This window comes from Malaclemys terrapin, chromosome 7 (assembly GCF_027887155.1).
Source record: "Malaclemys terrapin pileata isolate rMalTer1 chromosome 7, rMalTer1.hap1, whole genome shotgun sequence".
Lineage (NCBI taxonomy): Eukaryota > Metazoa > Chordata > Testudines > Emydidae > Malaclemys > Malaclemys terrapin.
Window position 1 is genome coordinate 126,045,619 of NC_071511.1, and position 141,031 is coordinate 126,186,649.

A 141,031-nucleotide genomic window follows, 5' to 3' on the forward strand; every position below is an offset into this window, starting at 1 on the left:
TTTCACCCAGGCACAAAGTGCCAGCTGGATTCCTGGCGCCTGATGCCCCCAGCCGTCCCGGAGAGGTTGGGCAAGCTGCCCCACAGTTCATCTGTGCTCGGTGCCCGCCCCGCTAACCCGCCCTCCCAGCCAAGCCCCTCTGCCACGAGCCGCGGGGCCCACCGAGCGGCCGGGACATGGTGCAAGACCGGCGCCTCCTGGCTCGGCCCCGACAGTCACTGCCCCAGCGCCCCTGATGGGACGGAGGCCTCATGGTGAAAGGCTTCCCGGCCCATTCCCCAGCCACTCACCGCCCCGGGCTCTTGGGGCCACCTCATTCCCCTGTCGCTGGCCAAGCCCACCCCAGCCTCCTGCTCCCGACGCCTAACGCAGGCCACCACCCCGTGAGCGCTCAGGGACGCGCCCAGCCTGCCTGCCTTCTCCAGGGGATCCGGGCACCGCCCCTCTGCCCACCCCGCGGGCGGGGTGACGGCCCCCGTGATGGACGGCGACGGGGTCTGGCCCAGGTTTGACGAAAGCACCTGGAACCGGTGGGTGTGGGCCACATGCCGCCCCCTGCTGGCTATGGCTGGAGCTACAGAGGAACCCATGCGCAGGCTATCCAGATGGCGTCCTGGAGCTGGGGCCAGAGACGAGGGAGGGAAGGGAGCCAGCTCTGAACCCTCCAGAGGGGGGTCACTGTGAACCGGGGTGCGGGAGCTGCTTGCTGCGCGGTGGAGGCCTAGCAGGACGGGGTGGGTGCTGTCTGGAGCCAGGCAGCTCCGCTTCTCCGCTATGGGCGTAGGAAGGTCCGTTTGGGCCCAGATGCCCCGGGACAGCGCTTGCCTTCTGCCAGGCTGTGCCCACGCTCCGCCCCCAGGAGCAGCTGCCCCATGGCAGGCCGAGCCGCAGCTAGCCCCAGGGCAAGGGAAGGTCCCTTCATCGTAGGTGCCGCCACCGTGTCTCCCGGAGACGAAATCCTTCCCCTGCAGCGCCGTCAAGCCCGTTTCAGGGGGGCTGGCAGCCAGGACGGGAGGGTCTCAGAGGAAGAGACGAGAGAGAAGCAGGAGCTTGGCCCGGTGGCGGGGCCGGCGGAGGCTAGATTACGTTGTCGAAGAGCTGCATGGATCTCATGATGTTCTCGTCCTGCAGGGGTGGAGGAGGAGATGCATCCGCTGGCCAGGTTCTCCCCCCAACCACACCCTGCACCCCAAACTCGAAGCCGTGCTCAGTGGGTCTGCTGGGACCTCGACTCCGACAGCAAAACCCGTGTCTAGGGTCCAGTGCCCCCCAGACAGAGGGTCCCCACTCACCCCCCAGAGCACCAAGCTGGCATGCTGTGGCTAAGGCCAAGGCTTGTGGGCAAAGCGCTGGGGGCCTTTAAAGGCTGAGAAGAGAGGGCGCCCCCAGCTGTACGTCTCGTTGGAAAGGTGACATTTGGCCCTGCGCCCACTGGCACTACGCCAGGCTACTGGCTCTTAGGGGAGTGCATCGGGCCCTGCCCCACTTCCCACACAGTCCTGGGGCCCCTCAGAGATCTCTCATCCAAGCACGGGTCCTGCCCGGCCTCGCTTAGCTTCTCCGCTCTGGGAGGAGCAGCCGGGCAGCAGTGCCCAGGAGGTTAGGGGCAGAGGCAGGGGCACTGCGGGGTGAGGAGCCGAGCGGGAGAAGGGCCCGGCCCAGGAATGAGCTGTGACTTTACCTTCTGACACGACTCGATGAACTCCTCGATTGTGACCACCCCGTCCTTATTCCGGTCCATCTTCTGCAAACAGACCCAGCGTCACGGAGCCGGCAGCGGGTCCAGGGAGAGGGTGCATGTGCCCAACAGGGGACAGCCCCCCACTCTGATCCCTGCCAGGGGGACAGCCCCCCCCCACTCTGATCCCCTCCCGAGGGGGACAGTGGCCCCACTCTGATCCCTGCCAGGGGGACAGCCCCCCCACTCTGATCGCCACCCGAGGGGGACAGCCCCCCACTCTGATCCCTGCCAGGGGGACAGCCCCCCCACTCTGATCCCACCCGAGGGGGACAGTGCCCCCCACTCTGATCCCACCCGAGGGGGACAGCCCCCCACTCTGATCCCAAGGGAATCCCTCCTGTGTGGGCTGCATTTGGACTAAGAGGAAGCGACATTCCCAGCAGCCCGAGTAGCATCTGCCCAGGACGGGGCTTTCCGTGGGCTGAGAGAGCCCAGGGTGCCCCCCAGGTCTAAACCCCAAAGCCCCGTCCTGGGCAGATCCAGGTGAGCACAGGGTTAATCTCGGGGGAGGAGGCAGGTCTGTGGGTAACAAAGCCCAGGGGTACTCCAGGATCCTCGTTAATTCCCCCAGGAAATGAGAAGGGAGCTCACAGCTCCCGCTTCAGGGCGCCAGCCAGTGGCAGGAGGGGTTCGGGTTGGGAGCCTGCCAGGGGGCAGCTCACCCCACAGGGAGGAGCCCGGCACCTCCCTCAGCGTGGAGCCAGGACGCGGGGCTGGATGGAGCCTGGGTCTGATCTGGGCCTATGATCCCCTGGGGCTTTCCCCCTTTGGGGCAGCGTGGACAGAGGAGGGGTTCACCTGGGGCTTCCCCCCTCCGTCTCTCTATGCTGCTCTGAGCAATCTCTCCTTTGCCCTCCCACCTCCAGCCCCCTGGGCCCTTCCTCTGGTCACTGACTCCTCTCCCTGCTCCCAGAGGGACCCCCGAGCCGGCTCCACATGTCTCACCTGGAAAAAGTTCTCCACATGCTCCCGGGGGGCCTCCTCACGCATGGCCGGGTACGTGTATTTGCCCATCATGTCGTAGATGGATTTCATGATGTCCAGCATTTCCTGGAGGGAGGGGCCCAGAACCGAACAATTAGCAGCACTGGCCCCATAGAGAGGCCCCCATGCCCCTCTGCGGGAGGCACCTGGGCCTCCCACCTCACCCATCAGCTGGGGACGCTCTGGGCAGCTTCTGGTGCCAGCCAAGGGAACCAGAGACACCCGCACCGGGAGGGGGTCAATCAAGTGACATGGCAGGATTGCAACCCCCTCCCCCTGCCAGGGAGAGACGACGAGCTGGGGGGCCCGGGATGGAAACTGATTATTGCCCACCCACAATGGCAATGTCCACCGAGGGGGACAGTGCCCCCCCACAATGGCGATGCCCCTCAATCCCAACCCGCAGCCCCCTGCTAGCCCAGCCCTGGGCTCCCCCGCTCCAGCTCTGCCGGTGCCCCTCAATCCCAACCCGCAACCCCCTGTTATCCCAGCCCTGGGCTCCCCCCCCACCCACAGCTCTGCCGGTGCCCCTCAATCCCAACCCGCAGCCCCCTGCTAGCCCAGCCCTGGGCTCCCCCACTCCAGCTCTGCTGGTGCCCCTCAATCCCAACCCGCAACCCCCTGTTATCCCAGCCCTGGGCTCCCCCCCCACCCCCAGCTCTGCCGGTGCCCCTCAATCCCGACCCGCAGCCCCCTGCTAGCCCAGCCCTGGGCTCCCCCACCCCAGCTCTGCCGGTGCCCCTCACTCCCGACCTGCAGCCCCCTGATAGCCCAGTCCTGGGCTCCCCCACCCCCAGCTCTGCCGGTGCCCCTCACTCCCGACCCGCAGCTCCCAGCTCTGGCTCCCGCTACCTCTGCTGAAGCCCCTCAGTCCTGCCCCCCCCAGCCCTACATCTCCTGAGATGAAGTGGCCCAGCAGTGTCAGTGTTTCCCAGTCCCCGCCCCCTCCTTCCCCCCCAGCTCCCATCTCTCTCACACCACCTCTTTGGTGATGCAGCCGTCTTTGTTCAGGTCATAGAGGTTGAAGGCCCAGCTGAGCCGGTCGTCTATGGTGCCTCGGAGAATCACGGACAAACCGGCCACGAAGTCCTGTGGACAATTGGGGGTTACAAAGACAGACGCTCTCACAAGACCCTGGGCCATCAGGGTACAGAGCATAAGAAGGGCCAGACGGGCTCAGACCAGCAGCCCCCCAGCCCAGTGTCGTGTCTTGGACAGTGGCCGGTGTCAGATGCTTCAGAGGGAGCGAACAGAGGAGGGTATTTTCAGGTGACCCTGAGAACACCCCAATGCCAGCTGGCCCGCTGATGTCATGATATGTACCCAACAGGCGGTAACGTAGCACTGTAAAACGAACTCGCTGATCATGAATATTCTTGTGTGATGTATGAACGGTGCCCCCACAAAGGGCCACATAGCTCTGTGCTGGAGAGAGGTTCTCGAGATGTACCTGCCATGCACCGCCTAAACCCCGCCTGCTGCGATTCTGTTTCCAAGCGCATCACCTGGCACTTCACAACACGGGATATCAGCTGCCCCTTGTCACCCAGCCTCCCAGTTTTGTGAGATCCCCTTGTAACTCTTCGCAGGCTGCCTTGGACTTTACCATGAGTAATTTTGCATAGTCTGCAAATGTTGCCAGCTCACTGTTTACCCCTTTTTCCAGATCATTTATGAATATGTTGAATAGGCCTGGGCCCAGTACAGACCCTGGGGACACCACTATTTACCTCTCTCCAGTCTGAAAACGGACCCTTTGATCTCATTAAACTGGGTGACTGGGCAACAAAATGGCAGATGAAATTCAGTGTTGATAAATGCAAAGTGATGCTGTCATGGAGTGTGGGGGAGGCAAAGCCCTGCACCCCCGGCTTCCTGCGATTCACCATGACTCTCAGCCAGCCAGTAAAGCAGAAGGTTTATTAGACGACAGGAACACAGTCCAAGACAGGTCTTGCAGGCACAGACAACAGGACCCCCTCAGTCAGGTCCATCTTGGGGGGCCAGGGGAGGCCAGGAGGTCTGTCTGGCCTCCTCTCCATTTCTCCAGCCAGCTCCAAACTGAAACTCCCTCCAGTTCACAGTGTCTCCCTCAGCCTCCCCCCGGCTCCTCCCCCAGCCTTTGTTCAGTTTCCTGGGCAGAGGTGTCACCTGGCCTCCAACCCCTTCCTGGGTTCTCATGTTACGTGTTCAAGGCCAGTCTCCCATCCCCCAATGCAGACTGTCCCAGCCAAACTCCCCTGCAACCTTCCCAGGCCAACACTCCCCACTCAGCATTCAAAGACCACATTAAGAACATTCCCACTTCGTCACAGATGCACATTGGAAAACATAATCCCAACTATACATATAAAATCAAGACTAGTTCTCTGAAAACATCCACTCAATGTGCAGCGGCAGTCAAAAAAGCTACCAGAATGTTGGGAATCATTAAGAAAGGGATAGATCATAAGACTGAAAATATCATATATAAATCCATGGTTCACCCACAGCTGGAATACTGTGTACAGTTCTGGTCACCCCATCTCAAAAAAGATAGATTGGAATTGCAAAAGGTTCAGAGAAGGGCAAAAAAAAAAAAATGATGAGGGGGATGGAACAGCTTCTGTCTGAGGAGAGATTAAAACGACTGGGACTGTTCAGATTAGAAAAGGGACGACTAAGGGGGGATATGAGAGAGGTCTATAAAATCATGACGGGTGTGGAGAAAGTGAACAGGGAAGTGTTATTTACTCCTTCTCATAACACAGGAACCAGGAGTTTCCCAATGAAATTAATCGGCAGCAGTTTAAAATAAAGGAAAGGAAGTATTTCTTCCCACAATGCACAGTCAACCTGGGGAACTCCTTGCCAGGGGATACTGTAAATGACAAAAGTATAACTGGGCTCAGAAAAGAACTAGCTACATTCCCGTAGAACAGGCCCAGCAATGGCTATTAGCCAGGGTGGGCAGGGATGGTGTCCCTAGCCTCTGTTTGCCAGTAGCTGGGAGTGAACGACAGGGGATGGCTCACTCGCTAATTGCCCTGTTCTGTTCGTTCCCTCTGAAGACCCTGGCACTGGGCTCATTGTTCTGACCCGATCAGGCCTTTCTTCTGTTTGTTCAGATGCTCAGCACAAACAGGCAGTGAAACCGCGGCGCTTCGTCTCCCCTGTGCCTGCTAACAGAGATTGCACCTTCCGGGAGAGCACGGCCTGCGTTTCCCCCCAAGAGAGGGGCAGGGCGAGGTCTAGGGATCTCACAGCCTGATGGACTGATCCTCTTCCTTGTGGAAAACGCGGCTCGTTCCTGATCACCCCCCGGCCCCCAGGTATCTCTGAGTCATGGGGTCCCCAGGGGCTTCTGACAGGCAAACACTGGAACCTCATCCCTGAGCCCCCAGCACGACTCGGCATTATCCATCATCGCCTGGCCTGAGCTTGGACTGTCATCTGGGTAATGCAGGATTGCTTGGGGCTTGGCACCACAACACCCAGGCTGTCAAGAGAGGAGCCCCAGAGAGCCACAGGGGGTGGCTGGGTCTGGCAGCCCCAATAAAAGCTGCGTTACCAGCACTGCCGTGCCCAATAGGTCAAAAATCAGGAGTCAGGTGGGAAAAAATCACAAGATCAGCTTAAAATTCTGGGGTTCTGGTTCTTTGCCTTCTGACGTCTAATGGCCTTTAAGAGTCCCATTTGTAGGCTTTTCTCCCGACCAGGAGGGCTAGGAACTTGCTGTTTCGAAGACAGACACTGAGATTCTCACGTCATCACCTGACTCCAGGAGCTAGGGCGTTAACACCAACTAGTGCGAGACTCGCAATTGCTAGTGAGAGTTGATGATACTCGTTCCGCCCGAGTCCCGACAGCATCAGACTCAAAGGCTCTATCCCCAGCCCCCGGGTCCCGTCCCAACCAGGTAGGTGCAGAGCCTCACCTCAAAGCTGATAGAGCCGTCATGGTCGGTGTCGAACGCGTTGAAGAGGAAAGCGGCGTACGTGCCGGAGTCTGCGGGAACAGCCAAATGGAGAGAGTCACACAGGGACAGGACTTACTGACTTCGACCCGGTGTCTGAATGACTTGATATTAAGCAAGGAACAGAGCCAGCTTTCGGATGCCGACTTGGGGAACTCACTGCCACAGGAATCCAGACAGCCTCAGTACTGCACCTGGCTAATTTGGTCATAGTCATTCTAAACTACATTAAGGGTGATCCACTCTCATGCTCCAGGGCCTTAGCTGATGGTGGCAGCCTCCGCCCCGCACGTGGTTGATTTCTTTTCACCCTCCTCTGAAGCATCAGGCAGCAGCTAGAGAGAGACCCAGCACTAGCCCAGGGAGACCCATGGCCTGAGCATGTGCCACTATCACATTCCCTTGTAGAGTGCACCAGGCCACCAGGAGGGTGCAGGTGGGGGTCAGTGCACAGCGATTGCCTTGGGGAGAGCACTGAAGCTGCAGAAGTTGGCTCCAGGGATGCTGGAGACTACACGCCTGAGCTGCTCTAACACGCTCTGACCCTCTGAGCCCCAGCGGCTCCTTGTGAGCAAGCCCCTCCCCCTCCCCACGGCCTGACCCCCCCTCCAAAACCAGAGCTCCTCTTTGAGAACGTGGGGCAGGAGCCACCACGAATGGAGGAGCAACTGCACCTGGCTTGGCTATTTGCATGGCCAGGTACCCGACTTGCACAGGCAATCACGGCAATTGCACGTGCAAACTAGCTGCACATTTTGCTTACACAAAGGCAGCCTTACATTCCTGGCCCTCTGCGCCCGAGTGTGGGGGTGAGGGAGCCACCTCTGGGGTGACCCCCCGCCCATGGGGACTGTCCCGCCCTGAGCCCCGTTTTGCACCCTGTAGGAGCCAGAGTTGAGAGGGGAGCTCACCTCCCTGCGGGAAGAACTGGGAGTAGATCTGTTTGAAGTTCTCTTCATTAACGAGGCCAGTCGGGCACTCCTGCCAAAGGGAAAATCACAGACAAGATCATCCCCCTCCAAACAGCCAGGGCTGGAATGGTCTGAGCACAGGACGGGGAGCCGGCTTGCCTGAGCTCTCCTCGGGAATCTCTCCCTCCGGGCCCTTGGGCCGGTCATGTCACCGCTCTGTGCCTCAGTTTCCCCATAGACTCCTGCCTTCCCCCTCTGGTTGAGCTCAGGACAGCATGTCTCGGTGGGGGGGGGGGCAGGCCCCAGGGAGTTCTGGGTCACAGACCCTGTCCCAAAGGGCTCCCAGGCTAACTCCAGCTTGTGACGAAGTGGGGGATTTTCTTGTTTGTTTTCTTGTTTTCGGTGGGGTTTCAATGGTTTGCATGCGGAGTGGGTGGGACTCAGTTTCCCTGGGTGTTACTGGTTTAACAAGGGGAGGGGAGAGGGAGTTTGTTGTTACAGAGGACCAGAGAGGGAACGTGAGACCCCAGCCAACAGCCTGGAGGATGGACACCCCAGCGACCGGACCCGGAGACCCAGCTCAGGAATCGCACCGGTTTTGGCCAGTGGGAGGACAATGGGCTGCAGAGTGAGGACCCAGTGACCGAACCAGCCGGTTCCAGCCAGAGGACAGAAGTGAGGAGAGGAGGCCCCAGTTTACAACCCTGGTTACCTGGAGAGAAGACAATGGGCAGAGGTGGGGTTTGGAGCCGGGGATCTCAGAGGCCCAGCTGGGAGCAGGGGGGCTCCGGGCTGGAGAGGGGGAGCAGGCAGAGCCCACCTGGATTCAGGGAGACTGGAATGTGCTGGGCTGAGGGAGTCCAGGCGTGAGGCCCTGAGAGTTTCCTGTGCTGGGTTCAATCGTTCAATAAATCCTCCTGTGTTACGCTGGCTGAGAGTCGCTCCGGGCTAGAGATCAGGGTTGCATCAACCCCTTCGGGGGGTGGAGGCCCCGGGGGTCCAGAGTGAGGGGACTCCCTCGGGGGGCCCACGGCAGAGACAGACGTGCTCAGGCTCAGAGAGGTGCGGCTCCAGGAGATGGAGGGGCCTGACCCCGAGAGAGAGTGGACCCCCGAGAAGGGCTGTCGCACTGAAAGGGGCACCCCCCCACGGACCGCATGGGGCCACGAGTGGGCACGATCTGTGAGTTCGTGACACAGCTCCCACCCTCCAAAGCTCTGTCTGTCTAGGAGCTGCTTCCCCCACCACTGGAATGCAGCCACCTCTGGGGTGGAAGGCAGCAACTGGGTAAGAGCGCACCCACACCACACAGCCCCTGCATCCTCTAGGATCCCAGAGCTCTGGGCAAACTCTAGACACACATCCCTATTGGAAGACAGCCACTTCTGGGGTGGAACATGGCAAACCACCAGCCCGCAGCCTGCTGCACTGGAGTGGGAGGGGGGGTGTTTTGGGAAATGCCATTGGAGCCTGTGGTCTGTTGTGTCTGGCTGAACAGACTGTGCCTCGGGGCCGCCGATCTCATCAGAACCCCCCCTCGCCCCGCTCCGCCCCCCAGAGCAAAGGACCTCGAGTGCAGCGACCCACCCAGCAGGCTTCTCCCACCAGGGTTTGGCCCTGGGCTGCCGGGCACCTCAGGAAGTTCATTAGCTCCCTGCCGTGGCACCAGCCCCTCCTGGGCAGGCTCCTGCAGGCACCAGAGGGCTGGGGCCACGTCTCGGCTGCATGGGAGCGCAGCTGGAGAGGGGGTTCTGGGGGCAGGGGCCGGAGGGGGAAGGGGAGGGGGTGCTCAGGGCAGAGGCCGGAGTAGGGTTGCCAACCCTCCTGGATTGGCCGGGAGTCTCCCGGAATGGGCTTCTATCTCCTGGTTGCTATTGAAAGCTGTCTGGGAGATTTTAATCGGCCCAAAGTCCGGTCGGCAGCACAGCGGGGCTAAGGCAGGCTCTCTACCTGCCCTGGCTCTTCACGGCTTCCAGAAGCGGCCAGCGTGTCCGGCTCCTAGGTGCAAGGGCGGCCAGGGGGGCTCTGTGCACTGCCTCTGCCCCGAGCACCAACTCTGCAGCTCCCATTGGCTGGGAACCGCGGACAATGGGAGCTGTGGGGGCGGTGCCTGCAGGCAGGGGCAGCGCGCAGATCTGCCCGGCCGCCCCTGATCTTAGGAGCCACAGGGACATGTCGCCGCTTCTGGGAGCCGTCCGAGGTAAGTGCCACCTGGCCGGAGCCTGTCCCGCACCCCTTCCCGCACCCCAACCCACAGCCCTGAGCCTCCCTCCCAGAACTTGCACCCCAATGCCCTGCCCCAGCCCAGAGCCCGCCCCCAAACTCCCTCCCAGAGCCCGCACCCCACCCCCTGCCCCAGCCCAGAGCCCGCCCCCAAAATCCCACCCAGAGCCCGCACCCTGCACCCCAATGCCCTGCCCCAGGCTTTTGAAAGTGAGTGAGGGTGGAGGAGAGCGAGCAATGGAGGGAGGAGGAGGGGGGATCAAGTGAGCAGGGGCGTGGCCTCAGAAAAGGGGCGGGGCAATAGTGTTTGGGTTTGTGCGATCAGACAGTTGGCACCCTAGGCGGGGGGGAGGGGAAGCTGTCGCTGGGGCCAGAGGCAGCCCCCCCCAGGCAGCCCCCCCGGCCTGCCCAGTGACTCACGTTCTTGAAGCCCCGGTACAGGACCTGCAGCTCCTTCCGGCTGAACTTGGTCTGTTCCTGCAGCTGCTCCAGCCCCTCGGGGCGATGGCAGACGGTGGAGAGTTCGAACTCGTCCTCTACGCTGTCTGCAAGGGGGAGAGCAACTCAGAGCCTCGGCGCCGGCTGCCCCCTCCCGAGCCCCCCGCCCCACGGCGCCGGCTGCCCCCTCCTGAGCCCCCCCACGGCGCCGGCTGCCCCCTCCCGAGCCCCCCCACGGCGCCGGCTGCCCCCTCCCAAGCCCCCCGCCCCACGGCGCCGGCTGCCCCCTCCCGAGACCCCCCACGGCGCCGGCTACCCCCTGCCGAGCCCCCGCCCCACGGCGCCGGCTGCCCCCTCCTGAGCCCCCCATGGCGCCGGCAACCCCCTGCCGAGCCCCCCCCCACGGCGCCGGCTGCCCCCTCCCGAGCCCCCCCACGGCGCCGGCTACCCCCTGCCGAGCCCCCACCCTACGGCGCCGGCTGCCCCCTCCCGAGTCCCCCCACGGCGCCGGCTACCCCCTGCCGAGCCCCCGCCCCACGGCGCCGGCTGCCCCCTCCCGAGACCCCCCACGGCGCCGGCTGCCCCCTCCCGAGACCCCCCACGGCGCCGGCTACCCCCTGCCGAGCCCCCGCCCCACGGCGCTGGCTGCCCCCTCCCGAGCCCCCGCCCCACGGCGCCGGCTGCCCCCTCCCGAGACCCCCCACGGCGCCAGCTATCCCCTGCCGAGCCCCCGCCCCACGGCGCCGGCTGCCCCCTCCTGAGCCCCCCCATGGCGCCGGCTACCCCCTGCCGAGCCCCCGCCCCACGGCGCCGGCTACCCCCTGCCGAGCCCCCGCCCCACGGCGCCGGCTGCCCCCTGCCGAGCCCCCCCACGGCGCCGTCTGCCCCCTGCCGAGCCCCCGGCTCCACAGCGTCGGCTGCCCTCTGCCGAGACCCCTGCCCCCTGTCACCAGCGACCCCCTCCCGAGCCCCCCTCATGGCACCGGCTGCCCCCTCCTGAGCCCCCTTGGTGCCGGTGACCCCCTGCCGAGCCCCTGCCCCACGGTGCCGGCTGCCCCCTCCCGAGCCCCTCCCATGGCGCCGTCTGCCCCCTGCCGAGCCCCCTGCCCCACGGCGCCGGCTGCCCCCTGCCAAGCCCCCCCCATGCTGCTGGCTGTCACCTCCCAAGCCCCCCCACAGCGCCGGCTGCCCCCTGCCGAGCCCCCCGCCCCATGGTGCCGGCTTCCACCTCCCGAGCCCCCCCACGGCGCCGGCTACCCCCTCCCGAGCCCCCCACCCCATGGTGCCAGCTGCCCCCTGCCGAGACCCCCGCCCCCTGTCACCAGCTGCCCCCTCCCGAGACCCCCGCCACCAGCTGCCCCCTCCCGAGACCCCCGCCCCCCATCACCAGCTACCCCCTCCCGAGCCCCCCTCATGGCACCGGCTGCCCCCTCCTGAGCCCCCTTGGTGCCGGTGTCCCCCTCCCGAGCCGCCCCCACGGCGCCGACTTCCCCCTGATGAGCCCCCCCCATGGTGCCGGTGACCCCCTCCCGAGCACCCCCACGGCGCCGGCTGCCCCCTCTTGAGCCCCCCATTATGCCAGCTGCTTTCGTAGGGCCCAGCCGTGGGCTCAATCACAGGAGAGGCAGCTCCCCCCATGCGCCCCCCCAGGGAGCCGCCTCACACTGGCACTGCCCGGCCTTGGGCTGCCAGGGTCTGGCTAGGCTGGGCAAGGCAACATGGTTGGGGGGGGGCTCAGCGCCTCTGGGCCGCAGGCCCCCGTGGGGGGGTGGTTGGCGGCAGGGTGGGAGGCAAATGAGCTCATCCCCAGGGTCTGCTGCCCCCCCAAACCCCACATATCCGGTCTCTGCGCGGCCCCACCTGGGGCTCGGTTGGCCCAAGGGGCTGGACTGCAGAGAGCCGGGCCCAGAACGAGCGACTGGCACAATCGACGTGGGGCCCCTGCTTCCTCCCCCTCTTTCACCCTCCTGTCCCTGCCCCCTGACACCCAATCCTCCCCCCGCCTCCCCGTCCTGCCCCCTCGCCCCCTAATCCTCCCCTCCAATCCTCCCTGTCCTGCCCTCTCACCCCCCAATCCTCCCCCTGCCTCCCCGTCCTGCCCCCTCGCCCCCTAATCCTCCCCCCCGCCTGCCCGTCCTGCCCCCTCACCTCCTAATCCTCCCCCCCGCCTCCCCGTCCTGCCCCCTCGCTGACATTCGCGCACATCAGTGTTCCCAGTAGGCACCAGCTGGTCCCTCCTGACCCTTCCCGCTGGAGGGGGATTGCAGATTTTAACATCGATGCCCAGTTTGGATGGTGCCGAGGAGAGCCCCCCTGCAACTGGCACAGGCTCCCCTCGGCACGGCACCTGGGGCTCTGGATGGGCCTTCGTGATGGAAAGGACCAGTCAGGCCAGTGCTTCGCTGCGCCTCCCCTGGGGCCCCAGGACACCAGGGTGGAAGCACCCAGGCTCGGAGCATGGCCAGGACCCTGCTCCCAGCAGATCTGGACATTCCCTTGCAGGGCAGCGTCGCTCCGCTGGTTTTAGCCGCTGGACACCGGCTGGGGCCTGCAGAACACGCTGACCCCGGGGAACGGGGCGGAGAGGCGCTCGAGCCGGGCTGCGTGTGGACAGGGTGGCGGAAGCAAGACCCGAACCCAAATCCAGCCAGTAGCGCAGAGACTGGGCCGGGCCCCACTGAGACCAGTGGCACAAGACCAGCCAGGAGGATGGACGGGTCGGGAAGGAGCCAAGACCTACGTGCTGCCCCCCAGCCTGGCTCCCTGGGGCGACTGCATGTTTACGGGGGCTTTGGCCAGTCCGGCTGGTAGCCCCCCAGGTCTGCCTGCGAGATGCTGCTACCCTAGGCCCACGCTCCCTGTGCCAATGCATCACCCTAGCCCTGTACGCCCCAGTCCATCCCCGGGGCCTGGGGCAGGATCGCCCCGGCCATATCCCCGCGGCCCGGCTGCATGAGGGGGCGATGGGGCCCTTGTCCCCCCCGGGGCCACACACACACAAAGGGAAGAAGCGGCACTTGCTTTCGCTGACTGAGGGGATGGATTGGGGCCCGCAGCAGGGCAGCAGTTTGAGGAGTCGCTGCTTCAGGGCTTTTTTGGTTTGGCCGGGCGGGTTGCCTAGAAAAAACAACAATCACCAAGCAGAAGAGTTAACAAAGCCGCAGCCCGGCCCCTGCCCCACCCCCAGCGACGAGCCAGCCATGCCAGACCCGGGCACTGCGGGCCGGGGGAGACGCATGCAGCCGGAGAGCAATGGGGCAGCAGAACCCAGGTCTGCCCCCGGCTCTCCCCGAGCCCTGTGGGAATAGGAACAAACCCTTTGCCTGCCCACAGCCCCACCCATATTCAGCCAGCCCAGTTTTAGCTTGGAGGGTGGGGAACCAGCTGGGTAGCTATTGGGCTGCAGGGTCCGAGGGATTTTGGGGTGCCCATAGGCAGATCTCCCCTTAGCACAGAAGGAGGGGGTCCCGGCTTTGCTATTGGGGAGAGGAGAGGCTGTTCCCGCTCTGGAGCGGGCGATAGGCTAGCTTGAATTTTCAGGCTTGCTCTGGACTGGATCCAGAGAGGCCATTGGCATCCAAGGTCGACCCTGTTTGTGCGTTGGTCCCGGGAGAGTTGGGGAGTTACGCAGGAGCGGGTAGTGTCTGTGCGCAGTCTCGGCTTGGGCCGTTCGGAGACGTAGCACACGGACTGTGGTTGCCCACAGGTCGGGGGGGAGGTGCCGCTGGCCAGGAGCTAAGGGGAGGGGGCAGAACCGCTGGCTTTTTTCACAGGGAGGGAATTAGCCATTGGCACAGCCTCACCAAGGGAGCGGGAGAATGGCGAGATGGGCTGGCCCAGCCAGGAGCTCTGGGCTGGAGGCTGGTGGCTCTCTCGGCTGGGTGATGCTGGTGGTTAGACTGACTGGACGGTAAGCACAGCCCCTTCTAGCCTTCCCAGCTGGGACTCTGAAGGCAGAAGGGGGGAAAGAGGAGGATGGTGGGGCAGGAAGGGGCAGTGGGATGGACACTCTGCTGGGACAGGCTGGGACTGGAGTAGCCGGGAGCTCCCCCCACAGCCAGCTCCTGCCCCACTCCCCACAGCGCCTCCTGCTGGGAGAGGCCGGGCTGCAGTAGCCAGGACCTCCCCGCCACAGCCAGCACCCCGCCCTGCTCCTCACATATGAATGATAGGGGAGGCCATGCTGGTGACAGTCCCCAGGGACACGCCTGTAACTCCCTGTGGGCAAGCACACCACAGAATCGCCCGGGTCAACCAACAGCTCCAAGCCACTGGCCTACGAGCCAGGGAGGGGGGCAGGACAGGGGCTCTTCCCCCAGGAGGAGGCCCTGGCCCCACTGAAATCAATGTCCATCAAGGACACCAGGGTCAGGGCTTCACCCCCTGATGGCAGCTCGGCCCATGGGTGGGATTAGACCCCTAATGCCAGGGCTTCTGGGTCACAAGCGATCGCCAGCTGTGGGCTTAGGAGGGGAGCTGGGCCAGGGCATGTGGTAGGGGGTTGGGGCCTGCCCCAGCATCCCCAGGGAGGTGCAGAAGCTGGCGAGGCTGGTCAGGGACGGCTAAGATCCCAGGGGATCGGTGCACGGAGGAACTGACCATGTCCGAGACAGGAGTCTGTGATTTCAGACTAGCGGCCACTGATGGCTCGTTGTGAGGCTGGGGGGCGAGAGGCGCTGGCCAGGGAGGGGGAAGCTGCTGCGAGTGGGGCTGGGTTTGTTCCTTTCCCCACACACGACGGTTGTTTTAAAATGAATAAAACACAAAACAGAGCCGCACAAAGTAAACTGCAACATGCAACTTGCACAGCACGGCGGGCGGGGGGATGGGTGGACGGGCGGGCGAACGGACGGGCAGGCGGATGGGTGGACGGGCAGGCGGGCAGACAGATGGGCAGACGGGCGGACAGATGGGTGGACGGGCAGGTGGATGGGCGGACAGGCAGGCGGGCAGGGCGATGGGCGGATGGGTGGACGGGCAGGCGGGCGGGATCAGACCCGCAGGGCCCTGGTCTGAGACAGCCAGAAGGAGCCGGGCATAAGGCTGCCACTGCTCCGTGGGGCCTTGACAAGGCACATGACAGCATCAGACCCCACAAGAACCCCCCGGGCTTCAGATGTGGAAACTGCCACCGTCCCCGAGACTGATCTGGGCCAGAAACGGCTCAATCCTCACCCCCGGGGACTCCAGAGATGGGACTCTGGGTTCTGTGCTGGGACGGAGAGTCCAGGATTAATGTGAGCCAAAGAGCTGCACCATCACCCCCAGCTCTGCCGGCGCCCCTCACTCCCGACCCGCAGCCCCCTGATAGCCCAGCCCTGGGCTCCCCCCTCTGCCGGTGCCCCTCACTCCCGACCCACAGCCCCTGCTAGCCCAGCCCTGGGCTCCCCCCAGCTCTGCCGGTGCCCCTCACTCCCGACCCGCAGCCCCAGCTAGCCCAGCCCTGGGGTCTCCCCTCTGCCGGTGCCCCTCACTCCCGACCCGCAGCCCCTGATAGCCCAGCCTGGCCCAGCATCCTTGCTCTTGAGCAGTGCTGCTCTCACTCCCAGCTGTCCTCTCGGCCCTGTCAGTAGTAAGGGCCTGTTCTGACTCCATCTTCCCACTCTGCCCTGGACCTCTGCCCTACACCCCCCTGCCCAGGGCAGTGCCCCCCAGCACTGCTGCAGCCCCCTCCAGGGTTCCAGACACCATTCCACTAGCTCCTTCCTCTGCTGAATTCTGACATGGCAGGGAAGGGGGTACATGTGTCTCCGGCCCCCCCATGCAGCTCCCTGCACTGAGCTGTCCCTGCTGCGGGGGGGAGGGGGGCAAATCCCGGGCTTTGTAGGGAGGCTGTCAGGAGCCAGGCAGCACAGACACCCCACAAAGCAGCACCCATCTGCCCTCCTTGCTTAGCGTCTGGGCTTTCAGCAGTCGCTCGACCCCAAATGAAATCCTTGGACTGGGCCCCTGCCCCTCCCGCTGGCACGCCCGGGTCTGCCCACCCGCGGCCTCCCTGTCCCCGCGGCCCCTTCGGGCTGTCTCAGGCCAGCTGGCTCAGAGCGCAGCAGCCTCCCCGGACGACACGGACAAGAGGGGACAGAGCAGCACCAGGACATGGCCCCCCCGAAGGAAAGGAATGGCTGCGGGTGGGGGGGGAGAGGGTGGACACTGATGCTGACAGGTGCAGTGTCCCTTGGGGCTCCCTATGCACGGCGCTGTCCTGCTCCCTGTGGACACGGGACTCATGGGACCCAGGTAACCCTCGGCCCGGGCGGGCGGCGGGGGATTCCCTGGGACCAGCAGGTCGTCACAGACGCTGAGCAGTCCTCAGGCACGACGCTGCCGCGACCAGCCCGGGCTAGATTTGAACCAATGTCCTACCGGTCTGTGCCCGTGGCTGAGCCTCAGTCACCGCGCCCGGGGGCGCTGGCACGTCCCCAGAATGGCAGCTTCCCTGGTGGAAATGGCTCAGTGTTTGGGCGCAGGCAGGGGCCCTGGGCTCCAGAGGCCGGGCCCGGCCGGACGCTGCTGCAGTGCGGGGTGACAGGACTCAGGGAACCCCGAACTCTAGTACTGCAGAGATCCGTGCGACCCCTGAAATTCGAGCTCTCCCTGACAAGGCCATGTGGCGACGGGAACGTGGGGCTCTGGGGTCATGGCTCAGGGTTATATTATTTCTTGGGAAAACTGCAAACAACACATTTTCATTTCATTAAAAAAAAATGTCCTGAATTTTCGGATTTCTCAATGAACCGGTTCCAAACGCGACTGAACCAGGAATGGGTCACCTGGGGAGTTTCCCACTTTCTCTCTTCCACCCCTGTTTGCTAGTGGAAGAAAAGTGTGTGGGGGGGGGGGTTAGAAGAAGAAAACACCCCAAAGCTGATTTTGATTCTAAATGATTTTTTTCTGTTTCCAATTTCAGACAAAAAAGGGGAAATTTCACACAATAGAAATGTTGGGTGGGAACATTTTAATGTTATTCATAAAGTCACTTTTCATTTAAAAAAATCGTCACCTACAAAAACCCCCTCTGACAAAAACAATTGTCAACCAGCCCTAGTCAATTTCTTCCGGATTAAATTACCAGCCCTGCAAACGCCCCTGAGATCTGAAACACAAGCTGGGTCTTTCCTGGCGTGTGCCTGGTGCGATCCGACTGGAGAAGCCAGCTCGCCCTCCTGGGGCTGTCTCTATGCTTGGCCAGACTATTCATTTCTGTCTGTCTGGCAGGGAGCAGATCTATCTTGACACAGCTGCTTTTCAGGGGCTTGACCTTGCAGGGGGAAAGGGACCCTGCACCGTGCAGGTGAAATTCACCCGAGGGTCAGCACAAGTCTGAAAAGGCGTGTGCACCACACTAACGCCCAGGCCTTGTCGTAGGCAGAGCGGCGAATCTCACCGGGCTAGTTCTGTGCCCTGTTCTCAGCAGGGTTGTGGGAATTCACCTTACCCAGGGACAAAAGGCGACCCAAGCAATGCAACGCAGAATGGTTGTGCATCGCACCACGGGGGCAGGACATCCAGGAAGGACGGGCGGGGGAGGGGGGAGAGACAGAGGAACCATCACACACAGAGAAAGATGCAACAGAGAAGAAACCCCGGTTGAACTCACAAAGGCAGCAGGTAAATGCACGTGCAGCAGGTCAAGTCGAGTGCAAGTTACACTTTAGTTTGTAAAAATAAAGAAGAAGAAACAAAACACATGGACATTTCGTAAGGCTGGAAATCGAACAGGGCCAGTTCCGGGGGGCCGCGAGGAGGGGCTAATTTCAGCACATGCAGCTTGACAACAGAGGGGAGGGCGGTTGTCGGGGTTGGGTTGGTTTTTGCTGTCCTGGCTTTTGCTCTCCCCTTGGGCTGGATGGGCCCGTCGGGGGTTAGCCTCTGGTTGTGTCTTTTCTCTCTACACAATGCCGAGGCCACGAGGAAAGCACAGGGGCCCGGCTGGGTTCCAGATCCCCCCTGTATTAACTACCCGACGCCCAGCTGTGGCTCCGTTAGCGTCTGCAGCAGAAGGCAGGAAGCCCATGGGGGGCCTCTCCGACGATTCAAAGGGATCCTACCCGCCCACGACACGTCGCCCGTACACCGGGTCACCAGACTGTTCTTTACTGAGCCCGCGTCACACCCCGCACGCACGGCCTGCTTCCCGCCTTGCCACGCCCCATTAAACCTAGCAAATAACCAGCCCCAGACGTGGCTCAGGGAGTATTTCAGCTGCCACTGGGAAGCCTGTAGGGTTAAACAGCCTGTCACTTCCTCTGTGGTGCCCAACAGCTCAGTGGTTTTGCAAAAGAAACAGACATGCGAGCGCACAAGCCTGCACCCTGGCCGATGCCCCGCGTGAAACGGAACCTCCCAGCACTGTTCAGGAGGAATCTGATTCCCAGGGCACGTGGGGAAGGAAGCAGAGACGCCGCGAGCCACTGTGCCTGGCTGAATGCAGGCAGCGCCCTGTCCCTTCTAACCAGCCGGTGGGTAGCTGGTGGGTCTGGTGAGTGGCTACTTACTGGTGATCTCTGCCAGCCTGGATCGGTGGGAGCCCAGCTCAGGAGTTCGCTCTCCCTATCAGCCTGGAAAGGTAGTGGGTCCCAGCTGGGATCCCATCATTACGAGGTAATCCCCATTCCCCCTGCAGCGCGGCTCTGGGCCGTCCCCACGCCTGCACCCCCAGGATCAGCCGCTCCACACCTAGCCGAATGCCAAGCCAACTGGACAGCGGCCTGGCTGGTGCCCCAGGGCCCTCCCCGGAGGCACAGCCTGCAAAGCCACTCGGGACATCCCAGCCTGGCCTGCGCGTTGAGGATCTCCAACACCCACTGACGTCAACGGGCGCGGCAGCTGTTCAGCACTGGGCCGCATGCACGTGAGGAACCAGCTCGCAGCAGGGAACTCAGCCCTCAAAAGGGACCCTACGAAAACAAACCAGAGCCCCAGACCAACCCTGCGCCAGCAAGCCAGTGTGCAGAGACCAGGCGCATACACGCACTGCACCAGCCCCCGCTACAATGCCAACCAGCACACAGCTCCCCCTGCTCTTACAACCAACCAACCACTGGGCTGAAATGGCGCGCGATGCCTCCGCCCTGGAGCGGCTCGACGGGGCTCAGGTCTGGCTCCCCTGAGCCCCCAGCACTCGATGGCTAGTGCCCCGCCCAATCCACATTACTGTCACCCCCGTGCCGCTCCGCACCATCGCAAACCGGGGCCCGTTGCACCCAGAAGCCGGCTGCCCCCGGGCACTCGGTGTGTCCTGCACTGCGCCGACCCCTTCACCCTCCCGACCCGGCTTCCCTGCTCCCAGGGCCGCGTTCGACTGCATGGCCCCTGAGCAGCTCGGTCACGCCCCCTTCCCCCCCCCCCCCGCTCTGACTCCGGTGACCGGCTGCCCCTCGCGCCCCCGGCTACTCCTCTCTGGGGCGCCCGGGCTGAGACCGTGGCCCCTGCACATCTCCTCTAAGGGTAGGATGTGGCAGGAGTCAAATCCAGCTACTTTTATACGGCTGATGCCCAATTCCCCCCCATCCCCTTGCCCTCCACCCCACCTTCCCCCCTCTCAGCCCCACCAGCACCCGGCTCATCGCCCGTCATCCTGTGCTCCATCCCCGGCTCATCCCCCACCATCCTCAGCTCAGCTCGCCCAGCCTCTCCGATCCCCCAGCTCCCGCAGAGCTGGGCCACAGGGACTGCGGGTGCGTTTCCGGAGCAGAGAGGAACTCGGAGCCGAGGAACCAGGCTGAAACGGAGCGTGGCCAGAGCAGCCATCAAGGGCAGTGGGCAGCATCAGCTTGGTCGGGAGAAGAGGTGGAGATCGACCCGCTAAGGTGATGGCAGAGGGAGGATTATGGGGGAACTTTCCAGCTCCCACCCACTCCAGCCCCATCGCTCCAGCCAGTGCAAATAATTCTCCTGCGCTGTAAAATACCCGAACGAGCCATAGCTGGGTTAAGTCACCTGCGGCGGGCAACGCCTGGTTACAGATTCGGGGGGGAAACGATACAGGACCCGCTCAGGACTGGAGTGAGCTGCCGAGGGAGGCCGGGGAGCTATGCAGGGCTAGGCCAGGGACAATGAAATCCGCCATGCGCCACACCCGGCACTTTGCACGGGACAATTCGGTGAAAAAGACACAAATGTGCAAAATGTTTTGGGTGGGGCCGAATCTGCCATTTTGGTCTGGTAAATTTTGCCCAGCTCTACTGAGAGCCTGCAGGTCAGGGTGGGTTCACCCTGGGGCTCCAGGTCACCCACCTGCTCACGCCACCCCGTTCAGCACCTCCCCGCCCAAAGTCCTTTGCAAATCACAGCTAAGTCCCCTGGGAACCCCTGTCCCAGCAGGCAGCCTTGGGGAGAGAAGCACGGAGGTTTTTCCTGCTATCCGACAATGCATGTGGCCTCAGTTAAAAGTATCGTCGTTCCTTTCAGTGCCCATAATTCCCCCAAGGTCACACAGTGGCAGAGTGAACCCAGGAGTCCGGACTAACCACGCTCCTTTGCCATAGAGAACTCGCCACACAGCGCTGCCGGGCAGCTACACCAAGGACGGCTGCCGGGTGGCGTGGAGTGAGCTAGGAAGCCACCTGCTCAAAGGCCTGGGTGAGCAGCTGGAGTCAGACCCATCCACACCCGGTGCTGGTGGCTGCAGGGAGCGATGCTGATCAGAGAGCACTTAGGACGCGGAAGCGGGGGAAGCACTTTAGGGTCACGTGCCAGCCCTCTAGACCTGGTGAAATCCCACTGGATTCCCGGGCAGAAAATAAAACATCCCTCCAGCTGTTTTCTGTGCTAATGGAGGGCAGGGAGGTGCGCGCTTTGTAACTTGCACAAAGCGAAGCTTCCTGCAATAAGGCAGCCGCTTGTTCCTGGAAAGCCAGACCCTGGCTCTCTCCCTGCGGGGGGCTCACAAGAAACGTTTTGGTGGCCTCAGAGTGCGGCCACCAACTCTGGCCAGTAGCCGCTCTGAGAACTGTTCCTAAAATACTTAATTAACTTTAGAAAAAGCAAATAAATCTGCCCCTAGACACGTCCAGATCAGTGCCGTTGATCTATGTGGGGTTATTTTTTGCAGACTCAATAATAAAAATCCCATCCAGTTGTCGCTATTCTTTACTGGCCCTAAACAGACCAGAGACGCAAACAAGGGGCTTTGCATGTCCTTGTCTTTTCTGTTGTTGTTTCTTTTGGGGGTTTTGGCTGCTGGTTTGTTCTTTAGGACTTGCTGGCTAGTAAGTCTGCTGCTGTGAAAACGGATATTTGTGTTGGTTAATTTTGCTTTTCACAGCAGACTTACTCAGCCCTGGCAAGCCAGGGGGCAAATTAAGCCCTGAATGGAGGGGCGGGTAGAGAGGCGGCGGGGGCAGGGGCAACAGAGGGCTGGGGGAGGCAGCGGGTGTCACGGAGTATTGGGGGACTCAGGGCCCTGCACCCCCGGCTTCCTGCGATTCACCATGACTCTCAGCCAGCCAGTAAAGCAGAAGGTTTATTTGGATGACAGGAATACAGTCCAAGACAGGTCTTGCAGGCACAAACAACAGGGCCCCCCTCAGTTAGGTCCAGCTTGGGGTCCCAGGGCATGCCAGCCCACCCCCCTTTGGGGGGGTCAGAGCCATCTCTGCCTCCCAGCCATCTCTCCAGCCTGCTTCCAGCACTCTGCTTTCAGCGACCCCTCCCACAGCCTTTGTCCAGTTTCCCGGGCCCCGGAGTCACCTGACCTCCAACCCCCTCCTGGGTTCTCATGTTACAAGCTTAGGTATGTTCCCTCGGGCCGACTCCCATCCTCCGATGCAGACCATCCTAGTCACACTCCCCTGTCAGCATTCCCACACCCCAGCAAGAACAGTCCCAGTTCGTCACATCTCTCCCCCCTTCGAGACCGAACTGAGCAGGGTCACTTTAGCCAGTGACCTGGGGAAGTTCGAACCTACCCCCGTTCCCATGGATGCCCCCGCATCCCTCCAGTTCCTTGGTGGGAATTACACCAGGCCCCTTCAGTTTCACGCCCCCCCTTAGGTCGGGGTGCTTGATGGCACTCGCAGTTCGCATGTGGGAAGGTTTATGCGGCCTGTGCCCTTTTCCCACCCCCATACCTCTGGGGTTCCAACTGGGTTGTGGTCTTCTCCCAGCGCTCCAGTCTGGAGGTCTGTGCTTTGGGCTCTCTTGGTTTAGAGCCGCCCTTTTAACCTTGGCCACCCTCTGGAAAGGATCCTTTATGCTGGGCAAGGGTCCTAAAGCTGTTTTCCCCTTGTCCCAGGCCTTCCTCCCCCTCTGACAGGGGTCACAGGATCCGCAGTACTGTCGGACAGTAACAAAGACCCCAGGCCAGTAAAAGCTCCGTAGCAGCCTCTGCTGGGTACGCCAGGTTCCCTGGTGCCCTGAGAGGGGAATATCATGGGCCCGTGTAGATCAATCTCTGATAATTTTCATATGACTTTACATTGTGCCTCTTCATATAACCTTGTGGTGGGTCTACCCACGTGTGACCTCTGTTTTCATGGAACTTTGTATCAAAGCCTCATTTAGAAACTTTGCATTGCCCTTGGTATAATATTATAGCCCCTAAGGATAGAATAAGATAGAAGAAAAATTTATTTTTGCTAGCAGTAGAACAAGAGCTCTCCCCCCACCCCCCACTCTTAATCAATTGCCCTGTTGAATGAATGAGGTGTGAATGAGCAAGGCATGGAAGGCAGCACCTCCAGACAGCCTCAACTGTTGGAGAGGGGCTGGGAGCCAGACCCAAGGACAATAAAACGTGTCAAGTGGGCTCATTAAAGACAAGCAGACATACCATCGGCCTCGGGGGTTAGAAGCAAGCACCTTCTTTTGGAAACACCCTCTTTGCAGCATTGGGACAACACTCAAAAGAAAGCAGCACAAAGGACCAATGGACACAAACACAGAGTTTGAATCTGGTATAGATTTGCATAAGAGGAAAGCTGCTATAAAAGTGAGGTGTCTTGCAGAGGACCCCGGGTCTCGTCTTGTCAACATGGGAGCATCGATCCGGATCGGCAGAAGCCCGGCTCCACCCCCTCCCCCATCTAACTCACCTGGCCAGTGAAGTTAAGGGGAGCAACTAATTGGTAACAACAAGACGGAGTGTGTTTGTGTGTGTGTGTGTGAGTGTAAGTGTAATATATTATATGCATATAATACAGTGTTAATGAATACATGTACTACTAATAAATGTGGCGTTCTGCCTTATTCCCCTGAAAAGATCCTGTGCAGTACTTTAAGTACAACACCTGGCACAGCAGCTGGCGGCGATACTTCTGGGGTACCACCAGCTGCCTCCTGATCCCCCCTGACTCCATTTTCCCTGGGGGAGCCCATTCTCGGTACAGAAACCCCTTCTCCCACAGGAACCTTTTCCGGCCACCTCGTCCCATGGTCTGTACCGCATTGAGGTCGGCCAGGTCCCTTATCTTCCGCAAGGAGGGATCTCTCTGCAACTCGGCCTGGAACTCAGCAGCTGGGACAGGGATGGCCACCTGCTCTTTCTCGCCCGCTGGGTCTGAAGCTGCAGCCTCCCTGAGCCGTGTCCCTGGGCGTTCCCTCCCCACCAGGTTAGGGTCCTGCGCCTCAGGCAAGGCACCCCCCCCAAGGCCAGGGCGCAGGGCCCCTCGCCGGCTCTGACTGCGGGTCACAACCAGTGCCTTTTGGGGGTTGCTTGGCCAGTTCTCCAGGTCCCCCCCCATCAATACCTCAGTGGGTAAATACGGTTGTACCCCCACATCCTTGGGGCCCTCCTTGGCCCCCCACTTCAGGTGTACCCTTGCCACGGGCACTTTGACTGGTGTTCCGCCCACCCCCGTCAGGGTCAGGTAGGAGTTGGGCACCACCTGATCTGGGGCCACCACCTCGGGCCGGGCCAGCGTCACCTCTGCGCCCGTATCCCAGTATCCATTGACCTTCCTCCCATCCACCTCCAGGGGAACAAGGTACTCTCTCCGGAGGGACAGCCCCGCGCCCACCGTATAAACCAAAAACCCTGAGTCTGGGGCATCCAGCCCCCTAGAGGAGCTGGCCTGGGGCCCTTCTCTCTCTTGAGCAGTTGATAAGCTGCCAGCCCCTCTTGCGTGAGAAGCCTGCCCCTCGTCCGTCTGGGCCTCTACCAAGTTAACCCTATGCGGGTTCAGTCTGCTCAGTCTGTCCTTGAGCTTGGGGCACTGGGCCCGAACGTGGCCTCTTCGGCCGCAGTAATAGCAGCTCATGTCCTGTGGGTCCCCTCGAGCCGGTCGGTTGTCCCTGACGCTGGGCATTCCCCGTGGGAGGGGATTCCCCATATTCCCCCTTTGGGAGGTCCCAGGGTGACTCTCTCTCTGCATCGCGGCGGGCCTGTTCCTTTGGGGCTCCTCCCTGCCACCCCCTGACCATCTCTTTACAAACTCATCAGCCAGCTGCCCGGCGTGTCGCGGGTTCTCTGGCTTTCTGTCCACCAACCACAGCCTCAGGTCGGATGGGCACCGCTCATACAGTTGCTCCAGTACCAGCAGTTTAATCAGGTCCTCCTTCGTCTGGGCCCCACCAGCCCACTTGCTGGCGTATCTTTCCATGCGGACGGCTAGTTGCAGATATGAGATCTCAGGGGTTTTATCTTGACTCCGGAACCTTCCCCGGTACATCTCAGGAGTCAGCCCAAACTCACGTAGCAGGGCCTTTTTGAATAGTTCGTAGTCCCCTTTCTCTGCCTCTCCCAGTTGGCGGTACAATGCCACGGCTTTGGGGTCCAGTAAGGGGGTAAGGACCCGGAGTCTGTCCGCGGGATCAACCCGGTGCAGCTCGCAGGCCGTCTCAAAGGCCTCCAGGAAGTCATCCATGTCCTCCCCCTCCTTGTATGGGGCCATGATGCACTTATCAAAGCTCCGTGCAGTCCTGGGTCCCCCCTCACTCACCGCAGCCGGGGGTTCGCTGCCCTTCAATCTCGCCAGTTCCAGGTCATGCTGACGCTGTCTCTCATTCTCCTGTCTCTGTCTCTCTTCATGCTCTCTCTGTCTCTCATTCTCCTCCCGTTCATGCTGTCTCTGTCTCTCTTTCTCCTCCCGTTCATGCTGTCTCTGTTGTTCACGATCCTCCAGCTCTCTCAGTTTTAGCTCTTTCTCCCATTCCAGCCAATTCCGCTCCACGGATGCCGAACGTCGCCGGGAGGATCCTCTGCTGGCCGGCGGGCTTCGCCGGGGGGATCCCCTGCTGGCCAGGGGGGTCACGGCGCCTTCGGTATTTGCTGGGCTCCTCCCCACCCTTCCCCTAGGCATAGGAAGGAGGGGTCTCGGGAAGCCCTCAGCAGCCGGCTGACCACTCCCAGCTGGGACAGACACTGGTGCCTGCGCTGCATTTGCCAGGCTGCTTCCCTGAGACACAGGGATCAGTTCATTCGCGCGATCTTCCGCCTCCAGCTGGGCAATGAGCTGTTCTTTGGTGAGCCTCCCAATGCGCAGCCGCCTCTGCTTGCACAGCTCCACCAGGTCGCTCTTAAGCCGCTTGGCATACATCTTCCTGCTGGCCACTCACCGGCCTGTGTGCTCACAGCTCTCCACAGTTCCCAGGGGGACCCCTAGTGTGCCAGCCCTTCTCGAGGTCACCGCCTCTCTGCCAGGGTCGAGCTGCAGACTCCTCCGCCCCTGGGACCACTCGCTGCGATCCCCCCGGGGGACCCTGTTACTGCAAAAGTCCTTCTCGCTGGTCACACACTCCCAGGGGTAATAACCGTCTCTCTCCCACTCTTCAGCACGCCTGGTCCCTGTCAATCCCCCTTCGTTTTACTGCTCCCCAGTCACTTACTGCAGGAAGCGCCGTCCACGGGGTGCAGTAGATCCCGCCGCTGCCACCAGTTGTCACGGAGTATTGGGGGACTCAGGGCCCTGCACCCCCGGCTTCCTGCGATTCACCATGACTCTCAGCCAGCCAGTAAAGCAGAAGGTTTATTTGGATGACAGGAATACAGTCCAAGACAGGTCTTGCAGGCACAGACAACAGGGCCCCCCTCAGTTAGGTCCAGCTTGGGGTCCCAGGGCATGCCAGCCCACCCCCCTTTGGGGGGGTCAGAGCCATCTCTGCCTTCCAGCCATCTCTCCAGCCTGCTTCCAGCACTCTGCTTTCAGCGACCCCTCCCACAGCCTTTGTCCAGTTTCCCGGGCCCCGGAGTCACCTGACCTCCAACCCCCTCCTGGGTTCTCATGTTACAAGCTCAGGTATGTTCCCTCGGGCCGACTCCCATCCTCCGATGCAGACCATCCTAGTCACACTCCCCTGTCAGCATTCCCACACCCCAGCAAGAACAGTCCCAGTTCGTCACAGCGGGGGCCAGAGGCGATGGGGCAGGGTGGTGATCCCGGGGCCGGAGCCCGAAGCCCCAAGGCTGGAACCTGCCACCCAGCGCCCCAGGGCTGAAGCCGGAAGCCCAAGCCCCACTACCCCTGGGAAAGGAGGGAACTCCCGGGCTGCCTGCTCCTCTGGTGTTTGTGTCTGCATTTGAGAAAGATTTCTGCTGGGCTATCTAACTACACTAATACCACCATTCAGCCTGCAAGAGTCAAAAGCCATACAAAGGAATTAGGGAGCCCACTGCTGAAATGCAGCCACCTCTGGGGTGGCACACGACAACTACTTAACGGCGCACAGCAACACTGCGCGGCCAGGAGGTGAAGATTTATTTTTAAATTCAGTTGAAACTGACCTGTATGTTTGGGTGACCAGAAGTAGCCACCCCCAGTTGGATTTGGATCGGACCTTGGGTTGGGTTGGAGGGGGCAATGACTGCTGCAGGGATTTTCATGACCACCAGTGAGCAGAATCTTGATTTCATGCTGCATCTGCACTACGGCACCTCCGAGCCCCCCGTATGTCTGACTCCACACTGGGGTTTCAGTATCTGACACAGAACCGAGTGCCACCTCCCAAATCCCCTACCCCGCTCCCGGCAGCTACACGGGTTCTAACGGGAGAGACTTCCCATTTCGCCCGCTGACACCTCCTGCTTCCCGCAGAGAGCTAACCGCCCCGCAGCCTGAAGCTGGACACCCACGGCCCGGTGTCGCGGAGTGTGGGGGACTCAGGGCCCTGTACCCCCGGCTTCCTGCGAGTCACCGTGACTCTCAGCCAGCCAGTAAAGCGGAAGGTTTATTGGATAACAGGAACACAGTCTACAGCAGAGCTTGTAGATACAACCAGGACCCCTCAATCAAGTCCTCTTGGGGAGTGCAGGGAGCTTAGACCCCAGCTTGGGGTTCCCTGGGTTGCACCTCACAGCCCAAAACTGAAGACGTCCCAAAACCCTCCAGCAGCTCTCTCCCCATTCCCCTCTGCTCCTCCTCTCCTTTGTTCCTCTCCGGGCAGAAGGTGTCACTTCTCCCATCCCCCTTCCTGGCTCAGGTTACAGCTCAGGTAGTTAAATGTAACTCCCAGGCTACATTCCCAGGTCAAATCCGCCCGCTCCCTACGCCCTCACACCCGGCGTTCGCTTCTAGGTGCCATGCTGCAGAGCAGAGAGAAGGGCACAAATTGCAATGGGGATTCCGGTTTGTTACCGAGATCTCAGCTCACAATTCTCGGGACCGTCTGTGTTAAATACAAGCCCCCAAGCCTCGTGTTATGCACAAAACCCAGCAAGCAGCAGGTGGCTTGGTCTCTTCTGACACTTTTCCCCTTACAGGAATTGCTAGTGGGGCCCAGTAGCAGTATCAGACACATCACAGGAGGGCGCTAGTGAGCAAGGATGAAATACCAGGGAGAGGCAGCATGGCCAACTGGGTAGGGCACTCCCTGCTCTGTCACAAACTCCCGGAGTGACCTCGGGGACGTCACTTAGCCGCCTGGTGCCTCACGCTCCCCATCGGTAACATGGGGATCTGTAAGCCCCTGTCTCACGGGCGCTGGGAGCATAAATGTGTTAAAGATTGCAAGGTGTTTAACTTCAGAGCCTACAGGCAGACAATGTCCTGATGCGCATGGAACAGTTTGCCGTATGTGGAGAGATGAATGAGACTGGGACTTTTCAGCTTGGAAAAGAGACAACTAAGGGGGGATATGATTGAGGTGTTTAAAATCATGACTGGTGTGGAGAAAGTAAATCAGGAAGTGTTATTTACCCTTTCACATAACACAAGAACTAGGGGTCACCCAATGAAATTAATAGGCAGCAGGGTTAAAACAAACAAAAGGAAGTATTTTTTCAAATAACGCACAGTCAACCAGTGGAACTCCTCGCCAGAGGATGTTGTGAAGGCCAAGATTATAACAGGGTTCAAAAAAGAACTAGATTAGTTCATGGAGGATAGGTCCATCAATGGCTATTAGCCAGGATGGGTAGGGATGGTGTCCTTAGCCTCTGTTTGCCGGAAGCTGGGAATGGGCGACAGGGGATGGATCACTCGATGATTCCCTGTTCTGTTCATTCCCTCTGGGGCCCCTGGGATTAGCCACAGTCAGAAGACAGGATACTGGGCTAGATAGACCTTTCCTCTGACCCAGTCTGGCAGTTCTTATGTTCTTATGCATTGAAGCTGTGTAGACTTGACTGACTCACTAACTCCATCTCCTCGGCAGAAGGGCGCTAGCAAAGGGAGAGGAGAGGAGATACGTCTAATTCCAAATATAACTTCCCATGGCAGTTCCACCTCGTCAGGTCTCTTACAGACCCAGCTCCAGCTTCATCATTCCAACTTAAAAACAGGCCCCCAGGGAAAGCATGCAAGACAAGACATAGCCTAGACGCTTCGTCAGGAGAAACAATCCTGAGCCGGAAGCAAGCAGCCCTGGGTGAATCCGTTTGTAGCTACTGTCATTGGGATTGGGGGGGATCCTCTGGGACAGCCGGTCTGTAGCTGGAGGGGGGGATCCTAGCTCCCCAGAGCACCCCTTTGAACCACTCACTGCTGAACAGAACAAGGAGCCTAGCAGAGCCCTGGGCCTCTGTGTGACAGGCGGCCAGCTCGCCTAGTGGTTAGGACAGATGGCCAAGCCGGGATCTCGGTCTTCACCCCAGCTGTGAAGTCGGGGTAATGCTCAAGTGCCTCCTGGGGGGCTGGGAAGCCGGGGCCAAGGGCACAGGGCAGTTTGTGCTATTGGTGCCCGAACATTCAACTTTACTGCTGTACGCGGTGGGTTATGCCATATCTCACCTTCCGTCCCGGCCCTCTGCTAACATTGATGAACGACGCAGCACCCTGGGGAGGGGAGCGTCATGCCCATTTATCTACAGGGAAACCGAGGCACAGAATCAAATCCAGTCCTGGTGCAAGCCAGTGAGAGGCCTCTGGGCTCAACGGTGTCCACTTCCTTACAGCAGGGCTGGATTTGGCCCAAGGAGAGGGGAAGAGACGGGCTCCCTGCCCTCCTCTGGCAGCCAGGCCTCCTCTCCTGGGCCCCCGGCATTTCCCACGATGGGGAAGCTACAGCCAGAGCTCTGATCTACAGGGACCTGTGCTCACATCGCTCTAAGGCCTGGCCGGTCTGCAGAGGGCACGCGGCTAGCGAGGGGAGCGAGCCCCCACCAACTCATTTCACCCACCCACCACAAGGGGGGGGGGCTTGGGGCCTCCCGCCCCTCGAATCCAACGTGGACCGGCGCCTCGCCCTGCGGGAGCCCCATTTCCTTGTGTCCCAGCAGGCGAGCGAGAGGCGCTGGCTCATGAGTAGAGTTCTCAGCAGCCCATGGCAGAGCTGCAGATGGGTAACCCGGTGGAGGGGGGTCCCACAGCCTCCCTGCCCCGCTCAGAGCCGTGGGGGAACGGCTCATCCCTCGTAAGTTACCGAGCCGAGCCTGGCTGCAGGCGGTGACCCCGCGCGCCCCTCACTGATCCCCACATAGGTGGATCGGGGGGCAGGGGGGAGCCGTCCATCTGGGAACGAGAACCCTCCTGCACTGGCTGACAATGCTGTGGGGTGGGCAGGGAGGGCTGGAGTCCCCCAGGTACCTCGCTGGTGCCGGCCCAGAGGAACTGAGGCGTCCAGCAGCAGGGTTAAGTCGGCTGCTTCCCCAGCCCCCACACAGCCCCACGATTGCATCCCCTCGAGCATGGGCAGTGGGAGCGAGCAGCCAGGGAGACTACCCCAAGCGCCCCCCCCCCAGGAGCCCGGCCCCCATGGGAGGGCTGGGCCCCCTGGGCTTTGGGGTTAGATCAGGGATCTCAAACTCAAATGACCACGAGCGCCACATGAGGACTAGCACATTGACTCAAGGGCCGCATGTCACGGAGTGTGGGGGGACACAAGACCCTGCACCCCCGGCTTCCTGCGATTCACCATGACTCTCAGCCAGCCAGTAAAGCAGAAGGTTTATTTAGACGACAGGAACACAGTCCAAGACAGGTCTTGCAGGCACAGACAACAGGATCCCCCCCAGTTAAGTCCATTTTGGGGTCCCAGGGCCCCACAGCCCCCTTGGGAGGTCAGAGCCCCGTCTCCCTCCCAGCCATCTCACCAGCCAGCTTCTGAAACTCTGCCTTCAGCGACCCCTCCCACAGCCTTTGTTCAGTTTCCCGGGCAAAGGTGTCACCTGGCCTCTAACCCCTTCCTGGGTTCTCATGTTACACGCTCAGGTATTCTCCTTCGGGCAATCTCCCATCCCCCAATGCAGACTATCCTAGCCACACTCCCCTGTCAGCATTCACAGACCACAGTAAGAACAGGCCCAGTTCGTCACACCGCATCCCTGACACCTTTTCATACAACGATACAAAAGTATAGTCAGAAATGAAAAAAGGAAGAGTAACAATAGTATGCTGTTAAAAGTCAATGTATTCACTTTTTTAAAACTGTCATGCGAAGAGGGGTTTTAATAAAATATAGACACCTGTGACTATTCCCTATGTGGTCAGTAACTGATGATGATCTACACTAACCGTCTAGCAACACAGCTGGAATGGCAGGAACTTTCAAAAGTAACTCCATACAAAATACGTTGCCACTTTTACAGGGTTGGCTGCAGCGTTTTTGCCGCCCCAACTGGCAAAACAACAACAACAACACGCGATTGGCGGCATTTCGGCAGCAGCTCTACCGCCGCTGCTTCATCCTTCGGCGGCAATTCGGCGGCAGGTCCTTCCCTCTGAGAGGGACTGGGGGACCCGCCGCCGAATTGCCGCTGAAGAGCTGGACGTGCCGCCCCTTTCCCTTGGCCGCCCCAAGCACCTGCTTGGTGCGCTGGTCCCCTGCACTTTTAACAAACATGCTTCCCAACTACTCACAGCGAAGAATCAGACATGCTGAACTTCATACCTTGGACTAGTATCAGAGGGGGAGCCGTGTTAGTCTGAATCTGTAAAAAGCAACAGAGGGTCCTGTGGCACCTTTGAGACTAACAGAAGTATTGGGAGCATGCTCGGGGGTCCCATACCTTGGACTGCTCGTCTAGTCCATGAGGCCCCGCCTCTTCCCACCCCTTCCCCGAAGTCCCCGCCCCTATTCCAACCTCTTCCCCAAATCCCCGCCCCGGCCCCGCCTCTTCTCCGCCTCCTCCCTGAGTGCGCCGCCTCCCTACTCCTGCCCTCCCTCCTGGAAAGTCCTAAGCGCCACCAAACAGCTGTTTGGCGGTGGGCAGTGCTGGGAGGCAGGCGGAGGAGCGGGGACAAGATGCATTCGGGGGGGGGGGGGGGAAGAGCTTGGCTGCCGGTGGAGTTGTCGCCTGTGGCGGCCGCAGGAAATAACTCCCCAGACCGCGTGTTTGAGACCACTGGGCTAGACCCTCCCCCGTTCCTAGGGATCAGTCCACTCCTAATCCCGTTCTGATTTACCAGGAGTCTATTGGCACTTACCCCACACAGCCCTGGGGTCAGTCCCTGTGGTCACTCCTCTGCCATCTGACAGAGGGGGCCTGGCACACCTGGCCCTGCCACCAGCCCCACCCGCACCCCTCCGCTCTTTAACCACTTCATTGCCGGACCATGCGCCAGACCCCCAACCGTTGCCTTTGTCTGCAGCTACCGCTCCCGCTGGCCCCCAGACCCAACCTCTCGCCCCACCCAGCAACCTGGGGCAATTCCCCCTCGCCACACACTGCCCAACCTGCCAGCTACCCACCTCCCGTCCCCACAGGATGTCTCCGTCCCCCAAAGCTCCCCGCTGGACCCTGCCGGGCAATGGGAGCCTGCTCCTGCCTGCCCAGCCCTCTCCCAAGCGGTGCGCCAACCCCCTTCCCAGTGTTCAGCCCTCCCCCCCTAGGCTCCGGGGCTGTGCACCTGCTGCCTGGGAGCTAAGGGGTTAACCAATGGCAGGTGATGGGGGAGGGGATCCGCACCTGCTCTGCAGCCTCTCGGATGTGGAATTCTTGGCCCCTCTGATCCAGCAGCCGCCTCCCGCAAGGGAACTCCTGCTCCCCGTCCTGGCTTTGCTGGGAGCCGCTGAGCGTAACTGATCAGGGCCAGGGCACCTTGTTGGCTAATTAACTCTCTGCTCTGCTGGGGTCCGAAGCTCTCAACCACTTCCCTTCTCCCTCCCAGCTCTCCAAGGCCTGCGGCACCTCCAGCTGCCCAGTTCAGCCCCAGGCCCCGCTGCGATAGCAGCCTCGTCCAGCATGACGGTCCTGCTCCGGGTCCCACAGGCAGCGGGAGGATTGAGCAAAAGCTCACGGCGCCTTTGCGGCAGCACACCCCGGCAGTGCCCAGCCGCTGTCTCTCACAAGCGTGGGCGCTCTGGGCTTAGCAAGACAACAGAGGCCAAAACGTCTGCTGGGCCCGGCAGGGACGTGATTTCCAATAGCATGGAACTCAGTCAAAGCAGGCCCAGCTTTCCACCCGTCTCCTCGCTGAGGACTATTGTCCTGCCCAATGTCAGCTCCCGAACCCCGGCAGCGGTTCCGAGAAATGGTGCCAAGGGTTTTGCATGAGTGGGGAAAGTGCATTTACTCCACTCTTTGTTCTCAAGCACAACTCTCCCCGGCCTGTCCCGGCCCGAGCTGGAAAGATTTCAGCCCATGCTTTGGAAAAGCAACTGCAACAGGGGCTGAGGATGGGCCCAGCCCTGCAACCTTCACCCCAGCCGCTGCTCCCAGTCCTGCGGTGACGAGCCCCATTCCCATCGCTCCTGCCCCCACGGGCGCGGCTGTGAACGAGGTTCAAACCCAGAGCAGCACAAACCCAGATTGCAATGAAGGAAGATAACTTGGAACAAACATGTGTCCAGCAAACCCAGGACTACTCCCAATGGCTGCAAGCCAAGGGGGGAGAACTACATGTGGGAACCTGGCAGGTGGCCCTTGACTGACTGCGGGTTTCTGGTCCATTAGGTACGGGGGCCTGCCAGGGAGGGTCTTGATAGGACATTGGAGGAGAATTGCTTCACGCACCACTGAAATGCAGCCACCTCTGGGGCAGAACGCAGCAGCTGGTTAGCAGTGGGTGGCAGTTGGGGTTTAAAGTGCAGGAGGATGCTGCATCCAACTGAAAGTGCAGGGGAAGTTTAGGGAGGCAGGATGGGATCAGCTAGGCCAGGACTCGGCCAGGACACTGGAGCGAACGCCCCCGTTCTCGCTGAATGAAGTCATGTGGTGTTCAGTGACTCGAGTAGCCAGAGCGTCCGTGTTACACGTGGCAGCCCCGGCAGCACAGCGCCCCCTTGCAGCAGGCAGAGGGACTGGCTCAGGATTCATTTAGCGGGGAAAGCACCATATTTAGAAACAGCAACAACTGCTGCTTCCCTACACCTGCGTTTTCCTTGAGGTCTGCCCCAAGTATTGGCCAGGGCCAGGCCCAGCCCATCTTAGCAAGCGGCTCCGCACCGCAGCTGAGAGCCGGCTGCCTGGCTGATTAGAAAGTCTCTTTGAGGTGATTTTTTTAAGCCATCAAATCTAAAAATCCCTTTTTATCCTGCCGCAGAGTCCCCATCGATCCTGGATTTGATCTGCACCGAGAGTGCCCAACGTGGGGAGCGTGAACCCGCTCCAGCTCTGACCTTAAAAACCACAGAATCCCAGACGTGCAGGACTGGAAGGACCTCAGTAGGTCGCCTGTCCAGGCCCCAGCACTCGCGGCAGGGCTACGGAATAACTAGCCCATCCCTGGCAGGGGTTTGGCCAACCTGCTCTTAAACACCTCCAGCGACCGAGATTCCACAGCCTCCCTGGGCAATTTATCCCAGTGCTTAACCAGCCTGACAGGAAGTTTTTCCTAATGTCCAACCCTAAACCTCCCTTGCTGCAGTTTAAGTCCATTGCTTCTCGCCCTGTCCTCAGGGGTTAACTAGAACAATTCTTCTCCCTCCTCCTCGTAACAACCTTTTATGTACTTGAAAACTGTTCTCAGGTTCCCTCTCAGTCTTCTCTTCTCCAGACTAAACAAACCCAGTTCTTTCAATCTTCCCTCATAGCTCATGTTTTCTAGACCTTTCATCATTTGTGTTGCTCTTCTCTGGACTTTCTCCAGTTTGTCCACATCTTTCCTGACATGTGGTGCCTAGAACCGGACACAAATAGTCCAGCTGAGGCCTAATCAGCGCTCTGGAAAGCAAGAAACCAGGGTGGTCCATAGCACCGCTCTCTTCTGCGGGGAAAGGCCCCTCCCAGGCCAGGGACTCGCGGGGGCAGGAGCGCAGGGCCGGGGCCCCAGGACGCCTCGAGGAGAGGATGCGCTCAGACAAATCAAAGCTGTGGCGCACACAGAGCTGGCCGCTGAGTCTCCCAGGGCCCACCACCGAGCCCTCGCCCCAGGCCCGTCCCACCCCCTGTATTGACTGCGCTTGTTGGCACCTCGCCCACCAGCCGCAGGGGCAGAGCGTAGCGCCGGGCTGGCAGCCGGTCTCAGCTCTCCAGTGCCACTGGGCTCTCGGCCGAGCGGCTGCGCCAGGCGCTGCTCTCGCCCCAAGGGGGCTGTTGGCAGCAGCAGCCAGGACTCAGGTTGCGAGGAAGAGATTTTAACGCCACCTGATGCTTGCAGAAGACGATGGTTTCCCTGGGAGCTGCCTCCCCTGGTCCACAGGTAGCACGTGAGACAGGGGTGGGGGGCTGCCCCGAAGCGCCTGGATCTGCCCCACCTCGACTCCCTGTGCATCAGGAGCGGCCACACTGACGCCTGTGGAGTTTCACGGAGGCCGGAGGAGAATCTCAGGCACCGCGTGAAGGTGCATCCCAAGGCCCATGAACGGCAGGGGGAGAGAAGCAGCCGATCCCTGCTGGGCACAGCCGCGCTGGCACTGAAACAGACGATCCCTCCTACCTACTTCTCGCTCGCCAGGCCCCAGCAGGGGTGGTGGCTCCCCTGCTTTGCTCTGCGCCCCGTCTGGGCTCAGTGACTCAGCTCCAGGGGTCACCCCCCGGCCCCAGATGTCTCAGCCCCGGGCCTGGCCCGAATGGGCAGCTCAGGGGAAAAGCAGCAGCGGGGTGAAGGGGGTCGAGGTTTCTGGGGGCCTTGCTCAGCTGGCCCAGGCGAGCCTGCCCCCCCGGGCCGAGGCGAATCGTAACGAGGCCCAGCTCATCGAATATTCCTCTGAGGCTCAATTACGCGGGCGGCTCTCCCGGCCTTTTATCTCCCTGCCGGCCCCTCCCCGGCCCCTCCTTCCTCCCGCCAGGGCCCATCGCTCCTCGCTGAATTATTGATACGGCACTTCAGCTGCCAGATCGATGGCGCTTGCTCTTTGCCTCCCGCCCCGGCGTATCGAGCGCCCGCCTGCGCTGCCTGTCACGAGGGGCAGGGGGGCAAGGGCACGTCCGGGGGGTGAGCGCGCAGATCTCCTGGGCGCAGGGTAGGGTCGGGCAGCTGGCTGACGCACTGTCAATGATTCATGGGTCTCTCAGCTGCCTAGCTCTGGCATTGATTGCCAACTCCATTAGCTCTGCCCATGGCCAACCTAAGGTGCGCGCTGCCTCGCCATCTAGGAGTGCCAGCCGGGCATGCCGCAGGCTGGACTCAGCCCGCCGGGCAGCGCGTGGCCAGAAATGACCGGCGAGATCATTGTGATTATTTAAACAGGAGCTGCCGAGTGCCAGGCAAGCTAGCTAACGGGCGCGGCAGTGATATACATAGCAGCCACGCTGGCACGAGACTACAAGGGCACACCAGCCACAGGCTCCAGGGCACGAGCAGCACGCCAGCTGGGGGTCAGGAAGAAACACTCCTCCAAGGGGGGAGTTTGATTCAGCCAGGCACGTGCTGCCTCTCTCAGAAGCATCCGGCAGTGGCCCTGAGCAGGCAGCCGTGATGGTCACACTGCCAGCAGCATGGCCCAGACAAAGCTCCGTAGTGCTTGATTCAGAGCTCCAGCAGGCCCTGCAATTTTTCATGTAGAGTAGCTACAGGGCACAAAGGAGGTTGATATTATTCCTATTTTGTAGATGGGGAAACTGAGGCACATAGCGGCGCAATGAATTTCCCGAGGTCACCTAGCAGGCCAATGGCCGAGCAGGGATTGGGAGCTGCCAGGCGTGCCCCATCCACTAGGCCGCACTGCCTCTCTTGCGGCAGACGTGACCTCATGCCTTGTTCGGCTGCTCAGTTAAGAATCAGAGCCAGGCACGGCCTGAGCGATGGGTCTGACACTGCCGGGTAAACGTGGGATCTGCCTGCGTGGCCCCACGAACGGCAAGCTCCCCGCTTAGCTGGAAAATGGATGCCCCATTGGCACCTCACCCCTTCGGGGGGCTGGCAGGGGGGCGGGGAACACAGTCCGCAGGGCAGCCCCGGCGGAGCTGGGTCGCGATGAAAGGTGCTGCCCTGCGTCTAGCCCAGCTGTAAGTCCAGGTTAGTGACACTGCCCCAGGCTAGACAGAGCCTTGGGGGGCGGGGGGATGGCATGGCCCCCCCGTGGCAGGAGCCAGCGACTCTCCCCACAGATGGGCCCAGCCAGCACATATTGGAAAGTGCTTTAGAGCAGCCCCTTCCCCTCCCCGGGGCATGGTGGGGGGTGTCATTTAATCCTGTGCCCGTTAATTAACATCACTAATGAGTCAAGCTCCCAGGTCAAAACCAGGACGGGCCCCCTGCCTCTGGCTAAGCACCCAGAAGTTGCTGGCCCTGACTTGTGGCCCAGTTTGAATCTGCAGAGACACAGGCCAGAGCCTTCCAGCGCAGCTGTCTGCCCCCCGGCCCAGCCCCAGAGAATCCCCCACCCTCCAGCTGTGGGTGTGGTGGGTGCCAACCCGCAGGCCGCCCGGCTCCCCTTCGCTCACTTCGCTGGCACAGCTGGCGGCAGGTACAGAAGCCCCGGGTCAGTGATGGCAGCCAGGGCACAGGGCCGGCACCGCGCCGTCTTCTCAGGGCAGGATGCAAAGCGCCCAGCATCGCTCCCAGTGGAGCCAGTCCGCCACACCGCAGAACCCGCTTCGGGCTGCAGCGACGGCGGGCACGGGTCGGCCTGGCTGGGGACGGACGCATTGGCTGGGATCGTCACATCCCAGGTTCTCCTGCGGCGGGGAGGGGGCCTGTCGTGAAACGCGCCTCTTCCCCGAGGGAAGGCCAGCTTGGGGGGGGGGGGGGGGGGGGGGGAAGAGTTTCACAGTGGAGCGTGCGCCCCAGTCATCGTCCAGCAGAGATCGGGGGAGGGGCACCCTTTGGACAAGCCAGCGGCCTGGGGTGCACGGTGCAGTCCGACTGGCCAAAGGTGCCTGGCACTGAAAGCATGCCTGGCCCCACGGGCTCAAGGCACAGGGGGCAGGGAGAGAACCCCACATGAGACCCAGCAGCTCCGGTACTATCCCCCCACACCCCGCTCACAGGAACAACAGCTGGCACGTTCATCGGGCGTGGTGCACGTGAGTTGTACCCGGAGCCCATGAGCAGACCGGGTGCCAGGGCAGTGCCTGCTTCCATCTCCTTAGCTCCATCCACAAGATGCCCACCACTGACAGGCAGCCACCTCTGAGCTGGAAGGCGGCAGCTGATGAAGAGCCCCATGGAATGTCCCACTCAGGTCCCCACAAGGCCAAGCCACACGAACGGATCGCTCTCTACATCCCAGTCACCCATGGGCCGCTCACGGGGGCTCTGGCTCCCACCTTTGGGGGACAGAGGGGGAGGGGAGCAGAACAGGATCCCAGCTCCAAGATGCCCTAGAATGATGCCCTAGCTCAGCATCGGGCGCTTTCGGCCAGCTCCGGGGTGGGGAGGGAGCAGGGCAGGCTGCATCGATCGGCCAGAGGGATGGCAGGGCCTTGGCGCTCCATTAGCAGCCTGAAGCCATTAGCTGTATTAGTTCACCCGCCGACGCGATGCAGCCGGGCTCTCTGTGGTCACAGCGATGCCCTGGCAGGGCTCGTAAATAACGCATGGGAGGGGGGCGGGGGGAGAGTGCCGGGGACAGGAAAATTTGCTCGAGGAGAGGGGTGGAAATTCGTCCCCGGGGACAGATATAAGTGGCTGTGTGCCTGCCGGTTACTGGCTCCTGCTGCTGCTGGGGAAGGCAGGGGCAGCGCAGAGCTGGTGAGGAGACAGGGGAGGGAGCAGCAGGGGGCGCTCGACAGGCAGCGGGGTGCCCCCCCAGCATTGCGAGTTAAGACACAGGGGGTGCCCCCCGGCATGAAATAAGGTTCACTCCACCCTGGGCCTCCGAACATTGCACAGCTGTGGAGACACTGGGGGGAGCGATTCGCCCGAGGTCACACAGCCGGGGGAGCAGAACCCAGGTCCGCTGCCGCACAAGTCTATGTGCTAACCATGGGGCGACACTGCCCATCGGTCAGGCCTCCGTCTCCCCAGCTGTGGGTCGGAGACAGGGAGCGAGTTTGCAAAGTGCTCGGAGATCCTCAGACAGAAAAGGGAAAGTCCTAGGAGAGGAGCACAGTATGGCCTCCAGCCCCCTCCCTGGGCTAGCAGCCCTGACCCCGCATCGCCGGCACAGCCCTACCCCCTGCCCCCCATGATACATGTCCTGACATCTGCACCCTTAGCCCATAGTGCCCCCCCCCCGTACAACCCACAGCTGGGGGGCAGCGTCTCCATGGGAGCCAGGCGGTGCTTCATTTGTAATGAAAGAGGTGTCGGGGCGCAAGCAATATTTTTACTTTCATACCTGGCACGCCAGGCCCAGAGGTGCCGGGGCTACGACCCAGCCTGGCCCGGAGGTGCCGGGGCTACGACCCAGCCTGGCTAGCCCTGGCACAAATTAAGCCGTGGCGCCAGGCCTGCAGTTGCAGGTTCCTTTCCCTCCCCCCGGGGGAAGCGGGGAGCTGTTCAGCACCAGGGGAATGGGGGGGGGGGCTGTAGCGAATGTGCCTGCACCAATGGGACAGCAGGAGCCAGGGGTGGGGGGTGGTGAGGGGCAGGGGGCTTTCGAGGCAGTGAAAGCAAGAGCAGCCCAGCGATGCTGCCCCCTCCGCCCTCCAAGGGCCACCCTGGAGACTCGATCCGCAGCGGCAGCCAATTCACCAGGGGGGACTGCCCTTTGGGGGACGCGTACGGAGACACCATCGCGCCACTCGCTGCCCCTCGCTCCCTGGCCCAGCCGCAGACGTGCCCAGGCCAGGACCGTGGGGCGTGGGCCAGCTTTGGGCCCCACTGCAGCTACCGCCCTTCCCTGCACGGGTGCGAGGGGCGATCGGCAGCCCCAGCACGGCACAGGCAGGCGGAGGGCCCTGCCCCCTGAAAAGCCAGCTTCAGCCAAGGGGGGGGGGATTCCCCAGCCACCCGGGGGGCAGGAGAACAGGCCCCGTGGGGCTACGTCAGCTCCCCACCAGCCGCAGGAGGGTTCTGATGCCTGACGGGGACAGCAGAGCTCTCAGCTACTTCCCTAGGGCTGGTGGACATCCCCCTCCTGTCGCCATGGGGACACCCCCTCCTGTCGCCACGGGGACACCCCCTCCTGTCGCCACAGGGACAGGAAGAGGCTTTGCCCAGGGCATGGCCCCCTGGATAAGGCCAGATGCAGGGAGCAGCTGCACGGTAGCAGAGCCGGAGGTGCAGGCAGGGGGCTGCTTGAGTGCTGGGGGGGGGGGGGAGGCAGGGAACACAAGAGAAGCTGCCCCCCCACCCCACCCCAGTGCCCTGGAGCCTTCGTTCCAGCTCCCGCTATCGCAGTGCGGAGCAGCCAGCAATCGATGCTGTGACTTTGGTGCCGAAACTCAGGGGTTTGGGCGTCCGGCTGAGGACACTGCTCCCCACTCCTGTGCAACTCACTGTTAATAACCAGTGCGCCCCCCCCCCCCCCCCCGCCACCTTCACTCCCTCCGGCTCCACCATGTGGAGTCAGGGTGGCTTCATCCATAGATATCAAATCCCGGATGAGGAGCCAGGACTCCTGGGTTCTATTTCCAGCCCTGGCACAGACTCGCCGAGTGACCACGAGCAGGCGCCACCCCTCCATGCCTCAGTTTTCCCATGGAGATGGTGATAGTGACTTGGCAGAGCTGGGGGGTGGAGTCCAGGGCTGAAATTGTCAGGGGGCTGAGGGAGCCCATGGGGTCATCGGCGGAGCTGGGAACGGACAGGAAGAGGTCCGTGCTGGGTCAGACGGGAGCAGCAGGGGAGCTGCACTGAGGGGCTCAGGGGGGAGGCAGGACTCCTGGGTTCTCTCCCCAGCTCCACCCGACTTGCTGCGTGACCAGGGGCCGGCTGCTTCCCGGCTCTGTGCTGGAGCTGCCCAGTGGGGCAGTGCCTGGAAACTCTGCGTGTTACCAGCACGGGGCCGTGCAGGCGGATTGAGCGGGTTCGAGGGAAATACTAGACGGCTTCTGGCCCTCAGATAGCGGCTGTGCTAAGCCACCCACCCCGGCAAAGGACACTCCCCAGCACCTGAATGGAGCGCAGAGGGGGAGTCGGGCTCGGTAGGGGGCTGTGGCCCCACGGGATTCCTAGGTGGAGCGGGGTCCTGCAGAGAGCTCCCGAGGCTGGCACAAGGAGTGGGGGGGGGGCCTGTGCCACTGAGACAGGACTAGCCTGGAAGGGCTCTGCAGCACGGCTAGCTGCTCCCAGGCCAGCCCGAGCCCACGGGGCAGCTGGATGGGGAGGGATGTCTCAGACCCGACCTTGGCTGGCCCCAGCTGCAGGACTTGGTGCCATGAGGCTCCTGCGGCGGTGAGTTCCGCAGGCTGGCGCTCTGCTGGGGGAGGAAGCCTGTCCATTGATTGTCCACCGGGACTGGACACAGCTCATCAGGGGCCTCTGATGGGGCCAGGCTCCCGACCGCTACAGGGGGTTGTATCACGCTCTCCCAACCCCGATCCTGGCTCACTCACAGCTCCATGGGGTCACCAAGTACAGAGCTCAGACCGCCCCCCTGCTCCCGCAGCCCAGGTCCCGCTCCCGCAGCCAACCTACATGAAGATCCACCAGCACGCAGGGGCTAGGACACACAGCAGAGCAGTTCCAAATGCACCCAGGGGAGGGGAGGGGAGGCTCACACACATGCCCTACCCAGCCCTCCACACCCCTAGGCTCTGCCCCGAGGCCACGTGGTGACCATGGTCCACACCAGCGTACCCCGGTTCTGGGGAGCCGCGGGACCGGTCCTGGGGGAGGAGCCCCACTGCCAGAGGGCGCCGCCCTGGAGAGCGGATTGTGGGACGTGCATGGGGCCCTGGGCCCCCCCACCACTGCAGGTCACCCTGAACTCACCGGGGCCTTAGAGGGAGCCCAGCCCCCCGCTCCTTCCACCCCCACCCCAGAAGAGCTGAGCAGCTAGACACCCGCAGCCCGGCTCGCCCCACCTCGCCCGTCCTGCCCGGGGAGGGCAGCATCCCCAGGGCCTGGCGCAGGCTGGCTACAGGGTTTGGGATTCTCCACCCTCCCCCAGGCACCCGAAAGGCATCTCTCGCACAGCCCCACGACCCTATCGCCCGCATGGGCACAGGCACCAGCTACGCAAGCCCAGGCCCTCACCCTTCAGTCCCTGCCTCTGCCGGGACTCTGGTGGGGGTCTGCCTGAGTGCCCGTCCGCACTGGGGCCCTGCCCCTGGGGCGCAGCGTCTCGCCCTGCCCTGGGCTGTGAGCTTCCTGCGCTCGGAGCAGAGCCCCTTGCCTTCTCCTGGGGGCTCAAGCCAACTCCCAGCCCCAGGGCACCGAGGGGCTTGGGCACCTCGCAAACTGCTGGGCACTGCCGGACCCTGGCTGGCAAGCTGGGGCACCGGGCAGAGCCCTGGCTGTCCAGGCTGTCCCCTGCTCACCCCATCATCCCTCCTGTGAGGCACCGAGAGGCCGGTGGGTTTCGCTAGCCCAGGCTGGCCCGTGCCCCAGCGCTGCGCCCGCCACATTACCTTCCAAGGAGACAGGTTCAAAGAGGCCGAACTGCTCCAGCACCTTGACAAACAGAACCAGCACCACCAGCACAGCGATCACCTCCAGCCCTTCCAGGTTCATGGTGAGGGGAGCTCAGGGCATGGCCCCCCCGGCCCCCGACCGGCTAGTTCCCCCGGCGCCCCGATCAGCCAGACGCCACGACCGCCGGGACGCGCATCTCCACGGAGCCGCCAGGCCTGCCGTGGGGGCATCAGCCTTCACCCCTCCTCCTGGGGGGCCCCCGCCATCCGGCACCGGACCAGCCCCTGCCGTCCAGAACCCCACGGCGGGGGTGCCCCACTGTGCCGGGCAGAGAGTTGGCCAGTCCTAGGCAGCCCAAAGGAGCCGTCCACCTTGCTAGAGCGGGGCTGGAGGACGTGTGCGAGTAGAGAGGGAGTGAGGGAGGCAGTGCGGGGGGGTGGGGGGAGCCATGCCCTCCCATTCCAATGACACCACCTCCATCGATTTGCTTAATGCGGTTGCTAAGCAAACGGGCCACAGATATTAAGAGGATCTCAGCTCCCCTCCGGGGACGCTGGGTTAAACATCCACAGGGAGGAACGGCTCCGGTACATCCTCTGTGCCCCCCCCCAGGTGCTGCTCCCAGCCAGCCATTGGGGGGGGGCATGCACCCCCCCGGTGCCATCCTCTGCCTGATGCCTGCCCTCAAGATGCCTGGCACAGCATGGGAGGAGAGCAACATGCCACCTAGGCTGGGGGCCAGGACTGTGCCAGCCTGCATGCAGGGGGCATAGGGACAGTTCGGGGTGGGGGGGGGGTCTGCTGCCTTCCCCCCTCTTGCCTTGCCCCCCTCCCAGTTAGTGTGTATCAGGACTCAGGTCCCAGAATGCACCTGGCTTTACAGCCATTGACACCAACGCTCCTTTGCTTTGGTCACCCGACTGCCTGGCTCTCTCTGTGCCTCGCTATGGTCCTGCGGCAGCGAGTTCCGCAGGTGAATGGATCTGCCCTTCAGGGAGCTGGCCGTGAGGGACAGGACTCTCCTCCTCCCACTTCTCTCTGTCCCCGCCGGAGCGGATAGCAAGCCCCGGGGTTCGTGTTTGCTGGCTGTTTGGTGGGTCCCGTTCTTTGTGGCTGTGACCAAAGCCTCTGGTTGCACGTGGCACCAGCAGCCCCTTAGCAGAGGCCACAGAGGGACTGGGCCTTGCGAACCCAAGGCTGGGGCAGGGCTGGAGCGGGGTCGGGACCAGCCCAGCTGCCACCCAGGCTCCCTCGGCTCTAGGGAGAGGAGTCAGCCCCTGGGGCTCACAGTCCAGCCCCTTGAACCTCCCCGGCCCCCACTGCCTGCACTGGATACTGACCCCCCGGGCCCAGCCCCTGGCAGGGGACAGACCCTGCTCTGGGATTCGGGGAGCGTTCCCTGCCAAGCGATGGCCAGAGCAGGGCAGCTGGGCATGGCAGTACTGATGCTCGGCATTTCCATGGCAGAGCGGGCAGCCTCGGGGTCACTGTCCCCTGTAACTGCGGGGGAAACTGAGGCACGGAGCAGGGACATGGCTCCTCGGCCAGAATCAGCCCGTGTGGGATGGAACCCAGGAGTCCTGGCTCCCAGGCTGGTGCTGTGGGCACAGGGTCACCTTCCCCCAGGCAGCAGAGAGGGCAAGTCTCAGGGCCCAGTTTAACGCAGGTCCGGCTGCATCCCGGGCTGGAGGACTCAGGGGAGCAGTGGGGCCGGGGTGAGGGGAATTGGGGCAGGAGCAGGTGGTGGCTAGTATGGGGTGAATGTTCAGGGTGATTCTTCTTTTAGCTGAACGGGATCAACTCCCCCCAGCAGGGAGTGGGGCCGGGGGCAGGGCTGGTGGGTGCCCAAGGTCGTGGTGACTTTGGGTGGCAGGATCCAGCCGGCTGCTGAGAAGCGGTTTTGCTAGAGAGCAGGCGGGGCTGGGCTGGGACCCAGGGAACAGCCCTGGGGGCTAGGACGGCTCCCTGGGGTGTTGACCTCTTCACGGGTCACCTCGGGACAAGTGCACCAGGAAACCAACGAGACCCCTGAGCTCCAGCCAGGATATTCTCATCCCCTGGACAGACAACCGAACCCTGCTCACAGATTTCCAACTCTGTGGGTGAAACCAGACAATCCCTACGCTCTCAAATGAACTCTCACAGAAAAGTGACAAAAGACAAACCCACCCGGTCACCTGGGAGCGAACACTTTTCACACAGCGATCACTCTGTCGCTGACCTCTCAGTCCTCATCCTCAGAGGAAACCTGCACAACATCTTCACAAGACGAGCCTCGAAGCTTACATTCATCACTTTGCTAGACACTAAACATCATGGATTAATAGAGACACTGGATTTATATATAGCTCATTACCACAAACTGTAACCCACTAGCCCCCCATCCCCAACTCCCACCATGACTGGAGGGTGTTAACAGGCCACTTCACCTTGAATGGTCCCTTGAAATGTGTGTTAACTCCTTATGCTAAACACTCTGTTCCACCAGTTATTTAGCTGTGACACGTGTCTGAGAGCGAAGGAAGAGCTCTGTGTAAGCTCGAGAGCTTGTCACTTTCACCACCAGCAGCGGTCTGATAAAAGCTACGACCTCACCCACCTTGTCCCTCTAATGTCCTGGGACCGACATGGCTACACCAGCGCTGCATAGATCGTTAATAAAAATGTGTTAATTAGCACAGGCCAAGAATCTGTCCCTGCAGAACCCCACTACAAAGGCACCCCTTCCATGAGGTGTCCCCGGTTACTGTTACATTTGATGCCTCACAGCCAGGCAGCTTTTCATCCAGTTAATGAGAGCAAAGAATTTTATATTGTTCTAACCAAAATGTTGTGCGGTACCAAGTCAAACACCTTACAGCAGTCTAGTACGTCAACACCATCACCCTTAAAACCAAACTTGGAATCTCATCAAAAACCAGATACTAAGTTACTTTGACAGAACCTATTTTCCATAAACCCTTCGGGGGGTGGAGGCCCCGGGGGTCCAGAACGAGTGGACTCCCTGAGGGGGCCCATGGTGAGAGACAGACGTGCTAAGGCTCAGAGAGGTGCGGCTCCAGGAGGTGGAGGGGCCTAACCCCGAGAGAGAGTGGACCCCCGAGAAGGGCTGTCTCAGTGAAAGGGCACCCCCCATGGACCGCACGGGGCCAAGAGTGGGCACGATCTGCGAGTCCATGACAAATGGACAAGTACAATTTTCAGGATTCTTTTTGTTCCTAATACACTTAAAAATGCCTTCTGCTGGCCATAGAGTTCTGTGTCCCTTTGCTTCCCTTATCAATTTTCTACAACTCCTAGATTCTGATTTATATTCATTACTATCAACTTCCCCTTGCTTCCATTTGTTATCTCTCTAGAGAGAGAGAGAGAGAGAGTGATTTTATAGCTTCCTTAACTTCCCCTCTAAATAGGGTTACCGTGCATCCAGGTTTTCTCAGACATTGCCTCTTTTTTGAGGCTCCGTCCTCTGTCCAGGTGGATTTTTCAAATAACAGGCAGTATCTGGGATTTTTTTAGAGCAGATGCTGCAGCTCAGAAAGAGCCCCGATTGGCCCACTTCCTGATTGGTCCCTCCCCTGCATCGGCAGCTGATTGGTTCATTCCCCTGCAGCCACAGCTGCCGGATCCTACCCACCCAGGTCCTGGCTCCTAGCCTTAGGGAGGGGGTTCCACAGGGAGGTGCTGACTGACAGCTGTAGCTGCATCCCGGGCTTGTGCCAGCTGCCCTGCCACTGTGACAGGGAGCAACACTGCCCCCCCCCCACCTCCAGTGAGTACCCATACCACAGGTACCCCTTCCAACTCCCCTAACTGTACCCCCTGTCCAGCTCGCCCTTAGTGTCCTCCTTTGGTGTCCTCCTTTTGAAATATGGTAACCCTACCTCTAAGCCTGGTCCCCTTTAACCAGTTCACCCTTCTTCCTCCATCATGGCTTTCAGGGCATCTGGCAAAGTGTTCTTAACCAATTCCCAATGATCAGTCACTTTTTTCTCAATAAATTCTGCTTCCCAGCTGGTCCGGCTCATAATTGTTTGTAGCTTTGTGAAACTGGCCCCGTTAAAGCACCAAGTCCGCCTGTCGCTGGTCCAGCCTTTCCTCTGAGTGCACAGGAGAAGTGCGACCAAGTCGGGACCCCTTGTCCCTAAGCTGCCATCAATGTTTAGTTCTGCGATCAGCGCCGGTGTCTGCCCGGACGGGGCTGAGACGGACCCCCCCACACCGGGGGGACACCACACTCTGCAATGTTGCCATTCAAATTTATTGCCACAAGGGGGCACCCTTTCTCCACATATCACTGAGTGGGGTGGCTGGTCTAGGGGCTAGAAAACGGGCCCCTCCCCAGGCTGGCTCCACCCTGGCCGCATGCAGGGTGCAGCAGCCAGGCCCCAGCCGGAGAGCGCCCTCCCTGGTCACCGACGGAACAAGCAGCCCGGGCTTCCTATGGCATCCGGCCTGCAGCGCCTCCTGAGCTCCCGCTGCCCACTGCTCTGCCGGTGCCCCTCACTCCTGACCCGCAGCGCCTTGCCAGTGCCCCTCACTCCCAACCCGCAGCCCCCTGCCAGCCCAGTCCTTGCCCCCCTCCTAGCTCTGCCGGTGCCCCTCACTCCCGACCCGCAGCCCCCTGCCGGCCCAGCCAGTGCCCCTCACTCCCGACCCGCAGCCCCCTGCCGGCCCAGCCAGTGCCCCTCACTCCCGACCCGCAGCCCCCTGCCGGCCCAGCCAGTGCCCCTCACTCCCGACCCGCAGCCCCCTGCCGGCCCAGCCAGTGCCCCTCACTCCCGACCCGCAGCCCCCTGCCGGCCCAGCCAGTGCCCCTCACTCCCGACCCGCAGCCCCCTGCCGGCCCAGCCAGTGCCCCTCACTCCCGACCCGCAGCCCCCTGCCGGCCCAGCCAGTGCCCCTCACTCCCGACCCGCAGCCCCCTTGCTGTTGTAGTCTTTGGCCTCTCCTTACACTTCCATCAACCCAAGCTGTGGCCAAGGGTGCAGAGGGGCGGGATGGAAAGTGACCAAACTCGCTGCATGTGGTCCCTGGCTGGCTGAGATCTACCCAGAGGCTGTTGCAGCTGCAGCCCTGCCTCCTCCTCGCCCCCACCCTCCCCCCGGCTCTGACAAACACTGGGCCGGGGCCCCGCTGCCAGGCAGACTCTGTGCCTTGCCCATGGGCCCGCTGGTGCCCCGGAGTCCGGCAAACAGCCCCTATTCAGTCCTGCCACCAGGACCCAATGGGGGCGGTTCAGGGCCCGGCCGAGGCCCCCGTACCCAGTCCAGGGAACACCCCAAATGCAGCTGGACAATGCAAAGCTCCGGCTCCTGCTGCCCCCTCTGAGCGGCGCAGCCTCCCCGCTTGTCTTTGGGGCTCCCCTTGCAGCCCACGGCCTGCCCTCCCTGAGCCTGGAGCGCCGGCGATTCACCCCTTTGGGCTGGACCCATGCCAATGGCTGTCGGCTCCCGGGGGACAGGGACCACGTCCCTGTCTGGAGCGCACTGTGCCATGCACCCCACCCGGCTGCGTGACCGATGCAACAAATCCCCTGCTTCGCTGCAAGCTCCCTCCATCACTGGTGTGCCCGGCAGGGCTGCGCCTCGTTCCCTGGGCTGGGGAGGACGCTGTCAGGGCAGCACACGCCGGGCTGCTCCCTCAGGTGCCTGCTCTTGGGCTGTGCTGCATCGATTGCCCACAGGGGAGAGTTCTGACTCATGCACTAGGAAGCAGCATCTCTCCCCTCTCCGACAGCCTGGGACTCTAGACAGACAGATGGGCGAACCCAGCCCCACAGGCAGGGCAGGGCAGGGCAGGGGTAGAGTCATCTAGCACCTGCCCCTGACCTGGAAATCCAATTCCACTCTCTCCCCCGCCCTCCCGCGATGCCAGGAGGAGATCACACCCCTGGCACAATGGGATTTGCGGTGCAGGAGGCCGGGTTGTCACAGCCTGAGGCCAGAAAAGCGAAGCACGATCCTCGGGGTCCATCTGGCCCTGCGCATTGTGGGGGCGTCCTGCCCCGGCCAGGCAGGAGTGGTGCTAGGGAAGGGAAGGGAAGGGATCCGAGCGGGTGATTTGCACGTAGCGGGACACTAGAGAACGACGTGAGATTCCCGGCGGCCCCCAGGCTGGCACAGGCTAACCGGGCGGGAGAGAGACCTCGTCAGCAGAGGGCAGCTCGCCGGCTCTCTGAATTGCCCAACGTACTGCCTGGCAATGAAGGAGCGCCGGACCGCGCAGGCCGCTCACCGGGCTTCCAGAGGAGGGTGTTATACGCTCACCGCACGCGGCAACAGCGCTGGCAGCTCCGTCGGGCCCGATCAGGGACCCGGCGTAGCATCGCTGGAGCCTGGCAATGCATTTCCCAGGGCGTGGGGAGCACGGCGGCGGCAGGGGGGTCGGAACGTAGTGCCCCCCTCTAGCAGCTCCTAGGAGTCATGCCAGCGAATGCTGCCGGAGCCGCACGCCGGGGAGCCAGAGGCAGACGCAATGACACCAAGAATGCCAAAGAGTCACCCGCAGCGATGGGAGCAAATGGGCGAGTCGCCCCTGGCTGCAGCTGGCAGCCGGGCAGCGTGACACACACCACCACCCGCGTCACCATGCAGGGGACCCCCTGGAGACACTGCGTGGCCCCACCCTGGTCAGCGAGCCGAGACTGGGGCCTGCAAACCCAGGGCCTCGCCCGGGCCCTCCAGACAAAGGGCATCGCTCTCCTTGCTGCCCACAGCCTCCGGCGGTGCTAGTGCCACTGCGGGCGCCGGAGCAAGACCAGTGGGAGAGGGAATCCGGGCCGGCGCGGGGCATCAGGTGCATTACCTCCCCATCGGCCTCCCACACACGGGGTTCCTTCCTGTCCTGGGGGGCTCCGAGCTGGGCCACGCAGAGAGCTCGGGGGAGGGGGACTCACACCGATCTAGCCAAACTGGCGCCCGGGCGAACCCGCGTGTGTGGACGAGGTCTGTGCTGAACGGAGGCAAAACCCAGGGGAACGGGCGTCTGTCCACAGCATCTAGACTCCACACCGACGCCCGGGGCGGAGCTGGGCCTAGCGAGAGCCAAGCAGGGGCGTGGCGGGGTCTCCACCCCACCCCCGCCTGGGCAGGTGAAAAGGGCCCGTTCGCCTGTGCCCGGTGCACCTGGGGGAGAGTCGGGGCTGGAGGAGGAAGCTGAGCTGGTGTAAAGCCAGAACGAGGGGGCTGCAGGGAGGAGCTCTCCAGTCACCCCCAGCCGAGGAGTCCTGGGGGCAGCCAGCCCTGGGATCCCACCTGGGGCACAGCCTCTGGCAAGCCCCCGAGAGGGGGAGCCCCACCTCCAGCAGCTCCAGCTAAAGCCCACCCGGAATGTGACTTTGTCACCTCCCGCCCCCGTGTCCTTTCCCTTCCCCACCTTGTTTCCTGTCCCCCCCCCCCGTTTGCCTTCTGTCTAAGAAGCATCTGACTTAGCCCGCTACGCCTGGAGATTTTCCAACAGCTGCTGCGAGACTCTCACCAAAACGAGGCCCCTAAATGCAACGCCCCGAACAGCCCGACGCTGGTACAAGTTTGCCAGGTCTCGGGGTGGCTGAGGAGACCGTGGGCTGGGCCCGGGTTTCTCCAGCAGAGAGGTTACAAAGGAAAGGCAAACGACAGACACTGCGTTGCCTGTCTCGGCAGCTCTCTCTTCCCTTGTGTGGTGTGGTGTGGGTGTGCGTGTGTGTGCATGCGCGTGCAGGGGGGTTGCCTGGTTCTGCCGTCTAGGAATCGGGATCAGACTTTAGCAGCAGCCCCAGCCCAGCTCACCTCACGTCCCTTCAGCGAGGGATGCAGGCCTGCTGGCCGCTAGCCCCCACAGCGGCTTGGCCACGGAAGGACAGAGTTTGCTTTCCTCCTGGCCACGGGCCCTTTCAGGCTGGGGGAGACTCCTGGTGCTTGGGGATACGGATCGTGGGCAGACGTGCATGGGAGAGGCCACACCAGGACCCCTGTCCCAGCGCCACGCTGGGGAGATGAGGCCAGATCTCACCTCCCCCCACAGCTGGAGGCTAGAACAAGGGGTCCCCCCCTTTCCACCGGGCTGCACTGTAACAGCACCAGGGTGTTCACTCTGAAACCTAACAATGACAATTGTTACTAGTAACAGCTAGCTCCATCCAGGCTGGTTGGTGGAACAGAATCCTAGCAAGCCTGCTTATCCCCCAAGCACAACCTGCCTCCTCCGCAGAAGATTTACAAACAAGATAAATCACACGGCAGCTGCTGTGCTGATTGAATTATTAATTTCCATGTTGAATTTCTTAAAACCCTCCAGTGTTTAATTTCAGCCCAGGCGCTGTGGGGCGGCCAGAAGACGGGCCCCTCCCTGCAGGAGGGAAATGCGGCTTCCGCGGAGTGCCGGGGTCTTGCTCTGAGCTGTGTTGCAGGGGGGCTCCCTAAACAGCTGAGCCCACCCCCGCTCGTTGCACAGGGGGGCTGGGGCAGATGATGATGGCGCTTTGCATCTGCTCTAGGTCTCGCAGTCCCTGGGGAGCTCTCTGCACACCACCCGGGCCTCGTTAAAGCACCCCAAGGGCTTTAGTCATTAGGGAGGTTCAACCCCGGGCTCTGGCTGGGAACAGCCCAGCGGGGGGCTGGCTGGGCACCCTGCTAGCCAGAGAAGCCACCTAGGCCAGGCCTGAATCCCACCTCCCCGGACTCCCGGCAGACAGACGGCTGGTGGGCCTCCAGGTGGGATTCAGCACCTCCCAGAGCCCTGGCTTTCCCAGGATTTCATGATGTCAGCTGGGGGCAGCTTTCCCAGAGGCCCCCTGGGGAGGCTGCCAGACGGGGCCGCTCAGCGCTGAGGGTTGGTGGTGCCGCGTGGACAGCTGCCTATTGGGAGCCAGGCTGAGAACTAGCAACTCGCATCACACCGCTGGCTCCCGGCCGGCAGCAAGCCTCAGTGACTGTGCCTGGCCGGACGCTGCAGGGGTGGGAGCAGACAGACAGACAGACAGACATAGAGCGCCGCCCTAGGGGTGAAGTGCCCTGCACCCCCCGGCCCCATTGTACTCACCCTTAAAGGAAATGACGCAAGGCTACACTCCAGCTGCCAGCCCCACCGGTGCCGGCTCAGAAGAACGAGGACAGGGAATCGGGGGGGGGGGGGATAAGAAGCCCCTTGGGGCGCCCAGTGCACCCGACCCCTCCAAATACCCATTTCCAGGCGAATGAAACGAACGCAGATGTAGGTCCCGCCCCAAGGGGCTCCCAGCCAAGAGCAGCCAGGGGCTGGCACGGGAGATCCCCAGCGTAAGAGCGATGGCACCAGACCCCTCGCCAGCCTGCCCCGGCCATGCCACAGCCTGCTTTGGGACGGGGGGAAGCCAGGACTGAGCACAGCCTGCGGGCAGGGCAGCCGTCTCCACGTAGGGGCGGCCAGGCCACGGCCAGCTCCTTCTGCCAGAGCGGGGCACTGCCAGGGAGCCGCCCTCTGGCATCGCTGCCGCACGGTACAAACACAGGGGGCCGGGGAAGAGCCAGGGAATAACCCGCCCGGTAGGCTGGCAGCCACAGCCACAGCCACACCTTGCCGGGCGATTGGGAAACCCCTTGGGATTCAGGTCACCCCAACCCGGCGCAGACCCAGCCCTGCCCTCCCCCGCCAGATCCCCCTGGGCCCCCCCGCTTGCCCCCGCTACCGTCGATGCCACTGATGATCTTGAAGCACTTGGTGGTGAACCAGTAGGAGATGAGGAGGAGGATGACGATCAGCGAGGCGTAGAGCAGGCTGTCGCTGTGTGGGGATGCCCTCTCCATGGCTCCATCCCTGGCGCCTGCCCCGGTGCCGCCCCCCGGTGCCAGCGCCCCCCTGCCAGCACGGGCGCTGGGCTGGGACTCGCTGCCTCCCCGCAAAGGGGTCGGGAGCGACACACGATAGCCGAGCTCCCAAACCAATTACCGTAATTGCTCTCATCTAACACAGCTCCTGTCTAAAAATAACCACCCGGCCCAGGGGAGCCCGGCACTGCCAGCTGGCACAAGAGGGGGGCCGGCCTAGCCCCTCCCCACGAGCCAGCCCGAGACAGTTCACCACCAGCCTGCGGAGATACAGGGCCTGGTCCTCCTCTGCGGCCAATGTACGCTCAGGAGCCTCTCCCAGACCCCTCACCCTCTGGCCTGTCGCCTCCCAGCCCCTGGGGGAGGAGTTCCCCAGGGCACGTCCACACTGCAGCGTAAGCCCCGGGTTCAAACTCAGCCTCAAACCGAACCCCTCTTCCGCCTACACGCCAGTCACGCTGACCCAGGCTTGGACCCAGGGCCTCATGGGGGCAGAGAGTCCGACCCTGAATCAAGCCGGGACCCAGGGTTCAAGCCCTGTTGCTTTGCAGTGCGGACGCAGCCCCACTGGACCTGTGCTCTGGGAGCTCACCAAAAGTATCCCACAATGCCCCAGGCCGACTTCCTTTGTCCTCGGGCCAGTCGTGTTCCCGCGCTGCCCCACGCCCAAAGGGCCGAGCGGCCCCATTTCGGGAGGGCGCTGGGAAATCTGGGATATGGGTGGTTGGACTTGTCCCTGCAGAACGCGGTGTAGACGCTGGAGCCCGGGCTCAACAGTTCCACACCTGGGGTGACAGAGGAGTGGAGCTGCTCACGCCTCAGGTTAACAAACTCAGGGACTGCTCCCTCGAGCTCTGCTAACCCGGGGCTTGCACTCAGTGTAGACAGATCCTCCGAGGCCTTGTCTTCACGGGGAAAACGAGGTGCATTCATCACTGGAGTTAGTTACTCCAAGGCCAGATGCTAGCGAAGGCAGGGCAGGCTGTGGTTGCCACATGAGTTACAGGGCAAGATAAACCCAGTCACCTCGAGCCGCAAATACGAGGGAAGCTACAAACAGCCTCGGCTGCCCTGGGATTTCTCCTGGCGACTCGAGCTGAGCCAGCGCAGCGTTCGTGACGCTCCCGCCTGCTCTGGCGAGCCGTGGTCTCCATCCATCCCCCCGAGCAGGCCAGGGGCACGTGCAGAACCCAGATCCTGCACCCTGGCTGCAGCAACGGATCAGAACCCAGCAGTCTCGACTCATCCCCCAGCAGCCCAGCCCCTCATGCCAGCTGAGACCTGAGCAGTGACAGCCTGGGGGCTTTGTGCAAGAGACACCCCCCCATCCCCCCTCCATGCTGCCGGCAGGCCCCACTGACCCCGGGGGCAGATCCAGGCCGGGGGGAGTTATAGCAGACGAGTGCGTAAACCTCTGTGTTTCTAGGCTTCCCTCACCCCCGCAGCCCCGGGCCCGTGTTCAGACCCAGCCGGAGCCGAGCGGCAGACGCTGCTGTCCCACTTTCTGCCTGGGTTTTTAAAATAAGGCTCTGAACGCCCCCTTCCCCCGCTGACTGGTGCTACCGCCAAAGCACAGCGCTGCCACGGAGCTAAAATTAGCCGCCTCGCCAGCCCATCGCGCGCAGGGTATAAACAGCCGTGCCCGAGGGCAGGGCCCCTCGCCCAGATGCGGCCGTCGGAGCAGTCTCCACGCAGTCCCCCCTCGTGGGGCCGGGGCCACTAGCCAATGGCATGGCCAGCCACGGGGGCTGGGTGGGGGGCGGCTCTCTGCCTGCCCGGTGCGGCGTGGGGGTGTCACAGAGATACCAGGTGGGGAGAGCTGCCCCCAACCGTGGTTCCTTCCATCGCCACCCTGGCCAGTTGCAACGGGATGCAGCCTCCTTGCGGCTCCGTCATCCCCGCCACCCGGGACGGCTCAGCCCCTGTAACTCCCTCCCCACCGCAGGAGGGCAGCAGGGGACAGACGCTGGCAGGGACTCTCGGGGGATCCTTCAGCATGGCCCAGGCAAGCCGCCCTGCTCCCCTGGGGACTCCCAGGCACTAGGGGGCACACTCTGGAGCAGGGTGCTGCGGGGTCCCATTCCCATGGGGGGCCCCGCTGGCTGCCCCCAGAGACAAGCCCTGGAGAAACTGGGCTGTAGCTCTGCTCCCACGCCGGGTTGTGGCCGCACGGGGGCCACAACCCGTTGACTCGGCAGCTGCTGCTAGCCCTGGTCAGCTCCGGAGAGTCCCCTGGGGCTCTTTGCTCCCTGGCTGGAAGCCCGGCCTCCTCCCAGAGCAGGGCGGGACCTGGGCCAAGCAGCCAGGGGGGGGGCTGATGGCCTGAGAACCAAAAAAAAAAACCCTCTCTCCATCACCCATTAGGAGAGTTAAATTTAGGTCACAGCTGCTCCCTTATTACCCAACTGCTAATCAGAGACGGGGCACGTTATTAATCAGCACATGAGCATATCGGCGCCGGTCTATTTTCGGGTGCTGAAGTCACCGTTTTAACCTGGTAAATTGATGGAGTCATTTCTCTTGCCCCAGCCTCGCCCCGTCCTTGGCCCAGACGCCACAGGCTCTCGCTGGGCCCCCTGGGCGGGGGGGGGGGGATTTGGCCTATGCCAGCCGCAGCATGAGCCCCTATGCAGACAGGTCGTGCTGCGCTGGCATCAGCGGCATTACAGCGGACCCATGCCGGCCACAGCTTTGCCCGGGTTTGCTGGGAGGTTGGCCCGGTGCGGCATCGCCGGGGATGGAATTGGGACAGATTCCCCTCCCAGACAGGCCCGAGATGCGGCACAGGCAGCCCCAGCGTGGGAGGGGGCAGGGAACGGCACGCCGGAAGGGTTCAGGGTGACAGTGCCAGGGAGCCATAGCGGGAACTGGCAAATAGCAAAGCCCCAGGCTCCCTGTGGGGGCCGGAGCAGCGGAACGGGCGAGCGCGGTTCAGAGACCGGGATTGCGGAGAGAGGGAGCGGGCTGGCCTGGGGACCCCTGCAGAGCATTCCCTGCGCTGGTCCCAGTCCTGCTGTCACCCCTGCAGGGCCCAGCGCCACCATGCACGGAGCAGGCAGGCTCGGGCTCCTGCTTTCCAAAGCAGTCTAAGATTCCCAGCCAGGAGCAGCGACACCATGGGCCCATCTAGCCTGGCATCCTGCCTCCTGCGCCTCGGCCTAGAGCGCTGGCCCATCCGATCTGGTGTCCCTACTGCCCACGGACTCAGCAGCAGGCAGAATTATAACCCTGCCCAGTGCCCGCAAGGGGGGAGCGCCGAGCTGTAGCCCAGCCAGGCGGGAATGGAGAGCAGCTCTGCTTGCGCTGTCTGCGTGCCCCGGATGGCTGGTTTCAGAGCCATGATGAGCTGGCGAGAACCCTGCCAACAGACAGAGGAGAGGCTGCGATTCCCTGGGCCATGGTTAAAATCTGAGCTCGGGGGGTGGGAAGTTCCTGCTGGCGCCTAAGTTCCCTCTAAGCTGCTTGGCCGCGCGGCCGGCTACCAAGGGCTGCACAGGCAGGGAGAGAGGCCTCTCCCCCCGTCCCAGTCCTGGGGCAGCCTGCACCCCAAACCCCTCATCCCCAGTCCCAGCCCTGGGGCAGCCTGCACCCCAAACCCCTCATCCCCAGTCCCAGCCCAGAACCCATACCCCCTGCCAGAGCCCTCGCCCCTCTGCACCCCAACCCTCTGCCGCAGCCCTGAGCCCCCTCCAACACCCCAAACTCCTCATCCCCAGCCCCACCACAGAGCCTGCACCCCCAGCCAGAGCCCTCACCCCCCGGCACCCCAACCCTCTGCACCAGCCCAGAACCCCCTCCCATAGGCTGAACCCCTCGGCCCCACCCCCATCACCTCTATATTGGTCCACAGAACAAAATTCATTCTGCACATGCACGTAAGAAATGAGAGGGAACATTGGCTGGCGCTGGGGGGGGGCCTCTGCACCAGCCACCTTACGAATAGTTGGGTTCACAACCCAGCCCAAAGCCCTTTCTCTAAGGGCACGGGAGGAACACGGCAGCCACGGACACAGGATTCACGCCCTGCCCGAGACAGCCACGTCAAAACCCAAGCAAAGCCACGGAGACGGATGTGTAGCCGAACAGCTGGGGGGCCGGGTCACACTGACAGGCCTGGAAAATTAGAACAGGAGCTCCCAGCCTTGCCCATGCCCCCATCGGCCAGGGCTGTGTGGAAACACCCCCAGAGACACAGACACTTCTCCATTCATGGAGCAGCTGCCCCAACGTTGCCAGCCCGAGATTGTAAGATCAGGAGTCTCGCCATATTGGTCGCTTTCCTTAAGCCCGAGTTCTGCTTTCACTTTATCAATAACTCGTGTTTCCTTAAACGATCGTCAGATTTAGTCTATAGGTAATTCTAGGATTCGCCAGCAGCGCGGTCTCTGGTGCCAGCTCTAAGGTGCAGCTGACCTAGGGTAAGTGACGGGTCCTTTGGGACGGGGAGTAGCCTAAATGTTGCTGTGATCATTGGGGTAAGGGCCCGGCTATCACAGAGGCAGCTCACCGGGGAGGCGAGACAGCCCGGCGAGCCAACGGGACTGTCTGGGACTCCCTGGTCAGCCTGTTTCACTCACACTTGATAATTGGTGGGTGAGAGCTAAGTACAGAACTCACAGCCTGTCACGGAGTGTGGGGGGACACACGGCCCTGCACCCCCGGCTTCCTGCGATTCTCTGTGACTCTCAGTAAAGCAGAAGGTTTATTTAGACGACAGGAACACAGTCCAAAACAGGTCTTGCAGGTACAGACAACAGGATCCCCCCCAATTAGGTGCATCTTGGGGTTCCAGGGGCACCACAGCCCCCTTGAGAGGTCAGAGCCCCGTCTGCCTCCCAGCCATTCCACCAGCCAGCTCCTGAAACTCTCCTTCAGTGACCCCTCCCACAGCCTTTGTTCAGTTTCCCGGGCAGAGGTGTCACCTGGCCTCTAACCCCTTCCTGGGTTCTCATGTTACATGCTCAGGTATCTTCCCTCAAGGCCAGTCTCCCATCCCCCAATGCAGACTGTCCCAGCCAAACCCCCGTGCCTTCCCAGGCAACACTCCCCACTCAGCATTCAAAGACCACATTAAGAACAGTCCCAGTTCGTCACACAGCCATTGTGGGGTTTGTGGCTGGTTCGTGTCGGGTATCTGCATCCAAGTCACTGCAGGCAGCGTTACAGTGAGAATCTCCCCTTCAGTTCACAGATCAGAACGTTTCTAGCCCTCATGGCCTCAGAGAAGCACCTGGAAGCGCCTAGAGGCTCAGACTCCAGAAGTGGACCTTCAGCCCATCAGTCCTCAGGGAGACGCTACATTCCCTGTTTACGGAGGGAGCAGAGAAGACAGGTGTGTGCTCCTGGATTTTCAGTTAACCTTTTCTCTTCCTCTCCCCATTCCCTGCTGCACGGGGTTGGGCAGCCGTTTGAAGGTGACCCTTCTAATCGTTCGACTCACTGGGCCTGGGGCTCGAATGGGGGCGTGACAGACTGTACTCTTATGTTCACCCTTTTACAAGTCCATGATAAGTTTTGTACAAGTATACCATGTGAGGGGTCAGTGAAAAACTCATAATCTGCTGACCATTAGTGTCCTGGTAAAATGTGTGTGGCAACATTGTATGAAAAGGTATAAGATTCTATTGTATGACATTGCTGAGACATTCCCCAAGTTTAGAAAAGCAGGCATAATCCAGTTCCTCAGAGACCAAAGATACGTTGATGCCTCAGCCAGGTGTCAACTTAATCACATGAACTATCCCTTGGGTAAGCGGCCGTTCTTTGGCAGGAAGAAGGGTGTGAGCGAGAGATTTACATATTGGCAAAGGAACAGCGAGGGTTCCTGTGTAAACAGACTAGCTGTTGGAGATGATTCTCAGAGGAGAAAAAGATACAAAAATGAGGAACAGAGGCCCCAGATCACCTCTCTACCCTCAGCTCTACTCAACAACATTTGAAAAGAAAGCATCATTGAACTTGGGGAGAGGTCCTGGCTGAAGGGATCTAGCCAAACTGCTGTAAGCATGTGGGGAGAGAAACCTTTTACTTTAAATTCACTGAGGTTGTTAAGTTAGGGATTAGTCTGCATTTTACCTTTTATTTCTTTGTAATTGGTTCTGGCTTCTATGCCTCATTCCTTGTAATCACTTAAAATCTATCTTTGTGTAGTTAATAAACTTGTTTTATTGTTTTCTCTAAGCCAGTGTGTATTTGGGAACCTCCATTTGAGATAACTGGGTTTGTGCATCTCATTGGCTGGTAATGAAATGACGGCCTTTCCGTGATCTTGTATTACACCGAAGGTCAGAGCTGGGCAGTACGAGATGCACATTTCTGGGGACAAGTCGGGAAGTTTGCTGGTGTCGCTCTGCAATAGGATTCAGGAGTGGCTGGCTAGAAGCTGGGAGTGATTTAGCATGCTGGAGGCGGTGTGTGAACAGATGGGGAGTGGCTGTTCTCACAGTGTAAAGGGCACCCCAGCTTGGAGAGTTGAACTATCAGTCAGTCCCGATTGCCACAGGGGGGGGGGGTCAGCTCTCGTTTTCCTCCAGGTGTGAGGAGCTCCCCACGCTGCCCGGGGGACACAGGGGCTGGGCGGGATGGCGGGAGATTCCTCTCTCGTGTCTTCGTTTTGGTTCATGGATCCATCCCTGGCCAGCTGGGGCTGGTGTGATCATCTCCCCAGGCTGGTGAGGAGGAGGGCTGGGACCAGACAGCTCGCTCACCTCCAGCTCACCGGGTCCAAGCCAGCCTTAGCTGGAAGCAACCAAGAGCTGCTCCATGGCCTGGGGGGGGGCCCCGGGTCTTGGCCAGTTTCTCAGCAGGCAGCCCCGAGAGCTGGCGCAGCTGGCTAGGAGCACTGCCAAAGGGCCAGCAGGTGGGGAAGGTCCCTGGGAACTTGAGTTTGGCATGGAGAGAGCGGAGGCTGCCTTGCGACCCCTGAAGGGCGGAGGCAGCCTGCAGCCCCGCGTGCGTGACTGCTTAGCACAGCACAAGGGGGAGCAGCAAGGCTCAGCCCCACGCCCATGTACAGCGAGGCTGGAGAACGCTCGGAGGGGGAAGAGCCCCGCACCAGCCCCTTGCAAGGGGCTATGGCCTAGAGCAGGAAGGCAGCCCCACAGCTCAGAGCACACCCGGATAGAGCCCAGGGGATGCCTTGTTCCCAGCCGCGGCTGGGGCCCCCCAGAGGCGGGAGCCCATGTTAGGTCAGAAAAACAGACCAAGGTAGCAGAGACTTCTCGCTCTGCCCAATGCCGGCAGATCCATCAGGCTGGCTTGGCTTCTTACTGCCCCCCGCCCGCCCCCGCAGGGCGTTAGACGAGCCATCTCCTCTGCTAAAATCCATCTGCTCCCACCCCGTTCATCAAACACTGCCACCCACCCCACTTATTGGGGGACGGGCACTATGCATCTTCCAGGACCTTCACAAGCTATCGGAGGCCAAGGTCACCCTCTCACTGGGCTGGCAGGGACACGCGGCACGTGAAGGTCGCTCCGCCGACTGTTCCAGGGGAACGCTCCCGACATCGTCCCCTTCTCTCTGGGGGTAGTACCCTGGGTGCACGAACACACACACACACACACACACACACACACACACACACACACTGTGTGTAATTAAGAGCCAGTTGCCCCAAGCAGCAGGGAACCAGCCGTGATGGTTCTCCAGGCTGCCCTCGGAGGCGTGGGCCAGGCCAGCCCGTGGCAATGCTCTGGGGTGGGGCCGGGAAGTTGTCACCACCCTCCAGAATGAGCGGATGGGGCTGTAATTGCCTGATGCGGAGCTAGGAGCTCAGCGGGCTGGGCTCCAAATGGCTGCACTTCCGTTGGCTCGGGGGATTGCATTCGCCGGCTTGTCAGACACCTACGCGTTCCTCGCTGAGAGCCCGTGTGTGTGAGCCGACTACACCGGGGGAGCGACGGCCGAGCAATTGGCCAGCGGCCGAGGCGTTTGACAACGCTGCAAGCCGGGTGGCTGGGCCCCACTGCGGCTGGGCCCCACTGCGGCTGGGCCCAAGGGGTGGAGCAGGCGGCTATGTGACCTCCCGGCCGCTGAGGCGCAGAACATGGGCTGGTGCCGGTTTCTCTGAAAGGCCTGCATGGATGTCACTGCAGCAGCCAAGCCCCAATACCAGGCCACGCGGCGGGGAAAGGCGGGCAGCTGATGAGCATAGGAGAGCTGCAGCCCAGAAACTCAGCTGGCCTCCCATGGGCCCCCGGCTCTTCTCACTCACCCCAGCACAGACCACTGGCCCTGGTCCAAAAGCCAAGGGAAGGAGAGGCAGGGCCCGCGAGCACCACACCGGTACTGCTTACAGCAGGGTGCGCGGTTTGCTGCAATTCACACCCCTGCTGGCATCCCTGCCTGCTCTCGCTGGCCTAGAAGGCACCTCCAGTCCCCAGTTGGGAGCAGCTGACTGAAAGGAGAATGCCCCTTAACAAGCCCCCTCCCCCTGCAATTCCAGCAGCCCCTAGCCCTGCACTGGGACCCTGGAGTCAGCACCAACTGAGGAGAGAGGCCGCCCCCCTCGCCCCCCCACAGGCGTCCGACTCATTCCAGGCTGCATGCTCTCTCCTCCCAGCCCCGAGCCTGCTCAGCTCCTGAGACGTGCCAGGCTCCCCCGCAAGGCAGGACAGCTGCTGAATGTGAAATCAGAGCCTGTCAGCCCAGCGCCAGGCACGGCGCCAAAGCGGTGGGTTCCTCATAGCCTCTGCCACAGACAGTCCTGTGGAGTGAGACTGACAACACGACGAAGCCAGACGGTGTGACGGGCCGGGGCACACTGCGAGTCTCACGCCCTCGCCCAGCGCCGATGCGGCCGTACGAGCCCAAGGGCCTGGCTATAGAGCGATCCACCTCCCCCCCGCTTCGGCACCCCCAAGGGAGCACAGTGCATCCTGCCTTCACAGCACCCACCCCGTCAGCCCCAGGGAGCGAGACACTGGAGCCGGGCTCCCACAGGGCAACATGAGTGTCACCCCACTGCAGGGAGGAGAGATCGGGGATCCCCAGGGGAAGGGGACCCGGCCACAGCCCCACCCCGCTGCGCATCCCCAGCTCCGTGAGCAGCTCGAGATGGTTAGCTGGAAAAGTGGCTACAAGTGCAGATGCCGAGCAGGACCTAGGTCTGCAGGCCGGGTCAGAGAGCCCAGGTGCAGCCCCTGGCCAGGTGGGCTCTGGAGGGGCAGGGGCTGCACAGGACCAGGGAGAGCTCAGCAAGCCCCATGCATAGGGGAGTCCGGGGTTTAGGGCTGGCTCTGGTTTCGGGTCAGTTCTTGGGTTAGCCCAACCAGCGTGCCTGGCACTAGCTGGACCCAGAGGGCGCAGATGGCTCTCAAGCAAGGCAGACACGCCCTGGAGCGGGGGGCAGGCTCCAGTCACTCAGCGCTGCCGGCTGTGCATGTGTCACTGGGTTGGGGTGTTGCTCTGTACGGCTGATGCCTCCCCCTCCAAGAGACACCTCCAGAGCAATCTAGCGCCTATTACGGGGGGAAGGGGGCTGGGTTTGCTGGCAGCGAATGGGTGTGGGGGGGATGAAGACCCCTGTCCAGGGAGGGGCACGGAAGCCAAGGCTTTCACCCCTTTTCCCTGTGGGGCAGAGGGAGTCCTGGGGTCATGCACCGGGTCTATGACTTTTGCTAAATGATATCGCTGGGGTGCCCAGGGTGAGCCCAGCCACAGAGCAAGGGGCTGAGGCAGGTGTCCAGCCAGGGAGGGTGGGGGTCTCTCCTGGTGCAGCTGTGGGAGCAGGAGCTGGTGTCCCGGACCCAGGGAAAGGGGAGGTTTGGATTGTAACTCAGCATCAAAGACAACCTGCTCCCTGCACTCAGGGCGTGGGCTCCCCGAGGACTGACCCCAAACCTAGGGCTGGGGCCAGACATACGCATGAAGCTGGTCTGGGGGCAGAGGGGAGACTGGATCCCTACCCCCAACCCATGCCCCAAGCCCCCCAGATCATCTCTCCTGGGGGGGCAGGGCAGGGCATGGGTTGGCTGTGATTCAATCCCCAGTGCTCTGCCCCCCCCAGGTGTGTGCGTGAGAATGACACACACCCCCCGCAGGTCCCACAGCGGATCTGACTTCTGTAGCAACCCTGTCCCCAATCTCCTGCACATCCAGACACAGAACCCTTTGTGGTGCCCCATACCACGCCACCTGCCCCCATAACAGCTCCCATAACCCATAAGCCCCCCCCCCGGGCTCTGACAACCCCCCCTTCCCCTCTGCTAAGAGACTCCAGCCTCAGCCCCTTAAAGACAAGCCCAGTAAACGCACCCCAGCCCCACCCGGGCTCTGCTGCCCACCGCCAGCCTCCACGACGCGGGCCCAGGGCACCGTCCGGGCGGGCACAGGGCAGCCCCTGGCCGCCACGCGGCCCCACCAGGGACATGCACCGACGGGGCATCCTACCTTGCGAGAGGGTCCCGGTGACCAAGTGGTAGAAGAAGCGAATCCCCCTGCGCAGCTGCCGGTGGCACCGCCGCTGGCAGCGATTCATGGTGCCCGCGGGCAGCGCCGGGGCAGGGGCAGGGGCAGGACCCGGCCACTCCCCTTCTCAGCTGGGGGGCCCGGGAGTTCCCTTCCCCGGTCCCAAGGCTCCCTGGGCATCAGGGGCGGGTCCAGCCCCGGGGCCCCGATCCCAGCCGCCGGAGACACGGGTCCCCCGGGCACAGCGGCCGGGCAGAGCCCCGCCAGGGCTCGCTGCAGGACCCGCTGCCCCGGCCGCTCCGTCCCCGTCCCCGTCCCCGCCTGTGGCCGGGCTCTGCCCAGCCGCGATGGGGCAGCCCCGGCGGGCGGCGCCCCGCTCGGGGGACGCGCAGGATGCCGCGGTCGGCATGGCAACGGCCAGACTCCACAGGTCCCGCTGACCAATGGGCGCCGCCGCCGCCCCCCCGCGGCCTCCCGGCGCTGGCAGGGATGCGCCTTCCGCAGCGGGGGCGGGCGCGTCTCCCCCGGGCAGAGCCGGCCAGGGGCACAGCCCCCCCCCCGGGGCAGGGGCACAGCCCCCCCCCGGGCACCAGCCGGGCAAGGCACATTCCCCCTCCCCCCAGGCACCAGCCGGGCAAGGCACATTTCCCCCCCCCCCGGGCAGGGGCACATCCCCCCGTGGGCAGAGCCGGGCAAGGCACATTCCCCCCTGGGGCAGGGGCACATCCCCCACGGGCAGAGCCGGGCAAGGAACATCCCCTTCCCCCCCCCAGGCACCAGCTGGGCTTGGGCATAGCCAGGCAGGGGACATCCCTCCCTAGGCACCAGCCAGGCAGCCCCCCCCCCATGGGCACCAGCCAGGCTTGGGCACATCCCTCCCTAGGCACCAGCCAGGCTTGGGTACAGCAGGACACATCCACATGCACCCCCCACAGCCCAGGCACCAGCAATTGCCCTGCTGCTCTCCCTATAGCTGGGGCTGCATGGGGGTGGGGAGGGCTGCACATGGCCTGCCCCCAGTGCCCCATACAGGCCCCACCCTGGGCAGTGGGTTATTGCCCTGAGCCAGAGGGTGTGGTAGAGAAAAGGCGCACACAGGGGTGGGGGGGAGGGGAAAGAGGCTCCAGTGTGCCCTGATGACAGTGTGTTGGTGCAAAGCTGGGTGTACCCTCCCCCCATAGCCATTGGGAGATGCTCTAGCAGGGCTAGGGCGAGTTTCTATTATCCATAGAAAATGTCCAGTCCCTTTCTGCATTTTGCCAAGTCTTTGGACTCAGTGATGTCCTGTGGCAGTGAGTTCCACATGCTAATCTTGCCATATGAAAGCATTTCCACCTCTTCATTTCAGTGAGCATGGCCAGGTTCGTGTGTTACGGGACAGGGCCAACAGCTCCCAAGCTCCCTGCTGGTGGCCTGTCATTTCTTACAGACTTTTCTCCTCGCCCCTCTTATTGCCCGCCCCAGGCAACACTCCTGCTCTTCTCATTCTCTTTGGAATGAGAGCAGCTCTGCAGGCCCTGGACCCTTCTCGTCACTCCTCTGACCCCCCTTCCAGTTCGGTGCGAGAGGGGTGCTCAGACCTGCACTCAGGACTCAGATGAGGCTGCACCATTGATTTATCTGCTGGCATTAGAATATTCCCAGCCCCTGCCTTACGCATCCTAACGCCTGCTTAGGGTTTTTTTTAAGCGATAGCTGCACTGTGAGCTGAGGTCTCCTTGAGCTGTCAGCAATGAGCCCAGAGCCCTGATACAGTTCATCTAGGGCCCTAGGTAACGTACGAGTAGGCGTGGAAGGATTAGATTGTTATCAGTAAGTGTCAGTAAACTTGGATTTCACCATATGCGCAAACCAATGGAAAAATATTTCCATCGGTGCTGATCAGGCGAAGAACAGCGCTGCCCGAGAACCTCTTAGGGGTCGATTTAAGGATATTTACTTTATCTATTTTGACATGGGATATCGACAATTTGGGTTTTGCCGATAACATTTTAACATTTTGCATCTCAGCAGCTACAGGCATTACATGCTTGACATACACCCCCTGGGATTCCCACAATGGTGAAAATTTAAAAATCAATAAAAAAAAGCTTAAAAACAAACATCGGTATTATACATCCAAAAACTACACAACAACTCTGCCCGGCCTCTGTCGGAGTACTTTAGAAAGTCCCCCTCCCCCACCATGCATTACTTTGCATTTATCCACAGTGTGGGTCACTTGCCCTCATGTTGTCCATTCCCTTGGCTGGATTTGGGTCTCTCTGGTCCTGCCCAACCTACATAACCTTGTGTCATCTGCAAGTCCTCCCGTTCCAGATCATTAATAAATATATTAAACACAGGCCATAGCAACAAAGGCACCAGCCACCAGCCTCCTGCCATGGTGAATGTTGACCAACCCTACTGTCTCAGCCAGTTTTTTGCTTCATGATGAGATCTTGCCTCCCTTACCTTCCATTGTGGCCATGTGCGAGGACCCGGTCGCAGACCGTCTGAAAGCCTAAGTGAGTCAGTGGGTTCTGCCTTATTGTCACATTCTGACAGTGTAACTGCTGGTTCCGTGGGTCGCACCTGTGCACTGGGAGGAACCAGGAACTGGGTTGGGGGGAAGCAAGGAAGGGGGTTGATTATTGGGACCCGTCACATGACACCAGCCATGGAAGGTCAGAGGCTCAGATAGCGCTGATGGGTGTGGTACTGAGAATCCACTTCACCCACAGAAGAGCAGGTCTCACCTGGCAGGTCTCCAAGCAGCTCCTATCCCACAGCGCCAGCTCACCACCCACCATCTCCCTTGGCATCACAGGAGCTGAGGTTTGGATAATTTTCCTCAGCGGGGTCAGGCTGCACCCCCTCCAGTCTCCCATTAGCCTGTTATAACAACGCTGCAGCTCTCTGCCCCCTTTGAGCGGTCGGATCACATGCGAGTCCGCTACTGCCTCCCAGCTAATGGGCTTGACCCATGCTTAGTCCAGCCGGAGGTCCCAGGTCCGATCCCCACACATGACCTAATCAGGGTCACTAGACCAACCCCCCAGCCCAGCATGCACTGGCCAGGGATATGCTGCCCTGCCCCCCCAGCCCACGTCTGAACCCTCCTTCGGCTTTGTGTTTCCCCACCCGAATGAACGCCTGAACGGCAGCCGAGTGTTCATGAGCACCCTACAATAACAAACCTGCGCTTACAGGCGTGTGCTCCCGAGCGAGCCTCCAAGCCAGTGCACAGAGCCGCGTGCTGAACAACCCCCTGACAACACACCCCCGAGCAACCCTACAACAACAACAACTCTGGTCCTGAGCAACCCCACCCTGGCAAAGCAGCCCACGCAGCACCAGCCGGGCTCAGTCAGAGCCTGAACAGGCCAGCGGCGCTAGCAGGATTTCAGTTTTCATTAGCAAGATTTATGCATCTCACCCTCCTCTTCGCCCAGGAAACCCTCCAAATGCAACCCCGAGGCAGCACAAGGGAGGAACAGGTGCTGTGCCCCTTGTTGTCCAGACACAGCAGCTATGGGCTCATTTGAACACCACACACCACAGCTGGACCAGTTCTAAAAGAGTCATGAGCGCTTCCCGTTCACCTTGGTGGGGTGGATCTTGTGCTGACCGCTATACGTACCTACATGGCTCCAGCTTCCATCCAGGACACACCACACGATCCATTGTCTACAGCCAAGCCCTAAAATACAACCGCATTTGCTCCAATCCCTCAGACAGAGACAAACACCTACAAGATCTTTATCAAGCATTCGTAAAACTACAATACCCACCTGGAGAAGTGAGGAAACAGATTGACAGAGCAAGACGGGTACCCAGAAATCGCCTACTACAGGACAGGCCCAACAAGGACAATAACAGAACACCACTGGCCATCACGTACAGCTCCCAGCTAAAACCTCTCCAGCGCATTATCCATGATCTACAATTTATCCTGGAAAATGATCCCTCACTCTCACAGACCTTGGGAGGCAGGCCAGTCCTCGCTTACAGACAACCCCCCAACCTGAAGCAAATACTCACCAGCAGCTACACACCACACCACAGAAACACCAACCCAGGAACCAATCCCTGTAGCAAACCTCGTTGCCTTCTCTGTCCCCATATCTACTCTGGCAACACCATCAGAGGACCCAACCACATCAGCCACACCATCAAGGGCTCATTCACCTGCACATCCACTAATGTTATATATGCCATCATGTGCCAGCAATGCCCCTCTGCCATGTACATTGGCCAAACCGGACAGTCCCTCCGCAAAAGACTAAATGGACACAAATCAGGAATGGTAACATACATAAGCCAGTAAGTGAACACTTCAATCTCCCTGGTCATTCTATTACAGATTTAAAAGTCACTATCATTGAACAAAAAAACTTCAGAAACAGACTTCAAAGAGAAACAGCAGAACTAAAATTCATTTGCAAATTTAACACCATTAATCTGGGTTTGAATAGGGACTGGGAGTGGCTGGCTCATTACAGAAGCAGCTTTTCCTCTCCTGGAATTGACACCTCCTCATCCATTATTGGGAGTGGACTACATCCACCCTGATTGAATTGGCCCTGTCAACACTGGTTCTCCACTTGCGAAGTAACTCCCTGCTCTCCATGGGTCAGTATATAATGCCTGCATCTGTAACTTTCACTCTATGCATCCGAAGAAGTGAGGTTTTTACCCACGAAAGCTTATGCCTAAATAAATCTGTTAGTCTTTAAGGTGCCACCAGACTCCTTGTTGTTTTTGTAGATACAGACTAACACGGCTACCCCCGATACTTGAAACCTAATGACACCAGCAGAAAAGTTAATGCTTAACTATTTCAGTTGTTACCAGTGTGTGTTTCTAGCAGCGCTCATAGCCTACGGTACAATTACAAGAGAAGGCACAGTCCCTGCAAATAGCAAGCACCTTAAATGAAGATTGGATGTTTTTGTAAGAGATCTGCCCTAGGAATTTTTTGAGGGGAAATTCTGTGGCCTGTGCTCAGATTAGAAGATCACAGTGGTCTCTTCTGGCCTTGGAATGGATGACCTAGACAGAGGCGGGGGGCAGTGAGGAAAGGGGCTAGTACATGCAGGCATAGTGGACCGGGAGGCTCCTGTCTCTCTGCATGGTGCCAGGACATTTCCGGGGACCCATATGGTGGTCATGTGAAAGGGCCCAAGGTGACCAGCCCAGGCACAGTGGGTGGCATGCAAGGTGGTGGGCGAGGCTGGCACCGCTGGTGGAGCAGAGCAGGTTGGGGAGCAGAGTTAGATGGGGATGCTTGGTGTGGATGGCTTCAGAACAGGGGATGGCACAGTCAGAGCAAGGGGAGGTGGGGAATGGGGGGCAGGGTGCAACACGGGTGCTAGGGATGGCAGGGGTACTCTGGGGGTGGGGGCAGATCTAGCTACCGGGCAGAGCTCAGGTCGGCTCTTCATGGTGTCGCCGGCGAAGAGAGTGGCAAGTCTTAGACATGGCCTGGCTGTACAAGGGGGGCATCAGCGAGCCCCAGGCTGGAGGCAGGGCTGGGAAAAGAGGTCCCATTGGGATTCAGCTGAAGAGTGATCCCGGGCTAAACAGAGACAGGCACGGGGCGGGGGCTGGAGCCACGTGAGCAGGGGTGATGGCCCGAGGCAGCACGGTGAACACCCAGGGAGGCGGGAGCAGCCCTCGGTGCCTGGACCAGCAGAGGCCCAGAGGCCTGGCCTGGAGGAGGTGCAGAGGCCAGGCTGGCGGGGATCCCGGCCGGAGCTGGAGGAGAGGAGCGCCAGGCAGCAGGTACCCATGCCATGGGTCCGAGGCAGAGGGGAGACGGGGCACTTGCTGGGGGTCAGCATGGCCACAGGGCACTTGTGGGGAAGCAGGGGGAGGAAGAGGTCACGGGGCAGGTGGAGGGCGGGAAGCAAAGCGGGTCAGTGCGGGGGAAGGGGGTAGAACTTGTGCAGACAGGAAGCAGGTGCAGGGGGGCAGGGGGCAGGCAGTGGGGGCTGGCTTTGGAGACACTGCCCAGCTACCAAGGGCAGGACTGGAGAGAGTGAATTGGTGGCAGAGGAATCAGTGCAGCCCCACGACACCCCAGCAGTGTGCTCGGAGCCCGATCCCCTAGAGACCCTACAATAATGAGCCAGCGCCCTCTGGGGGGGAGAAGGAAGGGCCTGGCCATGCACCGGCACAGGGGGCACTCAGGAGCATCTGGGACCTACCCAGGCCCTGGCTCTACAACGCCAGCCAGCCAAGGGGTCCCTGCCCACTCTGTGCTGGCATCCCAATTCCCCTGGGAGGCAGAGAAGGGGGTCACCCCTCTGCTGAAATGAAGCCACCTCTGGGGGGCAACACGACAGCTCCCCACCACAGCGGTAAGGAGGGGAAGAGAAGAACAACCTATCCAGGAGCATCCATGCCCTGCCCTTTGCTCCCCAGCTCAGCTGTGTCCAAGGGGCCCTCCCAACTCCCCGCTTCCGGGCACCTGGCTCAGCCCTGCTGTGTCATGGCTCCCCCGCCGCTACCCTGTAACACTCCTACAACACCACGGTATCAGGAGAGGGCCCCAGGCCCCACTGAAGAGTCTCTGGCCCCCAGCACACCCATCTTTCTCCCATTAATACAAACAAACAATGGGTCTGACTGTGCTTTGGAGGCGTCGGGGGTGACACTGGCAGACCAGGTGCCAGCTTATGCCGAGGGCCCCATGTCTCAGCTGAACCGTGCCACAGCTGGGATGAGTCTGGCTCACCTGGGCGTGAGCATTGGTAAAATAGGTATGAGGATTGTACGAATGCATTTGGGGTTCAGACTTTATGGAATACTTGTGAGTTGCTGCAGCATGAATCTCACTTACAACATCTGTACCCTGTAATGGAAAGGCACACCTGAGTGTTTGCATTGCGACCCTGTGTGACCAAGTGGGACTGTTCTTAATGTTTCCTCTGAATACTGTGTGGGTGCCTCAGTTTCCCCTATGCATTTCTTAAGTCTCCAGTGTGCATAAATGGCCGCCACTCTGTATCCTGGCAACAAATGGCTGGGACCCTTCCCCCTGCAAGGGAAAAGCTAGAGGTGAACAAAGATCAGGTGATCTCCTGGCCCAGGAAAGACAAAGGCCAGAAAGGAGGGGCTGGAGGGGGTTTCAGTTTGGGGCTGGCTGGGGATGGGGAATGAGGGCAGACGGGGGTGTCTGGCTCACTGGGCCCCAGAATGGACCTGGCTGAGGGGTCCTGTTCTCTGGACCTACAAGCTCTGTTTTAGACCGTGTTCCTGTCCTCTAATAAACCTCTGTTTTACCGGCTGGCTGAGAGAGTCACGTCTGACTGCAAAGTGTGGGGTGCAGAACCCTTTGGCTTCCCCAGGACCCCGCCTGGGTGGACTTGCTGTGGGAAGCGCACGGAGGGGCAGGGGATGCTGAATGCTCCAAGGCCAGACCCAGGAAGGTGAAGCTGTGTGAGCTTTTTGCCCTGCAGACAGTCTGCTCCAAGGGAGAGGAGGCTCCCCGAAGTCCTGACTGGCTTTGTGGGGAGCAGTTCCAGAGCATCGCCCAGGGACTCTGACACCCTGCATACCAGGCCACAGGAGACATGCAAAGACAGATTCAGGAGGAAGCGAAAGCAGACTGGATACAGGGGTAATCGCTAAATCAAACAGGTCCTGGGCATCTCCTGTTGTGATGGCTCCTAACAGGGATAAAAGCCATGAGATTCTGTGCGGATTTTAGAAGGGAAAACGCCATCATCCAACCTGACCCTTACCCCGCACCCCAGATAAAAGACCTACTCAATCTATTGGGGGGGGAGGGGGCAGGGCAAAATTCATCAGCCCTCTGGATTTGACTTGTGGGTATTGGCAAATTCCCTTAGATGCGGATACCCAGGAGAAGTCAGTATTCATACTGAAACCTGGCCTCTGAGTTTAAGGTTCTGCCTTTGGGCTAATTAATGCAGAGGGCACCGGTCAGAGGCTTATCAATGAGATGCTGCAGGGTTTGCAAAACTGTGCCTAGGCCCTTGTAGAGGCCTTCGCTATTTTTAAAAACAACGAGGAATCCTTGTGGCACCTTAGAGACTAACAAATTTATACAACTGCATTTGCTCCAGTCCCTCAGACAGAGACAAGGATCTCTATCAAACATTCTTAAAACTGCAATACCCACCTGGGGAAGTGAAGAAACAGACTGACAGAGCCAGAGGGGTACCCAGAAGTCACCTATTACAGGACAGGCCCAACAAAGAAAGTAACAGAACACGACTAGCCGTCACCTTCAGCCCCCAACTAAAACCTCTCCAGCGCATCATCAGGGATCTACAACCTAACTTGAAGGACAGGGCTGGATTACCCAATAGGCAGACTAAGCACATGCTTAGGGCACCAGCAAAGCAGGGGGCACCAAAAAAAAAATTTTTTTTGAAAAAATTTGATTTGATATTTAAAAAAATCAAAGTAGTCATCATGGGAAAAAATAAGAACTTTGTTCGACTTCCTTACACTCCACTACAGTCTTCTCCCATTTTTCTCTTCTCTTTTTATTACTTATCTTCACCTAAACCAGGGGGTCATCCTACTAACATAGATCGAAATAATGCGAGGAAATCAGATCCTGTCATGTATTGCAATACATTTGTGTTTTATTATTAATATATTCTTCTGAGTTATATGTCCTTGATTAGTTTTTTTCCTTTCTTTGGATAGACACAAATTGGAAGAACAAATTAAAGTGGAGTGTGAATACTGGCAACACGTCTTGCCGTGTGTTATAGCCGTTATTCAAACATTAGCTGAACGTGGTCTGCGTTTCCGGGGATCAAATGACACATTTGGATCATTGCAGAATGGAAATTTCTTGGGATTGTTGGAGCTTGTGGCTCAGTTTGACCCATTTTTAGCAGGCCATATTTCAAAATATGGGAATGCTGGCAAAGGTAACCCCTCATACTTATCCAAGACAGTTCGTTCAGCTATTGTGGATGAAATAAGTACTGCTGGGTACTTCAGTGTATCTGTCGACTCTACACCAGTCTTTCACATATTGATCAATTGAGTATTGTACTAAGATATGTGTCTCCCACAGATGGAAAACCAGTTGAACGATTTAGAACATTCCTCGATTTGGAAAGCCACACTGGTGAAGAAATTGTAAATCAAGTACTGCATTATCTGTGCCAAGTTTGCAAAATAGATTTCTCAAAGTGCAGAGGTCAATCTTACGACAACACTGCCAATATGTCAGGGTGTTATCAAGGAATGCAGAAGAAGCTTTTAGAACAGAACAAATATGCCATATTCATACCACGTGCTGCACACTCTCAATCTTGTTGGCCGCAGTGCCGTTGAGTGTTGTCCGGTGGCAGTAAGGTTCTTCTCAACAGGCCAGTTAATTTATACATTTTTCTCTGCCTCAACACACCGATGGGCAGTTCTTAAAACATATTTGGGCAATGATCGTGTGTCGAAATCTCTTTCTAGTACTCGCTGGGAGGCACACGCAGTGGCAACAAGTGCAATTCTGGAGTCCCACTCAAAGATTGTGGATGCATTAGAAAGTATAGCTGAAGACCAATCACAAAAGGGAGAAACTATACGAGAGGCAGAAAACTTTGCAAACAAGATGCAAGGACTAGAGCAGGAGTCTGCAACCTATGGCACGCGTGCCAAATGCCGCACGCGAGCTGATTCTGAGTGGCACACTGCCTGCCCGGTGAGGAGGAGGCGGCGGAGGGGCCAGAATGCACCACGCTGGGGGAAGAAGTGGGGGAGGGGGGAAGCTTGGCTGCCGCAGGACCAACTTCTGCCTCTGCAGAGAAGAGTGCTTGGGGGAGGGGGGGTGTCCTGCCCCCCCCCTGCAGGGGGGGGAGGCAGAAGCTTGGTCCTGCGGCAGCCAAGTTTCCCCCCCTCCCTGTAGAACCAATGTGAATGAAATTGTTTTTAAGTTATCCACTGTACCATTGTAACTTCTGTTACTACATTGTAACTTTCATTACACTTGCCATTTTGCCTACATTGTAACTTCTGTGCCATATTGTAATTCAAACCCCATTTTAAAATGCTTACTCCATTTTGTAAGGGCTTGCTGCAACCTTCATTTTTGCAAACCCTGCTGTAATCTTATTAGTCTAGTTAAGATGTGTGAATGAGGGATGTATGGGTGATAGAATCAACCTCCAGCACCAGCCCGTCCTGATGAGATAAAGTTCAAATACCAACGGCTGAAGAACTAGACAACAGCCCTAACTCAAGCAAGAAGCATCCACCTTAAAAAGAAACAGAAGGAAGATCAAAGCCAGGTCCCAGGCTGACAGTCACGCCTGCAATTGACGGGTGATCAAGTCAAACCCAGAGGCGGCGTGACACAGCGAGACCTAGAGACTTTGAATCCAAAAACTCCTATAAAAAAGGAAGGGTGAGATGAGAGACTTTGGGTAACGTTCTGCTATCAACATCAAGGAGCATCGGTGCGCGCCCGACAGAGACCCGGCTCCCCCTCGTGCTCAGCTCTCCTGGCCAGTTAGCTGTCACGAGCTACGATCCCAAGCTGCGAACTCAAACTACACTCAGGACTGGTAACTATCCAGCAGCTGCAGAACATTTTGGTGTGTGTGTGTGTGTGTGTGTGTGTGTGTGTGTGTGTGTGTGTGTGTGTGTGTGTGTGTGTGTGTGTGTGTGTGTGTGTGTGTGTGTGTGTGTGTATAAGCATTGAGGTATTTGTTAATAGTTACAGATTAATAATAAATGTGGCATCTTTGCCTTGACCCCTAAAACGATCCTGTACAAGTTTGTGGGACAACATCCCCCGCTTCTTCCCCCGAGCGTGGTGCTTTCCGGCCCCTCTGCCTCCTCCCCCTTCCCGCCGGCGATGGCCCTTGCGAGGGGGACGGGAGGGGGAGCCGGGCCGAGCGCAGTGTGCACACAGCTCCGTAGAGGAGGCAGAGAGAGGTAGGGACGGGCCTGGGGGAAGGGGGTGGAACAGGGCATATCCCTCCCAGCCCCCTGCCTTGAGCCGCTCAGGGCAGGGGGCTGGGAGTACCCCCACGAGCCGAGCACCCCAGCCTTCTGCCCTGCACCCCCCCCACACACACACACACACCAGCCCTCTGCCCTGACCCCCCCCACACACACACACCAGCCCTCTGCCCTGACCTTAAGTCACCCCCAACACCCAGCCTTCTGCCCTGCACCCCCACACCCACCAGCCTTCTGCCCTGACCCCTGAATCCCCCCACACCCCCAGCCTTCTGCCCTGAACCCCCCACTGCCCTCTGAACCTCCGCCCCCCACATACACACACAGCCTTCTGCCCTGCACCCTCTGCCCTGACTCCTGACCCCCCCCCAGGTCTGGGGTCCCAGCTGCCAGCCCCCTGCCAACCAGCGTCCCGGCCACAGGCCCTGCTCAGCCCGCTGCAGGCCTAGGTGAACAGAACCCCAGGCTGGAAGCAGGCTGAGCAGGCTGGCGGCATAAGATCAGCATTTTAATTTAATTTCTTAAACATTTTGAAAACCTTGTTTACTTTACATACAACAATAGTTTAGTTATATAAATATAGACTTAGAGAGACACCTAAAAAATGTTAACATGTATTACCGGCACGCGAAACCTTAATTTAAAGTGAATAAATGAAGACTCGGCACACCACTTCTGAAAGGTTGCCTACCCCTGGACTAGAGTTTGTGTTCATGTTGACCATGTGGAATGAAATTTTACAACACTTACCACACAAGTCAAGCTCTCCAAGAAAAAGAAGAATTGGATTTGAAAACATGTGCGGACCTCTGTCAATCATTAGCAGACCACTTACACACTTTGAGGAACGATTTCAAAAGATTTGAAGACATAGTGCCTGATACTAACTACAAAGAAGCCCAGTCCCGCAAGCGAATCAGGAAAAAAACAAGCAAAATGATCGCAGTGCAACAGAAAAAGCACTGAGTCCTAGAGACAAATTTTGCGTATCTACTTACTACGCTATAATTGATACACTTGAAGCTCATATGAAGAGGAGAGGTGAAGTGTACAAAGTATCAAGTAGATTTTCTTTTCTAAACGATATGGACTTATCTGATGAACAATATTCACGAGGCTCCCAAAAGCTAGTTGACTCATACCCTGTTGACTTGAACATGAATCTCTGTGGAGAAGTACAGCAGTTCCATTGCGCAAAGTTTAATGAAACAGGAAAAATGAAATTCAGTCACATTGATCTTCATGACACAATATTGAAAGACTGAATACAATGTGTATTTCCAAATGTAGAGATCGCACTATGTATTTTTCTAACATTGATGATTACTAACTGCTCTGCAGAACGCTCTTTTTCTCAGCTGAAAAGAATAAAAAACCCTCAGAGAACAACAATGTGTAGGACAGACTTGATTCACTCTCCCTATTGCGTATGGAAGCGGACATGCTTCGTCGAGTCAGCTTCGATTAACTTATCCAGAATTTGCAATCAGAAAATCTAGAAAGAAGCTATTTTAATTTCAGCATACATGTAAGTTTTGTCTCATTTAGAATAATTTTATGGTATAGTATTTTTATTTTGAATTACATATGGGAGATCACCATAATCTTTTCAGTGTTTAGGGCCTCTAAAGGTCTTAATCTGGCCCTGGGATGATCCCTCACTCTCCCAGACCTTGGGAGACAGGCCAGTCCTCGCTTACGGACAGCCCCCCAACCTGAAGCAAATACTTACCAGCAACTACACACCACACAACAGAAACACTAACCCAGGAACCAATCCCTGCAACAAACCGCGTTGCCAACTCTGTCCGCATATCTATTCAAGGGACACCATCATTGTTAAAATAGAATGGATTAAAGAAATGCTGTATGTTCCTTTAAGCAGGAATAATGAATGTTGAAATATAGTTGTCAGGAAGAGAAACATTAAGGTATGAAACAATGGGTCCACTTAAGCTAATGGTGGGACATTAACAGGAGATCGGTAATAGTTAGTAAGGAAATAAGATATGCATGCCTAGCCCCAGGTAAACTTATCAGTTCTGCTTCCTTTTGTTATCTTGTTAAGTTTGTGCCCTTTTATCTGTATAAATAAGATAATGTGAGCACCATGCAAGACTCAAACTATCTGGGTGTATTAGCAGAGCGCTTTGCTAATAAACAGAATGGTCTAACACATTGGGAGTCCCGAGTCTGACTTTGACAGTAGGACCTGACCACATCAGCCACACGATCAGGGGCTCGTTCACCTGCACATCTACCAATGTGATCTATGCCATCATGTGCCAGCAATGCCCCTCTGCCATGTACATTGTCTGGTTTGGCCAGTCTCTATGCAAAAGAATAAATGGACACAAGTCAGAAATCAAGAATTGTAGCATTCAAAAACCAGTAGGAGAGCACTTCAATCTCCCTGGACACTCAATAACAGACTTAAGTGGCCATTCTTCAACCAAAAAAACTTCAAAAAACAGACTTCAACGAGAAACTGCAGAACTGGAATTAATTTGCAGACTGGACACCATTAAATTAGGCTTGAATAAAGACTAGGAGTGGATGGGTCATTACACAAAGTTAAAGCCATTTCCCCATGTTAATTTTTCCCCCTACTGTTACTCACACCTTCTTGTCAACTGTTGGGAATGGGCCATCCTGATTATCACTGCAAGAGTTTTTTTTTCCTCCTGCTGATAATAGCTCACCTTAATTGATTAGTCTCATTATAGTTGGTATGGCAACACCCATTTTCTCATGTTCTCTGTGTATATACACATCTTCCTACTGTATTTTCCACTGCATGCATCCGGTGAAGTAGGTTCTAGCCCACGAAAGCTTATGCTCAAATATATCTGTTAGTCCCTAAGGTGCCACAAGGACTCCTTGTTGTTTTTGCTGATACAGAATAACATGGCTACCATCTGAAACCTTTTAATTTCTGTTCAACTAACTTCCTCATTTTTGTGTAGTTCCCCTTTCTGAAATTGAATGCTACCGTGCTGGGCGGCTGTGGTGTTTTCCCTGCCACAGGGGTGTTAAATGTAATTATATTATGGTCACTGTTACCAAGGGGTCCAGCTATATTCACCTCTGGGACCAGATCCTGTGCTCCACTTAGGACTAAAAATCAAGAATTGCCTCTCCCCTTGTGGGCTCCAGGACTAGCTGCTCCAAGAAGCAGTCATTTAAGGTGTCAAGAAACTATCTCTGCATCCCATCCTGAGGTAACATGTACCCAGTCAATATGGGATAGCTGAAATCCCCCATTATTATCGAGGTTTTTTATTTTTATAGCCTCTCTAATCTCCCTGAGCATTTCACAGTCACTATCACATCGGCTATATATCCCTACTGCTATAGTCTTATTATCCAAGCATGGAATTCCTATCCCAGAGTACTCCTGGGGGAATTCTGCGCCCTGTTGCCTAGGGGGTGGAAAAGGGCTGTTTGCTCTCAGGGCAGATGGAGAGACACATATGGGTGTTGCTGAGCTGCCTGGGTGCTCCCCATATCAATGGAACCTCTGAAGAGAGGATGGCAAATCCAGTTGCCTGGACATTGATACCCAGCAACCGAGGACCCAGAGGGATGTGGACTTCCCCCGCCTCACAACAGGAGGTGAGCTGTCTGAGTCCCCAGGCGATGCTCTGGAACTGCTCCCCACAAAGCCAGTCAGGACTTTGGGGAGCCTCCTCTCCCTTGGAGCAGACTGTTTTCAGAGCAAGAAAGCTCACACAGCTTCACCTTCCTGGGTCTGATCTTGGAGCATTCAGCATATGCCCCTCCATGCGCTTCCCACAGCGAGTCCGCCCAGGCGGGGTCCTGGGGAAGCCAGAAGTCCTGCACCCCCCCCCCCCACTTCGCAGTCAGACGTGACTCTCAGCCAGTAACACAGAGGTTTATTAGATGACAGGTACATGGTCTAAAACAGCTTGTAGGTCCAGAGAACAGGACCCCCCCGCCGGGTCCATTCTGGGGCCCAGCGAGCCAGACAACCCTGTCTGCCCTCACTTCCCGTCCCCAGCCAGCTCCAAACTGAAACCCCCTCCTTTCTGGCCTGTGTCTCTTTCCCGGGCCAGGAGGTCACCTGATCTCTTTGTTCACCGTTAGCTATTCCCTTGCAGGGGGGGGAGGGCCCCAGCCATTTATTGCCAGGAGACAGAGTGTCGGCCATTTATGCAGACTGGAGACTTAAGAAATGCATGGGGGAAACTGAGGCACACACACACAGTATTCAGAGGAAACATTAAGAACGGTCCCACTTCGTCACAAGCAGCATTTGCCCAGCTCGGGAAGACGGGACTGGAGAGGTGTGAGGTGGGGAGATGTGTTGGCTGGAGGCAGTCAGGGACTCTCAGGGCAGGTCGACACTACACCAGTCTATAGTTTGAGGGAGAGCGCTCTCCCGTCGGCCAAGTTACCCCACCTCCAGGAGAGACGGTGGCTATGTCGGGGGGGAGAAGCTCTCGGGGGGCGGGTGTTAAGGTCGCTGTATCAATGTCACGAGGGGGGGGTGGATTTTTCACTCCCCTGAGCAATGCACTTATACCGAAGTAAGCGTGTTGTGTAGACCTCGGCTCAGCAGGAGGGTCTGAGAGCTTGAGCCAGGGGGCTCACTGCAGCTTGGCTGGGCTCCGACTCCCCAGAATGGACGACGCTTTAACCTTCATTTCTCTGAGCTACTCTAAGGGCTTCCTAGGCTGTGCCCAGTTAATGAATAAACCCGACTGACCTGACAATGCTGTGTGAGCGTCTCTGCAAATGCTGGGCGAGGGGCATTAGTCCCTGCAGAGTGGGAAAGTCTCCAACGGGGTCTGTCTCAGTGGGACTTGCTGAACGGAGCTCACGGGGCAAAGCAGGGGGCTGCAGGCCCCGAAGTCCAGTCTAAGGAGGCGGTGAAGCCATGTGAGGAAGCGCAAGATCCCTAGTGGTTCCTCCTCAAAGCTGTTCCAAAGCTGGGGCCGTAGCACCATTCCTGGCCAGGTGGTGGGATACAGACTGCACCAGGAAGTGACTTGCAGCAGTAAAACATGGTGGGACAGAATACACCCCTGTGTTCACACCTGTGTGTAACAATCTTTGTACAAAATAGGCCTTGTAAGGTAGCATTTGAAGACTCATGATTTGCTGGTAAAATATGTGGAGCTACACTGTATGTGAAGTTAAGATTCTCCAGTATGGGGAATAAACACCCCACGGCACCCCTCTACCCATCATATTCACTGACAAGAGGTGTCAAGAGAAGGAGACACAGGCTTGGGTCCCCGAAGCCGGCGGAGGCAGCAGGCCACATCCTTGCTCAGAAACCCCACGTCTGCCTCTCCAGTGAGATCTGTGCCCAAGAAGTCCCGCCTCCTGGCTCCCTGCCGCCAACATACACATAGCCGCTGATCCAGCTCCCAGTCCTGGCGTCCACAACCAGGGACACTCCTCGCCCACAGGGCTTAGCTCAAATGCCTTGGGCAGCCCTCCATTGCTCGTAGCTGCCTCCACCATGTAACACAGCCTCAACAGCGCCTTCCACTGAGTCTGAAGAAGGGTGCCTGGCACCCCGTCATCCAGTCTACACCTGGCAGGTTCACCAGCAGTTATGTCAGGTAGGGGTGTGATTGTTTTATGGCCACAGTTATGCCAGTACAAGCCCTAGTGTAGATGCAGTTATACTGGAATAAGGAGCTTTAAACTCATCTAGCTTATTGTGCTTTGTTGAGCCACTACAAAGTTTGGTCAGTAAATCCCTCCCCCGCTCTGCGTGTAGACAACATATACCAGCAAAGAACTCCTATGGCCAAAACATATTGCGTCTCGACCGGGGCTTTGCCGGTCGAGCTCCACCAGCAAAGCCTCTGCAGCGAGGAGCTAGCTACAAACCAACACCCTCACTGGATGGTCTAACAACTGCGTTTCTTAGAATCCAGGACACCCAGAGCCCAAGAACAGAGAGACACAAAACAGGCTGCTGCCTTAGGCAGAAAGGCACAACTCACCCCACATTACTATTGACGGGCTGGCTGCAGACTGCGGGAGCTTTGCCCAGATCACATGCTTCCCTGCAGAGCCCCCTCTGCCAGTAGGGCTAGGAAACTGCAGTTCTAGCCGTATAATTACATCTCTCTGGGGAGCTACTTTACTGATATAGTTAAGTGGCAAACACACACTTAGGGCTTCTTTACATGAGGAGTTTGACCAGAACTGCAACTGCAGAATATCTCCCCACATCAACACTCCAGCTGGAATAAAAGATTCCTTTTTATGCCAAACTACTTAGTGCACTTCCCAAGCAGAGTAATTATTCCATAATAAAGCCATATTTATTCTGAAATAGTATCTCCATGTTGGAGCTATTCCAGTCAGTTCCCTCCTCTGCAGGCAATCTTACACCAACACAGCCATTAGCATCTCCCAGCGCAATATTACTGGCATTTCCCCCCCTGCTTCGGGGTGGGGGAGTATGACATATGTAGGGGCACCCGATAGGCTCTACGCCTCCCTGCATTTATGGGACTAGACTCCCAGCATGGCAAGAGATTTTTAAATCACACTTTTGAAGAAACAAGAAAAAAAAAAGTGTCCCTTTAAAATATAAAACTCCCTCCAATTTATTTTTTTGCTGCATCATCTGGGCAAGTTGTTTTGAAGTGTTTGATCCATTTTTTGTGCAGAGCTCAGGGCATGACCCCGCTGAAGAAGGGAAGGAAGGAAGGAAAGCGAGATTCCAAGGCGATGCAGAATGGCCACACGGGGGCACCAGAACCTCAGAGACAGACTGCAAGATGTGGTAGCTGTGGCGAATGGAGCAATTTTATTCAAGGGCCCTGGTCCTGCAATGTGTGCCACACAGAGGGGACCCACAACCCGTATGGAGGTTCCAGGTAAGGTTCCCCCCCATGTGGCAAATATTGCAGGATCGAGGGCCAGGATAGTGAAGGATAATCCACAAATATTTCCTTATACTAACCCCCACCTCCCCACCCTCTGGCTCGCTATCTGTTCATGAGGGGATGCACCGTGGCCACACCAGTGTGATTTTAGGAGTGTAATATAATATTTCATTGAAAGGTGACAGGGCCAGAAAGAGTTAATTAACTCACGGACTGACCTGACCCATGGCTGACCTGTAGAGACTGGTTAGGAAGACAGGTAAATGAATAGAGCTTTGAAATGCAAGTCTGCATTGTTAGAGGTAGAAAGGTAGGTGTTTGCTCTTGTGATGTAAGCAAACAAGTCTTGTCTATTGCTGTAACTTTAATTCAAAGATCAAAAAAGGAATATTAACATTTCTGATGATACTTGAGGGGAATAGTATTATTGTCTCTATGTCTCTTTGAAGGTTGTGGTACCTGTATCTGAACTGTGTAATGGAGAAATTACCCTGTGCTAATTGCTAGGATGTTTGGAAGAAGAATTAAGCCTATTATTTTCTCAGGCCGAAAGGCTGCTGGAAATGTATAAGAACCCTGGGACACGATCCTACTTCATTTTAGATCTGCTTTGGGTTGCAAGAGGGGGAAACCATAAGCCACAAGGATTGAGATCCCCAGTCATTGACTGGAGCCACCCTGAATATGGACATTGGACTATAACCTCTGGACTATTTCTAAAAGGACTTTTGGCAACAACAAGCTCATCTCTGCTGTGTATCTGAACCTCAAGAATTGAATTCAAGTCGGTCTGTATATTGATCTTTGAACCAACACACTCTCTCTTCTTTTTTAATAGATTTTAGTTTAGTTAATAAGAATTGGCTATAGCGTGTATTCTGGGTAAGATCTAAGTTATAATTGAACCTGGGTATGTGGCTGATCCTTTGGGGTTGGAAGAACCTTTTCTTTTATATGATGAGATAAAATTTTCAGTAATCATCATCATATCTGACAGGTGTGTCTGGACGGAGGCCTGAGGCTGGGCACTTTAAGGGAACTGCGTTGTTTGGACTTCTGAGTAACCAGTGCGGTACTATAGAAGCTGTGTTGGGCTGGTTGGTAAATCTAAGTATTGGACTAACCACCAGCGTTTGGGGTGTCTCTGCCTTGTTCTGTTTGCAGTTCACCCTGATTGAGTGACCTCAGCCGGCTGCCACCGGCAGCACAAGTGTAACCATCCACTTCCCAAGCGGAGTTGGTTAACACAAAACACACCCCTCCGATCAGCAGCCAGTTTTGCGAATAGAGGCCTGTTAACAGCTGTTTTCCCCCTGGGGGTCAGATCACTCATTGTACATGAGCAGTTGGACAGCGGCGTGGGGCGTGCAGTGAGAAAACTGACACGCCAGGATGATCATGGGTTTTAACACCAAGCAAGGGTGGGGGCAGGATGGGCCAGTAGCCAGGCCACTAGCCTAGGACTTGTGAGACGTGGGCTCAAGTCCCTGCTCCACCACAGACTCCCTCTGTGACTTTGGGTGAGTCATTCAGCCTCCGTGCCTCAGTTTCCCCACATGTACACTGGCAATAACAGCCCTGCCATACTGGGGCAGCAAGGATAAATACTTGGCAGATTGCAAGGCACCCCGATAGTTCAGGGAATTGTATGCACTTGTAAGTAGGTGGCAGACCGACCATCTCTTGGGTCTGTGCTTGGGGCAGAACCATAGCGCGCAGGGGCCCCAGGTGCAACCGCAACAGAAACAAATCAATTATCATAGTTACACCCCCCCCAAAGGAGTCACCATTCATTACTCGCCGGGGTAAGGCTCCTCAGCCAGCCAATCAAAGAGCGGCAATCCCAGGCCGTGACTTCGCCTGCATCACACTCTGCTGGAGGGAACGGTCTGCAAACAGTCCCAGCCCACCCCACGTGCTTGTGGGGCAGTGCCATCAGAGGCCGCAGATAGTGACCTGAGAGCCCTGCCTCGTTACCCCCAGGAACGGGGCTAGTCAGGGCCACAACAGCCCAGCCCTATGGTTGTCTGGCTCACCCACGGTCACGTCGCACCTGCCAACAGGCTGCAGCAAGACCCCCGACGTATCACGCAGCCGTTACCCCAAGCCAGCCGAGCACCCACCAGACCCACCTCCTGCTAGGTAGGGCTAATCAGAGCGAGCAAAGCAGTGACTTACCTGTCCATCGCCAGGCACAGCTGCCTCAGTTTCCCCCTCTCAGGCAGGTAGTTATACTCCCTGCTTAAACTGGAGCACGTCCCATCTCAGGGAAGCAAAAGCTCAAATGAAGATTCAGATCTCTGCACTCTCCTCAGGGACTGCACAGCCCTCTCCTGCTGTGCCACAAGGGGTGTATTTATATCCCTGCCCATTCCCCAGCATTCCTCACTCTAGCCTCTAATTCCCAGAGTGCCCCTGGGGACTACAACCCCCACAATGCCTAGCGGTTTGAACAGGGCCACGCCAAACTGTAAGCCCATCTTAAAGGGCCCCACACCCCCTCTGAATTCCCCATTCGCAGCCATTTGGTTTCAGCTCCCAGCTTTTACGTTTGAGCAAACCCCAGAGTGGATGTTTCCAGCTATCAGAAGCCTCCCCCGGCCCCCTACCATCCACCCCACCTTCCCCCTGCCTGCTGGGGATTGGGGTGCACAGTGCTGGCTTGTCTGGCACCCCCCTGCACCCACACAGAGGCTACAGTGTCCCAAGAAGGGAGCTGCACAGTCACCCTGGGGCTGCGGGGAAGACTGGTCAATTCAGGAATAACACTGCAGGGGGCGCTGTTTGGGGTACGACGTGCGCCCCCTAGCTTTGCTTAGCACAAGGTGCAGTGACTGAGAAGGGTGAGTGGAGCATCATACAGAGTCCGGCTCAGCACGTCTGGTGCGGCCCGTCTCTGGGTACTGGCCTGAGAACGAGCTAGGGAGCCAGGTTCCAGTCCCGGCTCTGAAACCCAGCCTCTGTCGCTGAGCTGGGAAGTTGCCTCGGTTTCCCCTCTGTCAAAGGAAAAGCAGAGTGCTTTGTCCGGGGGGGATTCAGGTCTTTCTACCTGTCTTTTATAGAAGAAATTCAGGTCCCGGCCAGCCTGGGAGGCCCTGGCCAGCAGAACTAGCAGGGTCACAAAAACTCAAATGTCATGGAAGGGGCGTGTGCGTGGGTTAATCAGACAACAAGCTGTTTCAGCCAGCTCCACACAGCAGGGTCAGCACCGAGACCACTCCCTGCGCTTTGGCCTGCTGCCCTTTGACCCACGATCTCCACTCAGGGAGAATCATTTGTACCTTCGACAGCGTGAAATTAGCGCAAATGAAACGACAGCGCTGACGCACAGAGGAGTCCGAGCGGAAACAGCCGATTGCTGCGCAGCGGGCTTTGCGGGGAGACGCAGGCCTTGGATTGAGCACGGGGCCAAGCGGTGGGAATAGCCCATGTAAGGACGCACTAAACATTAGCACAGGTACGGACCCCGGGGGTCGCAGATTCAGCCCGGCTCCAGGAACCGCCTGGGGTAGAGAACCTTCTCTCTGCGCAAACCCCACAAAACGGGGAGCAGGGATGGCAAATATGGACAAGAGGCCGAGACCTACGGGAATACAGACCCGGAAATCGGGGGGCGTAAGGGGTAGATGATGTGACGAACTGGGACTGTTCTTAATGTGGTCTTTGAATGCTGAGTGGGAAGTGTTGACTGGGAAGGCAGGGGAGTTTGGCTGGGGCTGTCTGCATTGGAGGATGGGAGACTGACCGACAAGAGAATACTTGAGCATGTAACGTGAGAACCCAGGAAGGGGTTAGAGGACAGGTGACACCTTTGCTCGGGACGCTGAACAAAGGCTGGGGGAGGAGATGCTGGGGGACTGAGAGTTTGAGGAGCTGGCTGGGAGGCAAACGGGGCTCTGACCTCCCAAGGGGGCTGTGGTGCCCTGGGACCCCAAGATGCACCTAACTGGGGGGGTGTCCTGTTGTCTGTGCCTCCAAGACCTGTCTTGGACTGTATTCCTGTCGTCTAAATAAACCTTCTGCTTTACTGGCTGGCTGAGAGTCATGGTGAATCGCAGGAAGCCGGGGGTGCAGGACCTTGTGTCCCCCCACACTCTGTGACAGATGTGTAAAAGGGAATCAAGCCTGACCCCCGGGACAGCAGCCCGGCAGCGGCCTTAGTACCCAGGTCCCATTCCAGGTTCACCCAGCCCCGCGGGCGGGGGAGCGTACGGGACATGGGGCCAGCTGCTGTTCTCAGCGTGGGGTTCGAGTTCTGGGCTCGGGCATCTGTTGCCTGCTGTCTTAATAACTCACAGAGGCTCTCTGTGCGTCTCACCCACCGCTCTTCATTCACCTCTGGGGAGCCCCCCAAGAACAAACCTGCTGGTCATGACAAGTGTGTTCTGCTCCCCAAATCAACCCTATGGCTGCCGGGCTTTCCTGGTATTTGAGAGACCAGGAACCCAACAGGCCCACCTCAGCCTGGGCTTTCTCCCGTAGCTTGGGAGTCCTAGCCACCCCCTGCCCCCAGCTCCCCCGATGGGGGGCCACTCCCCCCTTACATCCTGCCGGAGCTAACAAGCTGCACCTCTCACACCGGCTCAGCAGAGCCACTTTGCACAGGGGCCTGGTGCCACTCCAGGGGGCGAGCGGGCCAGGCCAGCCCCTTGGCAGGTCACCTCTGAGCAGGGAGAGTGCCAGGGTGTTTAACTATCTGCTTTGGGGGGCTGTGGGAATCAGGGCTGGATTCACGGGGGGAGCCTGGGGCCCAGCCAGTGGCCAGGGTGACGGCACCACGCAGATTTGACCCAGCTGCCCCTCCATCACGGCGAGTGGTGCCCCAAGGAGCAGCCGGGCCTGTGCATCCCCCCTGTGGTGAGCGGACGACACGGCCGGCTGTTGTCACTCAGGAGAAGGCCGGGCCCAGAAGTGTCCCTTTGCCTAGGGCCCAGGGATGGTGGGGACTGGCCAGAGTTTACAAAGTGCCTGGGAGCTGCGGCGCGCTCTGCGCTTTGAACCCGTGCCCATTGGCGGGGCACCTGCTGGCATTGCCACGCTGCCTGGGATGGCCAGGGATGCCGCCCACTTGGCACAGAGAGAATCCCAGGCTGCCACTGGGTGGCACTGCAGTCCTGCTGGCAGAGCCCAGCCGCCGGCCGTCGCCCAGGCCAAGCGGCTGCTCCGGAGAGACGGGGTAAGCTAGGGATGCAGGTTGGTTCCCGCGCTGGCCTGGCTCTGTGCCTGCGTGCGTCACCTCCCCCTCAAGGCCCAACACAAATGCCATGGCAATAGTGGGGGGGGGCGGGAGCGGGGGTCAGAGGGAGCCCGGGGGCACCACACAGATAAAGTCAAGAGACACAGGAGCGGATCCGCCCGGGGGCAGGACAGAGCCAGCGCCGGGTGCGCCACATCCAAGCCCGCCTGGACCCAGGTGACATTCGAGAGCAGCTCAGAAATGGAGGCTCCGGGTGGCTTGGCCATGGGAAGGCAACACAGCAGAGCCCAGCCCGGCTTGGCCCAGCCCAGCCCAGCCCCTCCTGCTCGGCCGCCTGGCCCTGCAAGACACCATCTCACAGCCCGGCTGCGACAACACACGCTGCACCCAGGGGGGCCCGGCTCCCAGCGAGGGGGGGAAGCTGCTGGCGCAGCCCGGCGGCTGGCAAACAGCGCGGTGCTGCGGTGCTGCCTGGCAGGGACACAGTGGACGGTCACCCAGGGCCGCAGCGCTGCGTTCCCGGTCTCCCTGCAGCCTGGCCCGCAGGAAGGAGGGACCTGGGAGCTGCTCAGCGAGGCCCAGTGGGGGAGGGGGAAGCCAGGCTCGCCCGGTGCTCAACCTGCTGCAGTTTGGGGCAGCGAGCCGGGCGCCAGCCGGGAGCCGCTCGCTGAGCCCAGGCTGGCTTGGGGGGACACTCACTGCTCCCCAGGCCTGGGAAACCTGCGGGGTTTAGCTAACAGGCCCCTTCCTCCAGCCGGCCCCCAGCTCCATCCCATCTATTGCTACAGTGCGAGGGAGGGGGCTGGCTGGGAGGAAGCCTCATGGAGCCCCCATGGCTTGGGGCCCGTAAATCTGGGGTATTGCCCCTGCCCCACTCCTGGGGACCAACCACGGTTTCCCCCTCCCAGTGAGCTAATCATGTGCAGTGACATGGGGCCTCCCATGCAGCCAAGAACGACAAACTCATTGCACGGATGGAGACCCTGACCACAGTCTGAGCACGGCAAAGACAGACTGGGACAAAGCTCTGGTGTCCTCACACGCCGGGCCTCAAACTGAGAACAAGGACCCCCTGCCAAGCCAACGCCCAGCCTCCCCCTCCCCCAGCGAAGGTATCTTCCTAATCCACCAACATCTGGGCTGGTACCTGCGGCAAGAGAGCCCGGAGCAGGGGATCAGCCTGGGGAATCCTGGTGCTGACTGGCCATGAAATATTCATGATCTCAGCCGCTAAGAGGAGGAAAATAATTAAAGGCAGAAGCTAAACAAAAGGAAAGCCGGAGCAGGATGAACAGACACTAAATATCCAGAACCCAGCACCACGGCTCCACAGACCCAACACGTCGAGAGACCAGCTGGATCGAGACCTTTGGGGCAGGGCCCCCGATCCTGGCATCAGACCCCTAAGCCCAGGCAGAGCCCTAGGGATGCAGTGGCAGGATCGGTGGCCTCCCCTGCTTCCCCGCCCCCCCTTATCTTCTCACCGAGTTCAAGGGACACTGACAAGGGGAAAGCCCCACCCACGCGCCCGTCCCGGCTCCCCAGGCCTGGTGCTCTGCACGGCTCTGCAGCAGTCTCTGGGAGGTCCCCTTCAGTGCATCAGCCCCCTTAGGGTCACAGTCTCTCTGGGATCAGCCCCTTGGCTTCATCGCCTCCTGGGCCTGAACTCGGAGCCTTCAGCCCCCTGCATCTCGCCATGAGCTTCATGCAGCGAGTCCACCTGGATGGACAACTGGGGAAGATTTGCACCCCCGGTTTCCTCAATCAGGAGCAGGGCCGGCTTTAGGAAGTGCGGGTCCAATTCGAACATTTTTGGCGGGCCCCGGCAGGGATGACTAACAAAAAACAAACAACAACAAAAACATGTAAAAAAAAAGCCTTTCATTTCTTCCATGTATTATTTACTTTCCATAACTATATAAATAATAAAATTATATATTATGTACATTGCATCATATATGCTGTTGATCGGTTATTAATGAGCTCCGTTTCACGTGTGTGGGTCCCCGCCACTCCCTGGGGGTGTCCTAGGGTGACCAGATGTCCTGATTTTATAGGGACAGTCCCGATTTTTGGGTTTTTTTCTTATAGGATCCTATTACCCTCCACCCCCGTCACAATTTTTCACCCTTGCTGTCTGGTCACCCTAGTGGTGTGCACATGTGTGGGTCCCAGCTGCTCCCTGCCCCCCTCATTGAAGCAGGTGTGCAGGGTTACTGCCCTGGGAACTGCAGGGCACCAGTGGACATGGGGCTGGCTAGAGGCAGGGCAGGGACTAACTGGAGGTAGGGTCTGGCTGCAGGCAGGGCAAGGGGTGCGGGGCTGGCTGGCTTCAGGCAGGGGGGTGCGGCAGGGGCTGGCTGCAGGCGGGGCAGGGGGTGCAGGGCTAGTGCGGGCGGGGGGTGTATGGGGCTGGCTGGCTTTGGGCGGGGCCGCAGGGGAGTGCGGCAGGGGTTGGCAGAGACAGGGCAGAGCGTGCGGCAGGGGTTGGCTGCAGGAAGGGGGTGCGGCAGGGGCTGACTGTGTGGGCAGGGGGTGCAGGGCTGGCTGCAGGCAGGGCAGGGGGGCAGGGCTGGTGCGGGCAGGGGTTGCAGGGCTGGAGGCAGGGCACGGGGTGCACCAGAGGCAGCTGGAGCCCAGGCCCTTTAAATAGCTCATGAACCCCCCGCTATCCCAGAGCTCTGGGGGCTATTTAAAGGGCCTAGGGCTCCCCTGCTTCTACCGCCCCGCCCCTTTAAATAGCCAAGGGAGCCCTGGGAAAGCGTCGGGGCTCCAACAGCTATTTAAAGGGCCTGGGCGGTAGAGGCAGCAGGAGCCCGGACTTTTTAAATAGCCCCCAGAGCCCCGCAGCCCTACCCCAGGGCTCCAGCAGTGGGGCTCTGGTGGCAATTTAAAGGGCCTGGGGCTCCAGCCCCTCCTGGGAGCCCCAGGCCCTTTGAATTGCCCCTTGGGGAAGCCGGGCCACCCCGGTACGGCGCACCAGCTCTTGTCAGTACACCGTACCGGGGCTTGGGCACGGGGCCCTCTTAGGCACGGGGCCCGATTCAGGGGAATTGGTTGAATTGGCCTAAAGCCAGCCCTGATCAGGAGTGACTCTCAGCCAGCGGGGTAAAACCAGGATTTATTAAAGGTCTGGAACAAAGTCCGTCAGTAACAGAGAGTTACAGCAACGTCCCGAGCCCAGAGCCTCCTCTGACGCCTCTTTTTATCCCGGTTCAGAAGAATGAGTCCTGCTTCCAGGCCCATCCCAAAGGGCCCCTGCTTCGTCCTTTGTTCTTGTTCCTGGGCAAACCTGATCTCCTGCCCCGGCCCCCTGGCTGCCTGCAGGGGGGAGGCCCCCGTGGTACCAAATCACCAAGCCATTGTTTGGGCCCGGGCCCTGTCATGGAGTGTGGGGGAGTCAGGGCCCTGCACCCCCACTTCCTGCGATTCCCCGGGACTCTCAGCCAGCCAGTAACACAGAAGGTTTATTAGACGACAGGAACACAGTCCCAAGCAGAGCGTGTAGGTACAACCAGGACCCCCCAGCCAGGTCCCTCTGGGGGGCAAGGAGTTTAGACCCCAGACTTGGGGTTCCCTGCCTCTTCCCAGCCAGCCCAAAACTGAAAGAACCCGCCCCCAGCCGACTCACTCCCCTCCCCCCGGCTCCTCCTCTCCCTTTGTCCAGTTTCCCAGACAAAGGCGTCACCTGCCCCCCCCCCCCCCCTCAGGTTACAGGCTCAGGTACCGTCCCTCACCTAAAGTCATCCCCTGCTCTCCCAACCCAGTAAAACCAAACGACATTCCCAGGTCAATCCGCCCCGCTCCCGACTGTGTCACAGGCCCCAAACAGGCATCAATCTCTCACCCCGGGTCTCGGCAAAGAGTAAACAACCTTTTCCCACCATCCAGTTAACCACACATCACGCAGGGGAAACTGAGTCACACACAATATTCAACCAAATAGCATGAAAAATTCCCACTCCATCCCAGTGACATGCAGAGCTTGTGACAATAATTGTAAACACACACACGCAGCCCACACACACTTACTGCTATTCCCCAGGGAAGGGGTTGTTCTGTGCACCAGGCTCAGGTTGCAACCAGAGGGGAGGCCGGTCAGTTTCACCTTTGTTTCTAGTCAGTTTCAGGGTCTCAGGTTGGCGCTGCTAACCCTCCAGGAGAAGCTTGTAGGGAGATGTTTGCCCCAGTGCAAAGAACCCCTGTTCGGCCTCTGCACCGCTCATGTCCCGCTTCAGCCTGCAGGGATGTACCCACAGCGCTCCTGCTGTCCCTCTACCCATCACCCGCCGTGATCAAAGGCCTTATTTAATGAATAAAAGTCTCCTTGGGTCTCTGGGGGTTTGTATAGCTCCCCTCGGGGTCTATGCTCAGTCGCCTGCCTTTATCCCAGGATATGATTATCACCCTGTGCTGCAGTGTTACAACCCAGCCACATCCTTCTGTCTGGATTGACACTGTGCCCTTCCGCCAGCCTTCAACGCTGCAGGGCTGGACTGTGCAGCTGCTTCTGGAGGGGAACGCGGCAGTGGTTTAACAGGCCCCAGCAACAGACAGGGTATCAATGTAACGCTGCTCATTTCTGACGCCCGTTCGACCCAGAGAATCCCAAAGCTTTTTGTGAGCTGACTGAAAAGGACAGTGAGGAATTATGCAACTGCCTCTGGGGTGGAACAGCACAGCTGCTCAACTGTGCACAGTACAGGAGTCTGGGGCAGACGTGAAGAACAAAATCATGGTCAAATGAAGCTGCAGGGGCAATCTGAGGACTCAGAAGGTAAGGGCCCAGGCTGGGGTTTGGTCGGGTAACGCCGTGGTCTTGCCCAAACTGCCATGGGCATGTGAGTGAGCGTGGGCTGCTGGGACCCAGTTCTGGGGTCCAGCCAGGGTGAACTCATGGCATGTGTCAGAATGGGTCCGTCGACATCAGGAACGTTCCATGGAAACTGGAGTGACACCTCCCCCCCCCCCCCGCTGCCGCTTGGAGGAGTGGTGTGGGCGACCCACCATCCCTCCAAGCAATAACCCAAAGGACTCATTTAAATGTGCAAAATGTGGCACTGGGGGAAACAAGGCCGATAATGAACTAATTTGCATAGCCATTAGCAGCCTGGATTTGCAATCACCGACCTGGGACTTGCTGGCATCACATGTCATCGCCGAAGCCCCAGCCTGTGGGTTGAGGAGCTGGTCTGGATCAGACGGTGGCGGCGGGCAGCAGTAACCACACGCCCACTGCGACGCTTCTCAGACACCAGCTACTCAAAGGTCACAACCTGTCCCCAGAAGGCAGCGAAGTGCTGCTCAGCAGGCGGGGAAACTGAGGCACGGACAAGGGGAGTAAGTCACCTGCAGAGTCGGGGAAAGAACCCCGGAGTCCTGACCCCCTACTGTGCTCTAACTACTAGATCACGCTGCCTCCCATCAGGGGCCATGGGCCGGAACCACACACACGTGCCACCCGCTGAAATCCAGGCCTGGCAATGGAACCAAGCAGACCCGCAAGCCAGGGCTGGGATTGGTGACGTGGCCGGGATGGGCCGGCCTGTTCTCGGCACACCTGTCGGAGCGCAGAGTCCCGTTAATATCCCAAAGCGAAGCAGCGATGTTTTCACACTTCTCCCCTCTCTCTGGGGCCCTGCGTGTTAATGGCGTGTGCCACCGGCACTGGCTGGGGCCTGCAGCAGCCACTCTGCGCGATCACGGGTCCCATGACCCTCAGCCCGCCAGCTCCAGAACAGGTTCTTTCACCCAGAATTGGGTTCCCTTTTGTCTCCTGCCGTAAGAATAGAGCTCTTTGCAGGGCAAAGTCTCAGCCGTGCAAGATGCAGAACTTCAGTGCGCACCTGGGCCTCACGCTCCACTTTTCTCCCCCCCAGCCCGGGTGCTCCCCGGCTTAGGAAGCGTTACCTTCACCAGGCTGCAAAGGGGGGCCTGGAGCTGGGCAGGGCACATCAGCTGCTACAGTAAGAAAATCAGCCTGGATGCTGCAAAGTCTCCCTGATGACTCCAACCTCCCAGAGGAGCCCTGCGTCTGATCCCCCCAAGAGCAGCTCCCCGGCCGCGGCACCCTGGGACCAGAAATGCCTCAGCACCATTTATACGCTCCACGGGGGGGGGTGGAGAACTTACAAACCCCCCTGCAGGGCTCGCGAGCAGCTAGAGCATCTGTCAGGGCTGGGGGGGGGGGGGAGTTGGGACCCCACTGGAATCCCGGCTCACTCTCGTGCCCGGAGGTGCCGGGCACTGCAGCCAGGAGCCTCATGCAAAGGGCTAAGCGGGGGCGGGGGGTCCCCAAAGAACTAAGAGAAAAGGGAGTGGGGTGTCCTGGGGAGTTCAGGGAGGTGAGATCTAGGGGTGGGGATGCAGGAGGAGCCCCCTACCTACCCCAAAAGCCCACTCTCAGGACAGGGGGTCCAGGGAATGGTCTGCTCCATAACCCCCCCCTTCCCAGACAGCCTGGCACCTTTCCTCCCTGCACCCCACCGGCAGTCTGCCAGCCGGGTCTGGTTATGATCACAAACCTGCTCTGACAGTTCGGCTCATTCCCAGTGAATGGGTCTCATTAAAAAATGCGTGCGGAGCCATCCGGCTGCTGGAGAGTATGGGACCGGGGGGATCCCTGCCCGGTCCCGCTCGGCCCCGGAGGTATCAGCTGCCAGCCACGCTGAGTTGGGAGCACGAGTCAGAGGAGGGAAAGGGGGGGTCAGAGGAGTCCAGCCTGGCTCTTATTAGCTAAAGCAGGTGCATGCAGGTAACAAACCGGGCTGGCGCTGGGGCTGCTACAGGACGCTACCCAGCACCTGGCGCCCTGGAGACAGACCCAAATGCAGGCAGGATTGAAGGCAGGGAGGGACAAGGCCCAGCCAGCGAGCGGAGGCGAAGGGAAGTCTGAAAGCTCCAGAAAAACTGTAGGCGTCTTTTCCGGTTCAGCCCCTGGAGGGCGCTGCTGTCTGAGCCATACCAGAGGGGTGGGTGCGCCAGGTCCCTGCAGGGGCAATACAAGAAGAGAGGTGCTGGGGGGCGGCTGGCTTCCAGGCACAATATGGACCCTCACCGACTCCTCTTCACGCCCCTCATTGTGGACCCCAGCGATGCATTAAGTCTCCCCAGCCCAGCCCGGCCCAGCCCCAGAACTTCACTGCACTCAGGACACTTTGCCTGCCACTAAAATGCAGCCACCTCTAGGGCGGAGCCCAGCGGCAGGATCTAACACTCCCAGCAACACCCCGGGCAGGCACGTTAGGATAGGAGGTGAAATCTAGGGGAATTTGCAGGAGTTGAGGGCGGCACAGTGCAACCAGCAAGGTTGGGGCTTGCCTGGGATTGGCCCCCCCAACTTCTAACACCTGCAAGGAAGCCTGTGGCCTGCCACCCAGGGGAACCTCTAAACCCTGTGTGCCTGGTCGGGGTGTCAGTGGGAAGGGTCAATATTCCCCCTGGTGGTGGTGGGGGGGGTCTGCCGGCTCAGGACCCCTCCTCTGTAGGTTCCCCAGCCTCCCTAGCTGTCTCCTTAGCACTGCCCCCACTCTGCCCAGTTTAAATACCTCGGCTTCATGCCAGGCGCACCCAGGGCGAGCCCCCAGCTACGGGGGAGCCAGGCCGTGGGATACACCGAGACGGGACGGGGGTGGATGGGATGCTACCCCCATGACAGCCGCAGTGCAGATGGGAGCTGACCCTGGCCATGCACCCCCAATGCTCCCTGGCACGTTCAGGGGGCTCCCAGCCCGGCTTGCAGGAGCAGCCGTGCCCATGCCCCGCTCAGTCTCAGAGCCTCCCCAGGCGCACGGGGTTATGCAGTCACCAGCTAATGCAAAGCTGTATTTTTAAGGCTGTTCTGCTAAATATTTCAGGGATTTACACAGAAAAGCTCTCTGGGTGCCGCGGCACGTCGGACCCGATCGGCATCACACACGCAGGCAGCGCCCGCCTGCCCACCAGGGGATGAATAATTCACAGCACCCACTCCCCACATACGGGGGTCATACCGACTCCACCATCCCGCCCCTCACCGAGGGCTCGGGGAGGGGGCTAGCGCAGCGGCATCGGGCCAGCACCATTCACAGACCCCACCGCGCTTTGCAACGGGAAGTAAAAGACTCTTTTTCCACTTCAGAGAGGGAAACTGAGGCACAAGGAGGCGCGGGACTTCTCCAAGTGAGTCAGGGCAGAGCCAGGAATGAACACGGGTGCTCCAGCTCCCAGCCGAGTGCCTCATCTGTTGGAGCCATCAGCGACGCCCCGGCAGCAGAGTTCCCCTCCCACTCGCCGGGCTCCATCCTGGCACTGCTCCCCCGCAGCCCGGCCCACAGCACGCTGGGGAAGCAGCAGGCCGCCTGGGGTTGGTTATGTGTTCAATATGCAGCAAGCCTTTTGATCCCACTCCCCCAGACGGACACAGCCCTCCCTCCTTCACCAGCTGCCCGGGCATGTGCCACTTGGAGCCTAGAACGGGAAGCCCCAGGGTGCCATGGAATAACCCAGGTCTGTGGAACTCTGCTCACCCCTGATCCTGCCTGGCCCGGGGAGGAGCTGTCCCCATGGCCAAGGGGGCGAGCGCTGTGGGACAGTCCCCACAAGCCAGGCCGCCCAGGCGCTAACCTCCCACCTCTCCCTGAGTCACCGCCCACGCCAGTGCCACCCCAGCCTGCAGTGACGCTGCCTGGCGAGCCACGCCGTGGGGACGGGATGGGCCTGCCATGGTGACAGCCACAGGGCACAGCCACGACCCAGTGTCACCACGGCTTTGTGTCCCGCCCTCATGAGCCACTGCCGGACGGCTTGACAGATCCCGTGGGATCCGGCAGCACCAGACACGCTCCCGCAGGATCCCACTGGGCTGCGTGCACCAGCCTGGGCTCCCCGTGCCAGACACAGGCTAAAAGTTACATGCAGAGAGATTTCAGCTCTTCTCTTTTGCTCTACTTTCGCAGCCCGAATGCAGATCAAACATAAATGGAGGCATGAGGGAGAGAGCATTCATGTACGTCCGCTGCCCTCTGCTGGATGGAATCAGACCTGCTCACCCATGTATCATAGGCCCCGCACTGCTAAGTTCTAGTGGAGATTCTCCGTTCGCTCCAGGTCCAGGTGCTTTCACAGCCAGAGGATCTCGGCGCTATCCCTGCTGTGGCTGGGATGCTGTGAGAGGCCCTGGAGTGCAGCAGAGTCCCAGAGTTGTTACAATATCATTTCCTTTGGTTCCCCCCAAGGGACTACTTTTCTGGAGCAGGTGGAAGAACCCCAGGACAGACAGAGGAGACGGAGCATGAACAGCTGTGCCTGAGAGCTGGCCCGGCAGCGAGACGCCCAGCCAGGGGGACGCGGTTAGCACCGTGATGTACGCCGCGCTCTCCAGGGCCGCACGGCCGCACAGCTGGGAAGGGGAGATAAGGGATCACAGGAGAAGAAATGTCTTTGAAATGCCAGGGAGCTTCCCCACCAGAGCGACCCGGCTGCAGCTCCCGCCTGAACTGCAGCAACAGCGTTTAGTGTAATTAACACCGCTGGCCCTGAGCCATGGCCCCCCCCCCACCCACAGCCCGTTGTGCAGAACCACAGCAAGCCAGGCAGAGAGAGCAGGGGAGGCAGATATGCCCAGTGGCCGGGGCAGGCGGGATCCACCCTGTGTACCAAGGGGACGGACACAGGAGACAGGGCCAGTCCCCCCCGGACACTGGGAGATGGGTGTGGCTAAGCTGGCCCCAGGGCCAAGGGGGTTCAGCTGCCAAGAGCTGAGGGTGCCGTGAGCTCATCCCTGAGAGAGCAACGAGCCCCTGCAGGCAGCTTCGCAGGTCAGCTGGAGAAGGAGCGTGTTCCCCCTCCTGGGCCCAGTGCACACACAGGGGCCCTTCGGGGAAGGGAACATGCACTGGCGTGTGTGCACACAGACATGTGCATGTACAGACGTGTCTGTGCACAGACATGCGTGCGTGCAAGTATAGATGTATGCACAGACATGTGCGTGTGCATGTACAGACGTGTATGTGCTTGTATGGACGTGTCCATGTACAGACGTGTGCGCACAGACATGTGTGTGCATGTACAGATATGTATGTGCACAGACATCTGCATGTCCGTGCACAGACGTGTGCCCACAGCCATGTGCGCGTCCATGCACAGGTGTGTGCATGCGGGTGCACATGTGGCCAAGTCGGTGTTCAATAGAAAGATGACAGACGGAAGCCGTGTGGCCCCCAGGTGGAAGGAAGAACACCCAAGGGCGAGCCGAGGTCCGGCCGCCGCAGCACAAAATGTGCAGGTCGGTGCCAGCACCGGGATGCGGCGAGGACCCTCCGTGCTGGAGCTTCCTCCGCTGCGTGGTGGGGCGGAGGAGGAGCGGGCAGGTCCCAGCACTGGGATGGCACACGGTGCTGCATGGCAGGCCGCTGCCTGCCCAAGAAAGGCGTCTGGCGCTTGGCAGAAGGATCGGCCCTGCCAGCCAGCAAGGTGGCAGCCGGGGGGCCACAGACGTCGACGGTCTCAGCTGCTGGCCCCCCAGGGGCAGGGCCTCCACAGGGGGCCGACCACTGCCACACCTCAAGAACTGGCAGGGAAGAGAGGGTGGGGGGTGAGCGCTGACCCCCGACAAACCTTGTCTGCAGGGGCATGGTGGGGCTGAGCCCGGGCCAGGGAGGCGGCATCTCGGCCTGTTATTGTTTTCACAGATCGGTAACTCAGGTGTTTTCCCAGGACACTCCAGGTGGGGAAGAAAACCCATTGCTCAGCCTGGCCCTGGCTGTCCTACCATGCCCCTGACGGGGGTAACCCAGCGTGCCCTCAGCCAACGGGGTGTGACACACCTGCCTGCCCCGCCCGACACAGCCGCCGGGCGCAACCCTACAATAACACACCCGCCTGCCCCGCCCGACACAGCCGCCGGGCGCAACCCTACAATAACACACCCGCCTGCCCCGCCCGACACAGCCGCCGGGCGCAACCCTACAATAACACACCCGCCTGCCCCGCCCGACACAGCCGCCGGGCGCAACCCTACAATAACACACCCGCCTGCCCCGCCCGACACAGCCGCCGGGCGCAACCCTACAATAACACACCCGCCTGCCCCGCCCGACACAGCCGCCGGGCGCAACCCTACAATAACACACCCGCCTGCCCCGCCCGACACAGCCGCCGGGCGCAACCCTACAATAACACACCCGCCTGCCCCGCCCGACACAGCCGCCGGGCGCAACCCTACAATAACACACTCGCCCGCCCCGCCCGAGACTGCCACCGCGCTCAACCCTACAATAACACACCCGCCTGCCCCGCCCGACACAGCCGCCGGGCGCAACCCTACAATAACACACCCGCCTGCCCCACCCGACACAGCCGCCGGGCGCAACCCCACAATAACACACCCACCTGCCCTGCCCGACACAGCCACCAGACGCAACCCTACAATAACACACCCGCCTGCCCCGCCCGAGATAGCCGCCGCCCGCAACCCTACAATAACACACCCGCCTGCCCCACCCGACACAGCCACCAGACGCAACCCTACAATAACACACCCACCTGCCCCGGCCGAGACAGCCGCTGGGCGCAACCCTACAGTAACACACCCGCCTGCCCTGCCCGACACAGCCACCAGACGCAACCCTACAATAACACACCTGCCTGCCCCACCCAAGACAGCCGCCGGGCGCAACCCTACAATAATCCACCCCCATCTCAAACACCCTGGCAGACGGACCTCTCGCCTATCTCCCAGCAGGTTGTGAGGGTTAATTCAGGTTCTGAGATCTCTGGATAGGAGGGGTCACCTGGGGAAAGAGGTGATGAACTCCAATAGCACCCAACCCTGCCGGGGACCCATGTAGCTGGCGCTGCCACCTCCGGGGCCCCGGTCACCCAGTGGCTGCCTGGCATGCAGGCAGCAAGGGAAGGGTTAACCAGGTGGGCACAGCCGTCAGGGCGCAGGGCCCAGCTGGAGACGAGCTCAGCTCGACCCACCCCACGGCCCCATGTAGGGGCAGCCAGGTGCGGCCCAATCAGGGCACCTCGACCAGCCAGCCAGGCCCCGGGACAGAGCTGGAACCTCGCTCGCCAAGGCCTGCTATCCCCCGGTCCCGAGTTCTGGCAGGCTCTCGCCGCTGTCCCTGGGCCGCCCTGGGGCCCCCACGCTGCCAAAGGGGCCTGGGGCGAGCAGGACGCACCCGGCGTTCGGGAGCCAGCAGGAGCTGCCCATGTGCGACGGGCGCCCATCCAGGCCAGGCAGAGTAACTGGCCGAGAGTTACGAAAATCCAACCCCCTCCCTCCCTCCACGCTGGGTGGCCACGCGACGGGAACACTAGGACTAGCAGGCGCAGGCAATGGGGGGGCTGCAGAGACAGTTTAACCCTTTTCCCCCCCCCCCCCCCCCGCTGAACGCCATCCCAGGCCTTCGCAGGGGCGCTCTGGGTAACGGGCACGGCCTGGAGCCTGCTGGAGTCTCTTCACTTTGCTTCGGTGCCCAGGAGCCCGGGGCCAGGAGAGGTGCCACCCAGGCAAGGGTGTGTGCCAGGAACGGGGCAGGCAGGGGTGGGCTGTGACATCAGGCACAGGCGGCCCTGAGCAGCCAAACCCTCTGCACTGCCTTGAGATCGGAGAAGGGGCAGCGCAGCGCAGTGGGACTGAGCCAGCAGCCCCCGGGAGGGGAGGGGGCCTGTGCTCCCCTCACCTGCTAAACCCCGACCCACGACCCAGCAGAGCCCACGCACCCTCCCAGCCCCAGCGATCACACCAGGGTCGTCTCCCCTCTCACTTAGGAAGGGCCGCTCCCCTTTGGGAAGACACCCACCCTTCAGCGCTCGCCTCCTTCGCTGGACTCCAACCGCCCGACTCGGGCCCCAGAAGCCCCGAGACTGGCTGCAGAACCTGATTTTAAAGATGAACCCACCTGGGGTCTTCTCCTTCACCAGCTGGCGTCTCAGCCTTTTCCAGCTTCTCCAGAGAACCAGCAGGGTGAGGAACATACTAGTTTTGTTTAAATACCAACGCTGAGTCTCAGGTGTTCCCCTGATTCCTGGAGCTGGGGCTTTAGGAAAAACACCCAGGCCTGCAACAAAGCTGATGACACCATTGGAGTTAAAAGGCCAGGCCATTTCTACTCCGTCTCTCTCTATTTAAGGGGCTGGCAAGTGGAGGGTTTTCTCCCCTGGAGGAAGATCAGTGGGCCCTGCAGTTCAGCTCAGCCCTACAGCAGGAGGTGCTCAGGGCTGTTTTTCTGGGGGTCACGTCCCTCGGCCGCTCGCCTTTCCCCAGGCACTGTCGAACCTCCCCTCAAATGCCTCCGAGGACCGAGACACGCCTGGTAGTTCCCCGCTACCTCCGTCCGCGAGCGCGCCAGGATGGCTGTGTGGGGCCCACAAGGCAGGGCCCGCAGCCCAGCTCAGAAATAACGACGTTAATCAGAAATATCCAGGCAGCCTCCGAGCTCACCGGAGGACTTTCAAGTCTAATTAGTGGCAGATTTGCACCAGCGTCCCCTGAGTGCAAGCAGGATTCGCCGGCGCGGCCACGGAACGAGACACTTGGCTGTAATTGGCACCAGCCTCCCATCGGCAAGAACTACTTCCAAATCCCCCCCGCCCCGGCTCCAGCACTCCCGTGCAGGCGGGACACAACTGAGCGTAGCTGCGTGTCCGCGACATTCCCAGGATCACTGACCTGGGCCAAGCGACACGGACACCGGGAAGCTCAGGCGCCCGGGGTGATCTGCTCCCGTAGACCAGCGGTAGAAGAGATCCCAGCCGAGCAGACTGACCAGCAGCTTCCCATGATTTCCCGCCCCACACACACATACACCGTCTGTCTCCAGCTGTTGTCTAGATTATCAGGCCCCTGGGGGAGGGATGCCTCTTTGCTCTGTGTTTGTACAGCGCCTAGCACCGTGGGGTCCCCATCCATGACTCCGGCTCCCAGAGCCCTGGAGAAGCAGCCAGAAGAACCAGACGTGTCTCGAGATTAACCCAACCACCTGGCAGCCAGCATCTCCGCAGAAGCAGGCGTTCTTGGAGGGGCGGGTTCCAGTGCTTCTGGTCGGGAGGGATCTAACGGGCACCGGGCTGTGGGGTTGCTCTTTGGTTCTGCACGCGGCGCGCTGGGCTCGTCGGCGGGACCGGATGCCGGCGCGGGAAGAGCTGAAGGAAAGCTGCACAGGGGAGGGGGCGGCACCTGCAGAGACCCCAGAACACGACTGAGAGGCTGGCAATGGGAAGAAAGCAGAGAGGGGCCCGGCAAACAGCTGGTGCTGGGCCCGCTGCCCGCACCAGACTGACCCATCGGCCTACAGGCAGGATCCTGGGGAGTGTGATGCAGGGGACCGTGACAGGCCTGGTGCCAGGTGCCCCGTGTACACGTCGGTGGGGTAAATCCGGAGTGACTCCATTGAAGATGCTCTGGATTGGCCCGTGAGCCCAGCCCAGAGCTGGGAGAGCCCCCGCTGGCCACCCACCCCTCTACGTACCCCATCCGAGACACGCCTCCCAAGCCCACACCCACGAGCCACCCTTCGGCCCAACTGCGCACATCCCCTCCCGTCGGGCCGGTGCCTAGAGACTGAGCCCGGAGCAGCCACGATAAAGCTGCCCTCTGACGGGCACAGAGTCCCCGGGCGATGCTCTGGAACTGCTCCCCACAAAGCCAGTCAGGACTCTGGGGAGCCTCCTCTCCCTTGGAGCAGACTGTCTTCAGGGCAAGAAGCTCACACGGCTTCACCTCCTGGGTCTGACCTTGGAGCATTCAGCATATGCCTCTCCGTGCGCTTCCCACAGCGAGTCCGCCCCGGCGGGGTCCTGGGGCAGCCAGAGGGTCCCGCACCCCCACTTCGCAGTCAGACGTGACTCTCAGCCAGCCAGTAAAACAGAGGCTTATTCAATGACAGGAACATGGTCTAACACAGAGCTTGTAGGTCCAGAGAACAGGACCCCTCAGCCGGGTCCATTCTGGGGCCCAGCGAGCCAGACACCCCTGTCTGCCCTCACTCCCCGTCCCCAGCCAGCCCCAAACTGAAACTCTCTCCAGCCCCTCCTCTTCTGCTGAGTTCCTTTCCCGGGCCAGGAGGTCACCTGACCTCTTTGTTCTCCCACACCTTTAGCATCCCCTTGCAGGGGGAAAGGGCCTGGCCATTAGTTGCTAGGCGAGAGGGTCAGCCAGTATTCAGAGGAAACATTAAGAACAGTCCCACTTCGTCACACAGAGTAACCCCCGACGCTACCGAGGAGGGACCTGCCAGCTGGCCGGAGCGATGTGGGCAACGCAGCGCAGGGGAGACGCTAGCTGTGCTGACGCCCCCAGTAGGCTCCCGCCTCTCCAACCGCTGCTCCCCTGGTCCCCGACCCAGCCACCTTCTCGCCCAACAAGCCGGCTGAGCCTTGCCCATATGCCCTCGCTGGTGCATGCAGCCAAGAGGCCGATGTGGTGCACACACATGGGTCTCTAACCAGGCCCTGCCGCGGGCTCCTGGCCCCTGGCAAAGCCCCTGGTGAATTTGAAGAGACGTTTTCTCAGCCCTGCATTTTCATTCTGAGGCATCAAACCCTGGGGAGACCCCCTCCCCCTGCAGCTCCCACTTCCCAGCTCTACCCAGGTGATTAATTCTGGCTAATGAAGTGCTAATGGCCCCTCACTTCCAGCCAGTTATTTAATTAACCAATGAGAAAAAGAAAGACTGATTATCCCGATAGTGGCTGCACAAGGCAGCGTATAATTAATGCATGGCGGGCGAGGGAGAAAACAAACAGTGACTAACCAGATGGGACTTCCCTGCCCTCTCTGGGACAGGCACAGGCCTCACAGGCGGGCCAGAGGGTCGCTTCGCACCACTTCCCACCCGGTGCAGGATCTCTGGCTGCCGGCAGCGACAGGCAGGCACCGCCCAGGCAAGAGAGACCGAAGGCCCCAGCAAGGCAGCCTCACACACCTCCCCGGGGAGAGCCGCGAGGCAGAGCCCCCCTCGCCTGGCGCACACCTCCCCGGGGAGAGCCACGAGGCAGAGACCCCCTCGCTTGGCGCACACCTCCCCGGGGAGAAAAGCGCCTGAAGTCACGTGAGCCCTTTTGGACCCTGTGGTTAACCTTCAGCAATGGAGCCGAATGGAGTTCACAAGCAGTCACAAACACACACCTCATGAAAGACCTGACCAGAAGATCCCCGGCTTCGATCTCCCACAAAGCTCATAGAATCATAGAATCTCAGGGTTGGAAGAGACCTCAGGAGGTCATCTAGTCCAACCCCGTGATCAAAGCAGGACCAATTCCCAACTAAATCATCCAAGCCAGGGCTTTGTCAAGCGGGGCCTTAAAAACCTCTAAGGAAGGAGATTCCACCACCTCCCTAGGGAACCCATTCCAGTGCTTCACCACCCTCCTAGTGAAATAGTGTTTCCTAATATCCAACCTAGACCTCCCCCACTGCAACTTGAGACCATTGCTCCTTGTTCTGTCATCTGCCACCACTGAGAACAGTCTAGATCCATCCTCTTTGGAACCCCCCTTCAGGTAGCTGAAAGCAGCTATCAAATCCCCCCTCATTCTTCTCTTCTGAAGACTAAACAATCCCAGTTCCCTCAGCCTCTCCTCATAAGTCATGTCCCCCAGCCCTCTAATCATTTTTGTTGCCCTCTGCTGGACTCTCTCCAATTTGTCCACATCCCTTCTGTAGTGGGGGGTTCCAAAACTGGACGCAATACTCCAGGTGTGGCCTCACCAGTGCCGAATAGGGAATAATCACTTCCCTCGATCTGCTGGCAATGCCCCCACTTATACAGCCCAATATGCCGTTAGCCTTCTTGGCAACAAGGGCACACTGCTGACTCATATCCAGCTTCTCGTCCACTGTAATCCCCAGGTCCTTTTCTGCAGAACTGCAGCTTAGAACTCTGCACTTGTCCTTGTTGAACCTCATCAGATTTCTTTTGGCCCAATCAGGGCCGGCTCCAGGGTTTTGGCCGCCCCAAGCAGCCAAACAAACAAAACAAAAAAAAGCCGCAATCGCGATCTGCGGCTGCAATTCAGCGGGAGGTCCTTCGCTCCAAGCAGGAGTGAGGGACCGTCCACCGAATTGCCGCCGAACAGCTGGACATGCCGCCCCTCTCCGAAGTGGCCGCCCCAAGCACTTGCTTGGTAAGCTGGTGCCTGGAGCCAGCCCTGGGCCCAATCCTCCAATTTGTCTAGGTCACTCTGGACCCTATCCCTACCCTCCAGTATATCTACCTTTCCCCCAGCTTAGTGTCATCCGAGGGTGCAATCCATCCCATCATCCAGATCATTAATGAAGATGTTGAACAAAACCGGCCCCAGAACTGATCCCTGGGTCACTCCGCTTCATACCGACTGCCAACTAGACATTGAGCCATTGATCACTACCCGTTAAGTCCGACAATCTAGCCAACTTTCTATCTATCGTATAGTCCATTCATCCAATCCATACTTCTTTAACTTGCTGGCAAGAATACTGTGGGAGACCGTATCAAAAGCTTTGCTAAAGTCAAGATATATCATGTCCACCTCTTTCCCCATATCCACAGAGCCAGTTATCTCATCAGAGAAGGCAATCAGGTTGGGCAGGCATGACTTGCGCTTGGTGAATCCATGTTGACTGTTCCTGGTCACCTTCCTCTCCTCCAAGTGCTTCAAAATGGACTCCTTGAGGACCTGCTCTATGATTTTGCTGGGGACTGAAATGAGGCTGACTGGCCTGTAGTTCCCCGGGTTCTCTTTCTTCCCTTTTTAAAATATGGGCACTACATTAGCCTTTTTCCGATAGTCTGGGACCTCCCCCGATCGCCACGAACTTTGAAAGATAATGGCCACTGGCTCTGCAATCACATCAGCCAACTCCCTCAGCACCCTTGGATGCATTAGATCCGGCCCCATGGACTTGTGCACATCCAGCTTTTCTAAATAGTCCTTAACCTGTTCTTTCACCACTGAGGGCTGCTCACCTCCTCCCCATGCTGTGCTCCCCAGTGCAGCCGTCTGGGAGCTGACCTTGTCTGTGAAGACAGAGGCAAAAAAAGCATTGAGTACTTCAGCTTTTTCCACATCCTCGGTCACTACGTTGCCTCCCTCATTCATGGGCAGCCCTAAAGCGCATTGGCACAAACCATGGCCGATGCGGATACTTGCTGCACAAATGGAAAATTAAAGACCCTCCAGTGTGCGGCTGCGGTCGCCCAGAACAGACCACGGCCCACGTAACTGCTCAGTGCCCGATTCACAGCTCCGAGGGAGGCATCCCAGCCATACACGCGGCTACGCCAGACGCAGTTGTCTGGCTTAACCATCCGAGGGTAAAATTCTAGCTGTTGTTCTATATTTACAGCAGCCATACGAGGAAGACGACTTCTCATCAGGACATTGGAACAACCGAACAGAGACCCGGGCCCCCAGAGCATGCACCAGAGCGTTTGCAATGAGCCCAGCCTGGGACCTCCGTGCAAGGCCCTGCTATACGGAGCTTCCCGGGCCACTCGGATGGGCTGCCCCTCGAATGCCCCCTGGGTGCTGCAGGACACAATTCTGCTGAATGTCCCGTGGCTGGGGCTATGGTGAGGACAGACCAACGGGGCTGGGGTGGCAATCGGCTGGACTCAGGGGCACCTGCTGGGCAGGTTCAGCCGGTCACCCAGCAGGGCTCTGGCAGCAGAAGCAAGCCCCAGGGCTCAGAGCGAGACTGGGGCGTGGGGGTGGGTGAACGCTGCTCCCCAGCCCGTCACAGTGTCCCCAGCGCAGGATCAGACGCCGGCAGGAGCCTCTCTGCAGAGCCAGGCGTTGCTGGGGTTGGGGACCTCAGGGATTATTGTTTGATTCACAAGTCAGGCTACGTGTCCCCTCCATTAACCTCCGAGGGGCACTGACACTTACTGGCAAGGCAGTCACCGGGGCTGGGCTCGATTTGCTGCCAAGGGGTCAGCGTGCCCCAAACTCCATCCACCCCATCTGAAACCCCAATAACACGCTGCCCCCACGAAACCTGCGCCCTTAGCCCTGCCCCTGGTTAGCTTCTCCCAGGCGGGAGTAAATCGCTGTCCAGCCTTTGAGTTGCCTTCGCACCTTCTGCCCAGCGAGTGAGCACGGCCTCCTGACATGCAGTCCCCACTGGCACACTACAAAATCCACGGTCACCTCAGACTTCCTGGGTCTTGCTGTGGGCCAGGGCCCCTCAAGTCTCTACCATCACAGAACCTAGATCCTGCTGCCGCAAATGCATCCGATCCTTGCCACCTGAGCTAAAGGAGAATCTCCACCAGCTGTTAGCAATATAGGACCTAGGACACACAGCAGAGCTGTTCGGCTTCCCACCAGCAGAGGGCAGCAGTGCAGAGAGACACGTTAACCAGTGAGTTCCAGTGTTAGCCCCATGGCACAGAAGGGGAAACTGAGGCTCAGAAGGAGGGGAGCCGCATATCCAAAGGCCCCTAGCAAGTCATCACTTGCACATCCTGCCCCTTCTAACCACTCCATGCCATGCCTCCATCACAGCCTCCCTGGGGAGGGCAGCTCCCTGGCACTCATGCTGCAGGTGCTGCGGTTGCTCTGAGCTAGAGCTCAGAACACCTGCGTCCTAAGAGAGGCTCATGCCCGCTCCCCCTCCCCGCTGCAGCCTCGGCAACGCTCGCGGGAAACGGGGGACACAGCTCCCTGCCCTGGCGGGCGATGGGGCGCAGGAGCCCCCCCTCGCCCTGCCGCCCATCAGGTGCCGAGGGGCCCTGCAGTACAGCGGCTCTGCCAGCACCTTTGGCTTTATCCTTCCAGCATTCAAGAGCTGCTGATTTACACAGCGCCGGATGCTGCTTGCCTGGGGAGCCAGGCGGGAAACCTGCTACCAGCCGGACGGGCACAAGTCACAGCTCCTGGCCCCGCTGAGCCCCCCGCCCTGAGCTCTCCACCTGCTCCCGTGGGCCCAGGCTCCGATCCCACATGCTGGGGCCCACAGCCCCCTCCCCCCCACCGCCCCGGGAAGGTTCTAATCACCTGCCCCCCAGGCCTGAACGCAACACGGCCCCATCCTCACGGATCAGCCAGAGCGAGCGAAGCCCCCAGGTCGGGACGGGGAGAGCAAAACCAACCGAGTGGGGCAGGGCAGCACAGCCTGGATACAGGACCCCGGGCACGGGGGGCACCTGTCCATGTGCCCACTCCCGCTCGGCCAGGAGGCTGCCCTGTGTTGCCCGTGGTCTCAAAGCACGCGGCCCCACTGGTGACGTCAGAGCAGCTGCCTCTCTTCGTTAAATCCTCTCGCTCCCAGCCCCAATCCTCTTAGACGCCTTCTCGCCAATTGCAGCATCTTAAGTTAATATCCGGCTGAGGAGGGAGCGGCAGCGGGGGGGGGGAGGGGATTAACTGAGGGGGAGCTGGCCACTAATGGACACAACCTCGCCATGGCAATGCCCAGGCACCGGATGCTCAGGGCAGGATCACCCCACGCCACCGTGACACGCGTGTGCCCAAACCAAGGGGGCGGAGGAGACCCGGGGCTGAGACGGGGCCTGCGGGTGGCACTGGGGAGGCAGGCACCCGCCAAGGGTGGTGTCCAGGGGCCCGGTCCCTAGTACCCCGCGGCGGGGGCACCGCTCTCCTGGGACATGCGTTAGTGTCCAGACACTCACCACATCGTTAACTGTGGTTCGAATCATGCTCTTACTGCACCAGCCCATATGTCCCAGGTGCCCCATTGCTACTGGGAAGAGAACGAGCCACGCCCAGCCCTCAGCAGGACTAGAACCCGGGCCTCCAGCCCCACCGCACAGACCCCTCCACTGGAGCTAACGGAGCGACCCCGTGAGCTGGCGGCAGCCGTCGGCTTTGATCCTCTTGGGGGATGTCACACCCACCCTTCACGAACACAGGCCCTGCAGCTGCAGGGCAGAGCTTTCCAAGGCCCCGCAGGGCTCTCGCCAACCCTGCCAGGCGTGCCCAGGAGGGGGCAGCGGGCGCAGGGGAGCTATTACATGTGAGCACGCCCCAGCTAGGGGCCGTGTTGGCAGCTTTTCAAAGTGAACCATCGGGGAAGATCCCGCACTAGCCCCTGGGCCTCTCCCCTCTGAGCTGCGAGGGCCCAGACACACAGGGGCCTGCCCGCTGCTCCAGGATGGGTCGGGGCAGAGATATGGCAAGACTCGGGACTGAGATAACAATGAAGTGTTTTGTCCCCTTTAACGTTCCACTGCGGTCCCTCTGGGCCAGGACATCTCCCCTTCGGTGGGAGCCCAGCACTTCACACGGGTCCAGGGCTCTCTCCTGTCGGGTGCGTCACACGGCCCAGAGGCTCGCCCAGCCACTGCTCAGATACCCCGGTACTCCAGGGGATGCAGGTGCTGTGAGGGAGATCAATGCCGGCAACAGCTCACGAGCGTCCCATAAAAACTAAACTAAACACTGAACAGGTGCGGATCAGAACTGCTCATCTGTGTGTGTCATAGGCTCTATAAGGCAAGTGGCTAATGGGGATTCTCCCTTAGCTCAAGGGGCAGGAGTCCTGCCCCCCTCTGCGACTGCTGTCGCACTGGCTGGAGCAGAAGCCTTGGCGGGGATGCTGATCTGGCACCACGAGAATCCGTTCACTCACACCATTAAAAATTCATTGCCCTTTTTCCCGGAGTAAGTGAGCAGCAATGGAGCCAGATGCGGGACCGGCGATGCTCCCCGGCTGCACCCAGCGTGGCCAGCGGCTTCTGGGTCCGTGCTGGGCGTGGGACCGCGCAAGGGACTTCCCCGAGCTGTGGCTAGGCGGAAGGAGGCAGCCCACGTGAGATGAAGGGCCGGCTAGATTATTCCCTTTAAACGTATTGAAGGGCTTTCTATGGGCAAAGCCACTTTTAACAATTTAATCTAGAGAGAAGTAATTATCCAAATGGGCCTGGAGCGGTGGCTCAGCCCTCAGATCTCGTTAGAGAGGAACGTGGGTAACCCGGAGCGGCTCTCGCGTCACTTAGACACAGACTGATGGCCTGGAAGAACAGGGGAACGGACCTGTCCAGCCCCAGGGGCTTTCCAGACGCGCTGCCCGGCCGCCACTGGGAGCACGAGCTATTGATCAGTGGACGTGCTGGAGCTGGGGAGAGCTCAGAGGTGGCTGGAGCACTCGCCCTCTGCCCTCCCGCTGCGCTGCGGAGACGGCTGCTCCCTGCCAGGCCGGTCCGTTCGGCGGGACGGGACGGGGCGAAGGGAACGCAATCGAACCGTGCTGGGGCACAGGGGGCTGAGCAGGAGACCCGGGGCGCTCAGGACAGCTGTGGGCAAAGAGGTCCCAGCGCTGGGCTCAGCTGGGCCATGGGCTGGTGCTGCCCTTTAACAGTGACTGGGAGCGAGGGGGCGTTACCCCCCTGCCCCTGGAGGGAGCCAGCAACCGGGCAGGACTCCGCCGGCTCAGTCCCCTGAGGTGGGGGGTCGGAGCTGGGCTCCTGCGGGGGCCATCGGCCCCCACCTCCTACTGGGGCAAGGGGAGGAGCTAGCGGGAAGGCTCCGCCCCGGCAGCCCCTGAGCGGAGGCGGTGGCCCGGGAAGCTGGTTGGGGAAAGCCCTATGGGGGCAGAGTGAGCCAAGGAGGGGCCTCTCCCCCCCCCCGGCCGTGCCCCTGGAAAACGCTGCCTGACCTGGTCTGTGCCCCTGCCTGTCAGTCACTAATAAACCTCCCCTGGCTCCAGGCTGGCGTTTGACCAGCTCTGCCCCCCACTGGCTCATCGCCAATGTGGGACTTGCTAAGCCTGACCCAGACAGGGTCCCTCCGGCCCAGTGGGGTGCTAAGCAGAGGCCTGGGGCACGGGAAGCTGTAAACGTGGGGTGAGGGAATACAGAAAATCCGCAGCAGCCACCGTGAAGACAACGGCTGGAGCAGCTCGGGCCAGCAGAGCTGTCCAATCCATCACGGTCTCAGCCAAGCCCATCCATCTCTGGGAAGATACTGTCCTCGCAGCATCACTGCGATCGGCTCCAGAAGGAAAGTGTCGGGCTGGCACTAGCGGCAGAGAACCCTCTGCACACTGCACGCACAACCCGCACGCTCACGCTCACACTCACACTCACAGCTGGGCTGCAGCTGCCCTCCTCAACGGGACCACACAGCGTTGGGCCCCATCTCTGTGGCGCTGAGCTGGGGACTCTTCCGGGGGTCCTCACAGCTCCCACCCTGCCCCCCGGCTCCCCAAACACCCTGCTCTCTTCCCACCAAAGCTCGGGCTCGCACCGCTGAGAACCATCCACTCCGGAGCCAGCAGCTCGTCCTTGCTCGGAGCTGGGCCCACGGGACATCCACACCAAAGCCTGCTGGAATTGCACACCCGGGCCCCACTCCACACCCGGGCCCCACAGGTCACGATCCCCTCATGTGCCCAAGAGGGTCACTTCCCTGCTTGATTCATGCTCACAGCCCAACCCAAGGAACTCACAGCTACCGTGCAGCCAGACACACTGGCTACATCCAAGGGGAAGGCACTGCAGTGCATGCTCTGATGTCCCCGCCCCGCACCCCAGCAGGTTATGGCAGGTGAGGTTAGCAACGACACTCCGTCCTGGTAGTGTTAAACTGCTCTGGTGACGTGTGAGACCGGAAGGAAGATCTCGCCCACAGCGAAGCCCTAGCACGAGCTGTTGCACGGCTCCGGTAACGCACACTGGCCTGCGCGTGCGCCACAACCCAAGGCTGAGGCCTCGTCCATACACAGAGCCGCTCCCGTTCAATGAGAGGGTTTCAAACTGATTTAGTCAGCGGCCGTGCGGACGCTCTGATTGCTGGTTGAACGGGGCTTAGAGCAGTTTAGCTGAAGAAATTAGGAGCAAAACAAGCCACTCAACCCAAAATCAGTGACACACAGGGGCTTGCATTGGTGCAAGAGTGTGCACACGTGTATTCACAACTGTAACCAACCCCTCCAGATCAGATCAGAGGAGCCAGGACAGACAACGTGAACACCTGCTAATGCTGACGCTGGCTCCACCACGTTCCCCCGTTGGGGCACATTGCCGAGTGCACTGACCCTGCGCGTGAGCCCGCCCCCTCCTCCCGCAGGGCAAACACCTTCTTCGGGAGCCTTTCTCGGGGGCTGCGCTGATGCATTTTCATTTGAAGCAAAGGGCAAATTTACTTAAACGCTCAAACAAACAGAGACGCCTCGGCCTCAGGACGGAAGCTTTCAGGGTCCTGGTAACGAGGCCCCACTTAGCCACAGCCTGCCAGCCCCCACTCACAGCACCGATACTGAGGCCAGCCAATCCCATCCTCCCCAGCCCTGAGAGCACGTCACCCCTCTGCTGTTCCCTCTCCCCCACTATGGACCCTGCGGTGCCCTCCAGGCCACTAAACTTGGGCTGAGAGCTGGTGTGTGCGGCTGTGCCTGGAAGCCAGGTTGGACACATCAGGGGCAGAAGCTCTGCCGGAGGCAGAGAGAGACCAAGGGGCTTTATAAGAACCTAAGAACAGCCAGACTGGGCCAGGCCAATGGTCCGTCTAGCCCAGGATCCCGTCTCTGACAGTGGCCAGTGCCGGGTGCCCCAGAGGGAATGAACAGAACAGGTCAGTTATCGAGCGATCCATCCCGTCATCCACTCCCAGCCGGAGCATGGGGTTGTGTCCCTGTCCATCTTGGCTAATAGCCATTGATAGACTTGTCCTCTGTGAACTTATCTAGTTCTTTTTTGAACCTAGTTATACTTTTGGCCTTCACAACATCCTCTGGCAAGGAGTTCCCCAGGGTGGCTGTGCGTTGGGTGAAGAAATACTTCCTTTTGTTTTAAACCTGCTGCCTATTAATGTCATTGGGTGACCCCTAGTTCTTGTGTTATGAGAAGGAGTAAATAACACTTCCCTATTCACTTCCCTCCACACCAGTCATGATTTTATAGACCTCTGTCATATCCCCCCTTAGTCGCCTCTTTTCCAAGCTGAAAAGTCCCAGTCTTATTAATCTCTCCTCATCTGGAAGCTGTTCCATCCCCTCATCATTTTCATTGCTCTTCTTTGCACCTTTTTTAATTCTAAATTTTTTTATTTTTTTTTGAGACGCGGCGACCAGATCTGCAGGCAGTATTCAAGGTGTGGCCATACCATGGATTTCTATAGGGGCATCATGAGATTTTCTGTCTTCTTATCTATCCCTTTCCTATGGTTCCCGTTGGCGTTTCTGACTGCTGCTGCACATCGAGCCGATGTTTTCAGAGAACGATCCACAATGACTCCGAGATCTCTTGACGGAAGCTGCTTTCCTTATTCTACTAGAGTTCCTTGTTCAGTGTTAGAAGAAAGTGACCTCCCGTGGGATTTGTCACCATTCGCACATGACAAGCTCCACAACGCAGAGAATGACCCTGGTCCAGGAAGGCAGGGGAAGGGGTAACAGCCCCGCCGGGCCGGAGGGGAATCTGGAGGGACTTTTCCATGGAAGGGAGCAGCAGTGTCAGCATGGGGAGATGTGCATGATTAACCCTTTCCTACATCCCCTCCACACACCCAGGGCTTCGTGGGGCTGTGCCTCGGGACCCTCATGCCTGCCCCCTCCAAGGGAATGAATCCAGTGCAAGGAATTAAGATTCACTAAGAAGCCACAAGTGGGTTCAAAGCCACCAACTGGCCCCAGGTTCACATGGACGCAGGGAGCAATCCAGACCCATGGTGCCCGCTAGAGCTGGGGGGTTGTCACGGAGTTTTGGGGGACTCAGGGCCCTGCACCCCCGGCTTCCTGCGATTCACCATGACTCTCAGCCAGCCAGTAAAGCAGAAGGTTTATTTGGATGACAGGAATACAGTCCAAGACAGGTCTTGCAGGCACAGACAACAGGGCCCCCCTCGGGCGCCCTCGGGCAGATCCCATCCTCCAATGCAGACTATCCCAGCACACTCCCCTGTCAGCATTCACAGACCACAGTGAGAACAGGCCCAGTTTGTCACAGGGGTCCAAATCAGGGTGGGGACCTGGGCCCGTCCCTGCCCTCGAGGTTCATGACCCTTCACAGACTCGGCCTGCGTTCCCCGCGTGGGATGAGTGGTGGGCGGACAGATCTCCCTGCGGGGTGCAGGGTCCGTGCTGGGGGTTCTGAGCGCCACAACCCTTCTCCTGCCGCAGCACGGGACAGGGTGGGGTGGGGTGTTCGTGTTTGTTTTAGAGAAGAGTCACGTGGCTAACCCATGTGATTAAAGTGCAGGGTCTGGAGCACCTCCCCACCCCCACGGATTGTCCCAGCAACCAGCCGGCAGATGGATTCATCATCTCCCAAGCACAGCAATTTGTCTTAAACCAAACCACTTCCCCTAATGAACGTACCACTAATGAGCAGAGGCAGCCAGGGGAGGGGTGGGGGGGCTCTCTCCTATCTCCCACATGCACCCCACCCCTGGGATTATAGCATCGTCTGGGCTCATTCAGGGAACGCGGCTGCTTTCCCCTCTGACAGATGGCACAGAACTGGCTCCACAAGCTCCATCCTCTCCGTAGGGCCATATCACCCAGTATGGCCCACCTGGGCACTGTAGGAAAGAGGGAGGCCAGGGGGAGCTGGTGCAGGTGCAGCTGCATCTCCTCGGGGCTTCGGGCAGTGTGGAGGGAGCTGGATCCCGGAGTCACGCGGCAAAGCTGAGGCTGAAAGAATCCGATGCCTTTTGGGGGCTTTTCCCCTTTATTTCTGCATGAATTTTGTGTTCCAGTGACCAAGGGGAAGCTCTGTGCAAGTGAGTCCCAAAACTCAGCTCTGCCAGCACCCCTCAGCCCCCACCTGCTATCCCAGCCCTGGGCTCCCCCAAACACACACAGCTCTGCCGGTGCCCCTCACTCCTGACCCGCAGCCCCCCTTCTAGCCCATCACTTGGGCAGCAGGAGCGCTAGGCCACTGAGACCAGACCGCTCACGTCGTCGGAAGAGCGGCTGGATTCGAGGCCAAGCCGAGTGCCAGCACGCTAACCACTGGCCTCCAAAGCTCCCGCACCGCGTTCTGTGATCCTCGCTGCAGACAGAGCCAAGCATGCAGATCCGGGCTCCCCACACAGGCCCAGAGGCGGGGGGTGGGGAGGGGGTCACCAGAAAACCCCCTCCCCAGCCCATTATGGGCACCTCGCTTGAAGTCACCGTGCCCATGAGTCATGTACCAGTGTCTGCAAAATCAGATGTTTCAACTGCAACCACCAAAGAAACCAGCCTTGCCTCACTCAGCCTCCCAACCGCCTCTGCCCGGGCGTCACCCTGAAAAATCAAATCCGGCTGCAGGCAGGGCCCTGCCAGGACCCCTGCCCCCCACCGCCTGCCCGCTCAGTTCATGCTACTTGTGCCAATTGCTGCACACGCTCCTCGCTGGCTCCCTGGCACGGACCCAGCTGCCTCCGCGTCTGCCGAGCGCCTTGAGGCAGAATCCAGGAATAAAACAAACCCTGCCCAACCCTACCTGCCCCTCCTCCCCGTGGGGCTGAGAGTCCCGGCCTGCGGACACCTCTGGTCCCCACCAGACTCTGGCCTCAATCATGAGGAAACAAACAAAGAAAAGCGCCATCAGATGTCCCAGTGGGACGCAACCGACTCGCTCGGAATGGGCGTGACCAAGCCAGGACAGCAAAGTGGGGAGAGCGACAGAAACCGGTGCAAGGCAAGGGGAGGCAGCAGGCAGGGGGGAGACGTTCTGGCAGCGTTAGCCCCACCCCCTTTCCAAAGGTGCAGCATCCCTTTAAGGCACAGCGCTTTCTCTGCTCCCCTCACAGCACCCGCCAGGGTCTGTCCTAAACGCACAGCCAGGGACGGCCTCCCAGCGCCCCAGGCCCCGCTCTGGGAACGGGACACAACTGTATCTAACACCAAACAAGCGGGGTCCCCCAGGGGCGACAGAGGAGTCACGGGGACGGGGAGGCTGCGGGGCAGGTGATTGAAGAAGGCAGCTGCAGAGGAGAAGGCTCTTGCGCCAGTGCTGGGGAGGCGAGGGCTGGAGGAGAGGAGGGAGGGGGGCAGGGAGGTAGCAGGACAGGTTCTGTTCTCATTCACGGCCGTACAGCCCCGGAGGAGAGCAGGAAGCAGCCCGGGACACTGCCTGGTGCAAAGCCACAGAGGGGTTTAGTTAGGCAGGGCAGGGCTTGAACCAGATCCCAGAGTAAATAGGGAGTCTCAGTGCTATTGCATCCCCTCCTAGGAGCTGCTCCCCTACCGGATAACAGCCTACTACCGCTCCGCACTAGTGGAGTCATTCCCTGCATGCCAGCAGCGGAGGCCGGGGCTGTGGTGCGGAAGCTGCCGGGTTCCAGCCCTGCCGATGATCCTGGCGGGGCGGTTCCAAGGGTTGAGCAGCGGAGTCCCGCGTGCAGAGGGGAAGGGCTCCCCCCGAGCGATGCACTTGGGGAGATTTGAACACTGCCCCAAAAGCGGCCAGACGAGAAAAGGGGGATTCATTTGTGTGCATTTGAGACGAGCTGCCCGACCCCATCTACTCCCCGGACTCTGCAGAGACCCGGCCCCCCTCTGGCGCTAACTTCCCAACCTGCCCCTGAACCTGTCCCGCTGTGGAGCTGCTGCCCACTGGGCTACCCAGATGGACATGTGCCCGGCCAGCCTTATCTCTGGACAGGGCTCTGCCCCTGCCCCCGGGCACAGGAAACCTCCAGCCTGCTGGAATGGGGGAGGGTCACTTAGCCACGGGGAGATTCCATCTGCACCTGGTGGGGTCAACGCAGCCCCCCCGCCCCCCAGCCACTGCTCTCCTCTGGGACGCAGCATTGGGGGTGTTTGGCAGAACCGCCACCACCACACATGCGCACACCCCCCCGTGCATCCAACACCCCACCACGCACACGCACACACACACGTCACCCCAGCATGCACCCAACACACCGCCAGACACACACCCCACAGCAAACACCCCGCCACAGGCAGACCACCCCTTCCTGCGCCCACACATGCGCATGACCACACCCCACCACACCCCACACCCTGCCACACACACAACTGGCCCCCTGCCTCTCTCTTGTTATTCTCGCCCAGGGGGCCCCATTCATCAAGCCACGTGCCTGCTCTGCTAGCGCCTTTGGGATCCTGGGCAGAAAGCACCCCCGCATTACAAACAGGGAAACTGAGGCACAGAGACAACGCATCACACAGCCAATCAGCAGCAAAGTACAGAAGAAAACCCAGCTCTCCCCACTCGACCAGAGGCAGAGCTCTACTGATGTGGGTCACTGATGATCTAATCTGGGTCTTTGGAACGTGGTCAGGCCAGGGGCACAGGCATTGGCCCGTGGTTTGCAATGAAGCCCAGAGGATCCTTAAAGGGGTGATATCCACAAGGTGATTCTCCCGCTGCCTGCTGATGAGGTTCCTCTAGCTAGAGGGGAGGTGGAGAAAACAGCTGTCGCGGAGTGTGGGGGACTCAGGGCCCTGTACCCCCGGCTTCCTGCGATTCACCATGACTCTCAGCCAGCCAGTAAAGTGGAAGGTTTATTGGATAACAGGAACACAGTCTACAGCAGAGCTTGTAGATACAACCAGGATCCCTCAATCAAGTCCTCTTGGGGAGTGCAGGGAGCTTAGACCCCAGCTTGGGGTTCCCTGTGTTGCACCTCCCAGCCCAAAACTGAAGAACTCCCAAAACCCTCCAGCAGCTCTCTCCCCATTCCCCTCTGCTCCTCCTCTCCTTTGTTCCTCTCCCGGGCAGAAGGTGTCACTTCTCCCACCCCCCTTCCTGGCTCAGGTTACAGCTCAGGTAGTTCAATGTAACTCCCAGGCTACATTCCCAGGTCAAATCCGCCCCGCTCCCTGCGCCGTCACAATAGCATTGTGAACTGGCTAGTGTGCGAGTGTCCCCCCCCCCCCCCCCGGCCTGTCCATGAGCAGTCTCTAGAGGATAGAATTACTCCACTGTGTGTCAGAAGCCCTATACTGCTAACAGCTAGTGGAGATTTTTCTTTAGGGGAGGATCTGAGTTTATTACCTCTGTTACCAGTTGGTAAGACTAGAGTGATGAACAAATGAGCCAGGTCTGGGATGAGATCTGCCTCACACCCGGGTGTGTGTTTGCAGCAAATACCTTGCAGTGGACAAGGGGGCATATTTGTTTTTGTCTTATATTAGGGACTAACCTATAACTCATGCGTGAGAGATGCGTGGTCAGCATTCCTAGCACAAACCCAATTATCCCAGCTCCTCTGCTCAGAAACATTTCCGGGGGGGGCTGAGGAGCGCCGCCTTAGCCTTCGGTTTTGTTTCGTACTGGGTTTTTTAAACTACCTCTCTGCGGGCGCTGAGACCTGGGCCAGACGTTGCACCCTTACTCCGTTACTAACTACAGTTTTCGTTCCCACTAGGTGATGGGCAGAAATGCTAAGATTGTACTGAGTCTCTGCATCTGTCCTGGGTACAGAGGGAAAGAACCGTATGTTTTTATAGGGCCAGAAGGATCCCGAACCACTCTGCAAGCTGTTTCTCTGGCGAGTGCTCATCAACCACGCCAAGGCACCTGCCTGTGTGGTGGAACACAACAGCCGCTCAATGCCTGCAACATGCCAACAGCTGGTAGCAAGGGAGATGGGCCCATCGAATCCACAGTAGGTAGAATGTAGGTACCAGAGCTGGAATTTCCCAAGACACCGGAGCGAATTCCCTGATCCTTCTGAAAGGGAACACGGGAATTTTAACGGCCACTAGGGCTCAGGACAGGGCTCAGGGCTCTGCCTGAAGGAAAGGGGAGTGTCGCCTACTAACAGCGACGGGAACCTCCTGAGAGTCTGGGGGTGGTGTGAAGGGGAGCACACCCGTCTGCCCCAGAACCACAAACCAGTGTGCGGACCTAGAGTGGTGCTGGAGGGAAAAAGCCACGTTCACAGCCCACGTGTGGGATACTCCACTGGGACAAACAGGGACAGGGTCCAGCAGGGAGAGCTCAGTGGTTTGAGCACTGGCCTGCTAAACCCAGGGTTGTGAGTTCAATCCTTGAGGGAGCCACTTAGGGATCTGGGGCAAAAATCTATCTGGGGATTGGTCCTGCTTTGTGCAGGGGGTTGGACTAGATACCTCCTGAGGTCCCTTCCAACCCTGATCTTTTATGATATAAGATTCATTCTGCTGGGCTGTTCTAGCCTCTAGCCCCAGAAATGGGGCATCCGGGAAAGCTGATGCATGCACCGGTAACTGTCCCCTCCCGGAGGGGATATGGGCATGCCAGTGAGAAGGACACACCTTTCCAGTCCCAGGGCAGCGCTCGGCGCTCAGATCACATTTCTCCCCAGCCACAGGCTGTGTCTGAAGAGATCCCTCAACACCAGCGTGGTCAGCCTGCAAAGAATCACTCCTGTTGCCAGCGGGGTTGTAGGAACAATGTCATTTATAGATGGCTTTTATTTGCTGCTAGCATCATCTAAAGATCCCAGAAACGGACCGTTTTCATTAAATGTCTCTCATACACACGACATACCCACCGCACATGCAGACATACAGAGCCCACTAGACACCCCCATGCCCAACACGCACAGAGCGTGTGCTCATGTCCCCAGCACACACCACACACACGGGTACACACGCTTGCACACGGCTGCTGGGGTGCAGAGGGTTAAGGCTGGCAGAGGCTCGCTGCAAAGGACAGAGCAGGTTTAGCATCCAGGCGTTGCTCTGTGCTGTCTATACAGAGCAATTTTCATAAGCTCTTTAAATTCAAAATCAATGACCCACTGCTGCAGGCACAACGGGACTCCACTCTCTGCACAGCACGGCGCCCCCTCCGCGCCAGAGAGGGGGAGGGACGGAAAAACCTCCCCCCCCTGCGATCTCACAGGGGGCAGGTTAGCCAGCTTCTCCATGCAGCCAGGGCTGGGGCGGGCAGCACGCCCCTCCACCCTGCGAGTGCCACATCCTTTGCCCCCTGGGGGGGGGGGGGCGGGGGGGCCACTCGCAGTGCCAGGTGCTGGGTATCGCTCCGGTGGCAGCAGGCAGAGGAGGCGCTGTCCACGTGCCATTTCGGCCGGTGCAGCACAGAGGCTGTGAAGCCTTTCCAAGTAAACGGTCTCGGTCGCTGTCTTGCGGCTGGCGGGAGGCGCCCCCGGGTCACCTCTCGAGGGGGACAAAGCGGAAGAGGCCTGGATGAAGAGCCGTAAAGAGGGCAGAGCAGTCAAGCCCTAGACTAGACCTTGCTGACTCATGAATCCGAAGCACGTTGGTTTTTAAACTTCTAAACACCCACGGTGCAGCTCATCTAAGCCCAGGAATAAACTAACCTCAGGGTGACCCTGGAGGCCCCACCTACACGATAACCCAGCCAGGGCACTGTACATGGGACCTTCCCATGTCCCCACAGCTGGGTTAGAGCCTGACAGTCCCAGGCTTTATCCCCGGTGCAGGGATGTGGTCTACACCGAACTGGGTTTTAACTGGGTCCCCACCCCCTCCACTACAGCTGTCGATTACACAAGGCCACGTAAAACCCCGCGTCTTCTTGGGACCTAGCGACGTCCTCCGTGTTCTGCACCTTTACGTTTCTACCAACTTGCCATCTGCAGAGGCAGCTGTGTGTTGGGGAGGCCAAGGGGATGCACACACCGTGCTCTCTCCTGGTGACTCTACTGTCCATCTAAATCATGTGACTCGGCCTAAATGCTGCTGTTGGCCTGGGGAATAAACACAGAGCAGCGAGCCCTGCAGAATCACAGGGGCAGTAAAAGGGATGGCCTGACCTGGGACGGCACCACTCCACCGAGCAAACTAACCACTCGCCTAGAGCAGAGACCGGTCACTGGATGAGTGAGCAAGGTTGCAAAGCAGGGGCGTTTCTAAGCTGCCCTGGGGCAGCAGTGGAAAGCAGAGGCATGGGAAGGCTGAACTGACCAGCTTTGTCCGTGCCATAGTTCCACTGTCCCCAGCATAAAGCAGCTTCTCTTTGCTGACGTTCTAAGGAGCAAAGTTCACCACAAAATGCACCTGAGTCTTTGTACCCAGTTTGAAAGGCTGATGGAGGGGGAGCTGGCGGGGAAAAGGCAGGCCTGTGGCAGGGCTCAGCAGGCGGCGGCCAGCTCTAAGTTAAAGCTGGACCTGCGTTCTCATTAGCAGCCGTGAAACACGATCTGGGGACGATCAGTCACTTCCCCGCTCTGTGCCTCGGTTTCCCCCTCACAACACTGGGATAACGAGACTGCCCAGCTTCCCAGGGGGGTCATGGGGCTTCTGGAAACACTGAAGTCTGGCTGGAAGACGCTGTCTGAACTACAGAGTGTTCTTCCAGTCAGGGCTCTGCTACGGGGACTTGCTGACAGCCAAGTCCCAGGGAAAGATCTCAGCACGCGAGAGACCGGAGTTTATTTTTAACTGAGGTTTGATTTAAATCCATACGGACACTGTGAAGTTCCCAGAGAAGCTGAAAGTTGTGTGGGTTTCAAGTTCCTACACGGCTCAAAAATATCTTCCTTTCAGCACATCTCCGCCGGCAAAGCCGCTCTCCCCACACGCATAACACTGCTCAGCAAACTGGAGGGGGCTGGGGGGAGGCTCAACTCCCACAGGCCTCTGGAAACTCACAGTCAAGGCCTGAAATTCACCCCACTGCGTGGCAGGAAAAGGCGCATAACGGGGATCTAGCTATCTACGAGGGACGACCCCCTCGCCCCAGGATCTGACCATCACTTGGTATAAATGGATTCATCTCCACCGCCATCCCCAGGAAGCATGTCAGGAGCATTAATCCCATTTCACAGAGAGGACAATCAAGGCCCAGAGAAATCATCCATTACACAGGGGGCATGTGAACCCAGAGCTCCTGCCGCCCAGTCCAGCATCTTCACCACAGGACCATCCTTCCTAAGGAGCAAACGTGCCGCGAGGACAATGGAATTCATCACACAGAGTGCATTAGGCCGCACTCCGGATTTCCTGGGGGGCGGCTGTGTTTAAATCCGAGCCCCCAGTGGTATCAGAATGGCAGCTACCCTGAGCCCTGTGACTGGAGAGGGACCTCAGGCAGGTAGGCTATTAACTGCAGCTTGCCCCCGGGGCCCAACTCCCATGCCGTGCATCTAGCCCTGGCAAGAGCAGGTGGCACGCACGGCCAAGCTGATCTGGGCTCTGAGGAGGAATAGAGTATACCTGGCCAGGGGGGCTGCACCGCCGGGCACCTGAGAACAACACCCCTGTCTCTGGAGGAAGGCAGAGAGCACCTGGTGGAGGAGACAGCCCCTGCCAACGCCACCCCCTGCACAATCCCCGCGCTGGCAGAGCGGGGACAGCCGGGTTCCTGCCAGAGGAGGGGAATTCCCTCGCTGCCCTGGATGCAATGGGCGAGGCTGGAGAGACCTGGGGGCCTGGCACTGGGGCAGGAAGAGCAATACAGAGCAAGGGGAAAATCCCTCCCTGGTGTAACGTCACCGGAGACCCGCCAGGGACGGAGTCCGGTCCAGGGGGCAGCTGCTCCCCCAGGGACGTTCCATATGCAGGCGGTTCTTGGCAGACACCGGGAGGGCACACGGAGGAATCAAAGATGGCTCAAGGAGCGATGCAAGCGGCAGCTCTGCCCTACGTGCCTTAGCCACCCGACTTCCCGCCAACCCCGGCCCCACCTGGCAGCAGCAGGACAGGGTCCTTTCTCCCTGGGGCAGCTCCCACGTCTCTGGGAGGAAGACAGGGTCCAGCTAGCGCAGTGCCCTGGCTCCGCTGCACAGGGACTAGGGGAAGAACTCTTCTGGCCAGCATCAAAGGAGCAGGCGAGCCCCAAACCAGCCAGGCCACGGGTCCTTCCCCAGCCCCGGGGGTGCCACCGGCAACAACTCCCCCACTCGCACAGACCCAGCCGCCTGGGAATCGCCCCTTACACACACACACACCAGCGACACACACACACACACACCAGCAACACACACACACACACACACACCAGCAACTGTCACTAGCCTATTTTCCAGGCTGCAACTTCAGGACACATCATGTGGAAGCAGAAACCTTCTCCCATTCCCATCCCCAATCCCTCCCCATGGCCAAGTGACCAGAGCCCGGGGCGGGGGGGCGGGGGGCGGGCCCCCCCTTCTCCTAGAGTAACTTTGTGTAGGACAAAGAGGCAGAGGCGGGGGGGGGGGTGTCACAGGGAACACCCTGGGGGGGTGGAGGGAAGGGTCCTGCTGGGAAGCACCTGCCCTGGCAGTCTTGGGGGGCTGGAGACCCGGCTGCGCCCCGCACCGTGCTGCTAAGCGGATGCTGCACCTCCGCCCCCCCCCGCCGGGCAGGACTCACCCGTCAGCTGGTCGTAGGAGCCGTCCAGGTCCCTGGACTCTGCCAGACTCTCCTTCCTGCCCTGGCTCCGCATCGTCCCGAGTCCGGCGCGAGGCTGGGACAGAGCCCGGCGGCCCCGCTCTGCCTGCGGGCGGGGGGGCTGGGCGAGCCGGCGGGGAGGGGGGAGCTCAGGGATGGAAAGGAGCTGCGGGGGGGCTGCGGGATGGAAGGGGGCAGGGGCTGCGGGGGGCGGTAGGGGACAGGGGATATGGGGCTGGGGATGCTCGGGGGAGAGGGGGCTGCTGAGGGTGGAAGGGGGGAGAGGGGGCTGCTGGGGGTGGGAGGGGGCAGGGGCTGCTGCGGGGCGATAGGGGGCAGGGGATATGGGGCCGGGGCTGCTCGGGGGAGAGGGGGCTGGAAAGGGCTGGGGCAGGAGCTCCGGGGGGCTCAGGGGCTCCGATGGGTGGGGGGGCGGGCTGTGGCTTCTCCCGGAGGCTGCGGGGGGCTCCCGGGGGACCCGGCAGCCGGGGGCTCGGGGGCTGATGCGGTGCCTCGCCCGCCTCCTGTCCCGGGGCTGCCCCCGAGCCCCCCGCCCAGGGGCCCCGGCTCGGTGCGCGGCGCGGGGGGACTCGCCTCTCGGAGCCCGGCTGCGGGGCGCCAGCAGCAGGTGAGGAGCCGGGTGCAGCCCAGCCGCGTCTTGCCGCCGCCGCCGCTTCTCCTCCCCCTCGGCTCCGCACGCAGCCTCCGCGCTCCGCCCGGCCCCGCCCGCGCCGCTCCGGGGCTGCTCCGGAGGGGAAACTGAGGCACGGCTGGGGATGGGGGATTTGCACTCACACGGGGGTGCAAAGCGCCCCCGCCAAACACGTGTGCTTCTGGCCAGAGCCCCCGCCCCTGTGCAAGGCCAGCGCTGACCCCTCCCGGGCATGCAAACGTGTGTGCACCCAGCGCACAAACATGCCCATACGCCCACCCCGGGCCGGCCCTAGGCCAAACGGCACCCCAAGCAAGGAGGGTCTTCGATGCTCCCCTACATTCGTTAAACTTCTAAACACCTTATTTTTGTATTGCATTTGTTGCCCATTTCACAACATTGGTGCACGATTTGCACGCGTGATTTATCCCTGTCATGTACGATGATCAATTTGCACGCTAGGATCTGTACAACAAAAACAGCACCCCAAGCCTGGCACCCTAGATGGTCTCTGGGTTGCCTACCCTAAATCCAGCCCTGCACACACGTGCAAACATATATGCACCCACATGCACTTCCAAACGTGACGAGCAAATCCATATGCTTGTGCCATGACCACCCGCTCCAGACCGCGGCGCTGCACCCCCCTGGCGACAGCGTGAGCGAATGCACCGCGCCTGGCAGGTTTCAGTGGTGGCGTTCAGTGCCCTGGGGGCTGGGCACACACCACGGTGATGAACGTGCTCTGAGAAGCCAGGCAGGACTCTGGGTGGCGCCAGTTGCTGGCAGGGGAAGAAGCCGGGAACCCGGACAGCTGGGAAGCCGCTGGCACGCTGAGGTCACCGCTCTGACAGGGAGCAGCCCAAGGAGACAGGGGCTACCCAGCGCCCCAAGGGACTGGCCCAGAGCGCAGCGCAGACCAGCCACTCGCAGCAGTGGATGTCAAGAGCGACCTGGTCCATTGTCCCCCTCCTTTCTCACGCCAACCCTAGGCAGCGTGGCCAGCTGGCACGAGGGAGCGACTGGTGTGACGGGCTGGACGCACAAGCAGCCGTGGGTGTGGCTGGATTCAGGGCCAATCTGGCAGCCACGCAGAGGGCACCAGGCCGGGTTACTGGTGCTTAGGCGCCTGCCCTTTGGGCTAGTGGCAAACGGGCAGCCCCACCCTGCTAGAGCACCGAGGCTGGGTCTCCGGTGTCCTGGCCAGATAGGGCTCTGCGCAGAAAGGCGCCCCCAGAAGAGTGGGTGTTACACGGGGCCTCAGAGGCGGCAGGCCAGGGCAGACACACAAGGTGCTGAGGGGGCTCACAGCTTGACTAACCTGCCCCCCCCCCCCGTGCAGCCGCTAGAGACACCGTGCTGGGATTTGTGGAACTGGGGCAGGACGCAGGGCGTTTAGCAGTGCCAGACAGCAAGCTGGTCATGCCAAATGGCACCCAAGAGCCTGCTCCCTCTTCCCACAGCGCAGCTGCGCCGTCTGGGGCCGACACGTGTTAGCTCCCAGACGTGAAGCATGGTTGGGAAGCGTCCCGAAGCAAACCAGGGTGCTGCAAGGATTCATTAGAGAGAGCACTGCCCTTTGAATCACCTGGGAGCAGGCATGGTGCGAAGTAGCTTTCATAGGAGACATAAATCCAGCGGGCAACGTTGCTGTACACTGTTAAACGGCTGAGGTTCTACCCCAGAGGTGGCTGCATTCCAGGGACTGCCGGTAAAGCGATCGCTGGGCACGTGACTCGTAAGGCACTTTGGGATGAAAGGTGCTAGAGGAAGAGACGTTATTGGCACTGCAGAGGTTTCTCCGGCCCTCACTTTGTGCACGGACGCTGCTGCCTCTTCTCCCCTCCCCCCGCCCCACACGACTTCATTCACTAGTGTCTCTGCATTCGGTGCTGGCAGCGCCTGGTTCAGGTTGACAGGGGCCGCACCGATCAATGCGTCACTTGTATTCGGGTTCTTGCTGATTTTCAGTGGCAGGGAAGAGATTGCGCAAAGCCCAGTGGAAGATCAAACGCAGTGACACAATTTGCTCATTTGCATTTACTTTTGGCGGGTGGCTTTATAAGCAGCCCCCCACCCCTCGGGGTTAACGCGCGTGGAAGGGGACGAGACGGCAGCTTTGCGAGAACACGGGTTGAGCCTCCCTGGGACACGAGCCAGCGGCTTACTGGCCCCAGCACGCCCAGACCTTCTCTGCGTGCCGAGCGATGGGCTCCTCCCCAGCTCCAGCTACTCTCAGCTCCTTCCCTCCCTCACGCAGGGCACCCGTTGCACCGTGCAGATGGAAGAACGCAGGGGGTGACTTGCAGACACAGGGGTTGCTGGGGGCTAGCCCAGTGCTGGGCAGAGAGAGAACAGGCCAGGGGCGGGCGGTCACTCAGCCAGGTCTGTGCCTTCTGTCCTGGAAGCCCTGATGTGGAGCAGAAGAGAAGTTGGACACCCCCATGACAGATTCCCAAGGACTGCAGGGTGCAGGGCTCTGAGGCCGTGTCTCAGCTGCCCAAGTGAAGCAGCAAACCCGGCTTTGGGGAACTGCTTAGCAACTGATTGGAGCTAAAAATAAGAGCCATTTACTGAATCACCAGAGAAATGCTTCAGAACTGCTTGGAAAACACGTCCCCCCGAACCCCTCCCTGAGCTCTGACCTCACCTGGGGAGCCCACGTGGACAGGCCAGCAGCCGAGAGATGCTCAGGCCAGCTTGAGAAATGGCCTTGTTAATTCAGCCTGATGGGGGCTAATTGACCAGAGGGGGGAGCAGCGCTGGCCTGAGGCGTCCAGGGTTTAGGCCTGAGGGATCTACAGTCGTCCCCATCTCCCCTTCAGAACACTGCCTCCCCCTCCAGCTTGCCACCCCCGCTTTCGGTCCCCAATCCTCTCTTTGGCCTCCTCTCCCCTCGGGAACTACAGCAAGGGCCCCCCCCAACAGCGAGCGCCGTAGCGCAGACAGAGCACTGGAGAGCTCACCGCCAAGTCAGTCAAAGCCACCTGGCGGGCGTCTTATTCTCGCCACATGCCAATAGCCAGCATCTAAGCCGAACGCAGGGGGTTGCTGCGTGCAAAGCCCGGCCAGCGTCGGGCTCAGGGGAGCCCCCCCTTATACACTAAGACACCAGACCTCACCCCAGCTCTCGCGCCTGTGTTCCTCTGGGGCATGTGGCTCCGGGTCACCGCAAGGAACAGCCCCTCGCAGCTGACCCGACTGACACAACTCGCCCGTGGCCTGCAGCGGATTCTTGGTGGCGCTGCTCGGCCCAGCCTCCTGTTTTACAATCGTTTCGCTCTGGCGCACCCAGTCCCTTTGATGGTTAGTGGGAGGGTTATTCATTTGTGGTTTCTCCCTCATTTATCAACAGCGACTCCTGTGTGCTAGGCTCCAGCAGCGAGCGAGCGACAGGCAGCTCCTTCTTCGGAGTCGGGAATGTCACAAAGCGCCAGCTCAGAAAATCTCCCTCCCGCCCCCCTTTGAAGCATCTTTGGCTCCAAAGGAAGAGCCGTGCCGCCTGTTTGCCGCCCCGCCCGGGGAGTGAGCAGATGGAAATGGAAATGAGAGAGGTGGAACCAGCCCTCGGCAGCGAGAGTTTGGTTAAACGCAGCTCGCAGCAGGGCCAGAACGAGCCAGGAACAAGCGAGGGGCCAGGTGGGCGGCCCCGATCCGGGCGCATTAGCAGCGTCCTGGGGGGCAACGGGCAGAGTGGAGAGGAGGGGGAGCTCATGGGTCAGGATCGCTTTGCACTGGCAGGGCTGGGGGCAGGGGAGACGGACGGGAATGGAACAGGAAGAGGTAAGTAGGCCAGTGCTGAGATGCACCAGCAGAGCTGGATGGGGACTCAGGCCTGGACTAGAAGGGGACTGTGGGGGCTGCGGCCGGCGTTCAGGCCTGAAATTACAGGCTGGCACTGCAAAGGGGACTCAAGACACACTGAAAGAGCAGGAACCCAGGACGGGGCTGCAGGTCAGGACTACACTACAAGAAGGATGTGGAAAAATTGGAAAGAGTCCAGCGGAGGGCAATAAAAGTGATTAGGGGGCTGGGGCACATGACTTACGAGGAGAGGCTGAGGGAACTGGGATTGTTTAGTCTCCAGAAGAGAAGAATGAGGGGGGATTTGATAGCTGCTTTCAACTACCTGAAGGGGGGTTCCAAAGAGGATGGATCTAGACTGTTCTCAGTGGTGGCAGATGACAGAACAAGGAGTAATGGTCTCAAGTTGCAGTGGGGGAGGTCTAGGTTGGATATTAGGAAACACTATTTCACTAGGAGGGTGGTGAAGCACTGGAATGGGTTACCTAGGGAGGTGGTGGAATAAATTTGTTAGTCTCTAAGGTGCCACAAGTACTCCTGTTCTTCTCCTTCCTTAGAGGTTTTTAAGGCCCGGCTTGACAAAGCCCTGGCTGGGATGATTTAGTTGGGGTTGGTCCTGCTTTGAGCAGGGGGTTGGACTAGATACCTCCTGAGGTCCCTTCCAACCCTGATCTTCTATGATTCTATGGGGGGCACCGGCAGAGCTTGGGGGGGGGGGTTAATACCCTGTGCCGTGCCTGGCTTTGGGCAGTTTGCACTCACGTTTCTCCATTTTTGCCACGCCCGTATGCCCAGCTCTCTTTCCCAGGGCAGACAGGTACAGCGCTGGGGCCTGGGGTCAGGGGGTCAGGCTGAGATTCGGGACTCCCCCGTCAGAGCAGGTAAAGCCGTCGGATGTTTCCATCGTGGAAACGTTTCGGTCAGTAGGAGAGTGGCTGTCAGGCAGGCCCCCCAGAGCCCCACACTATGGCCCCACCCCCTCCCATGCGGGGGGGCAAGGGGCTCTGTAACAGGTTGTGCTCACCACCGCGGCGCCTCCTGCTGGTAGCGCCGGGAATTAGCTCTGTCTGGCTCTGGAGCGCCCTCTACTGGTGGTGTCTCACCCGTTGTCTGCTCTGCTGTTTCCTCTCTCGGTGGGGGCCTGTGTCGCTCCCGGACCGCAGCGTCCTCGTTAGGGCACGGCCCCCCGGCTGCCTCCCCCCTTCCGGGAGAGCCGGCAGTCTAGAGCCCGTCGTCCAGCCCCTCGCTCAGGGCAAGCCGCACTCCTTTGGCGTGAGCCGGGGGCGCTGCAAAGAGTCCATCAGGCCAGGCTCTGGTTCAGATATGGGCGGGAAACAGGCTCTCTTGGGTCTGTATCCAGAGTCAGTTACCTCAGGCTTTCCTTCAGCTAGCCTGAGGGAGGGGGAGACTGCCCCCCAGGGGGACGCAGGCCCTCCCACTCTGCTGCGCCCTGGCCCAGGACCCCAAGGGCGGCGGAAGGGTCTGCCACCGCATCAGCCATAGGCGTCAACTTCTCCTGGCGCCGGTGGGTGCTCAACTTCCCCGGCCCCAACTCCACCCCTGCCCCGCCCCCATTCCAACCCGTTCCCCAAAGTCCTCGCTCCAACTCCGCCCCCTCCCTGCTTCTATTGGACTCCTTTCCCAAATCCCCGCCATGGCCCCGCCTCCTCCCCTGAGCGCGCCGCATTCCCGCTCCTCCCCGCTCCCTCCCACAGCTGGTTACGCTGGGAGGAGACGCGGGGACGCGGCGCGCTCAGGGGAGGAGGTGGAGGCGGAGTGGAGATGAGCTGGGGCGGGGGGGCGGGGAGCTACCGGGGGGTGCAGGGCACCCACAATTTTTCCCCCTGGGTGCTCTGGTGAGGTAAGGCACTCCGCGGGGGTGGAAGGTGGGGCCCTCAGTTGCTAGCAGAAGCTCTGCCGGGGTTGGGCCAGACAGCAGGCCAGGCCAGTCGTCTGTCTGCTGTGGGGCCGGGTCAGTCCAGGGTCCGGGTGGCCTGGGCCAGTCATCTGCACTCTGCGGGCCTGCTGCCGTCTCCCAGTGCGAGAGCTCAGGGGAAGCGTCTGTCCCCTCCAGTGACTGGTGCCTGCCTTTATACTCTTAGCCCTGCCCCTTGGCTTCTGGGGGGCGGAGCTAGGGGCTGGGCTCTACTCACGAGGGGGTGGAGCCACCCTCTTCCTCTGTGTCTGGGGAATCATAGAATCATAGAATCATAGAATATCAGAGTTGGAAGGGACCTCAAGAGGTCATCTAGTCCAACCCCCTGCTCAAAGCAGGACCAATTCCCAGCTAAATCATCCCAGCCAGGGCTTTGTCAAGCCGGGCCTTAAAAACCTCCAAGGAAGGAGACTCCACCACCTCCCTAGGTAACGCATTCCAGTGTTTCACCACCCTCCTAGTGAAATAGTTTTTCCTGATACCCAACCTGGACCTTCCCCACTGCAACTTGAGACCATTGCTCCTTGTTCTGTCGTCTGCCACCACTGAGAACAGCCGAGCTCCATCCTCTTTGGAACCCCCCTTCAGGTAGTTGAAGGCTGCTATCAAATCCCCCCTCATTCTTCTCTTCTGGAGACTAAACAATCCCAGTTCCCTCAGCCTCTCCTCATAAGTCATGTGCTCCAGACCCCTAATCATTTTTGTTGCCCTCCGCTGGACTCTTTCCAATTTTTCCACATCCTTCTTGTAGTGTGGGGCCCAAAACTGGACACAGTATTCCAGATGAGGCCTCACCAATGTCGAATAAAGGGGAACGATCACGTCCCTCGATCTGCTGGCAATGCCCCTACTTATACAGCCCAAAATGCCGTTAGCCTTCTTGGCAACAAGAGCACACTGTTGACTCATATCCAGCTTCTCGTCCACTGTGACCCCTAGGTCCTTTTCTGCAGAACTGCTACCTAGCCATTCGGTCCCTAGTCTGTAGCAGTGCATGGGATTCTTCCGTCCTAAGTGCAGGACTCTGCACTTGTCCTTGTTGAACCTCATCAGGTTTTTTTCGGCCCAATCTTCTAATTTGTCTAGGTCCCTCTGTATCCGATCCCTACCCTCTAGTGTATCTACCACGCCTCCTAGTTTAGTGTCATCTGCAAACTTGCTGAGAGTGCAGTCCACACCATCCTCCAGATCATTAATAAAGATATTAAACAAAACCGGCCCCAGGACCGACCCTTGGGGCACTCCGCTTGAAACCGGCTGCCAACTAGACATGGAGCCATTGATCACTACCCGTTGAGCCCGATGATCTAGCCAGCTTTCTATCCACCTTACAGTCCATTCATCCAACCCATACTTCTTTAACTTGGCGGCAAGAATACTGTGGGAGACCGTATCAAAAGCTTTGCTAAAGTCAAGGAATAACACATCCACTGCTTTCCCCTCATCCACAGAGCCAGTTATCTCGTCATAGAAGGCAATTAGGTTAGTCAGGCACGACTTCCCCTTCGTGAATCCATGCTGACTGTTCCTGATCACTTTCCTCTCCTCTAAATGTTTCATAATTGATTCCTTGAGGACCTGCTCCATGATTTTTCCAGGGACTGAGGTGAGGCTGACTGGCCTGTAGTTCCCCGGATCCTCCTTCTTCCCTTTTTTAAAGATGGGCACTACATTAGCCTTTTTCCAGTCATCTGGGACCTCCCCCGATCGCCATGAGTTTTCAAAAATAATGGCTAATGGCTCTGCAATCTCACCCGCCAACTCCTTTAGCACCCTCGGATGCAGCGCATCCGGCCCCATGGACTTGTGCACGTCCAGTTTTTCTAAATAGTCCCGAACCACTTCTTTCTCCACAGAGGGTTGGTCACCTTCTCCCCATACTGTACTGCCCAGTGCAGCAGTCTGGGAGCTGACCTTGTTCGTGAAGACAGAGGCAAAAAAATCATTGAGTACATTAGCTTTTTCCACATCCTCGGTCACTAGGTTGCCTCCCTCATTCAGTAAGGGGCCCACACTTGCCTTGATTTTCTTCTTGTTGCTAACATACCTGAAGAAACCCTTCTTGTTACTCTTAACATCTCTTGCTAACTGCAACTCCAAGTGTGATTTGGCCTTCCTGATTTCACTCCTGCACGCCTGAGCAATATTTTTATACTCCTCCCTGGTCATTTGTCCAATCTTCCACTTCTTGTAAGCTTCTTTTTTGCGTTTAAGATCAGCAAGGATTTCGCTGTTTAGCCAAGCTGGTCGCCTGCCATATTTACTATTCTTTCTACACATCGGGATGGTTTGTTCCTGCAACCTCAATAAGGATTCTTTAAAAAACAGCCAGCTCTCCTGGACCCCTTTGCCCTTCATGTTATTCTCCCAGGGGATCCTGCCCATCTGTTCCCTGAGGGAGTCAAAGTCTGCTTTTCTGAAGTCCAGGGTCCGTATTCTGCTGCTCTCCTTTCTTCCTTGTGTCAGGATCCTGAACTCGACCATCTCATGGTCACTGCCTCCCAGATTCCCATCCACTTTTGCTTCCCCTACTAGTTCTTCTCTGTTTGTGAGTAGCAGGTCAAGAAAAGCTTTGCCCCTAGTTGGTTCCTCCAGCACTTGCACCAGGAAATTGTCCCCTACACTATCCAAAAATTTCCTGGATTGCCTGTGCACCGCTGTATTGCTCTCCCAGCAGATATCTGGGTGATTAAAGTCTCCCATGAGAACCAGGGCCTGCGATCTAGCAACTTCTGCTAGTTGCCAGAAGAAAGCCTCGTCCACCTCATCCCCCTGGTCTGGTGGTCTATAGCAGACTCCAACCACGACATCACCCTTGTTGCTCACACTTCTCAACTTTATCCAGAGACTCTCAGGTTTTTCTGCAGTTTCATACCGGAGCTCTGAGCAGTCATACTGCTCTCTTACATACAACGCAACTCCCCCACCTTTTCTGCCCTGTCTGTCCTTCCTGAACAGTTTATATCCATCCATGACAGTACTCCAGTCATGTGAGTTATCCCACCAAGTCTCTGTTATTCCAATCACATCATAGTTCCCTGACTGTGCCAGGACTTCCAGTTCTCCCTGCTTGTTTCCCAGGCTTCTTGCATTTGTGTATAGGCACTTAAGATAACTCATCGATCGTCCCTCTTTCTCAGCATGAGACAGGAGTCCTCCCCTCTTGCGCTCTCCTGCTTGTGCTTCCTCCCAGGATCCCATTTCCCCACTTACCTCAGGGCTTTGGTCTCCTTCCCCCGGTGAACCTAGTTTAAAGCCCTCCTCACTAGGTTAGCCAGCCTGCTGGCGAAGATGCTCTTCCCTCTCTTCGTTAGGTGGAGCCCGTCTCTGCCTAGCACTCCTCCTTCTTGGAACACCATCCCATGGTCGAAGAATCCAAAGCCTTCTCTCCGACACCACCTGCGTAGCCATTCGTTGACTTCCACGATTCGATGGTCTCTACCCCGGCCTTTTCCTTGCACAGGGAGGATGGACGAGTACACCACTTGCGCCTCAAACTCCTTTATCCTTCTTCCAAGAGCCACGTACTCTGCAGTGATCCGCTCAAGGTCATTCTTGGCAGTATCATTGGTGCCCACGTGGAGAAGCAGGAAGGGGTAGCGATCCGAGGGCTTGATGAGTCTCGGCAGTCTCTCAGTCACATCGTGTATCCTAGCTCCTGGCAAGCAGCAGACCTCTCGGTTTTCCCGGTCGGGGCGGCAGATAGATGACTCAGTCCCCCTGAGGAGGGAGTCCCCGACCACCACCACCCTCCTCCTCCTCTTGGGAGTGGTGGTCATGGAACCCCCATCCTTAGGACAGTGCATCTTTTGCCTTCCAATCGGTGGAGTCTCCTTCTGCTCCCTTCCCTCAGATGGGTCATCTAGTCCATTCTCCGCATTAGTACCTGTAGAGAGAACATGGAAACGATTGCTCACCTGTATTTCCATTGCTGGTACCTGGACGCTCCTCTTTCTCCTTCTGGAGGTCACATGCTGCCAAACCTCCTCACAATCCTTCTGTCCCTGCTGCGCCTGCTCTGAATCTTCAGAACATTGCGGCCGTAGAAGCATCTCCTGACGTCTGTCCAGGAAATCTTCATTTTCCCTTATGCAACTCAGAGTCGATACTCGTTTCTCCAGCCCTCGAACCTTCTCTTCCAATATGGCGACCAGCTTGCACTTTGTACAGACAAAGTCGCTTCTGTCCTGTGGAAGAAAGACAAACATAGCACAACCTGTGCAGGTTACAACAGCTGATCGCTCACCTTCCATATCACCGTCCTCTTAAGAGCTTCCTCAACTGTTGCAGAAACTACTCAGAGAAACCTGCAGATGAAAGCTGCTGACTGCCCTTATATACCAGTCAGGCCCACTCAAGGCCCACCAACACAGCCCCCCTAATGCAGCACTTAGCGTACCTCCTCTTGGACAGCTCCCAGGCAAACTCCCGCTGTTAGCCTCTGCTGTTCGCCGCTCAGCTGGTTCGCTGCTGACTGCCCTTATATACCAGTCAGGCCCACTCAAGGCCCACCTGGGCCAGATCACCTCACTACAGGCTCCCAGCTCCCCCTGGGTGCAGTGGCAGGAGTGCAAGGGGGAGCAGCAGCGCCTGCCTGTGAATTGTCAGACTGGCTCAGACCCTGGTCCGTCTGGCCCAGGACCCGTTTCTGACAGTCTCCTGCACCAGGAAGATGCAAGAAAATCAGCCCCCCAGAGACCCCTGCTGGGGCAGGGCCGGTGGCTCCCCCAGAGCAGTGAGTCTTGAAATGAACACCCCACTGGGAGTCATGGGGCAGCTCCCCCCCATCCCAGGCATAGCTCCAGGCTCTCTGGAAATTCAGGCAGATCTTGGGGCTGGTGCTCTTGGATCACATGTGGAAGGGGTTTCTTTGCAACCACAAGGGCTGGACTGATAGATGCTGAGGCCAGACGGGATCGCTGTGATCCTCTGCTCTGACTCCTGGCTAACACAGGCAGAGGACAGCCCTGAATTCATTCATTCATTCATTCCTCATTCATTCACTCCTGAGCTTTGAGAAGAACATCCCATTTCGATTTAAAAATTGCCAGTGAAGGAGAATCCACCGCCACCCTGGGTACATGCTTCTACTGGTTAATCGCCCTTACTGTTAAACATCTGCGCCTTCTTTCCCATCCGCCAGGGTGAGTCTAGCTTCAATTCAGAGCCATTGGACCACGTTAGCCCTTTTCCCGCTAGCCTGCAGAGCCCCATCAAATAGTTTTCTGTTGTCGGTACTTACAGACTGTGAGCAGTCACCCCTTAACCTGCTCTGTGTTCAACTAAATACTTGAGCTCCTTGCGTCTATCACCACAAGGCAGGTTTTCTAACCCTTGAATCATTCTCACGGCTCTTCTCTGACACCTCCAATTCATCACCAGCCGTCTGGACTTGTGGGCACCAGCACCGGACACAGGATCCCAGCAGCGGTCGCATCACCGCCAAATCCAGAGCTCAGATAACCTCTCTGCTCCTACTCAAGATTCCCATTTGTGCCTCCAAGGATCCCATGAGCAGTTTTGGCCCCAGCATCACCCTGGGAGCTCGTGTGCAGCTGATTTTCCACCAGGACCCACAATGTACTTAAAAAAACAAAGGGCAAGCGGAGAATGTGCCAATTCACCCGACACAGGAGCTGGGGCTGTCTAGAGGTTCTGCGCCTTAGTCTAGTGCTGGAAAGGTAAGCGAGGGCCCTCCTGCAGAGCGCGTTTGCTCAGCTGTCCCTGGCATGGCCCTGTCCCCCTACTGGGGTCAGCAGCAAGCGTCACGTGCAATGACTCACTCGTCCATTTCTAAATGACCAGGGAGCGCCCAGCTCCAGCTCCGCCGATCGGAGATCGCGCCAGGTGCCGGGCGCTTTCCAAACCCCCCTGACGCAGATTGCTTTCTTCAGCGAGCACCACGGATGCCTCAATCAAAGCTCTCGGCTCGCTCCTCGCCCGGGCCTGGGCTGATTGCACCTGATGAACTGCCGCGGCAGAGGCTGGCTCAAACAAGGCAAGGCACTGAAGTCCCAGGCTGGCAGGAAAACGGGCTCAGAGGAGTCTAGGCAATCAGGTGGCAGAGCCAAAGAGGTTTCTGTGATCCAACCCGTCACATCGGGATTTTGGCTTCTAAGACGCTGGCGCCATCCACGTCCTTCCTGCCAGGCTCCTGGGTCTTGGCATGAACTGAGTCAAGGGGCCGATCTCAAGAGCAGACGGCAGGGATCAGACCAGGAGAGGAGCTGGTTTTATACCCTTGGCCCTTTCAATTGGCTACGGTGGGAATCATGCCAGCGACTAGCCCTGGGAGCAAGTCGGGGTTGAGCGCTCGCTTGTGGGAGAGTCACCGCTGGGTAGGATTGTGGGAGAACGACACCAGACACAGGAGGACTGCGGAGCAGGCGTGACCCGGCGGGCCTAGCAGGGCTGGAAGCCTGAGCCACTTGGACCCAGGGTGCTCGCTAACCTCAGCAGCCCCCTGGCCACGTGCAAAGACTGAAGCTGTGACGCATCCATGGGGCAGACTCTGGACGCAGAGCTGAGAGAGGTCCCTGGGACAGCCAAGATCCTCGTGCTCCGGGGGAAGAGTGCAGCTCCTGGCACCTGGAGGAACATCGGGGCAGCAGCAGATTGAGGAGGAAGGTGAGCTGAAGCCAGAGCAGATCCCCAGCAAGTGTGCGCACCAGGGCATAGAGGAACGGCCAAACCCTGGAAACTGCCACCCAGCCTGAGCCGCTCTGAACCCCGGGCCGATCCGAGCCCCCTCCCGAGCACCGGCCCAACCCCCAGGCCGCCGGCCAGCCTGAGTCACCCCTGGCCATCCCAGCCACCAGCCCGACCCCCGGGCCGACTCGAGCCCCCCTGCCCGAGCACCGGCCCAACCCCTGGGCCGCTGGCCAGCCTGAGCCGCTCCAAACCCCGGGCCGACCCGAGCCACCCTCCCGAGCACCGGCCCAACCCCCTGGGCTGCTGGCCAGCCTGAGCCGCTCCGAACCCCGGGCTGACCCGAGCCCCCCTGCCCGAGCACCGGCCCAACCCCTGGGCCGCTGGCCAGCCTGAGCCGCTCCGAACCCCGGGCCGACCCGAGCCACCCTCCCGAGCACCGGCCCAAGCCCCGGGCCACCAGCTGGCCCAAGCCTCACCAGCTTCAGGGGAGAGGGGGAGGGAGGGCAGGGCCTTGGGGCGGAGTGTGGGCAAGGCCTGGGTTAGGAGAGGCTTAGCCTCCCCTGGCCTATGATCCCCGCCGCCCATGCACAGAGTCTGGGGCAGAGCAGGGACTTGTAACCAGCACCCAGACCCAAGGGCCAGCAGCCCTCTGGGCATTCATCTGCAGGGAAAGGGACCGAGACTTGGCAGCTCCTCTTGCCGCCCGTCGATTGGCCCTCAGACGGGGACAAGCGGGGCTACACGGGAACGACAGGCAGGGCGCAGTGTAGCAGCCTGAATAGAAGAGGGGCCTGTGGGCTCTGGATCCAGGACCCGCTGCCCCTGGCCAGCCAGACCCTCTGTGGAAGCCAGAAACCTGCGTAAGCTGCGTAGAGACCGGCCATGTGGCTGATTTCCCTGAAGGCCCCAGCACAGGGCCGCTCCATACAGCTATGGCTTTGTCAGGTCCATGCTGTGCAGACAAATGCAGTTTGTCAGAAAACAATTCATATGGCTGGGGGCAGCAGGGGGTGGGGGAAATGGGCTCCAAGTAACTAATGATCTCAGGGCCTCATTCACTGCCCCTCATGGCTGGTCCCTCCTCCCCAATCCCTGCCAGGGAGGAACTGGTTGAGAATTTGAAAGTGGAAGATAGGTTGGGTGAACGTGATCATGAAATGGTCGAGTTCATGATTCTAAGGAATGGTAGGAGGGAGACCCGCACAATAAAGTCAATGGATTTCAAGGCGGCAGACGTTAGCAAACTCAGAGAGTTGGTAGATCAGATCCCATGGGAAGCAAGTCTAAGGGGAAAAACCAATAGAAGTCAGTTGGCAGTTTTTCAAGGAGACGTTATTAAAGGCACAAGCGCAAACTATCCCACTGCGTAGGAAAGATAGGAAGTATGGCAAGAGACCACCCTGGCTTAACCAGGAGATCTTCAATGATCTAAAACTCAAAAAAGAGTCCTACAAAAAGTGAAAACTCGGTCAAATTACGAAGGATGAATATAAACAAATAACACAAGTATGCAGGGACAAAATTGGAAAGGCCAAGGCACAAAACGAGATCAAACTAGCTAGAGACATAAAAGGAAACAAGAAAACATTCTACAAATACATTAGAAGCAAGAGGAAGACCAAGGACAGGGTAGACCCGTTACTTAATGGGGGTGGGGGAAACAATAACAGAAAATGAGGAAATGGCAGAAATGTTAAATGACTTCTTTGTTTCAGTTTTCACCAAAAAGATTAGTAGCGTTTGGACGTCTAACATAGTGAATGCCAGTGAAAATGAGGTAGGATCAGAGGCTAAAATAGTTAAAAATTACTTGGACAAATTAGATGTCTTCACGTCACCAGCGCCTGATTAAATGCATCCTAGAATACTCAAGGAGCTGACCGAGGAGATATCTGAGCCTTTGGCAATTATCTTTGAAAAGTCATGGAAGACGGGAGAGATTCCAGAGGGCTGGAAAAGGGCAAAAATGGAAAAGGGGAATAAGGACAACCCTGGGCATTACAGACCAGTCAGCTTCACTTCAGTACATGGAAAGATAATGGAGCAAATAATCAAGCAATCGATTGGCAAATGTCTACAAGATAATAAGGTGAGAAGTACCAGTTAACATGGATTTGTAAAGAACAAATCATGTCAAACCAACCCAATAGCTGGAGGAAGTGGTAGACGTTGTATATCTTGACTTTGGTAAGGCTTTTGATACGGTCCTGCAGGACCTTCTCAGAAACAAACTAGGAAAATACAGTCTAGATGCAGCTACTATAAGGTGGGTGCATAATTGGTTGGAAAACCGTTCCCAGAGAGTAGTTATCAGTGGTTCACAGCCATGCTGGAAGGACATAACGAGTGGGGTCCCACAGGGATCAGTTCTGGGTCCGGTTCTGTTCAATATCTTCATTAATGATTTAGATAATGGCATTGTCACGGAGTGTGGGGGACTCAGGGCCCTGCACCCCCCGCTTCCTGCGATTCACCATGACTCTCAGCCAGCCAGTAAAGCAGAAAGTTTATTTAGACGACAGGAACACAGTCCAAGACAGGTCTTGCAGGCACAGATAACAGGACCCCCCTCAGTTAGGTCCATCTTGGGGTCCCAGGGCACCACAGCCCCCTTGGGAAGTCAGAGCCCCATCTGCCTTCCAGCCATTCCACCAGCCAGCCCCTGAAACTCCCCCCTCCCTAGCGTCTCCTCCCCCAGCCTTTGTTCAGTTTCCCGGGCAAAGGTGTCACCTGTCCTCTAACCCCTTCCTGGGTTCTCATGTTACATGCTCAGGTATTCTCCCTCAAGGCCAGTCTCCCTCCCCCAATGCAGACCATCCTAGCCACACTCCCCTGCAACCTTCCCAGGCCAACACTCCCCACTCAGCATTCAAAGACCACATTAAGAACAGTCCTAGTTCATCACAGGCATAGAGGGTACACTTATAACGTTTGCGGCCAATACCAAGCTGGGAGGGGTTGCAAGTGCTTTGGAGGGCAGGATTAACATTCAAGCTGATCTGGACAAACTGGAGAAATGGTCTGAAGTAAACGGGATGAAATTCAATAAGGACAAATGCAAAGTTCTCCACTTAGGAAGGAAGAATCCGTTGCACACATACAAAAAGGGAAATGACTGCCTAGGAAGGAGTCCTGTGGAAAGGGATCTGGGGGTCACAGTGGATCACAAGATAAATATGAGTCAACAGTGTAACGCTGTTGAAAAAAAGCAAACATCATTCTGGGCTGTATTAGCAGGAGTGTTATAAGCAAGACACGAGAAGTCATTCTTCTGCACTACTCCGAGCTGCTATGGCCTCAGCTGGCGTATTGCGTCCAGTTCTGGGAGCCACATTTCAGAAAGGATGTGGACAAATTGGAGAAAGTCCAGAGAAGAGCAACAAACATGATTAAAGACCTAGAAAACAAAGGTTGTTACAGGGAGGTAAATTGTTCTCGTTAACCTCTGAGGATAGGACAAGAAGCAATGGGCTTAAACTGCAGCAAGGGAGGTTTAGGGTTGGACATTAGGAAAAACATCCTGTCAGGTGGTTAAGCACTGGGATAAATTGCCCAGGGAGGTTGTGGAATCTCTGTCGCTGGAGGTGTTTAAGAGCAGGTCGGACACACACCTGTCAGGGATGGTCTAGTTATTCCGTAGTCCTACCATGAGTGCAGGGGACTGGACTAGATGACAGCTCAAGGTCCCTTCCAGTCTTATGAGTCTATGATTCCCGGGGGTTCGGTCCCAGCCATCTGCACAGCGCACGCAGCCATCGGGAAGGGTCTGGGACTCGCTGCAGGTGCTGGTAGCCAGAGCGGCCACCACAGGGAACCGACCGGACCTGGGCGACGGTTTTCAAACTTTCCCATTTAAAGAGAAAACAAGAAATATGTTTTTTAAAAGAATGTCATGACATGTTTGCCAAGCAGCTCCAGCACTCGCACGCGCGCACAGGCCGGACCCGTGACAGCCGGCAAAGCGCACTGGGGAGACATGGGTCCCTTTGCAGCGCAGCCTGGGGCACGGCAGCTGGGACGGAGCGAGCCCCTTCGACAAGTCGCAGCTTTGCTGGAGGGTTTCAGTCACACACAGTGTTACGAACAGGCGTCTTTATGGGCTGAAAACAACAGCCCATCACATTATAGGTAGGGCCCTACCAAATTCATGGCCATGAAAAACGCATCCTGGACCATGAAATCTGGTCTTCCCCTGTGAAATCTGGTCTTTGGTGTGCTTTTACCCTATACTATTCAGATTTCACGGGGGAGACCGGCATTTCTCAAATTGGGGGCCTGACCCAAAAGGGAGTTGGGTTGCAAGGTTATTTTAGGGGCGTCACGGTATTGCCACCCTTACTTCTGTCCTGTCTTCAGAGCTGGGCTCCCGGCCAGCGGCCACAGCTCTCCAGCCGACCAGCTCCGAAGACAGCGCCAACGCCAGCATCAGCGCAGAAGTCAGGGTGGCAATACCGCAACCCTCCCTGCAATAACCTTGCAACACACACACACACACACACACACACACACACACAATTCCTTTTTGGGTCAGGATCCCTACAATTACAATGCCATGAAATTTTAGATTTAAATAAATGATATAATGAAATTTACTATTTTAAAAATCCTACAACTGTGAAGTTCACCAAAATGGACTGTGAATTTGGTAGGGCCCTAGTTATAGGCGAACAAAACTTCACTGTACGTAGGCTCTTACGCATAGAACGGTTTAAACAAATGGTGGCGCAAGTGCCACGATCCCGGTCCACTGCTCCCTCCCCATCCGCTGCTCCTGACGTCCCAAGCTGCAGTCAGGTTGGGCGTGCGGTGACCCCGTTTCCCATGCAGTGTATTTCGGCGCCCCAGCTCAGAAATATCCCAACGACTGGGGCTGCGGGACGGGCGCGTGGGCTAGGGCTGTGCAAAGAATCGATTTTTCGGTTTGGCGGTTGAACTAAATAAAAACAAATTTAAAAACAAAACTCATTTTGGATTGGCTGAAGCAGTCATAGATCTGAAACAAAAACCGTTCAACTTTATATTTCCATTTTGGAGGCTTTTAAAAAAATGTGTAAATTAAACGTAGGCACATTCTGACATGAAAAGTCTGCCCAGGACAAAAAGGCAGACTGGTTTGCGAGTTCTGAATTTTTCTTTGTTTTTTTTGGGCCAAAACTATTTGCTGAATTCGACCTGAATTTGCGAATGTTTCATTCAACCAGAATCTGCATTTTGGGGTGAAGAAACCTATTTGGATGAAAAATTTTGCCCAGATGTAGTGTGGCCAAAACCCCCAAGACTTCTTTGCCCCGAACTAGGACTCTCCAAAGCAGGAAGGCTGACAGGCCTTGCAGCCGTTGAGAGTCCTGCTGGATCCCCAATTTCTGCTGCTAATCATCTTTCTTTCAAAGGAAAAGGAAATTCCCAGCCCAAAAAATCACTTTGTGAACTTATAGTTAAAGTTACTCCAGTGAGTAACATCCTAAAACAAGCCATTAACGAAAAGTTTTACGTAGCAATTGTAACAAACTAGATTTATTTTAAATGAGTTATACCAGGAACGGTTCCACAAAGGAAGCATTTCTAACTGGGGACATGAGCACAGTGGGGGAGGGAAAGGCGTGATGAAGTGTCCAATCCATTGCACCATTCCTAGAAGCCCAGCACTAAAGGGATATGTGTTAACTGGCCCCCGGGCCTGCTAACTGTTCACGCCTGTCCTTGTAAAGCCAAGGCCTTTTTAACCATAGTGTCCCGTGGATCACAGACGTTTTAATTTCAAGGTTGAGTAGCAGCCCTAACTTAAAGCACATGCCGCTGTGTGTGTTAATATGACAGCCATCGAGTCTGCCAGGAAAAGTAGTGTTGACAAGACCTAAATCTCGAATGGAATCAACACGCCCATTGTTTGTAATGAAATCTTACCGGCCTCCTTTCTGTCTCCCAGCGGGACCGAGCTATTCACTCGACGCTCCCCTGTGCAGGTCACCTCTGTGCACCCCGAGGTGCGACGCATTCCTTTAGCCCGGGGGACACTGGCCATCCCATTCCTGACTCACCCGTCTCACACCCGTCACCCTCTGCACAGGGACGGCTTCTCCCCAGCACCGAAAGGCAGCAGGCTCTGGGGCGGGCATGGCAGCACCCAGCGATAGTACCCAACAGCCGCCAGGCCTGGGGGATTTAGGGGCTGGAAATGTAAGCGGGAATCTACCTCCTGCCTCAGTTCTTAGTCTCAGTTACAAGAAGACGGCTGGATGGAGATAAAAACACCACGTCGCCTTTCATGAGCCCAAGCAATCAGGGTCTCGGGGTTGCGGCTTGGCTGAACGAAGGGACCCCACAACCTCTAGCACCACACAGCAGCATTGACTCAGCGCTGGCTCACGGAGAGCGCCCCCTACTGACCCAAGGGAGGCTGGTGGGCAGGTGGGGGGAGGCGAGTGACGGGGGATGGAGCAGCGGCTCTCAGAGGCGAGGGGTTCCTGCTTCTCTTTCAGCCAGAGTCCGTTGCCAAGATTTCTTCCTGGCGACAGATGAGAAGGATTGAAAATCAATTTGCTGTGCCTGGTCCCAGCTGGGCCTGGAATTAAGGTCCCCAGACCTTGGCTAGAGCAATTATCCCAGGACCGTTGCAACGGTCAAGCCCGGGGGCCGCAGGAAATGCAATCAGCATTCCCGGAGGGGGCTGGCTGGGCGTCCCTGTGGCACATGGGCTGGGGAGGGAGCCGGGGGCCAGCCTGCCCGTCAGGGCTGGGCTAAGAGGGTTGGCAGTGGAGGAAGGACTGCCAGGAGCAGCGCATAGGAGTTTCAAGGAGGATGGGCGGGAGATTGCAGAGGGTTTGTGTGGCTGCTGGGAGAGGCCGCCGGGCCGGTCATTGCAGCGTGGGAGGGTGGGAAATCGCGCCCGAGGGTGAGCGGGGGACTGGAGGCTGCCATGGGAGAATGGTCCCCAGCACCCATCTCCAGCCCCACCGTGTGTCCCATGGCGGCTGGGGGCTGTTGGGGGCCCAGTGACGCGCCCTTCCCTGCCTGTCCCCTGGGGGTGGGGGTCTGGGAGCCCCGGGCTGTGCAGCGGAACAGGGCAAGTCTCCTCCAGCAGCCACAGCCCCCCAGCATGGCAGAGACCCGGCGTCGCCCTCGCGGGAGCTGGACTCCGAATCCAGAGCGGCTCCAGCAGGGGGCAGTGCCACGCAGCAATCGAGGGATAGGTCACAAACCGCAGCCCGGGGGCCGGCACGCCCTGGGCACGGGGCAGCTTGTGTCCCCAGAACCGTAACCACGC

At 59.2% G+C, this 141,031-nt stretch overlaps 1 protein-coding gene across 6 annotated transcripts; it reads right to left on the reverse strand.

Moving 5' to 3' along the window:
• Positions 1 to 1,008: 1,008 nt before the first annotated feature.
• KCNIP2 (potassium voltage-gated channel interacting protein 2) lies at positions 1,009 to 120,829 on the reverse strand. 6 transcript variants are annotated; one of them, XM_054035654.1, is made up of 9 exons: positions 120,707 to 120,829; positions 13,274 to 13,369; positions 10,235 to 10,359; positions 7,592 to 7,661; positions 6,642 to 6,712; positions 3,707 to 3,814; positions 2,687 to 2,791; positions 1,682 to 1,744; positions 1,009 to 1,125 (listed from the first exon to the last, which is right to left on the reverse strand). In XM_054035654.1, exons 1-9 carry the CDS (start codon positions 120,777 to 120,779, stop codon positions 1,078 to 1,080), a joined length of 759 nt encoding a protein of 252 aa, XP_053891629.1. In that variant the 5' UTR covers positions 120,780 to 120,829; the 3' UTR covers positions 1,009 to 1,077. The 6 variants fall into 6 exon arrangements, with proteins under 6 accessions (XP_053891629.1, XP_053891633.1, XP_053891634.1 ...); XM_054035658.1 differs by lacking the exon at positions 13,274 to 13,369; XM_054035659.1 differs by lacking the exons at positions 13,274 to 13,369; positions 120,707 to 120,829 and adding an exon at positions 65,002 to 65,055.
• Between the last annotated feature and the right edge of the window lie 20,202 nt (positions 120,830 to 141,031).

Bases quoted from the DNA above. Each gene is read 5' to 3' on its own strand.
- KCNIP2 (XM_054035654.1), bottom strand. From the start codon at position 120,779: ATGCGGAGCCAGGGCAGGAAGGAGAGTCTGGCAGAGTCCAGGGACCTG. The intron at 13,370-120,706 runs GTGAGTCCTGCC...TGTTTTTTCTAG, and splicing joins CTCCTACGACCAGCTGACGG to GCAACCCGCCCGGCCAAACC. The intron at 1,745-2,686 runs GTGAGACATGTG...GTCTGTTTGCAG, and splicing joins ATGTGGAGAACTTTTTCCAG to AAGATGGACCGGAATAAGGA.